The 109,500-nt window shown below is 38.0% G+C and overlaps 3 protein-coding genes and 1 long non-coding RNA gene across 7 annotated transcripts; 1 reads left to right on the forward strand and 3 right to left on the reverse strand.

Moving 5' to 3' along the window:
- Positions 1–8,037: 8,037 nt before the first annotated feature.
- Positions 8,038–45,446, forward strand: LOC136828172 (uncharacterized). Its single transcript, XR_010849951.1, has 5 exons — positions 8,038–8,143; positions 9,076–9,251; positions 17,946–18,105; positions 36,394–36,562; positions 44,221–45,446. It is a non-coding gene; the product is annotated as an uncharacterized lncRNA (long non-coding RNA).
- On the reverse strand, positions 22,770–31,905 carry LOC136828168 (uncharacterized). Of its 3 annotated transcripts, XR_010849950.1 has the most exons (7): positions 31,777–31,905; positions 31,424–31,612; positions 29,448–30,291; positions 28,243–28,344; positions 26,309–26,479; positions 23,989–25,103; positions 22,770–23,955 (listed from the first exon to the last, which is right to left on the reverse strand). XR_010849950.1 is itself a non-coding variant. In XM_067085980.1 (6 exons), the coding sequence occupies exons 3-6, from the start codon at positions 30,288–30,290 to the stop codon at positions 24,420–24,422; spliced, it is 1,800 nt and encodes a 599-aa protein (XP_066942081.1). In that variant the 5' UTR covers position 30,291; positions 31,424–31,612; positions 31,777–31,905; the 3' UTR covers positions 22,770–24,419. The 3 variants fall into 3 exon arrangements, 2 of the variants coding, with proteins under 2 accessions (XP_066942081.1, XP_066942082.1); XM_067085980.1 differs by having other exon boundaries at positions 22,770–25,103; XM_067085981.1 differs by lacking the exons at positions 31,424–31,612; positions 31,777–31,905 and adding an exon at positions 30,935–31,088 and having other exon boundaries at positions 22,770–25,103.
- On the reverse strand, positions 36,876–73,456 carry LOC136828171 (uncharacterized). Its single transcript, XM_067085988.1, has 24 exons — positions 72,977–73,456; positions 68,765–68,884; positions 67,958–68,227; positions 66,690–66,791; positions 65,066–65,263; positions 64,055–64,218; positions 62,220–62,359; positions 57,562–60,023; positions 55,401–55,542; positions 54,567–55,062; positions 54,031–54,139; positions 53,542–53,695; positions 52,521–52,681; positions 50,985–51,457; positions 49,676–49,861; positions 48,910–49,059; positions 48,263–48,364; positions 47,505–47,671; positions 46,987–47,199; positions 45,466–45,831; positions 44,204–44,396; positions 43,312–43,510; positions 42,173–42,371; positions 36,876–41,196 (listed from the first exon to the last, which is right to left on the reverse strand). Exons 2-24 carry the CDS (start codon positions 68,826–68,828, stop codon positions 41,085–41,087), a joined length of 6,822 nt encoding a protein of 2,273 aa, XP_066942089.1. The 5' UTR covers positions 68,829–68,884; positions 72,977–73,456; the 3' UTR covers positions 36,876–41,084.
- Positions 73,457–77,712: 4,256 nt separating this feature from the next.
- SF2 (splicing factor 2) lies at positions 77,713–88,685 on the reverse strand. 2 transcript variants are annotated; one of them, XR_010849952.1, is made up of 5 exons: positions 87,941–88,287; positions 82,213–82,382; positions 80,525–80,697; positions 79,318–79,744; positions 77,713–78,488 (listed from the first exon to the last, which is right to left on the reverse strand). XR_010849952.1 is itself a non-coding variant. In XM_067085989.1 (4 exons), the coding sequence occupies exons 1-4, from the start codon at positions 88,111–88,113 to the stop codon at positions 79,541–79,543; spliced, it is 720 nt and encodes a 239-aa protein (XP_066942090.1). In that variant the 5' UTR covers positions 88,114–88,685; the 3' UTR covers positions 78,513–79,540. The 2 variants fall into 2 exon arrangements, 1 of the variants encoding a protein (XP_066942090.1); XM_067085989.1 differs by lacking the exon at positions 77,713–78,488 and having other exon boundaries at positions 78,513–79,744; positions 87,941–88,685.
- Positions 88,686–109,500: the final 20,815 nt, after the last annotated feature.

The following is a 109,500-nucleotide window of genomic DNA, read 5'->3' on the forward strand; positions in this document are numbered from 1 at the left end:
GATTCTGATTAGTGTAAAAAAAATATGGTATGAAGGTATCATTTCATTATAATTTTATTTTATTTTTCACACTTTTACGCGAACATTTAGCGGTTTAAATGATCTAGACGCTTTTCGTGAAACCCAAAAAAGGCCCAGGCAAGAATTAGGCACATTTTCAGACGCGCATGAGCAGGAATAGGCCTACTATACCTTGCTTTGTGGTCAAGTGAATTTTATTACTGCCCTATGATATCTTTGTGGTAAAGTATACAGAATATATTGTTACTTCTTTTTATCTTTGTTGTCATGTATATATAATTACTTTATATCTGTGATCATATATATATATATATATATATATATATATATATATATATATATATCTTTGGTAAAGATTATATATTATTACCTCTCTGTGGTCATTTATACAGTAAATAATATAATTTTTGTGGCCAAAGTATATATAACTACTATTTTGTTTATATCTTTGTATCTTTGTGGTCAAGTGGATATAATTACCTCTTTATAGCTTTGTGGTCAAGTATATATACAATTATCTCTTTATATCTTTGTGGTCAAGTGGATATAATTACCTCTTTCTGATATCTTTCGTCTGTGCAACAGAATTTCTTCATAAGCTTTATTTTTGGGTCTGAGGCATCGTAGTTAACATAAACGAAAATTTGAAGAAACCGAGTGGTGAAGATGGCATTGTGGTTATTAGAATTACAAATGTATTTACTTAAAAATAGAAGTGACTGTAAATATAAGATTCTTTATATACATTTCTGCCTAAAGAGCAATAAGCGATCACACGGCTATGATGGTGAAAATGGGTCTATTTCAGCTCTAGTGAAAGGCCTCTAAAGTTTATATATATATATATATATATATATATATATATATATATATATATATATATATATATATATATATATATATATATATATATATATATATATATATATATATATATTACTGATGTACAGATATCTTTTGCTGAGTCTGGGGTGTAGAAATAGGCTGAGCTAACCAAAGACGGCAGAACGAGAGCGTTCGCTCAGCATTCTCTTATCCACCGCTCTTCAGTATAAAAGTGGCTTTTATACACTACACAAGTTACTTATTTCAGTAATTCCATTCTTTATACCCTATCTTAAGATAAGGCATTCCATAATTTCTAAGTACAAACCATTGTTTTACAAATTACCAATACGTTGAACCAAATAGGACAGGTATAAGTTATTTTCTTGGTGCAAAGGTAATCAGTGGATTATGTGAGTAATGAAAAACTTCAAATGAACTGGAGATTTAATGGTTGAATTTGAATGAATAGTTACTTATAATAATTATATAAATATTAGATGCAATTCGCTGCGGTGGAATTTACAGCCTGGATACCACAGCCACAAGTGCTGGTTGCTGTGGTGTTTGTAACAGGGGCTATAGACTGCAATTTGAGAGCATCGGTTGAAACACCTTTTTAGGCCTACCAGCAACGACCTAGCCAAAGGTGCATCTGAAATGTCTGTTTTTTGACGTCACACTCTGAAATGAGACGCTTTTAACTTTTTAAGAGGGGCTAATAGCATATTTAAAGGGAACCGAATTAACGTAATTAAAAAAAAAAGGAAGGGATAAATGTCTAAAATACACAAAATATAAAAATCTCACATTATGATAATTCCGGTGTTCGCTTGGGCCTATCACAAGTAGACATATCACTTAATCCAGGCCAAAAAAGAAAATCGTAACTAACTTAGTAAATAAAACCAATAGAATTTTAATAATATCTATATCATATAAGTGAACGTTCTATGAAATACTTATGGACGAAATCAACTTATAATATGTCAAAGGTTCAAGAAAATAATGATAATAATTCATACAACGTGCCTAGACACATTCCTTGGTGCATTTCGGGAATAGAATTACAGATATCTTTTTAATTTTCTCTAAGTTTGAGAGCCGTAAACTGATAAAAATTAATTTAATAAATAAGCTTAATTTTGCTGCAACAATGGTTTTAGAAATATATATATTTTTTTGTTTTATTTTTGAATGCAGGCCAATGTGATTCTCTTTACGTAATCTATTCATTCAAGTTTTCGTAGGCCTATTTGATAAAATAATAACATGATTTATTTATTATTATTATTATTATTATTATTATTATTATTATTATTATTATTAAACAAGCACACCACAGGGGCCTCTGACTTGAAATTCAAGCTTCCAAAGAATATTATGGTGCTCAGTCGAAAGAAGTAGCAGAAAGTATTGGGGAATAAAGAAAGAGGAGACTGGCTATTAAATTTATTAAGGTTATCAGTCATTAAGGCGACCAATGCTTGTTTATCTCAGATCAAACACAAAATTGTCAATTGCTATAAAATAATCGACAATTTTATCGTTATTTTATAATCTTGATATCAAGAAATCTGTCAAAACTCCCGTGATTATTGGTGAAACCTAGTGGCTGCTAGTTGTCTAGACTGACATCATTTTAAGCCTGACCTGATTGAAAGAAATTAAAATACTTTCAGATGGTCCAAAATTATTTTTAGCAAACACCAAACACAAGAGGCGTTAACAAGCAGTTCACCCAGAGTTTCAAAGATGTCTGTTTAGATTCTCTGACTTAGGTAAGCACTGAAGACAGTTAGGTATCATATTTACTCCAAAAATCAAATGCCTTTCTGAAGATATGATCAAAGATCACGGCTGTTCAAAGTTTATTTATCACATATCAAAAACGAACGTTCCAATTGTTTTATAAACCTGATTTTTTTGGTACTTTTTTTTTTTTTTTAAATCAGCAAAGTTTCTTTGATTCTAAGTGTCAATCTGTCTGACTTGTATATATACATATTCATATATATACGTATGTATATATTTTCTAGAGCCATGGCATGCACACAATGCATATATATTTTATGAAGGCGACTATTATTATTTTCAGATGAACTGACTTTTATTAGTTTTACCTTAAAAGAAAACTATTGTGCCGACTTTGTCTGTCCGCCCTCAGATCTTAAAAACTACTGAGGCTAGAGGGCTGCAAATTGGTATGTTGATCATCCACCCTCCAATCATCAAACATACCAAATTGCAGCCATCTAGCCTCAGTAATTTTTATTTTCATTTAAGGTTAAAGTCAGCCATAATCGTGCTTCTGGGAACGATATAGGATAGGCCACCACCAGGCCATGGTTAAAGTTTCACGGGTTGTGCCTCATACAGCATTATACCGAGACCACCAAAAGATAGTTCTAGTTTCGGTGGCCTTGATTATACGCTGTAGCGGATGTACAGAAAACTCGATTGCGCCGAAGAAACTTCGGCGCATATTTTACTTGTTTTCTGTGAATTCCACAAAAACAAATTACTTTGCTTACTAATATTGGAACACTTTAGTTCCAAGCTAATAATGAGCATATGCCCGCTAAATTAACCAAGAAATTCAAATACAAATTTGGCGAATATTAGCGAAATATGGTTTATATATATATATATATATATATATATATATATATATATATATATATATATATATATACTTAAATTTGTAGGATTTTGCTCCTAATTATTCACTTTCGTCAAAAATGGCAAGTTAAACCACCAAAAATTAGGCACTTAAACCTTAAGCCAATGGGGCTTCCCTTTCCCGGGCGTTATATACGTTTCTTTTGTTACTATTTACACCTAATATCCCTACTGGAAGTATAATTAACCAGGTTCGAATCCTGCTTGTGGCGTCAGAATTTCTTTATATACTTCTGCTTGGAATTTAAGCTTCGTAGCGACAAGCATCTCCAAAAAGTGTGAACAATTCGAGATGAGATGAGAAGACATTGTGGTTATTATACAATTAGGCCTACGTATGCATTTGGCATATATATATATATATATATATATATATATATATATATATATATATATATATATATATATATATATATATATATATATATATATATATATATATATAATGTTGTTCCATGGTCATAGAATAGTTTTGGATGTATTTATATAGCTTATTTTCTAAGTATTTTTGGTGTAAAAACATAGACTTAAAATATTATCAAAAGCTGCGTATTCTTCCTTGCTAAATTTCAACTATATTCTTTTCCCAATTTCATTACTGACATAGTGAACTACCCTTGGTAAAATAGAGGAACGTTCTTATAATGCTTTGAATTTTTCATTATATTAAAATTAGGCAATGATTTGTATTTGATACAAAACAAATTTTGCAATGCCCTCAAGAGAATGGGCATAAATGGCCATACATGCATCAGTTATATATCCAGAAATATTTCAGTTTTCGTTAAATACCAAACGGGCAGGATTTGGCAAGAGTCGTCCACGACCTGCGGGTGGGCCAGTCGACTACTTATTTTTGTCCTTGAAAGAACAATTGTTCATGAACAATTATATACCACTTCATATCACTTCGCTTGAGAGATAATTATGTTAATTCTTTATAATTCAGTTGGACTGCTCAGATATGTTGGTCATGCTTAAGTAAAACTGAAAAACTAGTACTGCGACCTGGTTTAAAGAAATTCAGATTCTAACTGAAAACAAAACCCAGATTAATTCAAATAAATTCAAAAGAGTATTAAGGCGTTTAAGATATGCAAAAATCTTTGTTTATGTTTAAGGTGGTATTAAAGAAATTCAGATTCTAACTGAAAACTAAACCCAGACTTAATTCAAATAAATTCAAAAGTATGACTTTTTGTTTGATGCAACGCCATTAAATCCAAACAATACCAATTTTTAAAGACGGAAGTATTAAATGAAGGCTACAGGAAAGTTCATAAACATTGAAGTATTAAATGGGGGCTGTATGGAACAGTTTATAAACACTGAAGTATTAAATGGAGGCTATGAGGAACAGTTCATAAACATTGAAGTATTATATGAAAGCTATGACGAACAGAGGGAGTTGCCAGATTCCAATTTGGGTTAACTCGGCCAATCGTAACCTCCAAACGTCTAGAATCTTATCAGCCCTTTCTACCAAGCCTTTTGCCTTAATAAAAGTAAATAAATATAAATAATATAATCTTGTAAATATTATAGTCTTCAGAAATATGATACTCAATTGTACCCTTTCAGTGACAGAACAAGTTACTGTACATCCTTTGGAGATGAGTTATGCCTAAATAAGCTTTAAAGAGGGTTATAATTATGTGTTTATGAAGAAGAGGTGGCCTTTATAACACAAAATGCTACTTACACGTTTCCACTTTCTATTTCTTATGATAATCATAATTGAGAAGATGAACCTAATTCATATAGAACAAGCCCACCACAGGGGCCATTGACTTGAAATTCAAGCTTCCAAAGAATATTGTGGTGGTCATTCGAAAGAAGTAACAGAGGTAATGGGAAATACAGAAAGAATAAATGAACAAATTAATAAATAAACAGAAAGAAAATGTAAGTAAATTATTTAAATGCAAGGAAAATGACATTATGGTAGTTATGCATTGCCTCTTTGCTTAAACCTCTGAGGTTCAAATAGCCTACCTCTTCTCTGTTGTTTAAAATCAATCATACGAATAATAAATAATTTACTTGAAGATAATCGTAGAAAACTGACAGAAACTATTAATACATTAGTAGATTCTTGCACTATATCAATAAGGTTATTTATAAACAAGTTCACCGGCTAGATTTATTTTCTCAAAACTACTTCAATCCAATTTATGCACATTTTCTTTAAATGAAGGTTGATTTATATGTTATCATGTTGTTACTAAATATATGATTATACATATTAATTTATTTATAGATACTTGCAATATATATCAGTAAGAATTGGTTATTGAACAAGCAGTTCACTGGTTAAGTTTATTTTCTTAAGACTACTGTAAGCCGAGTTATGCATAATTTTGTATAATAAATTCGAAGCCGGTCAGGACCTACACCTCGTCTCTTATTTTTCACATGTGGTAATGTGTGATGCAATTTTTTATATATTAGTAATCCACAGTATATGTAGATGCCTGCTCCATATATTAGTTAGAAAGTTATTGAACAATAGCGTCACTGTTTATGATATGTTTTGGCAAAACTACTTTAAGCTATTTCATGCACATTATCGTATAATGGTGGTTAAGTGGATTTAGTTTTCTCAATATATACATATATATTAATTCATATCGTGCCTTTTCATAGAAGGCAGTTCAAAATCATCTATACAATAGACAAACCTCTATTTTACGCCGAACGATCAGGGTCAGAAACCCCCGTTCATCAGAATGTCTCGCATGATAAGAAAAGGCATTTTCTTTGTTAAAATAAGAGGTTTTAATCGATATATTTCATCTGTTCTTGATTTTTGAAACGATCAAAATGTTTGAAATTTACTGTACTTCGTAAAAACAACATTAGAAGCTTTTTAATATTTTTTTACCAGGTTTTACTTCTGATTCTCTGTCCAGCTTCCTAAGTTCCCGTATATATATATATATATATATATATATATATATATATATATATATATATATATATATATATATATATATATATATATATATATATATATAGAAGGAGCGTTATAATGTTCATCAAATACTGATAATAATAAAAATTTATTTCCCTAACATACTCGATAAGGGGCTGGTACTGAACACGGCGCCCACTTTGCGCATGAACTGGTACTAAGTAGCCAACCCCAGGGCCGCGGTAGCAGTCTTTAGTTTCGTGAAATCCCTTTCCCAGGGTATCTTATTGGTACAGGCCCCTCGGTGTAGTCTTCTGGCAAAATTCGAAAGACCTGTAAAAGCTACTCCCTGTAGGAGGGTAGAGCCGTCAGTGCACCTCACGTGGTGCACTGTAGGCATTTCTAAAGGTTCTTTGCAGCGTGCCTTCGGCCGCTAGCTGCAACCCCTTTCATTCCTTTTAATGTACCACCTTTCATATTCTCTTTCTTCCATTCCATTCCATTCCTGAAACAAGCACGACATTTAACTTCATATTCCATTTAATTCCTAAAACAAACACGACATTTAATTTTATATTCCATTCCAATCCTGAAACAAGCACGACATTTAATTCTACATTCAATTCTATTCCCGAAACAAGCACATTTTATTCTACATTCCATTCCATTCCTGAAACAAGCACGACATTTAATTCTACATTCAATTCCATTCCCAGAAACAAGCACATTTTATTCTACATTCCATTCCATTCCTGAAACAAGCACGACATTTAATTCTACATTCAATTCCATTCCAGAAACAAGCACATTTTATTCTACATTCCATTCCATTCCTGAAACAAGCACGACATTTAATTCTACATTCAATTCCATTCCCGAAACAAGCACATTTTATTCTACATTCCATTCCATTCCTGAAACAAGCACGACATTTAATTCTACATTCAATTCCATTCCCGAAACAAGCACATTTTATTCTACATTCCATTCCATTCCTGAAACAAGCACGACATTTAATTCTACATTCAATTCCATTCCCGAAACAAGCACATTTTATTCTACATTCCATTCCATTCCTGAAACAAGCACGACATTTAATTCTACATTCAATTCCATTCCCGAAACAAGCACATTTTATTCTACATTCCATTCCATTCCTGAAACAAGCACGACATTTAATTCTACATTCCATTCCATTCCTGAAACAAGCACGACTTTTTATTCTACATTCCATTCCATTCCTGAAACAAGCACGACATTACCTAATTCTTCATTCAGTTCCATCCCTGAAACAAGCACGACATTACCTAACTCTACGTTCAATTCCATCCCTGAAACAAGCACATTTAATTCTACATTCCATTCCTGAAACAAGCACGGCATTACTTAATTCTACATTCCATTCCATTTCTGAAACAACCAGACATTACCTAATTCTACATTCCTTTCCATTCCTGAAACAAGCACGACATTTTATTCTGCTTTCCATTCCATTCCTGAAACAAGCACGACATTTAATTCTACATTCCATTCCCGAAACAACCACGACCTTACTTAATTCTGCATTCCATTCCATTCCTGAAACAAACACGCCAGAACGAGTGGTGGAGCCGTTCCAGAGGCAGAGCTCTCGTAATACTACTACAACTATTACAACAACAACAACTACGACGCCTAATGACATCTTGCAAATGACATTTGGTGAGTGGATAAAGAGTATTTTATTGAAATTAATGAAATATTAAGATTAAATAATAGATTTTCTGTCTCTCTGTATATATAATACGGATTGCTTCATTTATTTTACTGCAGTATTGTATTACAGACCTTGACTATTGGTGCCGAGCCTTACACGAATTCGTATATAATTTTACTCATTTTACACATTTTTTAAAAAGGGTTTCGTGAAAGGAATTGACACAATGCAAAAATTATTATTGCAGTGCAATTTTTTCTATTTAAAACCTGTAAATGTATAATTTTAAGCCGGTAATACTGAAGACTTAGAGGCCTGCCTGGCCCGGTTCCCGATCGGGATAAGCCTGTTTAAACCGGCCTTTTATTTATGCTTTTGTTTTATGTTTAAGTCTTATTTTATGTTTGTGATGTTTACTTTTTTTTTATAATTTTTACATGTTTACATTCAATACCTTCCCCCCTTTAAGGGGCTGGTACTAGTACTAGCCTAAACACATTTTTTTTAAGGAGTTAACAGAATGTAATTGTTATTTCGATGCATTTTTTTAGCAAAATGGGTAAATTGGGTGGAATGCAGAGTATAGGGGGTCACGAATTAATTTAGGGGTCTCTCCCCCCCCCTCTTCCCTGCTAGGTTAGGACATGTCATTCAAGGTTAGGTTAGGTTGAGAAATCTACCATCTTTTTTTTATGTTTTCACGTCAATCCTCGAGGGGGCTGGTACTAAGCATAGCATCTCACGAAGCCTTTCAGAGTAAAGCGCGTGAACGATTGATGGCAAAGACCCGGGGTGATTTTTTTTATCCATTTTCTTGGGAAAACCTTATATGACATCAAATATGGTAATTTGCTTACTATAAAGCTACATATGATTTCTGAATAAACATTTATTACAGTTTTATTAACTAAATTTCTCCTTTCCCTCGTCTGACCAGACGTAGCGTCCCCGTCACCAGTGAGATGCAAGCAAGCAAGCTATAATTGGACGGACGAGAGAAAGTTCCTGGAACTGTCATTGAGAGGAAAGCAGTTGGATGACCTTGACATATGATTTTATTTCATGTTATCACAAACACTGGATAAAGTCACTAGATTCCTGCTGTGAATATAAGTAAGTTTGGGAAGGTTTTTGTAGTTTGGGAAATTATGTACTTGTTTGCAGAGGTAAAGATGAACTCAGGGTTTTGTAAACTGAAGACATAGGCTGTACAGTACATAGTACATCAAGAAATTGCTGTAATGTACATTCTGATAGCACAGAGTGAATATTGTTTGTTACATTTGCTATTATAGTACATTGGTAAAGCTACAAACCACTTATAATATACTGGGTGTGGTATTCAAATTTATGCATCGAAAGTAAGAAAATATTAGTCTCATAACTTATTCTTATCTTTTAATTGCTGTACAGTAATTGCATTTATATATACTCTGTCAGCTCTTTTGCTGTGTTGATTATTGTTTTTCATAATATTTGAAACGAGACAGTGTCATTAAAAAAGATACTAAGAATGAAGACATACAATTTTTGTAGATACTATATAGGAAAACATTTATGTGCTGTTTCCACACGCAATAAATTTAGAGTTGACGGAAGAGGAATGCTGTTGGTTTGCGTGAAAGATGCATCTCATTCCAGGAAAGTTGTTATTTGAAATGAATGGCTTAATTGACTTCTCTTGGAAGTGTCTTGAGAGTAAGGAGAAATAAAAAAACTCAAGTTGAACTCTGTACGATATCCTGCACATTTGGAAATGGAAGCTGAATACTCATTATTCTCTTTAATCAAAGAAGAAAATTCATTTTTGGAGGATAATTTAGTTTTAGACTCGTCCGTAGAGGTCAAAGTAGAACCGGAATTTGAGTTAGATGAAATTGATGCAAAGTATTCGTGCAAGGCTGAAAAGGACGAGGATCCACTGAGTTGCAGTGGAGAAAAGGGGGAAAAACTCTCCAGGGAAGAAAGCGCGGACAGTTCTCGAGAACTGCTTTCATCTGAAAAGCTTTTGTTTCAGAAATGGGGCCATGGTGGTCAAAAAGATAAAGGTGATCTTTTTGCAAATGACACTTGCACGAGGAGAAAGCCCTTTCCTTGCGCAGAATGTCCGAGCAGTTTTTCTACCTCAGGTCAACTCAAAACCCATGTGAGAACGCACAGGGGTGGGAAGCCGTTCACTTGCCCTGAGTGTCGAAAGCATTTTTCTCTCCTGGGTTACCTCAGAAATCACATGAAGTCCCACACAGGAGTAAAGCCATTCCTGTGTAGTGAATGTCCAGGTAGATTTTCTCAATCAAGTTCTCTTAGAGTGCACATGAGAATACATACAGGAGAGAAGCCATTTATTTGCACAGTGTGTCCGAGGCGTTTCTCTCTCTCGAGTTGTCTCAAAAGTCACATGAGAACTCATACTGGAGAGAAACCTTTCGTTTGCGACGAATGTCAGAAAAGTTTTTCTACGTTAAGTTACCTCAAAAGTCACATGAAATCCCATACGGGAGAAAAGCCTTTCATATGTGCTGTGTGCCCGAGTAGTTTTTCTCACTCTAATAATCTGAAAGTACACATGAGAGTTCATACTGGAGAGAAGCCATTCACCTGTGCCGAATGTCAGAGTAGCTTTTCTCACTCGAGTAGTCTCAAAGTACACATGAGAACTCACACGAGAGAAAAGCCGTTCGCGTGTTCTGTGTGTCAGAGCAGTTTTTCTCACACAGACAGTCTCAAAATACACATGAGAACTCATACCAGAGAGAAACCATTCACATGCAGTGAATGTCAGAGTAGTTTTTCTCAGTCGAGTTCTCTCAAAATACACATGAGAACGCATACCGGAGAGAGACCGTTTGCATGTAGTGAGTGTCAAAACAGTTTCTCTCACTCAGGTCATCTGAAAATTCACATGAGGACTCATACTGGAGAAAAACCATTCACTTGCGCAGAATGTCACAGCAGTTTTTCTCAGTCGTGTCATCTTAAGAGGCACATGAGAAGTCATTCTGGAGAGAGGCCCTTCACTTGTACGGAGTGTGGCAGCAGATTTACGCAGTCAGACCAGCTCAAAAGGCACATGAGAACTCACATAGGTGACAAACCTTTTACTTGTACTGAATGTCAGAGTAGTTTTTCTCAGTCAAGTTCTCTCAAAAGGCACATGAAAACACACGCAAGTTAAGAGGCAAGTCAGTCATTTTCACCAAGTACTACTGTAGCTCGTCAGCTAAGCTGTGGGGTATTGTTTTTTTATGAATTTCCAATTCCATATGTTGTGAGGGTAGCAAATAATGATCTATGTTTGTCACTATTTTTGTGTGATGATTCAGTGAGCTCATAGCTAGTAAGGTATATGCATTATATTTCTTTAATTTTGTGACTTAAAATATGACCTGAATGGTAATAGATAAAACAGTGTGCCAATTCTTTGCACTCATTATGGAAGTCCTGTAATGTCTTTGAAGCTGAATATTTAGCATAAAAACAAACTTGAATCAGAGTGTTTAACGTTAAACGACATGTGAACTTTCAATTTCTCGTGCAGCATGTCTCAAGTTAGTGGGTTTGTTAGACCTCGGGGAATAATACAGGACTTAATTTAAGTATTCTTATTCCTGTTGCTTGTTAAATCTATACAACATACAAACTTTCCAATATTCTTTAGTCTTTTCAGATTCATGTTACACTCTGGGCTTTCAAATGTCCCAAAATAACTGTAGGTCACTTTTTTAACCAGATCTTAGTGATTCCTTTGAAATTAATTTTTTCAGAATTAGTATTTGACATTGGCAGGATTTATTCTGTGCATTTGCGCATTCTGTAGACTGGTTGGACCATAATCTCAGTGATATTTTCTCTTTTATTTTCTTTACCAATATATTCTACACCTCTGATCAACGTGGTAAATAGTGGTGGGGGAATAGAAAAAAAAGAACGGAAAAAGACTTTCACGCAAGTGAATAAATGCTCTGAAAATTAAGCCAACACATGATAAATAGTACCAAATGAGGTGTCGATTTGACCAAAGCTACATTCCTTTGATAGTATTGAAAAATGCATTGTAATGTTTCATAATTAAAAAAGACTATGGGTATAACACTGAACTCATGCATTTTGATAGTCGAGAGCCATGTAATCCACATCAAGTTTCTGGAGGACTCACGAAGTCAGCACCACAATCGCTGCTGATTGTTGATGAGTGGCATCATTTTCCGATTTTTTTGTTTGGGGTAAAGGTTTAGAACTTGTGGTATGGGTGGGTGGCAAGCAAAGCGAGCCCTGTCAGCTGGGGGCAGCTCATGAGAAATTTTTGGAAACGTGTGTGCATTTTGGAGCATTTTGAAGCCATATAAGAGCTGTATTGAGTTAATAAAGCAGCAAACAGGTGTGCTACACCCACCCACATAATATTATTATTATTATTTTAAAGGTTAGGGGGCAAACCAAGTCTTTGGGGGGGCCATCAGTGTCTTGAGGGGGACAAGTGCTTCCCAGCGCCCCCCACAAATAATGCCCGTGTGTTGATGATATAGATTTGAACGTGTACACAGGATTGTTGGTGAGGATATTGAAAATGGAAGTATTTCCATTGATATTGCTTCCAAAAATGAGCAGGTGTAAGGCATAAAGAAAATTCCTCATCAGTACAAGAGAAGGTGGAACTGTTGGAAAAACTAGACGATGGTGTTTCACTGAAGAAATTTGCATTTGTAAGTTGTTGGTGCATTTGCTGTTAGCAGTGTAATTATGAGCAGCTCACTGTGGTACTGTATATTGTAATAAATAATTGTAAGTAACTGTGTTTCACTGATAAAGTACTAGTAAATTTGCTTCAGTACAAATGTATTTTATTTCCCCTGTAAAGACATTCACTCTTAATTTTAGAAAGAGTTCAAAACATCCTTAAAATTTTGAAAATGTCTGTACGGAGTATTGTTACATACAACCGTCATATATAGTGGTTGAAAAAAATGTAATTGTTCCTATGGAGATACAAACCTTTGCTTTTCATATGTGGGGTTACTCTTTACACATGTAGGCAGATGGCCATGTCTGACTGAGAACACAAAAGAATAATGTAGGTATGCCTTGGGCATGATGCCCACTGCTTCTTGGCCTACCTACGCCACTGATTGTGGCCGCAGTTGTGTGGACTCATTGTAATGAGTGCGTGATGCATGTGGTCTGGTGTCCTTCGTTTGAACTTTCTGTGGTGAGTGTTGAGTTTTGTGACTAGATTATCAGCACATATCAGTGATGCTGTACTGATAGACTGTTCCTGTGGGTTTTACAGCTCTGTAGCTGAAAGATTAGAATTCAGTGCAGTGAGTGTGACACGTGTGAGAATTCATTTTGTTCTCCATTTTTAGAATGGAGACAAAACCTGAGCTCCAACATTGTTCATGGAAGGACAGAGTGTGCAGTAAGTATACAGCATATCCTGTGGTTGATCCACATTTGGTGTGTATTACCTGTAGGGGCAATGAGTTTGCTGTGGACTCCACATGCAAGGGGTAGCTATCTCAGTGGGACATGTTTGGGAAGAGGAGAAGGAAGCAGAAGAAGGATATGTTACCCAAGGAACCCATCTTAAGCCCTTCTCCTTGACCCCCTCCCCCTACTCAGTCTCCTGCAGGAGAAATGTCTGCGAAACCTGCATCAGCGAAGAGGGACTTAGTGCTTACACCAATTAAATTCTGGAGTTACTTCTCAAATTATGGAAGGGTAGGGACGTTTCAGCAAACCAACATGGAGGCTCATGTGGCTAGCTACAGCCCATCTCTCGTGTGGTCCCCCCTTCCACCACCGAGAGGGTGAGTAGGATCCCTCCCATCCCCCCTTCCCCACCTCAGTGACAAACAAGGAGTAAGGGGGCAATTGCCCCAAACCTTCTAAGAGGTCGCAGTTGTTAGTTGGCTCCTGCACCTCCCCACCTTCCAAGCATCTAAGGGTGGGAAGTAAGTGGGAAAAGGTCACCCCAATCATTGATCAGTTGAGCTGAGCACTCTCCATCTCAAGGGAGCAGTCCTGCAAGTCATTCATCCTCCTCCTCCTCCTCTGGGTGGAGTGACTATAGGGGAGGACGACGCAGCAGGTCCTCTTCAGCGTCATGGGAAAAGGTTGGACAGGACACCCTCAGCAAGTTAGGCCAGTTATGACGCTAGTAGGGGAAGCAGGAGATCCCTATGGTTACAGGGTTCCTGGGAGAGATGGAGGCCTCCTTTTTCCTGGCTGGAGTTGCGCTGCTCAGAGTGTCGATCATCATCCAGATCCTCATCCGCTACCTCTACATCTCCATCCGGTACACAACTATGGCAGTACCTCCAGATTCAGGGAAGTGAGAGGTAAGACAGAGCTCACTGGGGTGGCACAGTTTGTTTTGATAGTTGGGGGGATGCCAGACCTGGAACTCGCAGATCTGGTCAGCCAGGAAGAAATGGTGCAGGCCAAGACAGTGACCCAGGTGGGCTACAAGAAGTTATTGCCCTGATTCAGCATAATCATGGCTTTACGGACGCAGTAGCCTCTTCTGTGCCACTTGTCCTTCTCATGGCTGGAGCAGGTGGCAGACACTGCTCCGGAGATAAGGCAACCTTTTGCCTCAGTAATAAAGTAAATAAATAAATTATAATCTTGTAAATATTATAGTGTAAAGAAACAGGATATTAAACTGTGCCCTTTCGGTGACAGAACAGGTTACACCCTTTAGGGGTGGGCTATGCCTAACAAGCTTTAAAGAGGGTTATAATTTCATGTTTATAAAGTAGAAGAGGCCATATTGCAACTGAGACAGGCAGACATCGGGGATCTGCTTTAAGTCCACATCTGGCGCATGCTGTTTGCTGATGACATCGTGATAAGCATTGCCAACAGAGGGATAGTGGAGTCAAAACTTTTAAGAAGTGGCTTGGTGGAAGTCAGTGCATTGGTCTCTGGTCTGGGGGGCTTGGCTGACCACAAGCCAATCGGAGAAACTACTTCCCCTTCTGCTGCCTTGACAAAGTAAGTACTACATCCCTGAGGAAGCCCATAGAACCCCTCTTTCTATAAATACAGCCTTCCATAGGTTGTACAATAACATCCCCTTGGAGAGATTCAAGAAGCAAGGCATTTGGTTCAACCACACAGAGGCAAGTCCTGGGACTGATGACCATAAGGGTCATACAGTCAGCTACACGGATGGATATGTGTCAGAGGTCCTCCCTGAGGGAAATCAAGAAAGTTGTCCCTGTGTCAGATGCAAGCTACTACAGATATTTAATGTAAGGAGTGACCTAAAAGGCTGCACTGTAGATACTTAAGGTTCTTTGCAGCGTCCCATCCATGGCCCCTAGCTGCAACCCCTTTTTTTCCTATCACTGTACCTCCGTTGATAATCTCTTTCTTCCATCTTACTTTCCTCAACCCTCTCCTAACAGTTGATTCACAGTGCTTCGACTGCAAAAGGTTTTTCTCCTGTTACATATTTCAATTTCAGTTTCAGTGCTGAATGACCTCATAGGTCCCAGCCTCAAATTCTATAGTCTATTCTATATTCTAAAAGGCTGCACAGCCATCTGCAGGAAAAAAACCTGTGGTTGCTTCAGAACTACAAGTACTACTTTGAAAAGGGAAAATGCTTAATGTGCAGCCATTACTTTTACTTTGCATGGTGACTTTTACATATATATATATATATATATATATATATATATATATATATATATATATATATATATATATATATATATATATATATATATATATATATATATATATATATATATTTTGTGCAAAGGTGTAAGAAGTTCTATGAATACTCGTGAATATATATAGGTGTCTATTTTATGATTGTATATATTATTTCTTTTGTCATTTACAAACAACATTCTTATTTTTTGCAAGCATATTACTAACTTTCAATGTTTTGATTATTTTCTTGTTGACAGTGAGATCTTAAATAAAAATCCTTTTGTTTCATAATTTTTGCTTTAAAATGTATTCCTCTTCATCTTTCAACCATATCAATCCCTCTGTACAGCAGGGTCGGCCGCTCGAGTCGACTTTCTCCATCTGTTCCTATTCCTTGCTTCTTCTTCCCCCAGTCCCACCTCACCCGTATCCCTCCTCGCCACATCCATCCATCCATCTGATCCGCTGACACCCAACCCTCCTCCTCCCCATCACTGGCATGTTCTTAGCTCTCTTGATTGGTTCCACCTCCTCTCCTCTTATCACATGGCCATAGCATCTCAGACGAACTTCCCGAGCCTTCTGCTTTAAAATGTATTGTCAAACTTTGTTTTTTCAATTAGCTTATTCTATGTTGTTTAAGTGATTTTATTTTTTTTATGTACCAAAACTTTCTTACTTTGTTCTGTGTACCTTGAAAATGTGTAACCATTAAGTGAAAGTAATTGGTAGTTAGTATATATTTTTCACCTGTGGTAATATGTATATATATATATATATATATATATATATATATATATATATATATATATATATATATATATATATATATATATAATTAAATCTTAGAATATATAATGAGAAGTGTATCTAAGGCACTTCAAATGGTATTTTGCAATATATATATATATATATATATATATATACACAAAGGAAAAGTACACCTATCTCACGAATATATTTTCCATTTAAACGAATATTGATAGTTATAGAAAACCACTAATTTTAAAATCATGGAAATTTATTCAATAAAACCTTCGGAAATAACTCTCAGATGATGAATTCTCATTAAAAAAAATTCAGATCCTCTTTGAAAACTTACCTAATTCAGATGAATTCAAAAGTATTAAGGCTCTTGAAATGTGCAAAAAGCTAAATGGCAAAACAATCTTGAAAAACAATGGACGAACAACAGTCAGGCCTTGTTCGTGCAACCTTCATCTGGGAAATATTAACCTGTTATTTGATGCAACGACATTCAATCTAAACAATCAAAATTTTTATATAGAGAATATATGTATATTTATTGTGGTTTTCGTAAGACTAATACGAATTATTTCATATTCGAGTTAATCTGCCATATTGATTGTGGAAGTCATTTGGCGTAAACAGAAGCATAGACTGGAAGCCTTAGATGTTATTTTAGCCGATTGATTGATTGATTGACTTTCTGCCAGAGCACATTGATGTAGCTCTTCATAAGTTATAATTAATAAATACCAGTAATCAAAAGATGAACCTTATTCATGTGGGGCAATCCCATCATGGGGCCATTGACTTGAAATTCAGGTTTACAAAGAATATTAAGGTGTTCATTCGAAGGGAGTAACAGTAGGTAAATAGGAAATACAGAAAGATCATCAGAAAAAACATTAATAAATTAATAGAAAAATAAATAAAAATTACATTATTGAAGTACAAGGATTGTATTAGGGTAGTAATGTACTGCATCTTCGCTTGAACTTCTGAAGAGGTTCCAATTTCATGGCCTCAGTAGGGAGGCTGTTCCACAGTCCAATGATGAATAATGGTGTTTATTTCTCTTTTTGGAGAAGTGAACTTCTGCAGTTTTGTGACATTTGGGAGACAGAGTCTTTATATTTCACTTCTGTCCCTTCAGCCCTTAGCTGCAACCCCTTTCATTCCTTTTACTGTACCTCCGTTCATATTCTCTTCCATCTTACTTACTGTGAGGCTTTCCTCCTTCTGTGCCTTAGAACTTTCTACTCTCAGTTTCCCTTTCAACGTGGAATGACCCCATAGGTCCCAGTGCTTGGCATTTGGTCTAAATTCTATATTTTCAGTGTCAGGAAAGTTGAATTTACCCTATAGCAAAACTAACTTGGATTTTATCATTTTCAGGTGGTATACATATAATTGTGGCATGAAGGTGAATATATCATGATGATAGCCTACAATGGAGTAATGTTTGGCGTATGCTTTGCTCTCACATCAAATGGGGAACTTTGGAAAAAGATACTTTCCACAGGGGGAAAAAACTGCTGATCTCCAAATTGACCCGGTAAGTTATTTTTGGGTGGTTTAAAGTACGTAGAATAGTTTTTTTTCTTAAGTTCCCACTGAGACCTGAAGTTATGCAGTTTATAAACATTGAAGTATTAAATGGAGGCTATAAGGAACAGTTCACAAACATTGAAGTATTAAATGGAGGCTATAAGGAACAGTTCACAAACATTGAAGTATTAAATGGAGGCTACAAGGAACAGTTCATAAACAATGAAGTATTAAATGGAGGCTATAAGGAACAGTTTATAAACATTGAAGTATTATAGAGGAACACTTCACAAACATTGAAGTATTAAATGGAAGCTACAAGGAACAGTTTATAAACACTGAGGTATTAAATGGAAGCTATAAGGAACAGCTCACAAACATTTTTGAAGTATTAAATGGAGGCTATAAGGAACGGTTCACAAACATTGAAGTATTAAATGGAGGCTACAAGGAACAGTTCATAAACAATGAAGTATTAAATGGAGGCTATAAGGAACAGTTAATAAATGTTGAAGTATATATGGAGGCTATAAGGAACAGTTCATAAACACTGAAGCACCATATGGAGGCTATAACGAACAGAGGGAGTTGCCAGATTCCAATTTGGGTTAAGTCGGCCAGAATGTAACCTTCAAACGTCTATAATCTTATCAGCCCTTTCTACCAAGCCTTTTGCCTCGACAAAAAAAAAAAAATTATATATATATATATATATATATATATATATATATATATATATATATATATATATATATATATATATATATATATTATATAATAAAATAAGATAAACAATAAAATAAATAAATAAAGTAATCTTTTTGTAAATATTATAATAGACAAAGTAATGTGTTTGAGAGTTCCTTCCCAGTTCCTGGCCCAGTCAAGTAACTTTGCAGGCAAAGTAACAAGTGTTTGAGAGTTCCTTCCCCAGTTCCTGGCCCAGTCAAGTAACTTTGCAGGCAAAGTAACAAGTGTTTGAGAGTTCCTTCCCAGTTCCTGGCCCAGTCAAGTAACTTTGCAGGCAAAGTAACAAGTGTTTGAGAGTTCCTTCCCCAGTTCCTGGCCCAGTCAAGTAACTTTGCAGGCAAAGTAACAAGTGTTTGAGAGTTCCTTCCCCAGTTCCTGGCCCAGTCAAGTAACTTTGCAGGCAAAGTAACAAGTGTTTGAGGGTTCCTTCCCCAGTTCTTGGCCCAGTCAAGTAACTTTGCAGGCAAAGTAACAAGTGTTTGAGGGTTCCTTCCCCAGTTCCTGGCCCAGTCAAGTAACTCTTTGTAGGCAAAGTAACAAGAGTTTGAGACCATTTGTTTTCCAGAAGCATAAGCGAAAGGCAACTAAGCTGTTATGAGAGAGAGAGAGAGAGAGAGAGACTGCAGACTCTGCAACTGAAAGCTGGTCGTTGTAAAATACGAGACCTCTTAAATCGTGAGAAGGATGCTTCTCAACAGTAAGACAAACATTCTCTCTCTCTCTCTCTCTCTCTCTCTCTCTCTCTCTCTCTCTCTCTCTCTCTCTCTCTCTCTCTCTCTCTCTCTCTCTCTCTCTCTCTTTTGCTACAAATGCAATTAACAAAGGATAAAATTGTCACCTTCTCTTCAACTTTTCAAACGGAAATCATAAAAAGGTAGTACTACAATAGAATCTCTCTCTCTCTCTCTCTCTCTCTCTCTCTCTCTCTCTCTCTCTCTCTCTCTCTCTCTCTCTCTCTCATGTATCAATCAAAAGCATCTGAACAGTCAAAAATGGATAAAATGGGAGATCATAATTGCTGAAGTGTACAAACCAAAATCTGGGACAACTTAAATCTTTTGACTCTTTCTCCCTAAGTTTTTTTTTTCCATCGTTTTAGGAGGCTGAAGGTGGTCGTGGAGAATAAAAAAATATTTGTGCTTTAAATTTTGCACTCCATGAATATATTTTTCTGCATCAAAACGGTGAGAGATGCTTTTGAAATATGTACAGTAGAATTTCAAATTCCTGGCACTGATAAAAATTGTGTCGGTTTTGATGATCGTCAAGATTAGGCTGCATTGTCTTCCCCCTTATCCATCATTTTTTATAGACTGAAGTCATTCCGAAAGATGAAATCTTCACCATACGTACATGAAATTGTGCTTTTTCACAAGGAATGAAAACTAAACGACAAAACCCCTTTCATTTTGCACAAAATAAGAAAGTGTGAAAGTATATTCACTGACTGATCGTGTTCTTCTTGTCGAGTTACCACAAGAACCGTTCTTTGTTCCCATTCCCAGAAACAGACAAATTCTCTTATTTTTCTCTCAAATTCCAGAACCAGCGAGAAATCTATGCACCGTTTCTCTTTCCATTTATTCATTTTGCACTTTTCACGTTTCGTTAATTCAGTTTCCTTTAATTATGTTCCTTATTTTTGTCAAGAAGTTGGGAGTGTGTGAAGTTAGAGTGTTACGTCACGAAACAAAGTCGCACTAAGTTAGTGATTCAATTCCTCGTCCTTTCTGAATAATGGCTGTTTATTTATAATGAAAACGGAAGTTAGGCGAATCAGACACGTTTATCAAGAGGCATATGAAATGAAGATTCGCCGAATGCAAGAAAATCGCCCGTTCAGAGCGAATTTTATCGGAAAAATGGCAGAAGACCACAATCCCTGCCACTGGGACCCCGAGAAGAATGGCCTCCAGACGTAAAGGAAACTTTTAAGGTCGGTTGAATTAATTTCTAGACTTCGTTGAGGCATTATAAGCCTTGCTAGACGTCTGTTAGACATTTAGACATTTAATGGTTCTTCCTAGGTTTATTATTTCGTTTTTTCAAGGTACTTGGAGGCCGAAAGTTAGAGGTTTTTAAACGGTCGGGGATCCTAACCTTGCGGAATGCCTTTTATCTTCTTTAGTTTTCCCGTAAAAGAAAACTGTTGTGCCGTTGTCTCTCCGTACGCACGTTTTCTATCCGCCCTCAGATCTTAAAGACATGTCAAATTGCAGCCCTCTGGCCTCAGTAGGTTTTATTTTAGGGTTAAAGTTATCCATGATCGTGCATCTGGCAACAGTACAAGACAGGCCACCACTGGACCGTGGCCAAAGCTTCGTGGGCTGTGGCTCATACAGAAAATCGGTTGCGCCGAAGATATTTCGGCACATTTTTTACTTGTTTTATATAGACTTTTTTAAAGGTTACTTAGGCTATTACTTTTCCCCTTTTTCAGAATGCTTACACCAGTTGAAAGGTTTCGGTAATTCTACATATTAGCTCCGAACCTTTTTTTACCTTTTCAACTGGTTTTTTCTACGCTTTTAGGGGTTCTGATACTGGCGGTGCATCTGTTTGTTGTGGGCCAAATGGAATGTCCCTTCGCCGTGTTTAGTACTGGCCCCGGGGGGGGGTTGGGTACCCATACGTTAACAAGTTATCGCACTTGCCGGACGGGATATGAACCGTTCGAAACAAGGCGTACCCGTGCTCTGTCTTGTGAAGATCGCGTATGGAAACCCCTTGTTGGATGGACTTTAGGGGTTAATTACAGGTTAATTACACTCGAGGGCCAAAAATTAAAGGTAAATTCATAATTAGCAACCAAAAAACTGTAGAAAAAGTTAGAAGGCAGTCACTGCCGCAGAGCTACTATATAGTTCTACCAAGGTTTTTATTCAGCCGCAGAGCAGTCTCAAGGAAGTCCCAGTAGTCTATAGGCATAATTATATACTTTATATATAAATTTTTTACATTTGTCTCATATTACTTTCGAGTAATAGATAATTATATACTTTATACATAGGCTATATTTTTTATATTTATTTCATATTACTTTCGAGTAATAGGCCTATGCTTGTTTCTGTTTTGTTAGAATGAAAATGTCTTTTTTATCAACTGTGTGATTGCGCTGTTTTCCATTTCTAGCCTGAATAGACCATTTCAGATGTGCCCTATGCTAGGTTAGTTACTGTAGTCACACTAGGCTAAGTTCCTGTTCAACTGATGTTGCCAAATTGTGGTGTAGGCCTTAAATTATGTTTACCTAAAGGTCTGATTGTGACTCGTGAAGGTTTCTGCTATTAAATGTAAACCAAGTTGCCCCTTTTTCTTCAAGAGTTAGGTCAAGTTATAGCCTAGGCCATCGCGTACGTGCTCTTCAGTGAAAATTTTTGCTGCGGCAGTTGCTGAATCATTGTTTTCAAAATGTTGAAATTGTGCATTCTTTGTAACAGGGCAATATAAACTGTGTATTTTTTTTACAGAAATTCTGTATATTTTTTTGATAGGCTTATGTATGCCTTCTAAAGTGTAGGCTATATATTTTAAGGCACATGTGTTGATGTCTGCACGAGGTTTTGTGTTTTTCTTAGTAGGAAGCACGGTGTTTTAGCCATATAGGCTAATGCATTTTGAGCATAAGTATTTTGCCATAATGACTGATTTACAGGATCTTTTAACATCCCTCGAAGCGAGCAGGCTAAAAGTAACGTATGGTCTCTTGTATTTCAACAGAGATCTTTCACATTCACGATTGATCCCTGATCCCCTTTATCTGCTGAGAGCAGCACTACACCAAATGAAAGTCCTTCAAATGAAGGCATCGTGCTTACCCCATATGGAAAATGGGAAAGAGCATTTTAAACGAAGAAGAAGAAGAAGATTCCAATGACACACTTGTCATGTTAGTTTGTTTTAGGCTAATAAGAACATTAGTTTTGATATTACCGTATTTAATGGCAGGTCTATCATGAAAGAACAGAATTGCAACAAAAACCAACAAATATGATTGACATCAATAAGACTTTCGTTATAGAACATACAGGTTAAAGCTAAACCTCACTATTAAAACTATATCAACTGAAGACACCATATTTAATGTTTATTTCATGTTTTGAAATGTAAAATACTGTATGATTATAAAGTTTTAAGCCTACCTTGAAAACCTCAAGTTTCAAACCCAGCTTACTCAACAATTTGTTAGCTACCGGGATATGATGAAGTATATTACACCCCCTGCTACTTCTGAAAATACACAAGTACTTATCTTAGTACAAAAATCTAAAAATAATTAATTTTCCTTGAAGTTGTGAAATGTGAAATTTCACACATGGGATCCCTAGAAAAAGGAAAAAGAAGAATCCAATAAAGTGTAAGTCTTGTCAGCCCTTTCATATAGTTTATATAAAATTTATGCAGGAAACTTTGTGAAATTAACTGCTACAAATTCATGTAGTACTGCAGAATCTTTTATTTTAATATAATCCCCAAAATTTGATCATTTTTCTCTGTGTTCTTCAGGCAAAACTGTGAAATGATCCTCGCACGTACTTTTCTTTGAAGGGTGAGAATTTACACACAAAATTGTAAAAAGAAAAAAGAAATAGGTACCAAATACAAAAATATTGCTGGAAAATGGTTATACAAAAATATTTCTGGAAAATGGTTATACAGTGGACCCCCATCTATTCACGGTTCTGGATTCGCGGACTCACTTATTCGCGGATTGTTTCTATGGAATGTATATACACATTTGCAGAAATTCGCCTATTCGCTGTATTTTTCATAGAGAAATATTCACAAATTAATATATTTTCATATTTTCGTGACTAAATGCACTTTTTGTGATAGAACTATTAAAATGTTCAGGTGTAATCGTTTTTAGAGGGTTTCTTCGCTGTTTTGAACTATCACAGTAGGCAGTTACAAGCGTCTTTAGAGTGGTCCTAGTATTCGCGGAATTTAGCTATTCGTGGGGGTAGTGTTACGTATCCCCTGTGAATACCAGCGGTCGACTGTATAAATATAATTTTGGAAAATGGTTATATGTATTTGAAAACTCCAGAACCTCTTCATAATATTTTGAAGACTGTCTCTTTCTAAAGTGTCCTGTAAACTGTAACTGTCTCTTTCTAAAATGTCCTGTAAACTGTACAATATTATCAGAATTGATATAGCATTCAGGTAGAACCTACACAGAATATGGTGGAAAAGATGACATTTTCCCAATTTTGAATAAAAATAGGTAACATAGTGTCTTGTAATAGCAAAAGAGCATTCCAATCATCAGTGACTTAAAAAAAATCTAGCTTCATTCAGTAAATTTTCTTTGTATCCAGTGATGCAAGATAGTTAGTTGTACTTTGTTTAAAATTCAGCTAATTGAATACTTTCAAGATTGAATTTTTGGGCCTCAATTGCTTCTTTACCAACTTTCAGGAGGAATATCACATTCCAAATGTCTTTTTCAGAATTTCTTTCAGAAATTTCGTATTTCTTCTTACAACATTAGCCAGTTCTCATTCTCAGTTTGTGTGCAGCCCAAAAACAGTGTCCCCCATGGATGACTTGCAGCTTCCGTTTATTTTAGTTGTCTTTTATAACAAGACCAGAGTCCAATATAGTCGGCATCTTAAATTTGCGGCGCTTTACTGCTTCTTCAATAATCTGAAGATTTTTGGTTACCACTCCCAGAGTCTCAGATTTGTCTACCAGACGACGTGATCCTGAAGAATAAGGATCCGCACCAGCCCGAGGGAAGGCATAAAGATCCTCTTGAACATTGTCAATTGGCGGAGAAGAATATGGGTCTCTTGAAAACTGACGGAATTTGTTGGGGGAATAAGGGTCCAGCTCATCATCGTAGTGTGGTCTTAAGGAACGCTGGGGAGCCTCGTTTATCGACGACTTGTACCACACAGAGAAACGCAGAGAGTTGCCAGACAGTGAACACGTCACAAGGCCTGGAGTGATGTTCGTTTCCGTCAAAGACGTCCCATTTATGTTTACTCCACGACCGTCGCCTTCCCAGCACAGTCGTCCTCTTCCACGTGGACAGTCTTTTTCCGGTGCTTCTTTCATGTTCGAGCCAAGAAAAGACTTGTCTCCCTCGCCAGTGCAGAGTTGAAAGAACGCTTTCTTTCCTGATGCTTCCCTGGCGGGAGACAGAGCTTCCATCTGGATGTAAGTCGTTTCCTTCTTACCTCCTCCCCAAGACAAGTCCAAAAACACCTGAGGGCACTGCTTCCCTAGAGCCACAATTTCGTCGTACTGAAATCAGGAACATGAATTACATATATTTTTCAAGCAGAAGAGGCATTAAAATAGTCGCCTGTGCATTGAGGTGCTAGGAGCGAAAGGACATAATGTGTACTGTACTTGGCCTCCAAAACTAATAAATGTTTTGTTTTTACATTAACTGAAAGTTATTGTTTAAAATTTGAATCAAACTATACTTCTTTTGCCGAACTTAGTTGCCATTCTTGAGTTTGAACGTCACTGCCAGTAATTTTAGCTTACTCTTACTTAGGTGCACATACTGCATCATTGCGAGTTGCAGATACTCAGATAAACGTATTGAGCAGAAGAGGAAACAATGTTATCTAGCTTTTCATATAAATTGCTAATCACCTTCCTTGTCTTCACCTTTGCCCATTTCTGTGTGAGGACACTATTTCCTGTCAACCTTCTCCACCACCCTCTGTCTAATGCATCTTGACCAGACCACTGTAGTCTTCTTTCCTGGGTGGCCTTCGATACTTCCCGTACCTTAACTGTTCGTCTATTTCTGGCATGTAAATATTAATTGCTAATATACCCCACTAACCCCCTACAAGACCAGAATCACCTTTTCCTTTGATAACTGAACTCCGATATGTATGCTCTCTAACTTTCCCCCTCGTTCAGTGGAACAATTCCCACGCAACCTCTCTCGTGCATCACCTTCACACGCTTTAAATCACAAGACTTTTTAGCTCTAAAGCAAGGTTACTTATTAGCTTGTTTGAAGTCCTCAGAAATGAACCTATCAGAGGATATAAGTACGCACTGTACTATATTTCAGTTCATAAATAAGATTTGCAATGAAAATTGATTATATTTTGAATTTTTGGCATGTTTTGAGATAATAATTAGAAAACATATGGAATCAGTGATAATGTTTTTGGCAATTTTGCAATTAATATCACAAAATTAAAAAAAAATAATAGGCACCATCTGGCAACCCTGCTTGCGCCCCCCTTGGAAGCTTCTGGCACCCCCTTAGGGGGTCGCACCCCCCAGTTTAAGAATCACTGGTTTAGGAGCAGGGAGGTGGAGGGAAGGAGAAGAATAGGAAGGTCAAAGTTCAGGTGGAAGGACAAAATAACAAATGACATGCATGAGAAAGGTTTAGGAATTCAGAATGCACTGGACGGAGGAGGGTGGAGAAGGCTAATTGGAAATGGCGACCTACAAAATTTGAAATGTGTACTCACGGGTAAAATAACGGCGTCCTCCGGCGGTGACTGCAGTTTCAGTGCGTGCAAAAGCAGGCTTTCGCCACTTTGTGTTACGGGGGCAGATTTGGACTTGGACTGAACTGCCCATACTGGGGCAAGGCTAGTCAGGATTTTCAGGTCATTCTTGGTCAGGTGATCTTCAGAATCCTGAAATACAGAGAAAGTCCTGCTTCACCAAGTAAGAAATGCTTATTTTTGGGTGCTCATCTAAATCTAGAGTTAGACATTACTCAAGGTTCTTTGCAGCATCCCTTTGGCCCCTAGCTGCAACCCCATTCGTTCGTTTTACTGTTCCTCCGTTCAGATTCTCTTCCATCCATCTTACTGTCCCCCCTCTCCTAACAATTGATTCATAGTGCGATTGTGAGGTTTGCTTCCTGTTACACCTTTCAAAGCTTTTTAGTATCAGTTTCCGTTTCCGTGCTGAAAAGTTAAGTATACCTTAGTTTTACCAGACCACTGAGCTGATTAACAGCTCTCTTAGGGCTGGCCCGAAGGATTAGACTTATTTTACATGGCTAAGAACCATTTGGTTACTTAGCAACGGGACCTCCAGCTTATTGTGGAATCCGAACCACATTATAGCGAGAAATGAATTTGTATCACCAGAAATAAATTCCTCTAACTCGTCGTCAGCCGGCCGGAGACTCGAACTCGGGCCTAGCGAGTGCTAGTCCACAGCTCTACCGACTCGCCTAACAAAGAGCTGTTTCAGTGCTGAATGACTTCATAGTTCCTGTTGCATGGCCATTGGCCTAAATTCTTCATTCTGTTCTATTCTAAATCTAAGAGTTTTAAAATTCCTTGTTAGGAACCTAACCTAACCTATACACCTACCTGATCAGCTACAATGATGGCCCCAACTCAACTCTGTTGGAGTAAGGATTTCATAGTGACATGATCTTGTATAGTCTCCCAGTTCCTGCTTTTGCTAAGTAAACTGTTGTTAAGAGGGAAGAGCACGTTCCAAAATTTTTATTCAATAATATCAGTGTCAGGTATTTTTTGAGATCCTGAATAACTCCAGGGTTTGTGTGTGTGAATGCTAATATATACATTGAGAAAGTTATGAGCCTCAGTGATATGAAACAGAACTAAGGATTTCACACTTTTCATCGGTTGTTATTTTTTGCAGTGCGGTAGCATCTCGGCTTCGACAGTCGTTTTGGGGGTCTGGCCTCTCCGATAAGTAACAAAGACCAGGGAATTGTAGCTAACAAGTACTAAAATCCACTAAGTTGAGCTAAGAAATTGGTCGTAGGAAGAAGAGGTGTTGGGAAGTACAGAAAGATATCTCACTTATTAAAAAGAAACGAGAGATTAGTAAATAAATAAATAGATAGAATGTGTTAAAATGCTAGAGTGGGCTTCTAGACCAATGTAAAGTATTGTTCTGAATATAGCACCCATAATTCCTTGCAGTGTTTTGGATACTGAAGAAGTGCTTTAGAAGAAATTAGGGTATGAAAATTTTAAACTAGTGCTATAGAACCTTAGTCCCCATTGGGGGCATTGTTAGTGCCATCAGTGCACCTCACGAAGTGTACTGTAGGCATTACTTGAGGTTCTTTGCAACATTGGCCCCTAGCTGCAACCCCTTTCATTGCTTTTACTGCACTTCCATTCATATTCTCTTTCTTCCATCGTACTGTCCACCCTCTCCTAACAATTGTTTCGTCGTGCAACTGCGAGGTTATCCTCCTGTTACACCTTTCAAACCACCTTTATTCTCAATTTACCTTTCAGCGCTGCATGACCTCTTAGGTCCCAGCGCTTGGCCTTTGGCCTAAATCTTATATTCCTATCCTGTAGAACCTTAGTGAACATTTCTCATTACAGAACAGCTCTGCAGGTGATTAATGTTCATCGCTTTATGTACTAACCTTCGATTTCATGCTTTATGTACTAACCTTCGATTTCATATAACTGAGCAGGGCAGACACTGTTGGTGAGAACAACTTATTGTGCCAGTATTTGGTCATCTGCAGAATTTGGCCGTGCCTGCTGTATTGCTGTAAATAAAAGGAGAATCAAACGAACATCACGGTTATCGAAGGTAGTATGACATGATTTAGGTCACTGAAAGTGAGAAATGAAATCTTGTTAAAAACAGCATTACATATTACCATGATTTAGAAGATGAACGCTATTCGTATGGAACAAGTCCATAGGGCCACTGACTTGAAATTCAGGCTTCCAAAGAATATGTTGTACAAGACCATAGGGGCCACTGACTTTGAAATTCAGGCTTCCAAAGAATATGTTGTACAAGACCATAGGGGCCACTGACTTGAAATTCAGGCTTCCAAAGAAGATGTTGTACAAGACCATAGGGGCCACTGACGTGAAATTCAGGCTTCCAAAGAATATGTTGAACAAGACCATAGGGGCCACTGATTTGAAATTCAGGCTTCCAAAGAATATGTTGTACAAGACCATAGGGGCCACTGACGTGAAATTCAGGCTTCCAAAGAATATGTTGTACAAGACCGTAGGGGCCACTGACTTGAAATTCAGGCTTCCAAAGAATGTTGTTCATTAGGAAGAAGTGAGAGGAGGTAGAGGGAACTACAGAAAGAAGAGTTCTCACTTATTAAAAAAATTAATAAATAGATAAAACTGTATTAAAATGCAAGATGAATAGTAGTATATTAGGGTAGTAATGCATTGCACCTTTGCTTAAGCTTTGCCGAGTGTTTGAAGCTCAGTAAAATCCGGGAATACTTAAAACCCCTCTAAAAACACTTAGAACTGCTTATTTTGATAGCCCAAATGCAAAAAATGCTTATACCAGAGTACTTTAATAGTTTTATCACAAAAAGGTCATTTAGTCGTGAAAATTATATGAAAATACAGTAATTAGTGAATATTTCTGTGTATAATACTGCGAATGGGCGAATTTTCTGTGAATAATGTGTATATTCATTCCACAGATAAACCCGCGAATAAGTGAGTCCGCGAATCGTGAGACCGCGAATACGGGGGTTTTACTGTAACTGGTACGGTTCCTTTCAAAAGGGGCTTTAGAAGCGTTCCCCTCATCAAAACTGTCTGAAGCAAGTGTAAAATCTGCAACAGTGCAGCATTTTCAGCTTCTTCTTATCAAGAATCTTACCTCATCACATTGCTGGAGCGCAGTGAAGTCGTTTGTTTTCTCTCTCGTTGACTGGATCCAGTTTTCGATCTCTTTTCGACAGCGCTGACCTGCGTGACAAGCACCTTCCGTGTCCTCGATGGTCTCACTTTTCTTTAGGACTGTGTGAAAGTCTGACATTTTCCTCTCTGATTGACTTCCTTCAGACAAGAAGGATTTAATCACATCTTGTTCCTTTTTAATCATCGTTTTCAAAACGGTTTGACCCTGAAGAATTTCCTGAAAAGCCTCTAATTGCTTGTCCACTTTGGCGTCGTAGGAGCTTAATTTGTCTTGATAATCTTGAAGATGGGTAATGTAATCATTTCTTAATTTTGCAGACACCTTCATTTGTTCCTTTTCTCCCTCTTTCATTCTTTCCAAGGCATCTCTTGCGGACAAAGCAGGACACGAGGGAGGAGGGTGGTCCACAACAGTGCAGTCGCGACATATCCAGACCTCGCATTTGCCACACCAGAAAAGTCGGAACGATCCGTGTTCGCCGCAGATGCCAGCGTGGAGCTTGGGTTCCTGTGACAAGGGCTTAGCCTTGGTCAGAGAAGGCTTCCAGCGAGAAGTTGTTGGCAGCGTTTCTCTGCTTGCTCTGAGCGATCCTGCCACTTTAAGCAGCGTATAATTGACTGAAACCTCACCGGCATTATCGATTGCGTGAGTCTTTCTGCAAGACGGACAGAGAAGTGGCCCTTCCTTCAGGCTCTTAATAATACAAGTGTGGCAGAAGCTGTGTCCACATGGCAAGGTGCGGGGAAGGCGGTCGCTCTCATCAAAGCCTTGGAAGCAGATATCACAGTCCAGACTTTCCATTCTGGGGAGAGAAATTTATACGAACTAACAAATGTTTAGAGCAAGGTACTCTAGGACAGTTAAAGCGAAGTATTTTGACTGAAACGAAACTATTATTCTCTGAAATTTTACAAGCATTAGAAACTGAGGTTCACTTGTACAGTACTTATTTCATTTTTGCATATATGAATTACTTCTTTTCATAATGCATACTCTGAATTGGATATTTGAAATAGGTATGAATTGTCTTTTTTCTTCATAGAAAAAATATAAAAACAAAAAAAGGTGCAGTAAAATATTCATCAAAATATATAATTTTCCAATAATGGGTCCACCACCTCTCTACCCATAGGGGGGTAGTGCCATCAGTGCTCCTCGCGTCTTGCACTGTAGGCATTAGTACTTATAAGGTTCTTTGTGGTGTCCCTTCAGCCCCTAGCTACAACCTCTTTCATTCCTTTTACTGTACCTCCATTATTATTCTTACTTCCATCTGACTTTCCACCCTCTGCTAACAATTGTTTCATAGTGCAACTGTGAGGTTTTCCTCCTGTTACCCCTTCCAAACCTTATTACTATGAACTTCCCTTTCAGCGCTGAATGACCTCATAGGTCCCAGCGCTTGGCCTCTGGCCTAAATTCTGTATTCCAATCCAGTCCATTACCTCTCTATCTCTTTCACAGTAAGAAGAAATGAAACTGCATTCAGTAGTTTTCTTGGCTTTCCTGTCGTTTAACTGGGTGCGAAAGATCTTTGACCACTTACACAAAGATTAGCAATCACATGATCACCAGATGCTTTGATCTGTCGCGCAGGAAAGTCTACAGCACAAATCAAATCACTGAGATGTGGCAAGGCTTGTGCAATTTCCCAGCTGAATTTGTCATTTTCTGATGATATCAAAAGGTTCAAGAGAATCTGAGGTGCAAGAGCTATAAAACATTGCACAATAGGTGGGTTAAATCTGTAGCGTTAACAAGGAACCCAACATGGACAGGCCGGTGAATCAGAGATAGCAGAACTGTGGAGATTACGGTAAAATTTGGTTGAGCTATGGCTGCGTGTTTGGTTCAAAGAGGCTTACTGTAAAACTTACCCACAGTAGATTAGAAATGTGTAAGACAAGTTTCTTCACGACTTATAAAATATTTACCTTAGGCTGCTGGTGCCCTTACCGGCAAAGGTTTCTAACTGACCAGAATCTTACACCTTGTGTCCAAGAAATGTCGATTTATCCAGTACCCAGACAAAAAGGAGGTTGTTGATGCAGTGGTGAAGAAGCCCTTAAAACGAATTTAATCAAATCCGGCTCGGTATCTCCCTCTCACTTGCAACGCTCTCGCTGATAAGGAGGATGATAACAGTATCAGAATGTTAGTCACCAGATAATACATACCCTGCTTTCTTTTCTAATGTTGGGTAAATTTTAAATTTAATGAGGATAAACATTCAAAATTGATTGTGGGGCTATGTTATACACCTTGACAAAATATTAAGGACACATACACTATTTTATTGGTCCTACAAGTTCAAGAGTTTGGCTAGAAGGGTCCTCCCTCTCGAAATATCTTGAGAGACAGGAGTGCTCTCAGGTGACGTGTCCGACGCTGGGACTCCAAAGATAGCCATTACACTTCAAGCTGGAATTCAGATAGGCGTGGTTGACACACACACACACACACAGGAAAATTTGTCATACCGTACAGTTATCTAGCGAGTGGCATAGTTCAAACCACAGCAAGTTACCTTGTTTAGTGCTCATTGTGTTTAAGCCTTTTAGGAATGCAAAACTTTCAATTAGAAATCAAGAACAAAACAGTGTTTTCCATCAGTACAGTATTTATTGTGATACACAAAATATTATATATGTAATTAAGTACATTTTTAAAATAAAATGTATATTGATTACATTCAGAGGTTTAAGCTTTATTACTGTATTTTAATGCTACTCTTATGATAAATGCAGTCTCATCATCGCCAAAATTCTCTTGAGATGTTGTTAGCTTAAATGAGGGGAATTTTAAAGGAATGCCATTAATGGTTACATAGTAAATTTTCTCTGCATGAAAACAATATACCATCAAAATAATCATATGGTCAGGGCTCAGGTCTTTAACTCAGAAACTAAATGGCAATCTAAAAAAATGTTCCCCTACTACCCACTTGGTATCTGACTTGCCACCCACTCTAACAATTGTGAAGTTTTCCTCCTGTTACACCTTTCAGACCTTCTTACTATGAATTTCCCTTTCAGCGCCGAATGACCCCATAGGTCCCAGCGCTTGGCCTTTGGCCTAAATTCTGTATTCCAGTTCCAGCCATCAGGATGTTCTTGTTGCCTTTTGACTCTGTGCTGTAGAAATAGGCCCACAGACACTCACTTGAACATTCTGACGTATGATGGAAGGGTGCGTGGGGCAAAAAAAGTTGAGGACCACTTGGCTAGTGCCAGTTTGTGTTCGGACACTTGGTGCAGCCTTTAACTGCAGCAGGCATTGCGGGAGGAGGACGACTTATCCAAACACAGGATCTTTCTTGGATGGTGACCCTCAAGGGTTTTAACCCGCATGCATCCACCTTTGCGGCGTGTTTAGTACAAGCCCGTTAGGGGTGACCGAAAAAACTTACACAGAAGGCTGTGAATATCATGAAGATAATGACATCCAAAAAGTATTAGCCCTAGATAACGACCCCCGAAAACCCTTGGCCGGTCAATATCTAGGAAAGATATGAAATGAGAAGAATTTTGTTTTTTTGGAAGAAATAATAAAAATTTTGATAAGATTGCATGATGACCTTAAAGTTAAGTCTTCTCGTAAACATGCGTAATTATCATACCGTCAGAATAATCATTTGGACAACGTTTAGGTTTTTATTTGAGAGCTGAAATTCCCAGTTGAATATATTTGGACGAAAATCCTCAGCTGCACGCATGTAGATGTATTAGAGAGAGAGAGAGAGAGAGAGAGAGAGAGAGAGAGAGAGAGAGACCTGCACCTCAGGGTAACACGAAAAGCATGGCCAAAACCGCCTTACAAAAAATTAACAACACTCGTGTTATCTTTTTACAAAATGCTATAAATTCGAAAAATATTTATTGTTTTGATTAAAATAAACAAATTCAACGTTTGAAAACAAAAAAGGATTATTTTACCAAAGAGAATTTATTTTCTTAAGACAGGAGACGTTTTTAAGGCCTGTCGTCTTTGGTCGGGCAATTACCTTCGCTATCATAATAGAGAGGTTAGTCTATTTCATAGACTATTTTGGACTGCCTTAATGAAGGCATAGAATATACTAAATGAAGTAGATGAATTCAATGAAGAAATCTCCCTATGTTATAGAGATGTGCGCATAATAAATTGGAGTAGTCCTTGGAATATAAACAGAACTGTCTTGTATAACTCATATTGATACAGTGCGCAAACATTTCTCTCTCTCTCTCTCTCTCTCTCTCTCTCTCTCTCTCTCTCTCTCTCTCTCTCTCTATATATATATATATATATATATATATATATATATATATATATATATATATATATATATATATATATATATATATATATATATATATATATATATATATATATATATATATATATATATATATATATATATATATATATATATATATATATATATATATATATATATATATATATATTATATATATAGGCCTATATATATATTACAGTTTTCCACAAAGCTCTTTAAAGAAATTATTTATTTGCAAGACTTTTAGGCAACAGGGAAGAGAAACCAAGTAAAGCCTTTTCTATCTATTAATGTTTTCATTCTTTAATTAAATAAAAAAAAAAGACATTTGATAGTTATAAGATGTGCTGATGAAGATTTCCCTTAAAAACATAAAAAGCATCGAATATTGTTCTGTTGCAAAGCCACATTCAAATGAATGACTTTTCCCACATTGCCATTTTGATATATAACGTAGATATCCAGACTTTTTGGCCAATTTAACCGTTCTAAAAATAAGCAATAACGACAGTTTCCAAACGTTTCAGGGCTTGAGGAAATTAGCCTGATGAAACTGACCACAACTGAATGTAGATAAATAAGAGATATGAATCTGCTTATTATCATAATAAAATAACTAAATTATAGGTAAAGATAGTCGGACTTAAGTGACCAACTCATCTTACCATTATGGTTTATTTTTTTTAAATTGACATAACTTAAAAAGCTGTATGTAACCCGGTCTGTAACTGGTAGGTTATAGTTTATCATATTTCTGAAGACTAATATTATTTAGTAACTACAAATTTTTTTTTTTTTTTGTAGTCTACCTTTGAGGCAAAATACCTAGATGTTGGGAGGTTACAGTTGGCCGACTTGACCCAAACTGTAAACTGGCGCTTCCCACAGTTCTTTACTGTGTCTATTGAATAATTAAATGTTTATAAACTATTTCCTGTAGCCTCCATTTAATTACTATTTATAAACTGTTCCACATAGACTACATTTAATACTTCAATGTTTATAAACTGTTCCTTATAGCATCCATTCAGTACTTCAGTGTTTATAAACTGTTCCTTATAGCCTCCATTCAATACTTCAGTGTTTTTAAACTGTTCCTTATTGCCTCCATTTAATACTACTTTGTTTTTAAACTGTTCCCTATAGCATCCATTTAATACGTCTTTGTTTATAAGCAGTTCCTTATAGCCTCCATTTAATACGTCTTTGTTTTTAAACTGTTACCAATAGCCTCCATTTAATATTGTTTATCAACTGTTCCTTATAGCCTCCATTTAATACTTCATTGTTTAGCAACTGTTCCTTGTAGGTTCCAATTAATACTATGTTTTTAAACTGTTCCTTATCGCCTCCGTTTAATACTTCGTTGTTTATAAACTGTTTCTTATAACCTCCATTTAATACTGTGTATAAACTGTTCCTTATAGCCTCCATTTAATACTTGTTTATAAAACTTCCTCACAGCCTCCATTTAATACTTGTTTATAAAACTTCCTCACAGCCTCCATTTAATACTTCATTGTTTATAAACTGTTTCCTATAACCTCCATTTAATACTATTGTTTATAAACTATTTCCTATAACCTCCATTTAATACTATTCATCAACTGTTCCTTATAGCCTCCATTTAATACTGTTTATCAACTGTTCCTTATAGCCTCCATTTAATACTGTTCATCAACTGTTCCTTATAGCCTTCATTTAATACTGTTCATCAACTGTTCCTTATAGCCTCCATTTAATACTGTTCATCAACTGTTCCTTATAGCCTCCATTTAATACTGTTCATCAACTGTTCCTTATAGCCTCCATATAATACTTCAGTGTTTATCAACTGTTCCTTATAGACTCCATTTAATACTTCAGTGTTTTTAAACTGTTCTTTATAGCCTCCATTTAATTTTTTTATTGACCTCAAAGATATAATTTATTTACTCCCAGTGTAAAAATTTGAAAATAAGCTTTCGTATATATATGAGGCCATTCAGCACTGAAAGGGAAATTGAGAGTAGGAAAGATTGTAAAATGTAACAGGAGGACAACCTTTTGCAGTTGCACTATAAAGAATTGTGAGGAGAGGGTTGAGGAAAGTAAGGTGGAAGAAAGAGAATATGAACGAGGGTACAGTCATTAATGGAATGAAAAAGTTAAGTATACCTTAGTTTAACCAGACCACTGAGCTGATTAACAGCTCTCCTAGGGCTGGCCCGAACGATTAGATTTATTTTAAGTGGCTAAGAACCAATTGGTTACCTAGCAGTGGGACCTACAGCTTATTGTGTAATCCGAACCACATTATAGTGAGAAATGAATTTCTATCATCAGAAACAAATTCCCCTTATTCTTCATCGGACGGTCGGAGATTCGAACTCGCGGCCAGCAGAGTGCTAGCTGAGAACAGAAACCACTCGCCCAACGAAGAACTAATGGAATGAAAGGCCTTGCAACTAGGGGCTGAAGGGACACTGCAAAGATCCTTAAGTAATGCCCACAGTGAGGCGCACTGTCGGCACTAGCCCCCTATAGGCTGTTGATGATAAGGTACGGGGAGTAAGAGAAGAGTACGAAGTTGCTGTTCTATATCATTAGTTTCTTTTTTATCATGTCTAAATTTCCATTATCCGGCAGGACCTCGGATGCATTAATCTGGATGGGGAGAGATTACTGCTTTTGACAAATCAACAACTTATCATTAACCTTAAGAAACCTGTTTTGGCGGCCACGATGTCAATTGATTTGGAGAGGAGGAACCAGAAAGCTTGTAGCTAGTGCCACCTTCTACAAGCAGGAATAATGAGTGAGTCATGGAATTCTTGTTACGAATGTCAGCTTGCCACTATTACTGGTATGACATTAGATGACATCCCCTGTGATATTTTTTCTTTCCTAATAACAGATCTCCTCTTCTTGTATTTTACGTTCATTGTCTGAGCCATTTCATTTCTCAAACCATTAATGTAGAGAGACGGGATAGGAATTTCTCTCACATTCACAGTGAGAGCGTTGCAGGATTGACTTGGATGCACAACTGCTGACACCAGACCTCTGAAGGTTGCTGCAGGTTTTGGTGTCTTTTTTTCTGTCAACACACTTTTAAATAAAACATTCAATAAAAAACTTTTTCATTTATTTTTCAAGCTGATACTCAATACAGAAACATCATTGGCTTTATTACAAGCAATTTTATTGTTTTTGTTTTTCATATAAAACTTCAGTAGCTTGGGATCTGAGCTGTCATTTATAATCAAAAGTATGACTTAATAGTATGAAACAACATTTGTGATGGTGCGGAAAAGTGTACATCGCCTCTCCACATCGTTCTCTCACAAATATACATTTATCAATCCAAGAACTCCTTACGAAAAAAAAAAAAAGACAACCAAAGTATCTTTCCTGCAAAACCTATTACAGTACACACTACTCATTAAATAAACAAAAGTTTTAACTTCTTTAGCTATGGAATGAACTATTACATTAAGTACACCAAAGTGCACTCATCTGAGCACAGACCTTTGTAATGCTAGTTAGACTCCCCCCCCCACAAAAAAAAAGATTTTTACTCCACTCCTTCAATTAAGTCATTAAACACACTTATCTGATAATTTAATCAAACAAGCCAAAATTCTCAAATGTTTGCCTGACTAAGAAACTATTTTGAAACAACCGACTCCAAATGTACAAGTTTCTCGGATACTTAAAATAATCTAGCCTTGAAGGAATGCATTTTTTGTCATCTTGGAATTATATTCATAAAATTAGGTACAAAAAATATCTCTTGGGGAAATTCTATGATTGGTGCTTTACAGTTATCACTTAAAGTCTACAAACTTTTGCCAAGACTTTGGTCATTCTAAAGTTAAAGCAAATATTGAACAGAAATTGCAAGTACCATTCCTTAAGTTAAAACGACTTTGGTTCCCACACAAAACAATCAGTGTTCCAACTTAATTGTTTTTATCCGTCCGTCATGCAGTCATTCAGTCTCGTTACTGTTGTCATCACTAGAAGTGTTTTAAAGCTAATAAAATTCTGTCAGTCTTAGAGCAAAAAAAATCATGACAACTTCATCACTGGAAAATGGGAATTTTTTTTTTTATGTATTTTCATTTTCCAATTTCCAAAATAAAGTCTATTTGTGCTCAGGACTACTTGGTAACTATAAAAAAAAAAAAAAAAATGGCATTAATGGTTTTTCAAAAAAGAATTTTTAACCTAAAAAAAATGCTTGTTCCAAGTATATGTCAATTTAGATGTATTCCTAGCTTTTCTTTAATCTATAAAACATGAACAAGAAATTTAGTTCTCTACATTCACTGAATGACGAATGTTAAGACTTGAGTGAGAGAAAGAAGCTTTGTGCTAAGTAATAGTGTTTTAATCCAACTGTAAAGTTAGGCAAAACACATAGTTCCCTATAACAGGTGATTTCTAGTTTCCAGACCTTTTTAAAATTGCAATTTAAAACCGCTACAAGATTAACGACAGTATTTCTCTAAGTGGCTGCCGTACCTGTCTTCTGAATGATCCTATATAGGAATGTTAATTGTCATCAACACAGAAATTAAATAAACTGTCAAACTGGTTTGAAGCACATCAGCTACAGATTGGAAGTCAGGTCTGAACAATGTTGTACATTTTAGTCAAGTAAATAAATGCAAATTTTTACATTCAAACTAATATTCTTTTTCATGCCCTCCTATAACATTTGTACACAAATACTGTAAATGTTCATAATTATCTCTCATCAAAATATACCATTTTTGAGTCAAGACACCTGAAATTTATATCATGCAGACTTCAGCTCTCCGGACCAAACCTTTACTTGCAGTCCAAAGACGATCCGAAAGTCTCCTGTATCAGTCCCAAACCTATAAGCTATTACATATTAGAAGTGAATCGACTACAAAGCTAAAAGGATACAAAACAGGTATAGGGAGGCATTAGCTCTCGTAATGCTAATAAGTAATACTGGATATCCAAACGTTATAAATGCATTCTCATTGTCCTTCCTTTCAAAATTTTACTCGCATAGCATAAAAAATGTATTCCAGACCTTTGCACCATCAAAGCCAATGTATCGCTCTAACTTAATGCAAATTCCTACTAATTTACTGTACTCATATGTCATAGCTGAAGGTTAAACACAAAGTATCTCTAAGCTCGAGATTAGAAAAAGTTCAACCATTACATAGTATGTTCTGTGTCACTTCAACCATTAGTTTGTATTAAGGCTTCTAAAATCACTCTAAAATTAATATTTCATGCTCACAATACTATTTAGTTCATCATCCAGTCAAAATACTAAAGAAGCACCATTAAATTTGTAGTTACTTATACAGGTATAATACAATGTAAACTAAAAGCTAAACTCTTGAATAACAACAAGATACCTCCAAGTTAATGGAACACCTCAAACTCATCTGCTAATAACATTAAAATTTCTCACAAACATGATCTCCCAAATGATGTCTAAAAACCCATACACAATGCTATCTAAAAGTCCTTTGTACCTTCTCCTCATGGACTTCAAAACTTACTTACAGTAAAATTATGTGACATCCCTTCTGACGGAAATTGCATAGCACTACAAACAAAATACTGGCTAGTAAATAAATCATGTTGATTAATGGTTTGTGCTTCTGTAAACAAAAATTAAGTATGTTCCCTGAAGCAAGTTTGATTCTTGTAACATGAATCGTCACCGACAGAACGGAAAGATGAGAAAAAATATATCTTGCCTAAGGTCGACATCCATCACCTGCTATTCAAAAACCATCAGTTGCCTAATTTGTTATGGAATGTATTGTCAGCTGCACCAGAGTTTATATGTAACAAAGATAAAACTAAACAATCATTTATTCTCTTTCGCATTTCAGGACATTGGAAATGTCCTATTTAAATTTTATATTGTGCAGTCGTACTTCAGTGTTTTCAGCAGCACAGAGGATGACTTAAACCTATATTGTCTTCCTTTAAGACTCTTTTAGCTTGTTTTTGTACACTTTTCAATATTACATTCACCTGACTAATACAAAAAATAAAACAAAACATTCAAAGATCAACACAACTAAGGCTAACTACATGCTATTTCCTTTCTTCTTTCGTAAAAGGGTCCACAGCTAATCAAAGCATAACACACACAACTTTTCAAAGCTGCTTCTAGATTAATACCTCTCGAAGTATCCAGAACCCAGCAGTACTTAGCTATTATAAAAGAAATTCTACGTTCCAGCCTCCTCACCAGTCATAGAAAACAGAATGACGAGTTCCCAAGATCCGTTTCTCACTGTTTTGTCTCTCAAAACTCAAAATACTGACCTATATACTGACAGCCCAAGAAATGCTCCCAAAATTGACACAAGATTGAGCAAACTTTGCTATATAAATACGTGCTGCTTAAGGTTTGAACTAGGAATGCCCTTGCCTCCAACAACTCTGGGTCCGTGAAAGCAAAAGTCAGTCACACATCACTGGAGCCAAGACCATTCTAATCTAATACAGTTATGCCCATTCAGCAACTACAGTAAGAATCTTTCTGAAATTTGTGCTTGACTTTCCACGACAGAATAACACAAACTATGGAATACAAAAATATAACCGTTACTTTGACCTTCCGGGACACAAAGAAGTAATCACAAATCATCTTTCATACTACTGAAGCCAATTGAACTTTCTGAGTATTCAGGATATATTTTCTAAAAATACTAGGTAGATTTATTCAATAAATAACACAATAAATAATCAAAAATACAATACTGGATAACTATATAAGTGTCATTACTGTATAACCATCGAGATGCACTATGATAATAGCTGCACAAATAATGATATACAATGTGAAACATGTGCAGTGTGAATTCAAAAATGCATTACAAAAACTAAACTACCGCACTTTCTTAAAAAAAACTGAATACAAAGAAACCTACCAAACACATACAATACCTTTACCCACTCTGAAAACAGGTCAAAGAAAAGTGGGTTAGCAAAAGTGTTCATCAAATCAACCACATTGTTGCTAACGCTATTCTTATCTACATGGCACATTACCACAGTAACCAGCTATTGGCTAATTCTCAGCAAGCATCAACACACAATCCTTGGTCATTATTATAAAGCTGTATAAAGTTTTTTTTTTCACATGGTTTATACATAAAAGTATATGGAGGATATAAAATCTCCTCACAAATTTGTTTCATAATACTCAACAAAGTCAAATATGGAGTAATATAAAGTATACAATATTTGGTAAACTGCATATCTACAGTATGCAAAATCTGACTGCTTCCCTATGAAATTATGAAATATAAAGACGTACATCGTTACTCAATGCCAAATGTTGACGTTTCTTCCACAGCCAAAAGAAGCTTGTCGTAAAGCATTTCTGGAGAAGGGTAAGGCGGCAGATCCAGACGGTTGAAGCACGTGTGAGCCCTGAAAAAAACCAGAGAATATATGTTCACCGCGCAAAGGACAGAACCCATTTCATTAAGGCAAATTACCTTACATATCGACTTAAATTCTTTCGTATGTCATGCGACACCTTGATACCATGCCACCAAGAACTTGTGGGTTAAGTATCATCTGCAATCACAAAATACCAAGACAATATTTCTGTTTGCAAAAATGTAACCAATGTATGTTGCTAATTACTTGAATGACTGAGTAGATCAAGTCAAGACTAATGTAACCTATAAGGCGATAATGCCTTAAGTGCACTGTAGGCATTACTTAGGTTCTTTGCAGCATCCCTTTGACCCCTAGCTGTAACCCCTTCCATTTTTATTACACTATCTCCTTCTTTCATATTCTCTTTCTTCCATCTTACTTTCCACCCTCTCCAAACAACAATTGTTTCATATTGCAACTGCAAGGTTTTCCTCCTGTACACCTTTCACACCCTTCTACTCTCAATTTCCCTTTCAGTGCTGAATGACCTCAAGGTTCCAGTGCTTGGCCTTTGGCCAAACTTCAATATTCTATTTCTACTTCAGACTAATAACGTAAAACAATTTGTTTTTTATGATCATCAGGTTGCATTCACTGTCTCAAGCATGTGGCGTGTGGTGCTACTGACAGAACTCCTTAATATATGAAGATTGTTAATGTTGACTAATCATTACTAACACCACTGCTATGTATTAAAAAAACAGATAATATTATATATAACCAATCACTACTAAAATCACTGCTTTGTATTGAAAAAAAAAATAACAAAACATATTATCGTCCTACATAGCTAATCATTACTAAAACCACTGTTAAAAAAATAACAATATAACACTATATATAACTAATTACTAAAACCACTGCTATTAAAAAAATAAGATAACATAACACTATATATAACTAATCATTACTAAAACAACTGCTATATATTAAAAAAATATCAGATTACGTGACACTGTACCTTGGCAGACTCGATGTTTTGCCCCACTTTTCTATGCAAAACCGACGCGGACCGTTACTACCTCTCAGAGCTGCAAATCCATCGTACGGCACGCTGGACGTTCCAGTGACAAACTGGAGTAGCCGTAACCTGCGCTCATTGTCGAAGCGCTCGATGGCAGCCCAAAACCAGTGGATGACGGTGTGAGAATCGTGATATCCTGGAAAACAAAAATATATCAGTAAGTCAATAGAATAGAATGTTTGACAAGTCAATAGAATATAGAATTTAGGCCAAAGGCTAAGCGCTGGGACCTAGGATGTCATTCAGTGCTGAAATGGATATTGGCTGCAAAAAGGTTTGAAAGAGAATATGAACGGAGGTACAGTAAAAGGACTGAAAGGGGTTGCAGCTAGGGCCATGGAAGGGACGCTACAAAGAACCTCAAATAATGCCTATTGTGTACCACATAAGGTGCATTAACGGCACTACCTCCCTACGGGGAATAAGTCAATAGGTATTGTTTTGTTTACAATTGGAAATTTTAGGTCAATGTCGACTGATCTAAATGACAAATGAAGATTTCAATGGAAGAATGATTTCCAACAGTGAAATTGAGAGCACGCTAAACAAAGCTCACTTTTTTATAATAATGTAAAATTTTTGATAGTGTAGCCGCTGTTCGACAAACAGCCCTGGGGGGGACCATGAGTGTTAATTCCTTTGAGAACTCACAGCAGCTACCAAAAATAGGTTTTTCTTACATCAAAACCTGTTTTTTGATATCACAGCCGCTGTTCATCTTCTTGGCAACCCCCTGGGCTCCATAAACCCTGTTACACAAAACCATTTCAGGAATTTTCAAACTAAAGAAATAAATTAACCTTATTATATATAATAAAGAAAATGTTTGTAATGAAAGACCATTTTAAGAATTTTCAAACTTCAGAGCTAATTCCCAGTACAATTGAAATAGTGTAAAAAAAAAAAGTATATGAAGAAAAATTGAGGGTTTTGTTCCCTTCATTTTTCCTAGTATTTTTTTTTTTTACTACAAAGTAGTACATATTTTCAATGTGCTGAGAATTTAATTCTGATGCCTGAAAATTCTTAAAATGGTTTTCTATTATCATGACATTAAAAAATGCTCTGAACCATACCTGATCTGTACTCGGTGTTTTTCCTCCAGTCGGCTACGTCAATTTCCAGTGTTCCGGCAATAACAAGCTCCAACTCTCTCGCGTCAAATACTCCAACCAGCCTTGGGTCGATCACCTCGTAAAAGCCCCGAACCAGGCTCTCAGTCTGCTCGCTCACTCCCCGCTCCAGCCTCCACTTAATCATTCTTTCTAAATATTCCTAAAGAAAGGTCTTATGATTGTGATACAATGCTTTGGTGCGAAGTGCACTTCATTTTTTTTTTTTCAATTGTACTGAACAGTATGTGGATTTGTGTGCATTATAACAATTTAATAGGTTTCAATAACTCTTGAAGAGAGAGAGAGAGAGAGAGAGAGAGAGAGAGAGAGAGAGAGAGAGAGAGAGAGAGAGAGAGAGAGAGAGAGAGAGAGAGAGAGAGAGAATTCATTATAACAATTTAATAGGTTTCAGTAATTCTCTAAAAGTTATATATCAAAGTTATATATCACAACATCTCTGAACTGGAAGTTTCCTAGATCATACACCATTATATAACAATTTAATAGGTTTCAATAATTCTTTAAAAGTTATTACATCACAACATCTCTGAAGCAACTGGAAGTTTCTTATATCTTAACCACAAACCCACAAACCATTCTTTGTTAACCGGATTTGATCAAATCATGAAGTAAATAAATCTATCAAAATCAAGACATGTTGAAACTAATTCTATCGAGTACTAAAATTCTTCTTTATTAATAATGACCAAATACTGCTTGACAGATATGCCAACGATTGAGGAATTCTTTGTGTAAAATATTATCTTAAAAAAAATTATGATTTATAGTACATAACACATCCTATTTTACTAATCCAGTAACTAAAGTGTTCCTAAAAGTTGTAAGATTTTACCTTCTTGTTCCTTTCAGTCACGGCAATGTTCCGACCACCCTGTTTCAAGTCTTTTTCCACAACACGGCCACCAATCTCTTCCGTGACGCAAAAGTTCAACTCCAGTATGTCGGTGATATCATTATCCTTTACCCACAACAATGACTGATGGAATTCTGAATCCAGAGACTCCACATCGGACAGAGAAACAGGGCTGGAAAAAATCATCAATCATTACTTTGAGGAAGAAGTGTATGGTAGTTTAAGTACATACTATAAACGTGACAAGAAAGAGGTGTATGGTAGTTTAAGTACATACTATAAACGTGACAAGATTAGGTCATTTTTTAATAATGGAAAACCTCCTTTATCTGTATAACAGAAGTTAAGAAACAAAAGTTAACCAACAATCAACTGGTATAAAAACAGCAGGGTAAATAGCATGACATTTTGGGAAGAAGACTAGCTTTCTAATACAGATTTCAAGCCTTCTTGAAACTTATACCTTTTGCTTGGTTTCAAGAGCAAGTCTTGACTGGCAAACCATGTAAGATCTATTTTGAATGTCTAGATCACTTATCTCACTGACGACTCATCCAAAATCTAACCCAGTCACTTTGGGAAGCTCTGACATGTGCAATTTTCAACTTATTATTTTGACTTATGGTTTACAGTACATACTTCTTAATGCATCAGAATGAAGTACAGGCAGTCCCCGGTTTACGACAAGGGTTCTGTTTTTATGCTGCATCGTAAACCAAAAAACTGTTGAAAATCGTCAAAAATCCAAAGAAAACCTTACTTTTAATGCTCTGGGTGTATTGAAAACAATGTAAACTGCATTTTGTATTGAGTTTTTCATCAAAAAAGCCTCCAAATTCTGATTATTCTGCCGTTTTGGAGCCATATTTCCATTGGATCAGTGTACGACGTAAACCGGGAAATAATTTCTGATGAATAAATTTGAAAAGCGTCGTAACCTTGGAATGTCTTAAGCCGGACCCGCCGTAAACTGGGGACTGCCTGTACAAGTATTCTCCTTTACATAGACACCTAAATTATTATTGTATCTAAAACAGTAGCTTCACAGGCAGTTGGTTGCTTTGCTCTGCTTCCTCATATCAACACCATTTTTTCAGTTTTATGTGCCAATAATTCAAAAGTTAATTTATTCTATTTTGCTTTGCGTTATTCTTGAGTAATACAATAAAATTCGTATATTTTTCATATATAATACCGTTGACAATAAAGTTTGAAAAATTGATCACTCTAATTTCAATTACCTTCTGAGAAGTGCCTTATAAAAAGGTCGTGTGAAGAAAGCATCTAGCAGATACTGATGGACTAACGCAAGGCCAAGCACCCGACCACAAAACCGAAACCACTCGTGGTAGTTGTCCACAAACGCCGACATTGGAGAGATCTGCACTGTGTAGGTATCATTGGCGGAGTACTCGAAAAGGCCGTAATAAGGATTGAAAAGTTCTCTGGACAGCAAGAAGAAGAACTCTCGCGAAGGCCCTCCGTAGTCCAGTCCCTCTTCACCATGGAATGTAATGTAAAGCTTGGATTTCTGAAGATCCTTCTTGCTAGTAACCATAATTTTATTAAAGGCGTCTTCTAGGAGGTGGTCACGGCGTATATTCAGCCTGAAAAATAAGCGTACAGTAATCTTCGTCGTTCAACAGAGAAAACCGAAATTTCTTTTCAACCATAAACAGAGATATCGAGAGATCCAAAATGCCACTAAAATGGTCCCTCAGGTGACAAATGTTTTTTTTCTCCACTTAATAATATTACAAATTTGTGCTCGCATGTTTCATAATGTGTTCACCTACACAGTAAAATGTTGTAACTCATGAATGCACAAGCAAATCCTATTATTTTATTAGACAATTATCAATACTTTTAAGCAAAGAAGTGCATTATACATGGGATGATGACACTGAACAATGAAGAAGGGGAAATTCAGTTCACAGTTAAGCAAAAGATTTGGAAGAGGCTGTGCACTCTATGGAACCAAACAAAAATAGTAATGAACCTTCTACCATGAGAGAGAGAAAGAGAAATATGATGAATTAGTACAAGAAGGGACAGCCCCAAAAGAGGGCTGTCGCTTTCGCAACACCTGAAGTAATCTATTATAACTCTCAAAGAAATATAACTCTGGACGTCAATTGTTTTTAATGGAATCTTAGTACAGACTATATGTTACTTTTAAATTACAATCCACACCTTAATGATTATGTTCGTTCAGTGGTGGTGGAGTATCAGAGGGTTTTAGGACAAAATTTCAGGCAATAAATCTCGACCCACATTAAAAAGAAAAACTTGAAAATTAAAGAATAAAATTATATGCTGTACATGTAAATACCCGAGATTCTCCTTATAGTTATTAAAACTTGTTCAAAGTAAAAAATCATAGAAATGAACAAAGAGTATACTGTGATGAGATACAAGCAGCATAAAATCTTATTTTTACTTTGTTTTATCTATCTACTTGCTCCTCTTCTGAAGGGTAATAGCAAAATAAACTCGGGTGAGGAAAAACAAAACCACCACCAGGTTACCAATATGCCCTTTCCGCCCTTTCAATGCTTGGCATGAGGTAATATTTGGAAATTGCATACTTGCTCCAAATGAGAGGTGATCAATTACATGTAAAAACATTTACTAGTCTTACACTGTTAATTTGCTTTAATACAACAAGAAAAAGACACACACTACTGCTAATTCGTTTAAAAATGATAGGAAAAAGAATAAACATTACTTCTGCACGGGGCTACAAACTTGGGAACACTTACTTCAACTTATTAGGGCCTTGTCCGTACGCTTTACTCTCCAGTTTTCTATAGAAATTCCTGAGTTTGGCTTCAAAGTCCCTTCTATAAGGAGCGGGTGCGCGTGCATTTGCCCGTGCTAGTCCGGGGGAGGCTTGTGGTGATGGCTGTGGTGACCCTCTAGGAGACACACCCACCATAGGTGGCACATACGACATAATCTCATGCTCAAACAAGCTGTCGACAAAGAGGATAACGGAAGACTTGAGTGCTGAGTGAGTGGCAACGTCTAGGTACTGCACACAAACACAATTCCACATGAAGTAAAATACCAAATTGAAAAGTAATTTGTATTTTTTCCTAGGATACAAACCTACCCTTTCACAGATGGAGTAATTAGCACATTTTGTGCTGGGTACTACCCTCTGCGAAAGCGTTGGTTCATGTTCCCGTCAGAACACATGAAACTCAACAAACTCTTCATCAAAAAGCAACATGGCTTCACAACATTACAATAATTCAAAATTCTTGATGGCACCAACCTGAGGACAATAGTCAGATCAACGTCATGACTTAATCTGTCTAAGGCTGTGGTACCGTCCATCCGTATGGCCGTAATCTTGTCCCTCAGGGCAGGAGACGTGCGAAGACCACTGTGACGTTCACTCAAGATGTCCATGATGTTTGGCTGCCTAAGCCATGCAACCACCTGGGGGGGGGGATATTAATCATAATCATTAACTGCATATGGAAGATAGAAAAGAATATAGAATTTAGGCCAAAAGCCAAGTACTGGGACCAATGAGGTCATTCAGCGCTGAAACGGAAACTGACAGTAAAAAGGTTCAATAGGTGTAACAGAAGGAAAACTTCGCAGCTGCACTAAGAATCAATTGTTAGGAGAGGGTGGAAAGTGAGTTGGAAGAAAGAGAATATGAACGGAGGTACAGTAAAAAGAATGAAAGGTGTTGCAGCTAGGGACCAATGTCAATTTTCCATTATATCCAACTCTAATATGAAAACAGATTCACCTCGGAATGACTCACTATTTTTTTTAATATCACTTTACTATACTCTCCCGTTTCAAATTTGGATACTTCGTTAATATACAGTATTATGGTTTCTTTGACTTATTCTATCTGAATGTTTTCTTGTGATGAATAAAAATAACGACAACAATTATCCTCTGTACCCAGTGGGACCAACATACTCAAAGGCTTAGGGAAACAGAATGTGACACCCCAACACAACAGCTGAAACAGAGCTTAATCTGCTTGAGAGAAACAAAATCAGATGATACCTTATCATTGTACGCAGTTGGAATGTTGGGAGTTACACGGGACGCTATGCTTCCGCAAGTGCTGCTGATGGTCGTGGGTGGTCGCGGAGGAGGAATGGGAACCTGCGGGGAGACGAACAAAAATTAATAAATCACTCCGAGATGCATCACTCAAGTAGTATTTACTTGACCAAACTTATCTTAGAATTTTCAAAATCCATTTTATATGTTGGCAAATATATGGGAGGTTTTCTACAGAAGTATAAAAAGTAAAAATTTACTAACAGCAGTTTACACTTTTAAAAATTTTTCCACAAAATGAAAATGTGTAACACTGCATTTCAGAATAGAAAAGAAAGCTATCCCAACATCAACTAAGTAAAAGCAGCTAATATACTTTTGAAATACCTTCAATCAAAGGGTACACTAGTGCCGAATGTACACTTGAACAGATATATGCAAAGTGTATGGCATGAGGATTTTAGGAGTACAATATAACAACATTATCATTATTCTACGAGAAAAAAATGTATACTTTATATAATATATACTTTATATACTCTTAAGTACAATTAGAGTGTTTATGTTTTTGTTTGAGTACTAACTGATAGGCGAATATTGTAACCTCAGCATTAACAATGAAAAAAAGTTTTGTACAACATATTTACCCGAGAATTATCTTCATCCCCTGGTGATCGAGACCTTCGATGGTGTGCGCTTGGTACTGCCAACTTACTAGTATTTACAAATGGCACATCTATAGGCAATCTTGGGTCCATGAATGAAGTTGTTTTACTCGAGTGATCAATGAAGAAGAGCTGAAAAATTCAAGCGCACAGTGAAAAAAGCACCACACTCGAAAGACAATTCCTATGCAACAGTAACTAATACAAATTCATCCTGTTATTCGTTCAATGACAAATTTCAAGGTTCTCTGAGTATGACACTGTGTAAGATCAAATTCTTTTAACTTTGTACTGTTGCTTCAGTTACCTAAACTGACATGAATGAGTAAACATTATATCAGAAAACTCCAAAGAAAGGTAAAGTAATTCATATTGCACAACCCACAAATTATCCATTAATTATTAGTTATAATTCAGAAGTAAATGCCCACTGGCTTATGCATGCTTACAAATTCCATCAAGAAGACATTTTCTAGTGAGTCAGTATGTACAAGGAAGGAAGGAATACAGAATTCAGGCCACAGGCCGAGAGCTGGGATCTATGAGGTCATTCAGTGTTGAAAAGAAAATTAAAAGCAATAAGGTTTTCAAGGTGTAAAAGGAGGGAAACCTCGCAGTTGCACTATGAAACAATTATTAGGAGAGGGTGTACAGTAAGATGGAAGAAAGAGTATATGAACAGAGGTACAGTACAGTAACTCCCCTACGGGAAAGTCATTATGTATAACCTGACGAAATGTCACTGTACCTTTCCAGAACGATCATATTTTGCCTCCCATCCTCTGGGTAAATCGCGGTCTTTGTCTGCAAATTGATTAACAAGATTTACTAGGTCCCTGTTATGCTGGTATCTTGTGAAAGCAACAGGATCACGCCGTACTCTCGAGATCATGTGTCGCAGAGATGAACTCCTTTCAAACAAGGCATATGCATCCTGTGAAGATGGGCAAATTATTTACTTTATTGGTTATATATTTAAAAATCTTACTTAGTTATTTGTCTCTCTGCTTTCTGTGAAGCCTCTTAACATACCAGATACCCAAGTCATTTATGATAACTCAAAAACCACGATAATCTGCAATAATGGGGCTATATGTGACCTATGAGCTATTTCATATATATGTTAAAAAATTTCATGTATTTTTATATTTTCCTCAAAACATGAAGCAGCTAAATTTATAAAATGTATTAATTTGGATATTTTGCAACCCCTATTGATTATGATACGGTATTTACATACAGTATATTTACTCTACGTAACAATGACTGCATTTAAAAATTTTACTTGAAACTAAAAAAGCAAACAGGTTTTAAAACTCTGCTTCCTTTCGTTAGAAATTACGTAAAGTTGTCTCAAAAGTGGGCTGACAATCTTTGGACAGTCCTTTTATGTAAACATATAAACAAAGTGAGAGTTTCAATAATGGAGTGTAGTAGGAAAAATATTTTTCATTTGACTGAGAAAATAATGAAGTGCAGGCTATAAAATACAGTCTTTGTTATTTACCTGACTTCATTACCTATCAGAAAGGCCTGACTCCCATAATGTCTCCTAAGTTGAGGGGCTACTGTATTTGAATACGGTAACTATGCAGCCTACAAAATAAACTTTCCATTTATTCTATTTGGTCTCTTTCCCTCCTAGCTGGTCAATTCCTTCAACTTCACTTTGCTCCAGTACTTTTCCTTATAAAAGAACATCAAGAGACACCACCCTACTTGCAAACATTACGAGATACAAATAAATGGGACTGCAAATTAAAATTGTGTTCAGGGCAAGTCCCTTTGCCGCCAGTTAGTTCAAATTTCGTTCTGCGCCCCTATTCTATGCATACATTGCTGTACGAACATTGTACTGTGTTTTACGATGAAAAAATGTACAGTACTGTGTTGATTTTATATCATACTGTACAGTACTTAAACAGGCATGAAGAGTACAGTAACCAACATACCAACAGCCGTCCAGAACGTAACTCGTCTGTAAGTAGGGTGGCGTCTGCAAACATAACAAAATACACATAACGGGAGTATCAATTTAAAGACTATGTGACGCTTACGTCGTTCATGTGCAAGACGCTGAAGAAATCAGATCTGGTGAGGAACATCACAGCTGGCAGTTGAAGAAGCAAGTCTATCCTTTCATTGCTGACCGACGACGAAGACGATGAAGATGACAGTGTGGTTGCTCCCGCTGTTGCTGACGATGCTGACGTTGTGGTTGTAGTGGCCGTAGACGACACTGACACCGCTGACGACGATGCTGATGTTGATGATACCGACGACGACGATACCGATGACGGCACGGGCCCAGGAATAGGTGCAGCGGAAGGCTGAGCTGAAGCGGAATGGGCAGCAGACGACGAGGACGATGACGTAGTGCTCGACGACAAGGCAGTAGACGACGAAGTACACGCGGTAGATGACGAAGTGGACGGAACAGATGAAGACATGTTTGGCAAGGTTGCTGACGATGATGATTCACTGAAGGATGTGGGGCTGGTGGCAGACACTAGGGGGCTCTCTGGAGGATCTACAGGAACAGAAATTAAACAAATATTAAAATGATTTTGTGGTTAACTATTGGTGCAGGGATATAGGCTATCTTTAATAGCAGGTAAGATTCATCCCAATTTATTTGTTTTACATCATGTTTGTGGTCGGTCCTCATTTGCATATGTATACCTCTTGTAATGTAGTATCACATTAAGAGTACTCTCTCTCTCTCTCTCTATACAGTAATGTACTGTACACCAAATAAGAAAGCGCAATGCTTTGCACTTTATTTGGAAAATTAAATTGTATTCATCATATGTGCTGCTGTATGTTTCAGGAATCATTAATGACAGACAATAGTTTGCTTATCAACACAGTTCAAAACTAAAAGCATTCTGTTCTATATAAATTATAACAAGAGCAGTTACTGTTTATAAGTTGTAACAAGAGCAGTTACTGTTTATAAGTTGTAACAAGAGCAGTTACTGTTTATAAGTTGTATGACCCTATGAGTAACTATCTGCATCACAAATTGTCAATATATATACTGTCTTCAAAAGAAATCATCTTACTTAACGACAAGAAAGAAAAATAACCTGACACTGCATTATATTTAATCTATGCTATTTATAAACATATTAGGCTAGTTGGTGATTCTAGCTTCCACAGAAGATGAATCTGTATTATTAATATTACTATTACATGTATTGCTAATATTATTATTATTATTATTATTATTATTATTATTATATTATTATTATTCAGATGAGCCCCTCATCATTGGAGCAAGCCCAACAAGGCATTCTTTAAAGAAGTAACAGAAGGTAAAAGTAAATACAGAAAGATCAGTTATTAGAAAAGAAAAATGAATTAACAAACCACTAAATAGATCAAAATATAAGGAAATTATTGAAATACAAGAAGAATTGTTCTAGGGTAGTAATGCACTGCACTTTTGCTTGAACTTTTGAGGTTCCAGTTGTGCAATATCCTCAGGGAGACTGTTCCGCAGTCCAGTGTTCCACAGTCCAATGGTGTGAAAAGTAAAGGACCTCTGACTTTAGTAAAATACTTTCCACTACTGTACATGCTGAACTTACTAGCAGTGGGGCTTGAAAATGACACCACTGGCATGGTGGCAGTGGCTGCAGGTGTTGATGGAGTAGAGGTAGAAGCTGCCGTCCCAGCCGAGGCAGTTGTTATGTTAAGGTCTTCCGCTTCAACCTTCCTTGACGTAATTGTGCGACGAATGCTTTGGTATCTGTCGTGAGCAAAGGGAAGTATGGCATTATAACTTTTCCATTTTGAAATAGCACGATACAAACACTAGGACCTATGGCGAGGTCATTCGGTGGTGAACGGGGAATTGAGAGTAAGAAGTTTTTGAAGGGTAACAAGAGGAAAATGTCACAGTTGCTCTATGCAACAATTGTTAGGAGTGGGTGGAAAATAAGATGGAAGAAAGAGAGTACGATTAAATATCTAAATAATTAATTTAAGATCTATTGTTTAAATACTTACCTCTCCATTATGTAGCTTTCACTGCCGCTGGTGCGGAAGTAAATGCTATATAATGGAGAGGTCAGGTTCACATAAAAAAATTAGCATTACTTGCCCTGGCCTTCCACAATAACCTTTTCTTTCGCTGCAATTGGTACTTTAGAAGATGACCATACTTGGAACAAGCAAAGTTTGATTAAAGAGATCCTCATTTGTTGGCAAACCTATTTTATCACCACCTAATTCCTTTCTAAGTTACATTATTATAAGGTCAACTTCCTATCTTAAGCCTCTTCACACTAATCACACGGTAGAATGGGATGGCATATAAAATTTATGCCAAAGGCCGAGCGCTGTGACCTATGGGGTCCTTCCACGATGAAAGGAGCAACTGAGAGTAAAAAGTTTGAAAGGTGTAACGGGAGGAAAACCTCGCAGTTGCACTATGAAACAATTGCTAAGAAATTCAAAATCTCATGAAAAACAGTCCACAATTATAGAGTAAATAAACTGTATTACTTAATAGTAAACTGTATTACTATGTGAAAACAAAAGCCAAGAGGAAAGTAAGATGGAAAACGGTAGTAAAAACAACGCTGAACGCAAACTTGCTACACTAACCTTCTGTCCAGTTGCTGCCTCTGCAGTTGGTCAGTTGACTGCGCTCTCTGGGTCTGAGTCGTGTCACTGCTCGAGGGTCTCTGCCATGTTGTTGTCCGATTTACGTGATCAATGTAGAAGATCCTTCCATGACTGTCAATTCTAGCCTCCCAGTCTATTAGAATAATATCCTTTCATCAGTAACAAATACCCAAATGCCACAAGGCTTGATTGCATTTCATAAGGAAGTCATTGGAAATGAAGACTTAATTGCTATCAGAAAACGCCTCTCAACTTTATGGTCAATATAAAATAAAAGTGGATATTTTGCAGTGTTGGATTTCTAACGGAATGAAATTTTACGCTGCAATTAAACGTTTCGAATCTCCGAGTGCTACAACATCGCATTCTACGCTCTAAAGAGTAGCTGGACCACCAGCATCAATCTTCCATTAGGGAAAATATTTTTAAATACCTAAAATAAAACTGATGGTAGTTTATTATACTTACTAATTGGTAGAGGTTCCTCTCCTGGCTGAATCTCAACACGCTGAAACTTTACAGTTCTCTCTGGGATGGAAGGTAACCTCATGGTTCTACTATGACGGTCTAAGTGCTCCTGGCGGACACAAAAGGAAAAAATTCATTAGTAAGTCCATAAACCCATTCACAATCAAACATTTAACTTCAAGATTCCTGGCTCTTGATAATATCAAGAAAACATCACACAGATAGACAGAATATACAATTTAGACCAAAGGCCAAGTGCTTGGACCTACGAGGTCATTCAGCGCTGGCAGGGAAATTGACCGTAGGAAGGTTTGAAAGGTGTAACAGGAGGAAAACATTGCAGTTGCACTAAGAAGCAACTGTCAGAGAGGGTGGAAAGTCAGATGGAAGAAAGAGAATATGAATGGAGGTAAAGTAAAAGGAATGAAAGGGGTTGCAACTAGAGGCCAAAGGGATGCCATGAAGACCCCTAAGTAATGCCTACAGTGCACCACCACCCCTCCACGGGGATTTAAACGTATAAGGACAACAAATACCTGCTCAAGGGAAGAGGCATGCTGAGTACGACGAGCGTGATGTGTGGGAGTGGGGGGGCACTGCTGCGGGAGAGGTGGTGGAAGGGGAGGCGTAAGCCTCTGCAGTCTGTGCTGCGGTCGCGGGGGAGGGGTGGGAGCTTTGTCCATCTCATCTGCATCCCTCCCGTTGTCCTGCCATCTGCGATCGTCGCTCTCCGCTTGCCCCGGGGTAATACTCGAAAATCCTATAGCACCAGATTCAGACAGCTGGCTGGAACTCATGTCGTTATGACCCATTTCGTCCACAAAGGCAGACGCCAAAGGCGGTGGCGACATCGTAGGGAGGGGGGGAGGAGACGGGCCGACTGCTCCTTCTTCGCAAGTGCTCGGACTAGTGCATCCTCCTCCGGGTAACATGTTTGCCACGGATGCTGGCGTTGAGGGATCCGGAGTCCCGACTCGACTGCTGGTTTGGCTCTCACTGCACTCACTCTCAGCACTATCACAGAATGATCGCCTGCAAAAGCGCATGAAAACAAATGAAAATCCTGTTGTATTTTGGAAATGCAGTGTATTGGAAACGTTCCAATTCAATGCGGTTTCAAGACCAACTGGTCTTCTCTTCAGGTGGTCTTGAAACCGTAGTGAATTTGAACGTTTTTGATATACTTCCAAAATACAGTACAGTACATCGATTCTTCAAGCACGACAAGTGAGCATATCATATTCATTCACGATGTGAAATATATATATCTGAAAGATAGTACCATTTAAAAAAAATAGAGACTTTCTTGTTCAAAATACTGCCATTCAAAAGACAGAGATCTTTTTCAAACAATAACACTCCATACGTACCTTTGGTCGCCGTCCACGTGTGGCACGAAAAACAACGGCCGCGTGCAGAAGCACTTTGGTGGGGGCCATTCCCAGGATGTGGTCTTGGCAACATGGTCGATGAAGAATATTCGGCCATGGCTGTCCTTGCGTGCCTCGACATCTTTAAACAAAAACAAAGGATCCATTAGAGAATAGTGATTTGATTATCAACTGCAGACACCACCCTACTTACAAGCATTCAACTTACAAACACTCAGATACAAACAAATGGCATCGCTTCCCTTTGCCATCTATAAGTTCAAATTTTGTTTTGTGAGCCTATTCTGTACATACAGTGTATTGTGGTTTAGGAGGGGAAATGTATAGTACTTACTGTATTGATATCATATCATACTGTACAAAAAATTGAACACACAAACGACTGTCTCTAATCCAATCCCATAACGTCCAAGAGAAAAATGGACCTGTAATATTATAGTACTTAAATATTTATAATAAATTCAAGAAGACTTCAGTTAAGTAGAACAGATCATATTTGTGAAACATAAAAAACCCTAGGTGGTGGCATATCCCTATTTGATCTCTGACCTCTTGAGAATGGCTTCATTCTTTATAATAGTTCACATTCTCTGTCTTCCATCTTGCTAACCACTCTCTCCTGACAATTATTCCATAGTGCAACTGCGAGGTTTTCCTCCTGTTGCACCTTTTCAAACCTTTCTACTCTCAACTTCCCTTTCAGCGCTGAATGACCTCATAGGTCCCAGCAACTGACCTTTGGCCTAAATCCTATATTCCTTCCTTCCTTTACACCAATTCAAAGTTACAGCCAGTTATATTTCTATGTCACCTTTAGCCTCTAAGCATAACCTTGACCTTGGACCTTGGATCTATCACATAAATTGCTGAATCAGCGTCACCCAAACATTGGGATACTTACCTACTGTTAAAGTTGGCTTACCTCTTCGTGCCACTGAGTACGATCGGCATTCAAAATAAGCAAAAAGAATAATGGACTCAATAAAAACCTGTTTCCCACCAGGTGGTGTCAGAATATTTACTTTCACATCAGAATTCTTCCTCAACACCCACTACGATGTGGGGAGGTGGGGTGGGGTGAGTTTCCACTTTAACAGTAGGTATGTATCTAAATAATTAATATTGTCATGGAGACTTTCATTATTTAGGATTAATCTTACCTACAGGTAAAGTTATCCGACTCCCACGCTGAATGAGGATGGTGGGTTAGTGAAGCCAGAGAAACAGTCACTCAGCCAAGCAGACTAAAAGCTTTTTTTAAATGTAAAAAAAAGCTCCTAAACATTCTTACCTACTGCGTAATAATTCCTGATAAGTACTGCCACCAGATGGTGGATCCACAACACAGCGTATGATCTCATAGCAAGACTTGTCGGAGAATCCTTGAAGGGGGAAAAGGAATCTATCTACCTAATTTTCTAGCAAAAGGGTAAAACTTAAGTGTTCCTTGAGCAGCAGTGGGTAAAACTGAAGACTACTACTGCACCCCCTCTGGTTTGGTAATTATCAGTTTACTTGCACAAGGGGCACTGTGTTTAGTACCAGCCCCTTGGGAATGAACGTAGAAACATAAACAAAAGGCTGCATATATCATAAACACAAACATAAGGCATGATAAACCAAAAAAAATGAGCAAAATGCGGTAAATATTATGGTCGCCCACTGGCGGGAACCAGGCTACAGTAGTAGTCTTCAGTTTTACCCATCAGTGTATGCAATTAGTGGGTCTTTACAGTACTAGTGTTGGGGCCTGTGAGGTCATTCAGCGCTGAAACTGACAGTAAAATGGTTTGAAAAGTATAAAAGAGGAGAACCTCACAGTTACACTATGAATCTGGAAGAAGGAATATGAATGGATGTACAGTAATAGGAATAAAAGGGGTTACAGCAAAGAACCTTAATTAATGCCTACAGTGCACTGATGGCACTAACTACCTACGGGGTTGGTCCAATTGTACCCCTTATTCAAGCCCATATGCTTCAAGGCAAACCTACTGGGCTGGAGATATGACTCAGTATCTTCGATGAATCGCTTTATTGCTCCAAAGTGACATGGCTTTTTCCATGTTCTAGTTCCACTACTACTACTATTAATACTGTATTACCCTGAAACCCAAATAAAATGAACAGTTCAACTTACTTGGAGGCAGTGGTTCATCAAAAGCCACCTCAACCTTTGGGTACCTCCTGAGCCAGTCTTGCAGGGACGGCTGCCGTGAGAGCTTCGGGTGTTGGGAAGAGAAGTTCTTCATCTCCTCCCTCTCTGAGGGGTCCTCTTTTGCAAACACGAATTCCTTGTCCCTCTTGTCGCTAGTTGTGCGCTCCGGTGGCTGAGGTTTAGCGTGATGAGTAGGGGTAGGGGGACAGAGGGGTGGATGAACTAACGCCTTCAACATATGCTGCTGAGGCCGGTGTGGAGGCACAGCAGGAGGAATGTCCTCATCTTCGTTCGAACTGCTCGGCTGTAGCAGAGCTTCCCTCCGCGGTCTCACTGCGGGCTCTTGGTGGTCCTGGCTGGCAGATAAGGACTCGATGGATGTGTGAGACGGAATGTTCAAGTCAGCAGAACAGGATGCCGACGAGAACATCTCTAGATTAATATCACTACACTCTGCTGTTGGACTAGTGAAGACTGAATTTGAAGAGGAACTCCCAGTACTCATCACCATACAAGTTGACTCCGAGCCTCTTCTCGCGTCATCCCCTCCCTGGGAAGACACAGAGCAAGTTACCGAGCCGCTCACAGGAGAAATAGATTCGGAGGCCGAGCTGAGCACTTGGAGTGAATCACTTAATCTTGGGGACGGTGAGCGAGCAACTGAGCCTTCCCTGGCAACTCGGAGCGCTGCTGTCCTCTCTGTCACATCATGGCCATCTTCTGGTCTTGTGCGATCGGTCTGGAACTCTTCTCTGTTCTGAATTATTTCACTTGAAGACTCCAAATACTGTGTCTGATTAACAACGTTAGAGGAAAGTCCTTCAGACGCATGTAAATTCTCCTGAGCAATGAAATCAAGGTCATTCTTAACATTAGGACTAGATATAGAATCACTTTGGCTCTTTTCAGTTTCTGAAAGAGAACGCCCATGGGGCTTAAAGCTTGTAACACACAATGCACCATTATCACAGATGCCACTATTACTATCACTATTTACATGAGTGCGCACAGCAGTCACACAGGTTCCTCCTCCTCCTCCTCTATTAGAAGCATGACTTGGATCAGCCTCCACTGCATCCACAAAATGGTCTAAGAGTGTGTCTGTGGACGCAGTCTCCTGCAGAAGACTCGTGTCTTGTTCTGGCGTTGCTAAGGGGGCCACAACGTTGCTACAGCTTGCACCATGATCGCCATCGTCACCGTCGACAATTTCCGCGTCGCTCGAAGGTGCCAGTAACGAAGATGCACCTTCCTCCTCAAAGTTGCTGGGCAGAGAGGCCGGTCTGGCAAGTGCGACTTCTTCTGATGGATCGCTTTCCATGGAAGCACAGGAAGAGGATTGCAAGGATGAGTGATGATGATGAAGTCCCTGAGATGAAGATACTGTTCCTTGGCACTGACTATCTACATCAATTTGATTGAGAGAGATTTCGGAAATTTGCAAAACGTCGTCCAAATCGACGATGTCGTACGAAAAAGATCCTTCAACAGAATACGGCAACTTCTTACTGCCTCCCATACTTGTTGTACTACTTTCACTATCACAACTGGATTGTGAACTAGCACTTAAATGCCCAGATTTTGGTCTCACACTCGGCTCATTGACACCATTCAATGACTTCTTCTCTGGAGAAGCATTCACCCCTTGCATTTTGGTGTGCTCCGAAGCGTTTCCCGACACGCCTGGCAAGGGGTAAGGATGCTTCCTGACGACCGTCGAGAACGGGGGCGGAAGACCAAGCTGGACTGCCATTGATCGCTCGAGAGGCCGGTGCACCGAGTCAAAAAACTTCAAGAGTGACTTAGTTCTTGGGGGTAAAGGTGGTGGAGAGTCATCGTCACTTACTGGCTGACTAGAATCGCAACTGACCCGTCCACTGACACTGTTCGCGGAGTTACAAACCGTCATGGCATCCCCCTCCGTATGGTGGTAATCTTCCGCCGGATACACGGTCTCGTATATCGCTTCCTCGCCACTGTTATCACTGACATGCACTTTACTGGCAAAATTAGGAACTTTACAAGAATACTTCCATATGGGAGAGTAATCACTCTCCCTACTACTGGCAATGGTCCTCTCCTGATTACTGCTTTCCACCATTTCACTTGGAGTCACTTCACCATTCACCACCACCTCCTCCCCCATCGTGCCACTCTTCCCAGCCGTGCTGTTCGAAGAGTGATCGCCTGTTCTTACGTGGTTCTTTTTATGGTCAATGTAGCCATTGGCTAGCAGCTCCTGTTCACCATGAGGACTCATTGGAGTGCTGTACGAACTCTGCGAGACACTTTGCTCTCCCGGGCACTCAAGCCCGCCGTGACTTGTGCAGGGATCTGCGGCGTTAGGCAGCACAGAAAACGACACGCTAAAGTATACGTGGCCAGTCACTGAATCCGCAGCATTTTTATTGTTCAGGGGAAAATCTAAAATACCCGTTGAGCCACTGCAATAAAAGAGAGAAAGAAAGTTTGCATTAGAAACAGTACCTAGATATCCCCGTTTGACTTTCAAAACTTTCTACAGGAGTTATAACACAATACTTCACAAATGTAATGAATTTCCTTTCTATGAAACCACTTCATTGTCCCTCATTTCTCGTAAAATATCTGAAATAGAGTAAATGTATTCAGAAAAGTATCAACACCTTTGTAGGAATATTCTTGACATTTAAGTTTCACATCTCAGTTTCATATTATAGTAAACGTCCCGTATTAGTGGGGGATGCGTACCGCACTCGCCCTGCGAATAGCTTAAATCCGCGAATACTTAAAAACCCCCAAAAACACTTAGAACTGCCTATTTTGATAGTTTAAACACAAAAAAAAAAAACCTCTAAAAATGCTAATACCTGAGTATTTTAATAGTTTTATCACAAAGTGCATTTAGTCATGAAAATGATATGAAAATACAGTAATTAGTAAATATTTCTCAGTGAAAAATACCGCGAATGGGCGAATTTTCCGCGAAAATGTGTATATACGTTCCACAGAGAAATCCATGAATAGGCGAGTCCGCACAGAGAAATCCGCGAATAGGCAAGTCCACAAATAGTGAGACTGCGAATACAGAGGGTTTACTGTACAGTGGACCCCTGCCTATTCGTGGTTCTAGATTTGTGGCTCCACCCATTTGTGGATTTCTCTGTGGAACATACATATACATTACTCGCAGAAAATTCGCCCATTCACCGTATTTTTCACAGAGAAATATTCACAAATTACCGTATTTTCATATAATTTTCATGACTAAATGCACTTTTTGTGAGAAAACTATTGAAATATTCAGGTATAAGCATTTTTAGAGGGTTTTCTGAACTATGAAAATAGGGTTACAAGTGTTTTTAGAGTGGTTTTAACTATTTGCGGATTTACGCTATTCGTGGGGGGTAGTGGTACACATCCCCTACGCATACAAGGGGTCAACTGTAAACATGCAGATTTCTTAGGATTACTTTTCCAAAAAGTCTATCAAGGATATTTCCATTTCAACAACTTCACACCCATATGGCACTAAAATCACAACTAAAAATCTTTTATTTGAATCATTCATTATCAGTTTCAACTCTTCATAAAAGTACATATTTTCTTGTGTCAAAGATGCCGCTTTTGTCCTGAAACGTCTCAGAAACTTACTGTGCGTCCTATGTCCAAAGTTCACCGTTTTCATATGCCTTACCTTAGCCTCAGAGGAAAGTTATCATTGCTAAACAGTACTCACAGCTCTTTTATAAGACCTATGAATGAAGTGTACAAGTTGCCTTGCGATAAAATGTTATTCTGCATTTCTAATATTTCCAATTGTGGTGTTTAGCTTGTCCTTTACAATTAAAAAAACAAAATTGCTGCTTAAGACAACATTCAATACTGCTAGAGTCTTAAAATCATATACCAATTGTACCCCCCCAACCCATCTGCATGCACCGAGACTTTTGCCCAAGAAATTTCTGGAGAAACACAGCTGGACAGTTCATATCATATGCCTTACAAGGTACGCTATTAAATTTTTCAGTTTGGTGTTATGTCAACTTCTGAAAAGCTTATTGGATATTAAAAGCAATAATGAAAGTATTCTTAAAATTACAACTGAAAAAATTACGACACACCATTCAATATGCCGTATTGGCTGCAGCCATGATGCTTCAATGGATAGAGACAGTCAAAAGCTCTAGAAACACCAAAAGCCTTCAACTCATATAAGTGGTGCAACCTTACTTTAATCATTTTTCATTTAAAAATTCTGCATCTTCAAGGTTGGAGCATCTTTGACACCAGGAAATAGACAGAATATAGAATTTAGGGAAAAGGCCAAGCGTTGGGACCTATGAGGTCATTCAGAGCGGAAACGGAAATTGACAATAAAAAGGTTTGAAAGATGCAACAGGAGGAAAACCTCGCAGTTGCACTATGAATCAATTGTTAGGGAGAGGGACGAGGAAAGTAAGACAGAAGAAAGAGCATGAACGGAGGTACAGTAAAAGGAATGAAAGGAGTTGCAACTAGGGGCCAAGGAAGGGACGCTGCAAAGAATCTTAAGCAATGCCTACAGTGCACTGCACGAGGTGCACTGACGGCACTACTCCCGTAATGAGACACCAGGAAGTATGGTAAACTAGCGCTCAGATCACCAGTGAAACAATTACCTGCTAACTCGATCCTTCAGGGTAGCCACTTGAATAGTAAGGCGGCCAAGAAACCGACTTATGATGGGGCGACTCTTGGCGAACTTATCCTTCAATTCAATCTCTAGGATATCATGCATGTAGGCTACAAAGGAGAACTCCTGCAAGGAAAACAAAAGGACCGTGAAAATCACAGAGCCGGAAGTCGATCAAATATTTATAAACACCATTAAAAATCACATGAGCCTAGTTTAGCTACACGCAGTTCCCGGTTAACGGCGATCCGGTTTTACAGCACTTGTCTAGCAACGAAAATCGGCAAATTTTCGGCGCCAAAAATCGCCCAACTCCACTTATCGGCGCCGATAATTGGGTATTGGCACCGATACATGCCTAACAGAGGCGCTGACAACCGAAAATCGGCACTTTTTGGCGCCGAAAATCGCCGCAGAAGCCCCAAAAATTGCCGATTTCCGATTATCATCACACCCTCAGAACGGAACCCCCGCCAATAACCGGGGACTGCCTGTACTTGCTTGTTAGTAAAGTACGGGAAGTTTCCGGATATCGGCGGGGGTTCCGTTGCGACAGCGTGATGAGCAGCGAAAACCGGCGATTTTCAGCGCTTATTGGCCCCCTCTGTTAGGTATGTATTGGTGCCAATACCCGATATCAGCGCCAATAAGTGGAAATCAGTGCATATCGGCACTGAAAATTGCCAATTTTCGTCGCTAGACAAGCCCCATAAAACTGGATCACCAAGAACCGAGCCTGCTGATAACGGAGGACTGCCTGTACAGGGTGTCCTTAAAGTCATGGTGCAATTCAAAATACTTGTAGCTTTGTATCTATACATGATAGAATTAATCTGTAAAAGGGATAAGACAGCTTGATGTGTCTTGTTTTTCTGTTCTTCTGAAGTTTTGTCTGTCATTTCTTTTATCCACAAATTCTATCATGTATAGTTACAAAGCTATAAGTATTTTAAACTGCACCATGACCTTAGGGGCACCCTGTGTAATTACAAAACTATGTCGTCACAAACTAAATGCACGAAAGATTCTGGGCAATATTTCCAAATATTTCCATTTTCTTGATTTATTTTTGTTTTATACTTTTGACCATTTTTACAGCTTTTACTTTTGATTAACAAAAAGTAGAAAATGAAAGCAACAGCTACATGTTATTAGAGCTGGCATGAAAGTTGCTCAAGCTGTCTACCCTAAGGATGAAGACACCGAAGTCCAAGTAATTTTATGTTATCTACAAGTGACTTTAGTAATTCTATACAACACTGCCACACGAAGACCTACGGACCTTATCTGCTGTGTTTGCGCTACTGAAAAATGAACTTTAAGTCTAATGTGGTATAAAGGGTCTAGTCATTTGCAAAAGCATATATTAAAAGAAATATTAAAGGTATCAAAGAAGTAACATCAGGGAGTACAATAAAGTCAGAAGGAAACAAAAAAAATTTACATACAGGAGAACATCTCAGAAAAAAAGTGGCTCTCAAAATACTGGAATTGGAATCTAGAATTTAGGCCAAAGGCCAAGCGCTGGGACCTATGAGGTCATTCAGTACTGAAAGGGAAACTGAGAGTAAAGAGGTTTTAAAGGTGTAACAAGAGAAAAACATCACAGTTGCACTACAAAACAATTGTTAGGAGAAGGTGGATAGCAAGATGGAAGAAAGAATACGAACGGAGGTACAGCAAAAGGAACGAAAGGGGTTGCAGCTAGGAGCCGAAGGGACGCAGCAAAGAACCACAGGTAATACCTACAGCACACTGTGTGAGGTGCACTGGTGGCACTGACCCCGTACGAGAGGGAAAAAGAAGTGGCGAACTTCCTACCTGTCTCTTCCAAGTGGGATTGACAGTGTTCTCTGCCACACAAGAGCGTGACTCTTGTCCATGGTGCGGCAGGAGTGTTTGTGATTCACCAGGTAATATACGGAGTTTAACGTATGGATCGGGCTGGAAAAACATTCCACGTCGCAATCCATGAGCTGACAAATCTAGAAAAGAAAGTGTATCTTAGAAACGGCCCCTACGAATAAACAGAATGTAGTAGAACACAATACTTTGATTGACAAATCTAGAAAACAAAAATATACCTTAGAAACAGCCCCTACCAATAAACAAAGGGTGGCATAAAACATTCCCCTGATTACAGAAAATTGCAATTAGATAATTTTTAAAATCCCACAACAAATCTAGTAGAGAAAATATATATATCTTAGAAACAGCACCTATGAATAAATAAAAGGTAGTATAAAACAATCCTTTGATTGAGGAAAATTGCAATGAAATAATTTTAAAAATCCCAAAATTCTAATAGTACTGCTTATTATGGTTCAACTACAGTACTCACAAGCAATATTCTTTTTAAATAAAAACTACATTTTAATATAAAAAAAAGTAACTGCATAATACTCAAGCAACATAAATATCAAAAAGATGCTTAGAAAATTGTTTCAAAGAAGCGAACGATCGTTACTCAAAAGTCTACGAATAATAAAAGTAATATAATGAAATTGCATACATAAATTGTATTTTAGTGACTGATGCTATCATGAGATTTTTACATATACTGTAATAATAATAATAATTACAGTGTTCTAAAGAGTCCACAATAATATAATTATCAAAGGCTAGTGTAAAATTTACAAAAGTTTTCAAACCCTACTCTGGGTTCAAAAGCTTATATAAATTTTACATGTGCCTTTAACAATTATGTTATTGTGGACCCTTTAGACCATTTATGAACTCTCGTGATACAGAAATTTTCTTCCATAATTACAGTAACAAATTTCAGTGTCCTTACAATAGTGTACAAGGTTGCAAACGACACCACTGACTCACTGGCAAGCGTAAAGTGAAGGAGTTTGGTGCAAGTAAGACAACGTTGAGTAGCCAAGGCTGGATGAATGGTCTCATCCTCAGAGGAATCAGAAGTAGATCCATCACTCAGCCTCACTACGCGCAAGACCATTGACGATCCGAGACACAGACTCCCGTTCTCTTTGCTGCGGTGATAACGAACGATGATGCCCCCAACATCTGAAAGGGAAACGCTGAAATGATCTCTCTGTTTTTGAACGCCAAAAAGATCTTCCTTTGAAAAATGTACAAGAGCTAATGACTCTGACAATGAATGTACGTACTCTTCTTTCCCACCGTTGTCCCTACGTTATGGGGTCGGCTACCTGATGCGCCTTCTCCACTGCCTTCTGTCAAAGGCATCATCCACCCCCAAACCTCTTCTCTCTCTCCATATCTTCCTTCACTTTATCTCGCCATCTGATTCGCTGTCTCCCTCTCGATCTTCTTCCTCTAACAGGTTCTTCCCAAGCCCTCTTCGCTCCCTCCTCAACATCCATCCTTAACATATGCCCATACCATCTCAATCTTGACTCTCTTATCACCTCTGTTGTCTTTACTAAACCTGCTCTTCTTATTTCATCATTTTCCAATCTCTCAAGCAGCGATATTCCCATAATGAATATACGTACTGTATTGAGTTATTCAACCCTGTACAATCAATCTATGAAGGTTTCATAAATACTGATAGCAACATTACAAATAGCAGTGTTTGTTACAAAAGCATTATAATTTGTTTTACTGTTCCACTAAACTGGTGTGACAATGATTACAAAAACATTCATTTCTTTTACTGTTCCATTAAGTTCCTGTGAGATGATTGAGTCATGAAGGAAACAACTTTCTGGAAGCTGAAATGAATTCCGTATTCCGGTAACCTCTCTCCTCACAGGTCCTTATCCTATCATCCATACCCCGTTCAACATCCATCCAAAAGAAAATCAAGTAAAATAAAAAAAAACAAACCAATTTCATCAACAGAAAAAAAAGCAAAAAGCAATGTGACAACCTCCTATCAAAAATAGACTGAATGGCTATGAGTGTTTGTACCTGTTGGTCCCCTGGTGGGGGATGGAGGAAATAGACTGAAAGAAAATATATGAAATATATAGTCATACAAAACCAAGTGTTGAGCCCTATGAGGTCATTCCGTGCTGGAAGGGAAATTGAGAGTAGAAAGGGTTGGAAGGGGTGACGGGAGGAAAACCTCGCACTTGCGCAAAGAAACAACTGTTAAGAGAGGGTGGATAGAAAGATGGGAAAGATAATATGAATGGAGGTACAGTAAAAGGAATGAAAGGGGTTGCAGCTAGGGGCTTAAGGGATGCCACTAAGAACTCCAAGTGTGAGGTCCTGTTGACACAAAAGAAAGTGCTATATAATGGAGAGATAAGTTTCATGTGAGAGTGTCTGAGCTACCCCTGTGGGCACCAGAATATTTCAGACCTGAACATGAGCAAGAGCCCGTGCCATCAAGTTGCTGGCTAAATCTAGACTCACCTAAACTTATTTGGTTGACAACTAAGTGAAACGAAACCCCAGGGAGAATACGGGTGGTGACATTTCTCATCACAAAGGAAAATATGGAAACTGGCAACACACTTACTTTTTGGTAGCAACGCAGGAACGTTGATGCAACAGCTAATCTCTCCTTCACTTTCTCCATTAACTTGATGTTGTTCCAAGCACTTATCGGGGTCAGCTTCATCTGGAGTGGAAAGAGAAACTCTTTCAATGTAACTCTGTCACCATCCACTATAACCTAAGCTAAACACGTGCACGATCAGTATCAAACTACATTAAACAATGTGGTTTGGCACCAACAATGGTGTAACGTTAACTATTTAATGTATTCAAAACATCAAAAAATATTTGTTACACAAGAACTTTTTATATTTCTGGAATAAAAGCCAAGTACAGTCACTACCCGACTTAAGAATGAGTTACGTTCCGGACGGCTGTTTGTATCCTGAATTGTTCTTAAGTTGGTTTTTAATATGTGGTTAATAATTTTTGCTGGTGTTTACATTCCCGAGTTGACTTGGGAGTCACAGATTACACTATTTTCATTGTATTTTTAAATCAAGCAGTATTATACAGAATTAATTTGGATGTTAGAAAGGTAACGAGAAGAGAATAAAATTCCGATTCATGCAACATTCTACATTTAGTATTTTTTCCATGCTTTGAAAGCTATGAACTTGAGAGAATTTTTCAGGAAGTGTCTAACATTATAAGTTCACGAAGTAAACAATGCACACTGCCATCTATTGTCACAAATACATACTAAACATTTTCTATGAGGAGAGGAAGTATAGAAAATGGCAATTCATCAAAGAACGAGTTATATTTGGAAGAAAGAAATAGGTAGGAATATAAGAATTTTCATGATAAAATTAATTATCTGCATACTTACTACAGTTAAAATTAGCTTATATCTTTGCCATTCCAAATAATATATATCTATCTACAGTAAACCCCTGTATTCACGGGGATGCTTACCACACCTCCCCGCGAATGCCTAAAATCCGCGTATACTTAAAACCCATCTAAAAACACTTAGAACTGCCTATCTTCATAGTTCAAGCACCAAAAAAAATCTAAAAATGCTTATACCTGAGTATTATAATAGCTTTATCACAAAAAGTGCATTTAGTCATGAAAATTATATGAAAAAATACAGTAATTAGTGAATATTTCTCAGTGAAAAATACCGCGAACGGACGAATTTTCCACAAACAATGCTGATATATGTTCCATAGAGAAATCCATGAGTGGGTGTGTCGGAACGCGAATACGGGGGGTTTACCATATAGGAAAATAAGAAGTCAAACCAGAGGTAGGGACCACAAAACATACAGGCCTAACACTTACCGGCAACGTACAGCCCTAACCAATCGGTGGCAGACGCAGCGGCATCTGACAGCTTCCACCTGATGACGACGCTTTCGCTTGGCCCTGCCCCAATGTAGTTACGGCTGAGAGAGATGGAGCATGTCTGGGACTGTGAGGTGGCCCTATTAGAGGGGGGGCCACTGGCAGCAGGATTAGCACTAACTGGGGGAACCTCTGGGCAGCCAGACATTGTAGCCATACCCCTAATTCTGCTGCCAGCATTGCCCCCTACATGTCTTTCTAAACCATCTGGAAAGGAGAATTCAAGTTAAGACGTCAATAAACGATTCAGGCTCGAATCAAAGCACAGGACAGACACCACGCTACTTATGAACGTTCCAGTTACGAACATTCAGAGATACGAACAAACACGATTGTAAATTGAAATTGGGTTTGACAAGAGACAACTGTATTATCATTGCAATTTATCTAGGTTTTATGTATTATTCATATTAATAATAAAGTACTGTACTCTATAAAGTACAGTATGTATGTACAGTGTACAATACTGTATTGCGTTTTGGGATGAAAAAACGTACAGTGCTATATTTGAACTCACATCATACTGCACTTAAATAAGCGTGAAGACCAACTTACGACAATTCCATATACAAATGTCCGTTCGGAACGTAACTCGTTCATGTGTAGGGAAGTGTCTGTACATGTTCTTTTCCAAAATAGGTTCTTTCTTAGACAACAGTAGCTATCAGCAACAACTTGCTTCAACTAGGACTGGTGTTAATGATATTCAGCATGATCCTAAAAATATGACCATCGACAACTTACTATGCCAGGTGTTGGAGTTGTGAGAGTTGTCATGTTCTGAATCTTGGGAAGCATCAGCAAGCATGGTCCAAATATTGATAAGCCTGCATCTTTAGTTTCACACACATTATTACCAATACCCTGGAACAAGGAAATGGCACATTATTCAGAGAATTCAGCAAGTTTCAGCTATCATCTAAAATGCATGCTTCCTTACTGTGTTCTGAGCCAGTATATGAATTTTGTATACAGGCAGTCCCCGGTTTATGACGGGTCCGGCTTACGACGTTCCGAGGTTACGACGCTTTTCAAATATATTCATCAGAAATTATTTCCCGGTTTACGACGCATGTTCCGGGGTTACGACGCGTCGTACGCCGATCCGACGGAAGAAATATGGCTCCAAAACGGCAGAATAATCAAAATTTTGATTTTTTTTTTATGAAAAACTCAATAAAAATGTAGTTTACATCATTTTCAATACAACCAAAGCATTAAAAGTAAGGTTTTCTTAGGATTTTTGACGATTTTTCGGTTTAAGACGCGGCATAAAAACGGAACCCCCGTCGTAAACCGGGGACTGCCTGTATTGGTATATTGTTACACAACATACACTGTAACCGAATAGGACCTCGCTGTCAAACTTCCCAGTTCCAGAGGTCCTTTATTCCTCACACTGCTGGACGGTGGAACTGTTTCCTTGACGATGTTGTGCAACAGGAACTTCCATAGTTCAAGCGATGGTGCAACGCATTACTACCCTAAAACAACTGCCCTTATATTTTTAGAATTCGCTTACATTTTTAGCCATTTACTTATTTCGTTAATTTATTTTTTCTTTTCTAAAGATCTCTTCATCTGTATTTCTCATTGACTTCTGTTCATTCTTTCAAATGAACACCATATTCCTTGGAAGCTTGAATTTCAAGTCAATGGCCCCTGTGGTGCGCTTGTTCCATATGAAAAAGGTTCATCTTCTGAATGATAAAAATAATAATAATCCACAACCTGTCTTAATAAACTCAATCTCACCCATACGGTAATTTTTCACCTATAAACATCAACAGCTAGCTCAAGAATATATATCATCTGATGAAACTAACAGCATCCTTGAGAAGATGGAGATTGGAAAAGCCCCGTGGCTATCAGAAATAACAAACTATTTGCTAAAAAAAAGGCTAGAGCCAGTCAAGGAAAAGGTGACTTGAATTTATGATGGCATGAGAAAAAGAGATAAGAACGGAAGTGGAAAAGGGACGTAATAATATACAAAGGAAAAGGGGATGCACTAAAATCTATAAATTATGGCGCTCAAGGAAAGGCTGAGAAAAATCATTAAAATAAGTAACAGAAACAAATCCAGTTATGTTTGGGAAAATGTATTTAAAAATAAATCTGTACGGAGAGCTTTCGGGAATCTGTTCGATTTCCCTTAAAAATAAATCTCTACTGAGAGCTTCCGGGAATCTTCGATTCCCCTTTTCAATCTGAAATGTAAGTACCCATATATAACTGTGGATTTGTTTCTCCATTTCAAGACTCATGCTACTCTGAGTATTTTTATAAAACAGGCAACGTCACTTCGGCTGCATGCCTGAGGGGTCAACAACATAAACTGTTTTTGTAATGAAGCAACTACATGAAAGGTTCCAAGATTATGCCTCATCATCAAAAGATCAGAAAGAAGAGAGGCAGGATTAACATGACAATCTGAGATAAATACGGGTGTCCAACAAGGATCTGTCATAGTCCTTTTGCTCGTTTCTGTAGAGTTATTATTATTCAGAAGATGAACCCTATTCATAAGGAACAAGCCCACAAGGACCCACTGACTTGAATTTAACAAACTAACAAATAAATAAATAAAATTGTAAGTAAATTATTACAATACAGTAGAACTGTTAAAGGGCAGTACTATAATGCACTGAATCTTCGCTTGAACTCATGAAGTTCCAATTGCACGACATCCTCAGGGAGGCTGTTCTACAATCCAATGGTGCGAGGAATAACAGAGCTATGGAGATGAGTAGTTCGACAGCGAGGGACATTCACTGCATATTGGTGCTGCTGTTCAGCAAATTTGTTGCTCTCGGCATAAAAAGGGAATCAGGGATCAATCGTGAACGTGAAAGATCCGTTAAAATACAACTTATGAAAAACTGACAAACAAGAGACCATCCGTCGATGATCTAGGCCATAACAGCTAATATGACAGAAACCTACCACCACAATCCACTCTATCTAAGAGATAAATCTTTGGCAGAAGCTGACATCCACACTGGAGAACAGTATTCCAGTAAGCAGATACAACAAGACACAGTCAAACACAAAGGAAGTCATTCAGTGCTAAAGAGCAACCGAGCAAAAAGGGTTTAAATGGATAACTTTGTAATAGAAACATGGGCACCAGGAAAATGGAAGAGATTATGAAAATGTGTCAACCACATAATATTAGAGTCAAGGCCCCAGCACAGTGAGAAATTTACCATCCTTTCTTTGTGTTTTTATGCAGAAAACTCCACAGGATGCCATGTTTAGTACTGTACTAGGATGCTGGGGATCAATGTAAAAACATACACAAAAGACTAAATTTCTCAAGCTATCCAATCTGTACTGCATTATATATATCCTTTTCTGTACTATTTGTTCAAAAGATTTTAATAATAAAAAAGGAAGACCATGGAAATTGATGGTACAGTAGTTGAAAAGCAAGGTTTTCCATCTGCCCTTTAAGAGAAAAGCCATTGTAAAAGATGATGATGTTAACTGGGCAAGAAATCAAAGTATCAGAGGCCTAGTGGCATACTAACACTTTTACTGGGGGATACAGGCTGGCCTAAGGGTTGAGTTAGGTATGGCATAGCAAAGAGACCTGGTTTGATATTCGTGATATAACAATCTAAACATTAGAAAACAATTAATAAAATAACACAAAATCTTAAAGAGTTTTTATGCTATGCATTCCAACCAATATGTATCACGCTGCCTAAATAATCCACTCTTGCTCACGATCTAGCTACTGAACTAGGCACAGTAAAAATGAGGACGACTACCGAGGCGTTATTCCCGCCAGCTGCTGACTGGAATAATTACGTCTTTTAATTACGTTACTGCTGTGTCTTATGCTTGTGCATTCATCCCCAAGGGGCTGGTACTGAACATGGCGCCCATTTTGGCCATAATCTGTTAGTCAATGAACCTGAGGGGCAAGGTAGTAAGTCTTCAGTTTTACCCTCAAATAGGATAATCTATGCCACTATAGATCTACAGAGTTATAGCTTTTAGGGGGCCGAGTGTAGTACGATGGGAACAGGTTACACTGACGTAAAAGAACCTAACCTATCCTAGAATGCCATATCCTGATCAAACCAGACTGTACCTTCTTAACCTAACTTAGGGCGCCTTGCCCTGACCTGACTGTGGGGGCTTCATGCCCCCTAAACTCCCGCCCCCAAGTAACACTAAACATCGTTGACAATAGACTAAGCATCCGCTTGGAGGTAGTCCCGTCGTTCTGCAAACTAGGGTTATAACCTAGGCCGTGATGGACGGAGGCACTGGACGTCCTGCGGCAGAGCTAAGCCATAGCCTTCAGGACAGACTGGAGCCCAGACTGACACAGGCTAGTCTACTAGCCTGTAGAGTAGGGTACGGTCAAGAACAAGGTACTTGAGGGCAATTGAGGCCCATAATCTCTAAGGAAGCATCAATAGGTTATCACCCTGAGGGACTCCACGATGTGAAATTCCTTCCCCTTCGGATATGCTGCAGGGACAACACCAAAAGTCATCTGGTCCACGCACTCCCCAAGGGGCAAGCCCGGACCCGAAAAGGGAGCATCATCCCGTGGGGGAAAGAATTAAATAAAGGAGCCGTTGCCTGGACACATCACCATCAAGGGCCAACAGTGACAAAAGGGCTTACCTAATGGGAGAATAGAGACCCACTAAATAATCCTTCGGGGGGGAACTACCGGACCCCAAAAGGTGCATCATCCCGCGGCCGAAAAATTATTAAAAAAAAGGAGCCGCTCCTCGACCCATCAACAAGGGTTAACAGTGACAAAAGGGCTTACCTAACCGGAGGTTAAAAGGACCCACTGAATAACCCCTCGGAGGGGAACAACGAACCCGAAAAAGGAGCATCATCCTGCTGGGGAGGGGGGAGGAGGAAGAGTTAAAAAAAAAAAAAAAAAGGAGCGGTTCCCCCGACACATCATCACTAAGGGCTTACCTAATGGGAGGAGATATGAGAAGACCCACTGAACAATCCTTCGGGGGGGAACAACAACGGAGGACATGCAACAAAACATCTCCTCTCCCTCAGACGACGGCACCTTCTTCTTCTTTTTGTTGTTGTTGTTTCAAAGTCCGCCAGATACGCAACTGCTCAGTGGTGTCACAGGGGAACGTTCGACGGATTTCCGGCCGCTGCCGCCCTTCGTCGCGACGGAGGATACCATACCTATGAGAGGGGTGTCAGTGTGCCGATTGACTCTCGGGAAATGTGGTGATCATCATCATTCGCCTCCAGCGTGAAACAAATCAATAGCAAACTAATGATAGGATGGATGTCAACAATGTCCAAAGTCTTCTGAAGGGATCCTTGTTTTTAATATTACCCCCATAAAAGCCTCACTCTTGCAGTCAGTTAAATCAACAGCGAGTAATATTTATATAATTTACTGCTTTATGCCATTGCGCGTCTAAATATGTCGCGTTTTATGTCGATACTCCGACAGCAAATGTTGGAACTGTGATGAGTTCAAGCCTGTTCTTAGGGAGCAATTAGATAATGATTAAGTCCAATGTTGACTTCGTTTCTTGGGGAAAAATACATTATTTAACGAGTATAAATGTGAATTTTCGTTATAAAAATTAATTTCGACTAAATTATTGTTATTTTATATACTTTTAGACACTTTTCGTATTGTATGTAAATATGATTTTCCATGATTGCTCCCTCCCACCAAGTTTATTTTGATAAATATGAGTCTAGTAGTAAACCTGATGTATATATATTTTCAATGCATTTAGTTTCCTTTATGGTATATAGTACTTTATAGTGTATTTTATAGTGTAAAGCTCTCAACGGTAATCTCCGGTGATGAATTTTGAATATAAATAATATTATTTTATATTCTTTTATATATTTTTGTATTGTATGTAAATATGATTTTCCATCACTGCTCTCTACCCACAAAGTGTCCCTATTTTGATCAATATAAATCTTAATAAAATGGTAGTAACTCTGAAGTATATGTATAAAATAATATTAAATCTCAATTATGTATATTTTCAGTGCATTTAGCGTATACCTTTATAGTGTATAGTACTTTATAGTGTACTTTATAGTGTAAAGCTCTCAACAGGAGTCTCTGGTGATAAATCTCTCAGGCGAAAAATGACAAACTCGAAATTGTGAAAAAGTTGGTATAGTTTTGTGCATGGATAAGTTTTCAGTGAGACCGTGAATGTAAATTAAAATAGAAAGTTATGATATCAATAAAAAAAAAATTGAGTAGAGTAAATGCGTTTCCCAGATAAAAGAAATAAGTTAATATAATATCTATGAAGACGTTTGGTGAAGGTGGGTTAGGAATTTGAACAATTTAAAAATAAGGCTTTTAGCATTTTTTTAGAACCTGTAATAAAAATTATTAAGCATTTTGGAAAGAAAAGGCTAACAGCTAATGAAATATTCGGGTTAGATTCAACTGAACTGAATAGAGGAATTTAGGCCAAAGGCCAAGCACTGGGACCTATGAGGTCATTCAGCGCTGACACAGATATTGACAGTAAAAGGTTTGAAAGGTGTAACAGGAGGAAAACCTCGCAGTTGCACTATGGATCAGTTGTTAGGAAATTGTGGAAAGTAAGATGGAAGAAAGACAATATGAAAGGAGGTACAGTAAAAGGAATGAAAGGGGTTGCAGCTAGGGGCCGAAGGCACGCTGCAAAGATCCTTAGGTAACGCCTACAGTGCACTGTATGAGGTGCACAGACAACAATAGCCCCCAACGGGGACAGGCCTATTTCGAATTTATCTTTCATGTCCAAATTGTTAGAATATGTCGTTCTTGAGCAACTAATTAGAGCTTCCTAGAGAGGGTGAATAAACAATTAAATTCTACAGAAACTGCTGTATGCTCTAATGTCAATGATCTATAGGAATCATCTATTAGAAATAATTGATTAAGGCAAACGTGGTATTCTGGTGTTGCTCGATCTCAGCTCTTTTGATAAAAGTTGTTCATGAACTTCTAAATGATTTACAGTCAATCTGTATTACTGGAGAAGCTTTTGAGAGTTTGAAAGACTATACCTGTGTGACAGAAAGCATTGTGTACAGTATGGGAACTCATACTCATCTTATGAAATAATAAGAGAACCACAAGGAAATGTATTAGGTCTAATTTTCTTTTGAATTGACACGACTGGAGTGTCAAACCTAGTACTAGATCACAGGGTAAAGTTCAGGTTATTTGCAAATGTCAAGGAATGGAAGACATTTAAGCAGTTGAAATCAAATTAAAATAAAACTGAATGTATGTTGGTGGGAGAGAAAACCGAATTATGTAACCCTGGTGATATCCGGCTAAACATGAATAGTGGTGTAGTTCTTATTACTGACAAAGGAAGTAGCTTAGACGTACTCCTAGACTGTAATTTGTATCTTAGTGTTCAACTCAAAAAACGTCCCGAGGGTTACTGACTTTGTTAAACAATATCTCGACGGGTATTCTTTATAAAAACTTGTGACTATGTCATAAAGAGAGTAGACTATTGCAACTTTTATCATAATCGGCCTAAATGCAACTTAGGAAGCTGCAAAATGTACTAAATTGAGCAGCAAGATTGATGATAAAGTGTTGCATCAACAAGAGGATTACGCCTGTAGCCTACTGAGTTGCATTGTCTCCCTATTAAAACGTGTATTGAATAATGTCTAAATTATGTGCAATGATTCACTAAGCTATCAAGACTTGGTGTCCAAAATATTTGAATGACTTGCTGTGTATGGTACAGCCAAACGGTGGAGTCAACACAATAATGGCTACAGATAGACTCGAGTTATTTGGGCCAAGATGCAATTCGAATGAAGGATTTAGAGTTAAGAAAAAATATTAATTTTTCCTACTGCTTCTGATCATTTATATGGAGCACACATTTTAAAAGGGAAAAATCTCAAAAGTGTCGGTATTATTACGTATACGATTGGTTGATTTTGTGGGTTTTGCAGTGCTCCCTGATCTTTGAAATTAATTTAAAAATCTACTCTGGATATATGACTTATGTTGCGCATAGCTTTCATTTCTTAATGTGTGGCATGCTTATAGAAATTAGTGCATAGTACCACCACCTAAGCTAACGACTTGAATTTCTGGTCCTCGCACATCTGTTGAGGGAACTCATTCCACTTTAGCTGATAAAGTACACCTTCATGACATCTGCATAAACTGGACAGGCTATAAATGAAGATCCTGACAACATTTTAAGTTTGCTTCTAATATTACTAGCATATAAGCTGCATTGCATTGTCTCCAGAGGAACTTGGCCTAGGCAGTATCCTTTGAGTAACCGAAGATTTGCGTGCCCAGTTCCGAGATATTATCACCACCTATATACTTTTTTTTTTTTTAATTTGTACAGACTGCCGATCTTCACCTTTATGGGTTTATCTTCGTTTTTACATAATTTAACCAATCCTGTCATTTATATTTGATAAAGTCTTGGCCACTTTATAAAGTCTATTTCTGTAATGGCTACACAAGCAAATATCGTAATCTGTTGGCCAGGGTTATTTGTTAGTGCCACTACATTCTTTTTTTAGAATCTCAGTAATTATGACACTTGTATACAGTATGTATATCAACAACTGCAAATACTGTGGGTATTTCACCACTCAAGTTGCTAAATTACTTTGTGAAAATAGTTTGACACTCTTGCAAATCCCATATCAAATGAATTTGAAGGGCCTTGCCCACATCTGTGATAAATTTTGAACTGTGGGGGTACTGGGTCTATGCGGGTAGGACTGATGGACGCATAAAATTAATGGACAACCCCAGCACTAGTCTATGACAATTAGGCTTTTTGCTCAATCTTCCTATGTACATAGACTTAGATGTTCTGGCATTTTTCTTTCTATATTGGCAAAACCATGAGAGGTGATCCAGCCTCCTATAAGGCATGGTTAACAAAGTTGGATAACTTTTACTCAAGAGTATGGTTCAACTCCCTCTTCCATATTGTACGCCTAACCTCCTGCGGACTGGTCTATTGAAAATATCCATCAATCTCTTATAAGATTTCTCCCGCACAACTCAAAAGTTGAATCGCATAGCAATTTGTACATTCTGATTAAATATATAGCGTAAATCATACCAAAGGCTATGTCACACTTTGTACTTGAAGGAATGCTACAGTTAATATAAAACTCCATTAAAATTCTGCTTGGGGCTTCAGAGAAAAAGTTAAAGCCTCACTAAATTATAATTACTGCAATCCTCAGAGAACATCACTGAATTTAAGTTAAAACCAGTTTCACCAAGTGACAAAAATATTTAAAGAGGTATTTCTGGCAATCACTTCTTGGAAACTCAAGATGTTATTTCCAAGAACATCTTGCAATGGTTCAAAAAGCCAAAAAGGAAATGCTAAAGATTAAAGCAATCAGCCCATATTCAAGAAGTTTTTCAGTATAATATTTTTCAGGCTAAACTGCAAATGGAGAAGTCATGGCAAAGTTATGGCGTACACGATTTGTGTTGGAGCCGAGTACCAAACATATTTGCAAAACAGAAAATCTTGGTATTTTTCAATGACGTAACCTCCTTTTAAACAAATACAATTTATTTCTCTTTCTTCATGCTAAACTTAATGGGAAACCATAATTCATTTGACAAAATACGGGACTAACAACTTGCTACAAATGGTTCGCCGTTCTATGATAAAAGAAAAGCCATGTCAACATATCCTTTATTGATGATTCCCTTGTAAAATATCTCCTGGTATTGCTGCTGGAAAAGAAAAGAACATGTTATAGACACTTCTTATATATGGTCAAATCGAATCACAAACTACTGCAATCGAGTCTCTCGCTTTCGTTACCTCTTTTTAGATTTTCTTTCCCCCTTACGTATGTAAATACGCGTACTGTACTCTCTAGATCTGAACCCCATCAGGCCTTTCCCTGATATAAACTCTCAAAGCTGGCATTTGAAATTAAGAGATGCACCCTCATGTTGAAAATGTTTGAACTATGGTATAGCTTTCACTTGGATGAAATGATCTAAAATTTTGAAAATCAGGACTAAATGGGACTGTTCTCTCTCTCTCATTCTTTTTTTATTTTTTTCTAAATATTCAAGCTTGGGCAATTGAGGGGAGGGAAGCTAAATCCTTAACTCACAAATCCCAAATCCTTATCCTTAAGTGATCCATGATCCTCGAGTGATTCCTCAGCAAGCGCATCTTTATCCTGTCTCCATGGAAAGTGAGTGATCCTTAAGAGAGCAATTCATCCATTTTGTGATTCTAGTGTGAGAGATCCTTCCCCTTGCCAGCTGGCTGCAGCATTGTATCCTCCTGATCCTTTTTCTCAAGAGATCCTGTGGGGGTCCACCAGGCTTTTTGTGAAACATCCTCTCTCCTCCTCCACTTCTTAAATCCTATAGCTTTCCAAAATCTACGAAATTTGGCAGGGAGGATGCTCATATTGCAGCAGCCTACTAGCTACGGGACTGTGTAGAAAGAAAAACAAGCCATTAGTTTTTGTTACTAACATTTCTTTGTATACAGGTAAAACATCTTTTCTTTTTTTTTTTTTTAATACAAAATAATTTCAAGAAACTCTCATTTGAACAATATATGGTTCACATGTGTTTCCACAATGAATAAGAAAAATATCAGTTAACAAAAAAGTTCTCAGACTCAGAAGACAGAATGGAATGTGAGAACGAAAGGTAGGAAGCTAAAACTAAAAGTACTGTCCATGGCACACTTGCCACAATATAATGTATACTTTGTATATACTTTTCTAACGTACTACACTTACATAATGTAAAATCTAACTTGCCCTTTGTATGACGGTATAAACATCAAAGAATTGTTTAATACTGAAAAAATTTACCTCAAACATCGTACACCTGCAATCAGGCCTTGATAAGTTCCTCAATAAAAAAGCTAAAAAAGTACAAAATAACTTTCCCAAAAATGACACTTCCACAAAAACAAATTCAATGAGCTACCGTGAGCAACACCAACTATGCATTTGAATTTCCTGACTGTCCAGACAAGTATATGAACTTGTGGCACGAAACATCACAAAAAGAGGGATGATGTATATATATATATATATATACATACATACATATATCTTATGTATATAAGGTATGTAAATATATAAATTGAAGTATAACATCCAATAAAAAAAAAAGTCTGTTAACACACAATATTGATGACCTTACGAAAGAAAGGGATTAATCTTTTTTTTTTTTTTTGTTTTAACTGTGAGGACAGCCAGTGGACCAAAGGGCAAGTAGGACATGCGTGACTGGTAACGGTGCAGACCTGACGCCATCCAGTCCAGTGCCCAGGGCTGAAAAGGTCCAGGGATATCGTCAGGTCAGCTTGAAGGGCACCATAGGTCAGTGGAGCACACTGCTCCTTACATGGATGTGCTCTAACTTGACAAACCAACTTAGCACGGGTGCTGCTTTCGCATCACCGTGTTAGCATTATTGGGAGCAGAGTTTTCTGAGGCCAAGTCGGGCAATGGCGAACGGCTTCGGATCTAGTAGCGATTTCTTGATCTTGACCGGGAGCGCGAAGGCGACCCAGAGTAGGAGCGGCGAACGGGCGAGTACGTTGGCGACCCGCGGTAGCCTCTGGGCGAGCGGGAGCGCGATCTTGACCGTCCCCGGCCGCCACCGCCCCCGCCAGATGCTGGGCTTGAGCCACCATAGTCTTCTTTCACTCTGATGTAAGAATTCTCACCCTGAAACATTCACAGTGATTCTTCTAAAATGGGAAGCTCCAGAGACCATGCACTATACTTTAACTTAATTTCTAATTAAATATAAGAACAAAATCTTCGTTCTGCTTAACATCTGGCCTATGTTTCATCATTTTCTCAAAATAATTTGATTCCATCCTGATACCGTTTGCTGACTGAGGGCCGTGAAGGAAAACATACATCAATACCTATTAAAATGACTGAAAATGCACCAAAAAGCCTACTAAATTAAGCAAAATACGCTCAAATAAAGACCCTATGAATGTAATTAGTCCAGTTCAAACCTCTGCTGAACCAATTAGCTCCAGTGAAGCAATGAATTATGCCTTAAAACAGCTATACTTTCTTTAAGAAATGTTCCCACTGTCACGCTTCAATTCATGATACCTGTATTCCTATGTGACGAACACCATGTGCTTGGAAGTTTATCAACATTAATTAAACTAAGAGCAATTCTGCACCCACCAAATTCAATTACAGTACATTCTTCACACATCGGGAAAGTTAAAACAAATTTCACCCTGGTATGTACCTCCCTATTCGGTTGTGGTATGACACAGCATGAATATTACGACTGAAATTTTCACTTTTGTCGCAGACATTAATAAGCAAACCTACAAGTATACCTGGGATTTGGCTGGAAATGATTACATCTTTGATCATCAAGATATAAAAGGCAATACCAAACTTTTAAGAATGGAAGAGGACGTAAAATTTCATGTCATTTACAACAGCACTCTCAAAAAAATTTAAAAACCATACCTCGTGCGAGCGAAACTTTGAATCGTCCAACTTTTTCACAGCATACTTCATGTCTTCGTAGCGGAGGAACTCTACAACTCCTGTACCGTCTTTATAGACGTCAGCATAACATACATCACCTGCCTCACGCATGTGATCCTTCAAATCTTGCCAGCTACCAGTTGGAGGCAAACCTAAAATATATCGGCAAGTAAGAAGATGCACAACATGCTAACATTTCAAAGGATCACCAAAGTTAGGATTCAATAAAATTAATAGTTCACCAATGAAAAAACCACAACTTACCTATTTGGCCATGTTCATAACCTCTGTAAATTTCACTTGCGTAGTTGCCTGGGGTGCTAGCATACTAGTATAAATTTTACAAAAACTGCATATACCATTACATCTAACCAAAATCTCAATATGCATAAAAAATGTGTTGAGAAATAGGTATTTCCTTAACAATCCACCATACACTCCAGTTCATTCTGATGTGCCCATTATCTTCAATTTCTGCACATGGTAAGTCGACCGTCTATTCTCGGAAAACTTCAAGACTGCGTAAATAAAACCAGCAGTCTATCAACCACGCATCCAACCAACGACAGGTACTAGAAAAGGTTAGCAAATATGACCCACAAACGGGGAGGAATGCAACTTGCGCAGCAAGCTGTAGGCCAAAAGATAAGACCTTTAGTAGTTAATGTCCTTTCACCACTCAGCTACATGACTTTCCTTTCATTTTCCATCTGTTCCATGTGCAGTCTTCAAGAGACGCTGTTCAACTTCTTAAAGCTTTTGTTTGTCAATGATTATTCTCATTTACAAGCACTGTTGTGTTAGAATGGGATATTGTCTGTAAATCGTTATCAGAAAGTGGGGTCAATACAAATATCTACATGAAGGTAAACCCCGTAATTTCAGGATCAGAAAATGTTGACAAGAGACATTCATGGGACAGTATTCTGAACAACAGAAATAAAAATTGGTGAGATATCAAGGGATGGAGACTAAGAGATCAAATAGGTTACAGATGGATGTACATAATGTATTGATATGACGAAAACAACAGTGCATCTGTAACGCTGAATGCAGGCCAAAGGAGTAAATGTGGTCGACAAGTTTTTGAAGAAAATAGTACAGAGGCCATCCAACGCAATTCGAAATACGTCCAATGGTGGGAAAAAGTGTCGAGTCTAGCTAGTTAACTCCTGCCAAGTAATGGCAGACATTTGTGTTCAAGTTTCTCCGCATTAAGTTCCTTTAATACCCTTTATTGCTACGATGCCATAGAAACTTAAATATTCTAAATTAATAATTCAAGAAGTGATCAACGTGAAGGATGATTACATTCAGCATCATCCAAGAGTGTAGGATTATACTGAAGTGAGAAGAATAAGCTAAACTTCTGCATACATGTGTTTAGGCACTGAATATGACAGGTAATAAAAAGGAACAGACACCTGCCTGCACTGAGAAGTTACAAATGGAACCTGAAAGCCTTCATAATAGAACAGACCTTATACAGACTAATGTAATTTATGAACTAAAAGAGGAAAAATCCTCAAGAATCCCGAGGTAACGGTTTACCAAAACTTCAGCTCCCAATCCATGCCTTAGCTATGTAGACATGCAGTAATTAACTAAACCTACAAAATTACAATGAAGCTATTAAAGAAAGGGGGGATAAATCAGCTTGCGCTTACCAGTTACTAATACTCTATACTGTGATCTTCTGGCTGGGGGCCCACGTCCCCTTCCTCGGCCAGAGCTGCCCCTTGACGCCCCAGGTAAGCTGTTACGAGGGAACTCCACTCGTAGTCTGTAACCATCATAGTCATATCCGTCTCTTGAGTGAACGGCGTCTTCCGCATCTCTGCAAATGGATAAAACCTTAAATTAACATTTACTGGAAATAGTCACTACTAATATACAGTTCTACTTGCATGAAAATTTGCCTTATTCTGTGCAAATTTGTCTGGGCCAGACCTAAGTAAAGACATGAAAATTAGCCTTATTCTGTGCAAGTTTGTCCTAGCCACACTTAACTAAAAGCCCAGAAAGGAGGGGAATAGGATAGAATATCGAATTTAGGCCAAAGGCCAGCTGTTGGGACCTATGAGGTCATTCAGTGCTGAAAAGGAAACTGACAGTAAGAAATTTTGAAAGGTGTAACAGGAGGAAAACCTCACAGCTGCACCATGAACCAACTGTTAAGAGACGGTGGAAGTCAGACGGAAGAAAGAGAAAATGAACGGAGGCACAGTAAAAGGAATGAAAGAGGTTGCAGCTGTGGGCCGAAAATACTTGGCAAAGACCCTTAAGTAATGACTACAGTGTACTGCATGAGGTACATTGACGGCACTACCTAATAAGTGGGAAAAAAAAAAAAAAAACTTATAGCAAGATATGAAACTTATGTCTGTGTCCCTTATACTTATTGGCTAAGAGATTTCTCATCCAAAACTACAATTTCTTCAACATTACAATGTAAAGAGGCCATCAGAGGTGCTGATGCTGTCAAGGAAGTGAAATCTCTTACGAAAGATACAAAAGAAAGTCTTCGACAATTGAAGAGGTTGAGAAATTACTGCCAATTAAGACGTCTCAGTTCCAGAGGTGGTTTTTCCTCACGCTGCTAGACTGGAACAGTCTCCCTGAGGATGTCGTGCAACTGGAACTTCAAAAAGGTTCAAGCAAAGATGCAACGAATTACTACCCTAATACTGTTCTCATTCCATTTTAAACATTTTTATCTAATCGGTAATTCATTTTTTTCTTTTACTTCTTCCTAATGAACACCATATTCTTTGGAAGCTTGAATTTTAAGCCAATGGCCCATGTGGATTTATTCCATGTGAATGGGGTTCATCTTCTGAATAATACGAAATGCAGTTAGCCAGTGACACTGTTTCTGAGGCCATCATATGTGAAAAGGCAAAACAACAGTAAGCTCATCTCTTGAAAACTATCCCTGACAAAGAGTGCTGATACAATTTGAGAAATTTAGGAGAAGTAGCATACACAAAGTGATCAAGCAGTGAGGAGGTTGCCAGTTCTGACAAAGAAGCTGCCAATGATTATGTTGAAAGTTTACGGACTTCGTAGAATACCACAGAAAATAGAATTTTAGGCAAAAGGCCAACCGCTGGGACCTATGCCATCATTCAGCGCTGAAATGGATATTGACAAAGGTACAGTAAAAGGAATGAAAATAGTTGCAACTATAGGCCCAAGGGATGCTGATAAGAACCTCAAGTAATGCCTACAGCACACCACATGAGGTGCGCCGACGGTACTAGGCCCCTATGGGGGAAGGACTTCGTAGTGGCTGAAAGTTTTGTTCCCGAAAGGTGTTCATTAGTGATGAGACTAGTATGTTCAGGAAAAAGATACCACACAGGACCTAGAACACTTGAGGTAAGTTGTAATTGCCATGATACAAACCATTGAAGGGCAGGGGGTGGATTTTCTCTGCAACAGTAGGTATATAGTTAAAAAAAAACTTTTTTTTTTTGTTGAGATAATGGCATTTCATCATCATGATGACGATTCATTTTCATCCAAGAGCAATTTTGAAATACAGGTAGTTCCCGGGGTTATGACAGGATCGGCTTATGACAATCTTCAAATTTACTCATCAAAAATTATTTCTGGATTACGACGCCAACAACACTGATCCAACAGAAGAAATATAGCTTCAAAACAGTAGCATGATCAAAATTTGAATTTTTACTTATGAAAAACTCAATAAAAATGCAGGTTATGTCATTTGGAGACACCCAAAGGATTAAAAGTAAGGTTTTCTTACAATTTTCGACAATATTTCACGTTACAACGATTTCCCGCTTACAACATGGCGTCAGAACGGAACCCCTGTCTAAACCAGAGATTGCCTGTACAGTTAAGTATACCTTAGTTTTACCAGACCACTGAGCTGATTAACAGCTCTCCTAGGGCTGGCCCGAAGGATTAGACTTATTTTACGTGGCTAAGAACCAATTGGTTACTTAGCAACGGGACCTACAGCTTATTGTGGAATCCGAACCACATTATAGCGAGAAATGAATTTCTATCACCAGAAATAAATTCCTCTAACTCTTCATCAGCCGGCCGCGGGAATTGAACTCCGGCCCATCGAATGACAGTCTGAAGCTCAACCGGTTCGGCCAACAAAGGGCTTGCCTGTACGGTAAACCCCACGTATTTGCAGATTTCAATGTGGAGCGCATTTACCCATTATTTGCGGAAAATCCGGCCATTTGTGGTATTTTTCGCTGAGAAATATTCACTAATTACTGTATTTTCATGGCTAAATGCACTTTTGTGATAAAACTATTAAAATACTCAGGTACAAGCATTTTTAGAGGGGTTTTCTTGTGTTTAAATATCAAAATAGGCAGTTCTCAGAGTTTTTAGAGGGTTTTTAAGTATTCGCGGATTTTGGCTATTCGTGCGGGGGGGTGTTGCGGTATGCATCCCCCGCGAATACAGGGGGTTTACTGTAATGGCATTTCATAATGATGATGCCAATTCATTTTCATCCAATAGCAATTTTGAAATACTGTAGATAGTGACAATGACAACGCAGATGACAGCGTTGAAAGTGCAAGTGACAGTCATGATGAGGTATAGCTCGATGCAGGGAATTTATGGGGTTGTGCGTATTGCCAAAGTAATGTTTTAAATATCTATTCAATAATAAGGAAGCTGCTGTCAGCTTGCGTATAATGGTTAAAATACACATACTGTCGACCCCCACCTATATGCAGTTCCAGATTTGTGGACTCACAGATTTGTGGATTTTTTTATGGAGCATATACACAGTATACATTATTCGTGGAAATCCACCTACTCGCCGTATTTTTCAGAGAAATGTTCACTAATTACTGTATTTTCACACCATTTTTGTGACTAAATGCTTTTCTTGTGATAAAACTAATAAAATACTCAGGTATAAGGGTTTTTTAGGCATTTGAACTATCAACATTGGCAGTTATAAACATATTTAGAGGGGTGTCAAGTATTCCCAGGGGGTTGTGGGGCACATCCCCGGCAAATACCGGGGGTCAACTATACATACACACCCATTCAACCACTGAATAATTATTTGTATCATTTTTTTTTCATTTGTATCATTTTTTTTAATAGATAAGGTATCAATTTGGCATGAAATAATTTTGAACTACTGAGAAATATTGTGCCAAGCAGCCCAAAAATAAAGTTATTTTATTACCAACTTGTTAAATTAGACCTCGGCTTTTTCACATTTAATTATATTACAATAATCTGCAACAAAAGATGATCCCAATTATATATAAAATTAGGTGATAACTTAAAAGATGTACAAGAAAATAATGGTTCCCTGCTAAAAGTTGAAAAAGCATATTACCATCGTCCTTATGCAACACAGACCTACCCTTAGCACCTCGTGGGTCAAGCTAAACTACGCCAGGCTGATCTAAGCAAAGGCCTAGGCTCCAAGAAACAAAGGCGAATAGCACGAGCTTATAATTAGCAACACTGGCAGTCCCCTGGTTGCGATGGGCTCGGCTTATGACGATCTTCAAATATATTCATCAAAAATTATTTCCTGGGTTAGAACGCAAGTTCTGGGTTTACAACGCCGACGACAGTGATCCGATGGACGATATAGGACTCCAAAATGGCAGAATGGTAAAAATTTGGAGGTTTTTTATGAAAAACTCGCTAAAAATGCAGTTTATGTCAAATATATTTATCAAAAATTATTTCCCGGGTTACAACGCAAGTTCTGGGTTTACAACGCTCATCCGATGGAAGAAATTGGGCTCCAAAAAGGACAAGAATGGTCAAAATTTGGAGGTTTTTTGAGGAAAACTCAATAAAAATGCAGAAAAATGGAGTTCACGTCCTTTACAAGCTACCCAAATGATTGAAAGTAAGGTTTCCTTAAGATTTTTTACGATATTTTGGGTTACGACGCGGCATCGGAACGGAACCCCCGTATGCCTGTATGCCTAAAACCAGCAAAGACGTTTCACCTAAAGGAAAACTTAAGCATACCGCAGCTTAGTACACCAGGAGTGAAAACTCAGCATCGACCAGCCCAGGCATAACGTACAGGCCTGGCTTATGCAAAAACTAAACCAACATAAGTCTCACAAACGAAAATATAACTATTACTAAGAGATCGTAACAATGTGTTTTGGGCCTTTGAAATCACCATAGCTTACAGCGGCAATAGACCAGGTGTGAAAATAAAAGAGCCAGCCTCAGCCTGTCACATGGCACCAGGCCTAATCATATACACAAACCAACAAACTCAATGGAATAATTCAAGTGTCACAAACAGTACAATGATATTGGATGTAAATAACGACTAATAATATATATACATATATATATATATATGTATATATATATATATATATATATATATATATATATATATATATAAAGTGGGGAATTTGAGCACTCTCTCTCTCTCTCTCTCCCTCTCGGTTTTCGAACTCAACAAAGGGGAATACAATGATAAAATATGAGGTCAGGGTGTTTTCAAATATATATAGGAGGGATATGAGCACTCACTCTCACCTGTTCTCTCTCTCTCTCTCTCACCTATAAACAATAACAAAACCAGAGGTCAGGGCTTTAATTTAGGCTAGTTGATATTTGTGCTATCTCTCTCTCTCTCTCGCCTCGTTTCCAAAGTCGACGAGGGGCGGATACCATAGCAACCCATGAGGTAATTTTTTTTTTTTAAATATTTATACGTGTATGAAATATAAGCACTCTCTCTTTCCCTCCCTTGATCGCACACACACACACACTCTCCCTCTCTCACTTTCTCTCTCTCGGGACGAGGGCGGATACAATAACAAAACATGAGGTCAGGGTCTTTGAAAATATGCATTTGAAATCTTTGAGCGCGTTCACTCTCTTTCCCTCACTCTCTCTCTCTCACTCTCTCTCTCTCACTCTCACCCTTACTCACTCTCTCTTTCGACGAAGGCCAATACAATAACAAAACATGAGGTCAGAGTCTATTAAAATATATATGTGAAATCTTTGAGCGCGTTCTCTTTTCCTCTCTCTCTCTCACTCTCACTCTTTCCCTCCCTCCCCCTCTCACCCTCACTCACTCTCTCTTTCGACGAAGGCAAATACAGTAACAAAACACGAGGTCAGTCTTTTAAAATATATGTGAGATCTTTGAGCGCGTTCTCTTTTCCTCTCTCTCTCTCTCACTCTTTCCCTCCCTCTCCCTCTCCCTCTCACTCTCTCTCTCTCGGGACGAGAGAGAGAGCGGATACAATAACAAAACATGAGGTCAGGGTCTGCTCAAACATATAGAGTTGGTATTTGAGCGCTCTCTCTCTCTCTCCCTCCATCTCTCTTTCACACTCTCACAGACACATACACACACTCTCTCTCTCTCTCTCTCCCTCCCACCTGGGGTCCTCAAACTCGACGAAGGCGAAGGGCGGCCCCCGCCGATTCTTGAGATCGATGAAGACGATCTTGCCGAACTTGTAGAAGAGGTCCTCTATGTCCTTCGTCCTGATGTCCGGCGGGAGGTTGCCCACGTATATCCGGCACTCGTTGTTGCCGCGTCCGTAGGACATCGCCGTCGTCGAGGTAATAATTAAAAAGGGGGGGAAAAAAAGAGCGCGGAGGGGTCCGGTGTCGACGGAATGGCGTCTGTACAACCTACTGATGGCGGTGGCACGACGACGACGATGTTTGGGTTAGGACGGCGGCGTTGTTGTCCTCCTCCTCCTCCTCCTCCTCCGCCGTGCGAAGTAGTTCCGAGATCGCGTCGCTTTTCTTCGCTTTTCGGGCCGTTTTCGGCGCTTTAGCACGTCATGAAAAGTTTCTTTGACACGGGAACATATACGTAAGTTTATAAAATGCATTGACTATCGCTTAAATTTAGGTTTCGTCTACATGAGGCTGTCAAATTCTCGCTATCACAAGTCCCGGCTCTTGTGATGTCGTTCCGCGATCGCATCGCTTTTCTCCGCATTTACTGCTGTTTTCAGCGCTTTAACGTGTCGTAAAAACTTTCCCTAAAACATCCACATATACATAAACTCATCAAATACATTAAATGTCTCTTCTATTTAGGTTTCGTCTGCATAAGGTCGTCGAATTCACAATCACAAGTCCGGCTCATGTGATGTGATGGCTTACAGTTCGCCTTCAAAGTTTATTTAGTTAAAAACTTCTAATTCCAGAATCCGGGCTGGCGCTCCCATATTACAGAGCACAAAGTTTACTTCTCAAATGATTTCTAAATCGATTTTGACATAGATGAACGTACAGTACAGTCATGGCTATTCTTTTTTATATATATTTCATTTAATTCAACTTAACCGGCCAGGTGTTTTTTTTTTTCTTAACTTCCTGTGTTCGTATTACCGTTACGCATTCTGTGAAAACATTAACCAGTCGCTGCATGAGTACCTTTATGAAAATATATTTTGAATTAATAATTTGAAATGAAAAAATTATCCTTTATTTGATTATTCACAAGATTTTGGAATAATATGAGTCCGCCATAGGACATTTTACGTAGGCCCGTCGCGTTTTGATCCCCAAATCCTTGTTGAAGTTATAATAACTCGATCTAATGTTAATGGCGTCACAAATTCGAATTGTTTTCTCTTGTCGATATACTTTAAGCGTGTCCCCTATGCCGAACGAGATAAGGAAAATGGTGATCATCCACTTGGAGATAATGAATCAACTGACATTTGTCACAGTTGAAAGCTATTGCTTGACGGGTTTTTTTTATATACCTTCTGCGTTGCAATGTTCTTATTATACCAAGATGATACTTTGTTAAGTCTGCAATTTTGGAAGATTCTATTTAGCTTCGTTCGTGATAGAACAAAAATGACTACTGTGTAACTAATGTCATCAAAATATGCCTGTTATCAAAATGTAAGGAATGTTATCAAAATATGCCTAATGTTATCGAAACAATAGGCTTATGCATGATTTTTAGAGAGCGAGCGTTCAGTCAACAGCTTTAATAGGTCTCAGTAAATGTATAATGAGTCAAACGAACTTGTAAATCAATTTAGCTTCAGAAAGCATTTTCTGACACTTTCAGTGCAAGGAAGATGGTTATCCAGGTAGCCATATGAAAATCATCATTGAATGAAAATATTCACGAAGAGAATAGCAGATTGCGTATGGACACACCTACAATGACAGAGCTTCTTTGGTTGCTTATTTGAAGCAAGAAAAAAGTGTAAAATTGCAATATGGAAACAAAATAGCTGAGATCTCCTTTCAGTATCTTTCAACATGAAGCCCAAGTAGGCCTATACACGCTACGTGTGTATAAATACAGACCAATGGGGTCTTAAATTAATGGACCTTGATGGAGTCAAAACGCAACAAAAATACTGTCCCACGATTCGTTTCGGAATTTGAAAAGCTGCAAAAACATGGAGACAGTCAAGGGAAAAAATAAAATTATTTTTAATAAAGAGAAAACTACGGTCTGCTACAGTCTACTAGAGGGCCGCCCAAGTGGTTTAGTCTGAGGGCCACTCTTGAAAAAACAAAAAGTCATGCGGGCCACCTGTGTGTACGTATGTATGTGCGCGTGTGTGTTATTGAAACTTTTCTTTGTAGTTACTGATTTTTCAAGGAAAATTTCTTTTATTCAGGATAAAAAGTAAATCTAATTTCTTTGATATAAAGGAGAGAAATATACTTTTACTTATTTTTCCTCTAGCGGGCCACTTTCAAAATCAAACGGGCCACTTTTGGCCCAGGGTCGTGGGGTTGGACGGCCCCGCTTTCCTATAACACAGAAAACGATGATATTCGAGAAAGCTACGAGTTTTGAAAAAATTACCACCCAGATGAGGATGGAGGATGGCCTCCCAAAATAAACATCTACTTAGAAAGAAGAAGATGACCAGAGAATGAGATTGTCTCATTACTACAAGCTGTACAATCCATCTCATTACTACAAGCTGTACAATCCATTGTTGTAGTTTGGGCGACTGATGGATTATCTGTGCGTTCAAGGTCAAATTTGAGATACACAAAAATCATTCTCCGACGTCATGGCTGACACAAGAGTGATAATATTATATATATATATATATATATATATATATATATATATATATATATATGTATATATATATATATATATATATATATATATATATATATATATATATATATATATATTGACGTATGATAATGCTGGGTTCTGTCCTTACTCCTTTGCATTCCCTACTTTCCTCTGTGCTCCCTACTTTGTGTTTGCAAAGGGATTTACGAGTATTATCTAATCTCTTTGTCATCTGCCCATTCAAACGGTTCCATTAGGCTATAATACCTACAACAAGGTTCTGTTAAGCTATATATATATACCTATATATTCATGGTTCTATAAAACAGGGTTCTATCAGGATATATGTCTAAATGGGGTTCTGTTAGGCTGTATGCTCAAAGACAGGGTTCTATAAGGCTATATGCCTAGAACAGGGTTCTATTAAGCTATATACCTATATCATGGTTCTATAAAACAGGGTTCTATCAGAATATGTCTAAATGGGGTTCTATAAGGCTCTATGCTTAAATCAGGCTTCTATAAAACAGGGTTCTATTAGGCTATATACCTAAAACAAGGTTCTATTAAGCTATATACCTATATCATGGTCCTATGAAACACGGTTCTATTAGGCTATATGCCTAAAACAAGGTTTTATTAAGCTATATACCTATATCATGGTTCTATAAAACAGGGTTCTATCAGGATATATGTCTAAATGGGGTTCTATAAGGCTCTATGCTTAAATCAGGGTTCTACAAAACTGGGTTCTATTAGGCTATATGCCTAAAACAAGGTTCTGTTAAGCTATATGCCTAAATCAGGGTTCTATAAAATAAGGTTCTATTAGGCTATATGCCTAAAACAAGGTTCTATTAAGCTATATATACCTATAGCATGGTTCTATAAAACAGGGTTCCACCAGGCTATCTCGTCAGGGGAATGTTCCTATTGGAAGCTTGCTTTGGGTTTGAACCCTGAACCTCAGGTTCACATTCATGCACTTTATACATTATTCACTGTTTCCAAGATATCTGTTTTTTCTTTCTGCCCTCAGATCTTAAAAACTACCGAGGCTAGAGGGCTGCAAATTGGTATGTCGATCATCCACCCTCCAATCCTCAAACCTACCAAATTGCAGCCCTCTAGCCTCCTCAGTAGTTTTGATTTTATTTAAGATTAAAGTTAGCCATGACCGTGCTTCTGGCAACGATATAGGACATGCCACCACCGGGTCGTGGCTAAAGTTTCATGGGCTGCTATTTTGTTAGAAGCAGAGTTTTCCAAAAAGAAAAGAAAGAGGAAGAAGATAAAAATGGGTCAATAACAGAAAGACGAAACTTTTTACTTTAAAAGAAGTTTTGGCCTTGAATTCCTACGTTCTTCTTCTTCTCCTATTTCTTCTGCTTCTTCTCCTTCTTCTTCTTCTTCTTCTTCTTCTCCTTCTCCTCCTCCTTCTTCTTCTTCTTCTTCTTCTTCTTCTTCTTCTTCATCCAGATTAAGCTGGCGTTATGCCCGCGCATGCGTTTTGTCTTCCTTAGCAGCTCGATGTGGTTTTAAATGGCAGTTTTATATACATACATATATATATATATATATATATATATATATATATATATATATATGCTTGTGTGTCCATTCATTTTTTCGGTTGCCTCCCCATGGAGACCTTCACGCTCTGCTTGCACTTGTGTTCGTCAGTTCTGGCAGAAGAAGAACTCAAGCAAAGAATATGTAAGCAACTTGAGTTTCAGCCTTCGATTTTTCACACGTAAAACTTTGCGCTATTTGATTGAGAAAATTATATACAGGTGTTCTGGCATGTGTTTGTGCTTTTGTGTGTGTGTGTGTGTGAGAGAGAGAGAGAGAGAGAGAGAGAGAGAGAGAGAGAGAGAGAGAGAGAGAGAGAGAGATTCAAAGACGCTTTTAGATCTATACGTGAGAATGAATACCGTTTTTCAAAACACTTTTAGACCTATGGGACAATGCGTAAGTGTTTTGAAAACACTGCTAGACCAACCTGGCAATGCGTATCTTTTTTGAAAACGTTGTTAGATCTATAAGACAATGCATATGTTTTTTGAAAGCACTGTTAGACTTCTATGACATGCATACGTTTTCAAAAGACTGTTAGACTTATATGACAATGCATACGTGTTTTGAAAACGCAGTTAGGCCTACACGACGATGCACAATGCTCTTAAAAACAATTTTAGACCTACGGGACGATATTTACGTGTTTTCAAAAGACTGTTAGACTTATATGACAATGCATACGTGTTTTGAAAACGCTGTTCGATTTCTGTGACATTGCATACATATTTTCAAGACACTGTTAGGCTTATCTGCCAATGCATGGCGATAAATAAGAATCATTCGGTTCTTAGCGTGTCAAAACGGTTATAATAATAATAATAATAATAATAATAATAATAATAATAATAATAATAATAATAATAATAATAATAATAATAATAATAATAATAAGTCCCAGAAAAAAGTCACAATTTTGGCTAGGAAAAAAGCCGCAGGAAAAAAAGTCCCAGAAAAAGTTACAATTTTTGCTAGGAAAAAAGTCACGGGAAAAAAGTGACTTTTTTTTCTGTGACTCTTTCTTCCTGGACTCTATTCAACAGGTGAAGCATTTACAAGGTCAAATGAGCTTTTAACCAAGAAGAAGAAGTCGCTGCTTTTCTGTATGCCCTGGAGAATCAATGGCGGTGGCGTCATGACAGGTATGCCCCCCCCAACGGCCATTGCATATGTGCTGTAATTACGGCAAACATGTGCGGCGCACTGTTGTCGAAACAAGTGTGCAAAGGGTTCAAGCTAAAAATCTGATGACTTCCAGTGGGAAATATTTAAAAACTATTTTTTTTTATGTAGTACCATAGTCACTCGGTGGTAATGGTAGGGCCATAGTACCATAGTATCACAGTTACTCGGTGGTACTGCTAGAGCAAGGGTACCATAGTACCATAGTCACTTGATGGTACTGGTAGAGCAAGTGTACCATAGTACCACAGTCACTCGGTGGTACTGGTAGAGCAAATGTACCATGGTACCACAGTCACTTAGTGGTACTGGTAGAGCAAATGTACCATAGTACCACAGTCACTCGGTGGTACTGGTAGGGCCATAGTACCATAGTACCACAATCAGTCGGTGGTACTGGTAGGGCCATAGTACCATAGTACCACAGTCACTTGGTGGTACTGGGAGCAATAGTCCCATACTACCACAATCAGTCCGTGGTACTGGTAGAACAACAGTACCACAGTACCCCAATCACTCGGGGGTACGGTAATGGATTTCGAGACTTCTAGTAAAACAGAATGAATTGATAAACAAAAGTCTCCCTTGAGCATCCTAGGCCATTAATGGTTTCCAGAACCGCTGTCTTGGCCAGCTCTTTCCTGAGAGAGAGAGAGAGAGAGAGAGAGAGAGAGAGAGAGAGAGAGAGAGAGAGAGAGAGCCAGTAACAAACAAGTTAAAAACGCGCTGGAGTATCTTCGGCGCAATCGAGTTTTCTGTCCAGCGCACAATCAAGGCCACCGAAAACAGATCTATCTTTCGGTGGTCTCGGTATAATGATGTATGGGCCGCGGCCCGTGAAACTTCAACACGGCGCGGTGGTGGCGATGGCCTATCCTATATCGTTGCCAGAAGCACGATTACGGCTAAATTTAACCTTAAATCACATAAAAACTACTGAGGGGGCTAGAGGGCTGCAATCTTAAGAATTTCGAATCAATGGCCAATGTGGTGGGCTTGTTCCATAATAATAATAATAATAATAATAATAATAATAATAATAATAATAACAATTTCATCATTCTTCTACGTTTTGCTTGCAAGGAGGGACCCAAACGCCACTTCACGCACGGCTGCTTGACCGGCGCTTTCATTTCCTGTAGAAGAAGAAGTTCGGCTGCGGGAATTTCAGCTTCCTGGATGCTTGCCGGTTCCAGAAGGAAGGAAACGCAAGCACACACACACACACATATGTGACAGTCAAAGTGTGCTTGAAGATTGTCACGAACTACCCTTACATATATATATATACATGTGGGCGGTTATAAATACACATGCAAGCAAATTTCCTTCGACTGATAGATGCAAAAACTGTGCACAGACGAATTCAAGCACGCGCAAACACACGTGAAAGTCAAAATAAACAAACAAAAGCGAAACGATACAAAAGCCAATATATATATATATATATATATATATATATATATATATATATATATATATATATATATATTTGCATATATATAGATGTATATTTATTTATTTATTTATTTTTGCACATTTTCGTACCAAAACTATTGTGACTTCAAAAAAGACACGTGTCAATTTAGATGATCGTAATCTACTCTCTCTCTCTCTCTCTCTCTCTCTCTCTCTCTCTCTCTCTCTCTCTCTCTCTCTCTCTCTCTTTTGAACTGCGAATTCACAGGAGCATTATTGATACTCACTGCACATAAATTTCGGTTATTCTAAGTCTTGACGATCCCACGCTTTTGAATAGCAATGAGGACCAGTCATTCACTTGCTTGTCTGGTGTCGATGTTACTATATATATATATGTATACATATATATATATATATATATATATATATATATATATATATATATATATATATATATATATAGTGTATTGAGGCTAGAAGGCTGCAATTTGGTATGTTTGATGATTGGAGGGTGGATGATCAACATACCAATTTCCAGCCCTCTAGCCTCAGTAGTTTTTAAGATCTGACGGCGGACAGAAAAAGTGCGGACAGAAAAAGTGCGGACATAAAAAAGTGTGGCCACGAAAAGTGCGGACAGAAAAAGTGCAGACAGAAAAAAGTGTGGACAGAAAAAGTGCTGACAGAAAAACGTGCAGACAAAAAAGTGCGGACAGAAAAAAGTGCGAACAGAAAAAGTGCGGACAGAAAAAGTGCAGATAGAAAAAAGTGTGGACAGAAAAAAGTGCAGATAGGAAAAAGTGTGGACAGAAAAAAGTGCAGATAGAAAAAAGTGTGGACAGAAAAAAGTGCAGATAGGAAAAAGTGTGGACAGAAAAAGTGCGTTCAGAATAGAATGAGGACGGACAGACAAAGCCGGCACAACAGTTGTCTCTCACAGAAAACTAAAAAGAGACTGATTATGACTCTGTTCAGGAACAAAGGACGAAAGCTAATTCATTTTTTCAGAATATCTTCTACAGTGAATCAGCAATAATCATATTTCTCCTCGGCTACTCAGTCTACAGTCAGTCTGCTATAATAGACTGATGTCATGTGATAACTTATTTATATCTTTATCTATTTATTTACTAATTTCTTCATTTACTTTTTTTTTTTCGTTTCTAATAACTGATATCTTTTCTTTCTTATTTTCTGTCAACTTCTGCTACTTTTAGTTTTCTGTAAAAGAAAACTATTGTGCCGGCTTTGTCTGTCCGTCCGCACTTTTTCTGTCCGCACTTTTTTTCTGTCCGCACTTTTTCTGTCCGCACATTTTCCCGTCCGCCCTCAGGTCTTAAAACCTACCGAGGCTAAAAGGCTACAAATTGGTATGTTGATCATCCACCCTCCAACCATCAAACATACCAAATTGCAGCCCCCTAGCCTCAGTAGTTTTGATTTTATTTAAGGTTAAAGATAGCCATAATCGTGCGTCTGGCAACGACATAGGTCAGGCCACCACCTGGCCGTGATTAAAGTTTCATGGGCAGCGGCTCATACAGCACTAAACCAAGACCACCGAAAGATAGATCTATTTTCGGTGGCCTTGATTATACGATGCACAGAAAACTCGATTTTTTACTTGTTTTTCAAATGAACACAATAATATTCTTTGGAAGCTTGAATTTCAAGTCATTGGCCCCTGTACACATACACAGATAAATGTGTATGCGAATTGAATGCTCTTGTGTACGTACACAAGAGAATGCTTGTTTCGCAAAAATAGAAATATACTCTTAAACTGCGCACTTGCGCCTAAGAGTGTGTACTCTGAGTGTATGAGTGGCCTGTGAGTGCATGATAAAACAAGGGAACTCTGTACTCGACTTCTATCTGCTCTCTCTCTCTCTCTCTCTCTCTCTCTCTCTCTCTCTCTCTCTCTCATATATATATATATATATATATATATATATATATATATATATATATATATATATATATATATATATATATATATATATATATGTATATATATATATATATATATATATATATATATATATATATATATATATATATATATATATATATATATATATATATATATATATATATATATATATATATATATATATACACACACACACAACTCATTATCATAGCTGCGTCATTTGAATATTAAAACAACACTTAAGACTTCTAAAAAAAAAAAAAAGAAGAAAACTTCGCTATCTATAAATCTACAGTTCTACATATTCCTCAGACCATTCCATTTACCTCCCACGAACAGGATAAGACAGAATAAAATCAACGCGATATTATGTTACCTTTACCTCACCTGAATGCAGACGGTAATTAATTGAAAAAGAGCCCTTTGTAATCTCGTGGACGGAGGCGCAGACCGGTTCCAATAATGACGCCGTTCAGGCTGCTCCTGTCGTTAAATGGGAAAGGGAGGGGGGAATGGTTCCTCGAGACGTTTTCCCCAATAAGTGACATCGTGCATCATTTATCTGATCTCTCTCTCTTTCTCTCTCTCTCTCTCTCTCTCTCTCTCTCTCTCTCTCTCTCTCTCTCAAACCAAGTGGTTTAATGAATCTGTAATAGATTTATGTAGTTGTAAATTCAGTTTTCATCTAATATACTCTCTCTCTCTCTCTCTTTCTTTCTCCAACTGGTGTAGTTAAACCCTAATAGATTTATGTAATTGTAACTTCAGTTTTCATCTAATATACTCTCTCTCTCTCTCTCTCTCTCTCTCTCTCTCTCTCTCTCTCTCTCTCTCTCACTGGTTTATTTAAACTGTAATAGACTTATGTAGTTGTTACTTCAGTTTTCATCTAATATACTCTCTCTCTCCCCACCTCTCTCTCTCTCTCTCTCTCTCTCTCTCTCCCCTAATTAACCCCAAGGAAACATTCCTGAAAAGAATCCTTCGGTCTACTGAATCCTAGGCCAATAATAATCTGACTGAAGGATTTGAAACCCAAGATGGCGACGTAATTTGTCATCAGCTTTTTACAGACTCACTTAGCTTTCCTTCGCCCCCCCACCCCAAGCATATTCCTTATTCCTAGAGGAGCTAAATGTAACATCCTGCTGCGATAATCCTGAATGAAGGATCCTTAGACTCTCAAATCTCCGGTTCCACCAACGTATTTCCAAGATGGAGTGATAGCACTGCAATCCTTGGCTGCTGTTTGTTGGAAAAGCAACACTCTTATCTGAGATAAGCACTCACAATTATCGTACGGTTTCGCCATCAGTCCTGTTGGAGATTGGGGGAGAAGGGGGGGGGGGTGTTGGTGTGGGCTAGAGTGAGAAGGAGCCGCCAACAGTATGCTTTATGCGGGATTCGTACGCTTTGACAGCAATGGCTGCTGTTTGCTGCAAAAGCAACGCTCTAATTTGAGATAAGCACTCACAACTATCATAAAACGCTTTCGCCATCAATCCTGTTGGAGATTAGGGGAGAGGGGGAGAGTGTTGGTGAGGGTGATGGTGAGAGGGTACCGCCAACAGCATGCCTTGTGCAGGGTTCAAGTCTGAACAGAATAGACCCTAGACCTATTATAATGCCTTGCGCAAGGTTAAGGTCTACTAAGCACAGACCCTAGGCCTAGACCTATAGACGCTGGGCAGTTTTGGCGTCACAGCTTTTATGGTCATATATATGTATATGTATAGATACATTGTCTATATTCACCATTATTTACCGTAAGAATTGTGACGCCAGGTTTAGTAGCCATAAATCAATCAATCAGTCCCTTATGAGACATTCTCACATACAGCGCTCATTCGTTAAAGCGTATAAATCTACGCGCACATGCGGGCGCGCAATCGTATCCGTACGCCTCAATAAGCAAATGCGCTCTATCAAAGTCATGTGATGATGTACTGGAGGTCGAGCACTGCTAGCGAAGAGAGAGAGAGAGAGAGAGAGAGAGAGAGAGAGAGAGAGAGAGAGAGAGAGAGAGAGAGAGGAGTACTTGCGGCGTGTATGCAAATGTGAAGAGTTTATTTATCATTAAAAGGGCAAGAGGCGTCGGCAGGGGCTCTCTCCTCTCTGTCTCTCACTCTCACTCTCTCTCTCTCTCTCTCTCTCTCTCTCTCTCTCTCTCTCTCTCTCTCTCTCTCTCTCCTTGCTGACTGAACTTGAGGTAATCTTAGTACCAGTAATCGTTTTCAATGTCGTTTCTTCACTAATGTCTTTAGTTTTATATATATTATACATACAATGCATAAACACTTACAAAACAGGCAGAGAGAGAGAGAGAGAGAGAGAGAGAGAGAGAGAGAGAGAGAGAGAGAGAGAGAAGATGAATGCTAAGTAGTGTCAAGAATACACCCACACGCAGGCGCGCAGAGTTTTATTTTTTGAGACAGTGATTCATTATTATTAAATACGTTTCCACACTGATATCTTGGTGGGATAAGAGGCTCTGGCGGTCCTCTGGTTATTATAATGATCATCGTAAAAATCAATAATGCAATGAAAAGGGTGGTTTCATCATGGTATGATGAAATATTCTAGAAAATAAGAATCTAGACATAGGTCTAAAAAAAATATGGCAACCTGTCCACAACTTAAAAAAATGTATATATATATATATATATATATATATATATATATATATATATATATATATATATATATATATGAATATTAGTGACAACTGCTTTAGCACTTACAAAGGGTAAAAATTATATATATAAATGACAGCCGCTTTTTAGCACTTACAAAAAAGTAAATTGTTACCCAGCTTTATAAAGCTAACGACGTGAACAAGTAGGAAAAGTTGACAGAAAATAATTATAAAGCGACCAAACTTCCGCGTTGAATCTAGCAAGAAGGGGAGGGACCATCCAAGTGTTTGTTTGAGAGAGAGAGAGAGAGAGAGAGAGAGAGAGAGAGAGAGAGAGAGAGAGTGTGTGTGTGTGTGTATCTTGGAGTTTTAAATGTTATATAACAGCGTCTGTATTGATCCGAACGCAGGATTTAATGGTCTGTCCGCTCTCTCTACTATTAACATATAAATATTATTATTATTATTATTATTATTATTATTATTATTATTATTATAAAATCACATTCTCACTTACCCCAAGTCACTGACTTGCTGCCTAGGCCTACCCAGGTTTGAATACCTCACGCGAAAAGAAGAATAGACCACAACGAAGAGGGGAGAATGACGTGCAAATGTGAGACAAATAAAGATAAATAATAAAAAAAAAAGGACAGTGAAGGATTATTATCAGAACAATAAAATTATTCTTGACTCTACAAGAGTGACCTTTAGTACGAACTTAGAGCATGAGACTAGTGTTGGCAGAGCGTCTGCGAACTATAATCGATTTCATTTCGTTTTGTTTTCCTTCTGTTTCTTATTATCGACGTTTCTTCATTCCCTGTACCCATCGAACTTCAGCTTCACGACAGAGAGAGAGAGAGAGAGAGAGAGAGAGAGAGAGAGAGAGAGAGAGAGAGAGAGAGAGAGAGAGAGATACTAATGTCGAAAGGGTTACTCATCTCATGTCTCTTAACTATAATCGATTGTATTTCGTTTTGTTTTCCATCTGTCTCTTACCATCATCATCTGTACCCATCGAACTTCAGCCTCACAAGAGAGAGAGAGAGAGAGAGAGAGAGAGAGAGAGAGAGAGAGAGAGAGAGAGAGAGAGAGCGAGCTCCAAGCACCATTTCCTTTTCCTCATATCAAACAGGAGTGACGGCGGCTTAGTTAACACAGAAGCCGGCACCACGATCCTTGAATCTTTATTTATTACTTCGTTATATTATTACTCTCATCATTATTACTATTCGTCAGTTAAATATATCAATTCTGAACAGGTTTATCAATTTGCTAAGCGAACTTCCTTATAGGACACGCAGTACAAGGGAAAATATCAGGAATGAAAGTATGCCTGGACTTAGGCCTAGGTAAGATGCAGTGACTGTAAATGGTAGAATATACCTATATAAATCGACATAGCCAAAAGAAATGTATTAAATTCAACTTAAAGAAGACTCAGAAATAAAGAAATAGTTAAAGAGAATGGATTAATAAGTCAAAAAAACCTACGCATCCCGGGGTACTAAGGTTATGATAGGTCCAGTACGCCTGAATCGTTCGCGTTCAATTGAGAATCCAACCCAGGCAATAACATGACCTTTCGAATAAAAGTATGTGTTGTGAGAGAGAGAGAGAGAGAGAGAGAGAGAGAGAGAGAGAGAGAGAGAGAGAGAGAGAGAGAGACAAGCGTCTCTCACAACAGATCCTTAGTCCCATCTCAAACTTCGGTAAACAAAGCTTATGCGTAGTCATATATCGCTAGCGGTCGGCTCGTGTTCAGAAATAATAATAATATATCATCTCCAGGGTCATTTGTAGGAGAATAATAATTATTATAACATGAAAAACAAATAAACAACTTCTTTCCTTACCATACATACATATATGAATACATGCAGACATACTGTACATACATACATACATACATAAATGAATACTACGAACTTTTAGAGAAACAAGTAAAATGTGCGCCGAAGATTCTTCGGCGCAATCGAGTTTTCTGCGCAGCGTATAATCAAGGCCACCGAAAATAGATCTCTATCTTTCGGTGGTCTCGGTATAATGCTGTAGGAGCCGCGGCCCATATAACTTTAACCACGGCCCGGTGGTGGCCTATATATATATATATATATATATATATATATATATATATATATCCAAATATTTATAATAAAAGGAAAGTGGAATCTACCTAGAAAGCACCGGAAGTTCCTGGTTCCTGATTCCTGGTTCCTGTTAGGCGCAGAGCTTTTTTGAACTTTAAACGGTTTTACTTTATAGCTTTCTAGCTTCATACTAATCGTCTTTAGCTTCACTCTCATATACGCCGTATAATCTCATATACGCCACATAATCTCATCAGTCACATATGCCACGTAATCCCAGATATGCCACATAACCTCACATAGGCCACATAACCTCATATATGCCACATAGTCTCATATACCACGTAATCTCATATATGCCACATAATCTCATATATGCCAGATAGTCTCATGTGCTACATAATCTCATATATGCCACATAATCTCATGAATGCCACATAATCTCATACACGCCGCATAATCTCATATATATCACATAATCTAATATATGCCACATAGCCTCATATACACTAATATAATCTCATATATGCCACATAATTTCATATATGCCAGTCTCATATGTCACATAATCTCATATACGCCACGCAGTCTCATATATACCACAGTCTCATGTACGCCACGTAATCTTATATATCTTTTCTATTCGATTCAAATCGAAATCTATAATGTATTTTTGTACTTTTTATGTATAGGAATCTTCGTTCTTAGTAAACGCTTCTTAGCAAGCACAACTGAATTTCAAATATATAAATATAATTTCATGATGATAAAAGTTATCGAATCATTATGCCAAGGAAAAAATGGCCTAAAGAAAAAAAATGTCTTCTAAAGATTGGTAACAAGGAAACGAATCTTTGGTAGGAAACGCTAGGCCTATACCTTTTGCCTACTGAGAAATGAGGGGAAATATATGCATATACGTTATATGAATACTTAATTAAGTGCAAAAATCATTAATAAACTAGTTGTGACGTTTTCTAAAGCGATGGTGGTGAGGATAAAATAATATATCACTATTTCCCGCCATTTTTCATCCATGCTTTACTATTGTAGCAATGACTGTGCAGTAGAGATAAACATGTTTATACCAACACCGTCTCGAGGTCACAAGGTTATCGGACCCACTAATGACTCTTGACCTCCTGTTCAGCTCATTTTAGCCTGTGAGAAAGTTGCCAGGGGGCGTGATGTCCTATCTAGCCTGGTCTGACCTTCCCCCACCCCCCTTAGAGTTCTGTTGTAAAAAAATAGGTGGCATCACCAATTTGATATGGCGTGCCTGTTCACACGAGCAAGTTCAGTTTTGACTCAAATATCGGCCGTTTAATTACAGATTCTATTTGCATTTTTTGTTTGTTTGTTATAGAAAGATTAATAGAAAAGTATTTGCTGAGAGAGAGAGAGAGAGAGAGAGAGAGAGAGAGAGAGAGAGAGAGAGAGAGAGAGAGAGAATTTGAAAATCCATACGAGCTACCGTTACTTATTATAGGTGCAGCTACTATCGACTTCAGCTGAATTCACCAGGAATAACACGTTCTATTACGGAAGCCCGCCCCCCCCTTCCGTAATGGGGGTCGTACCATCGATGCACCTCACGAGGTGCACTGTAGGCACTGCTTTTAAGGTTCTTTGCAGCGTCCCTGCCATGGCCCCTAGCTGCAATCCCTTTAATTTCCATTTAGTGTACCGCCTCTGTTCATATTCTCTTTCTTCCATCTTACTTTCCTCAACCTTCTGCTACCATTTGTTAGGAAGGTTTTCCTCCTTTTACACATTTAAATAATCCTTTTTATTCCTCTCAATTTCCTTTTCAGCACCGAATGACATCAATAGGTCCCAGCGCTTGCTTGACCCTAGGCCTATATTAAATATCAAACCCAGCGCTTGCTTGACCCTAGGCCTATATCATATATTAATTAGGAAGTTCTCCTCCTTTTACACCTTTAAATAAACCTTTTCATTCCTCCCAATTTCCCTTTCAGCAATGAATAGCCTCATCATAGGCCTATGCCATATACTACCAATGTGATCTATCAAGACGCCCACTTAGCAACGGACGCCAGAAATTACCAGTTACCAGTTCGGCAATCAAGACCACCACAAGTGTTAACGAAGCTATAAATATCTATCTATCTTATTACGGCCGATCGCAGCTGAAGATGTTTACTGAACAAGTCATGTGTTCCCCGTCAGCCAACTTGATGATGATAGCTAGCTCCTATATGTGAGGGTAACTCGTACGGATTTTTAAAAAATGTTGCTGTCTCTCTGTCTCTCTCTCTCTCTCTCTCTGTCTCTCTCATTATCACAACAAATAATTTTAATTTTCTACTGTTCCTTTCTATAACAAAAAAAAAAAACGGCAATAAAATCAGTCAAACGGATTTGCAAAATGTTGCGCAGACTTTCTCTCTGACTGTCACAAAAAATGCTTTTTTACCGTTCCATCTATACTCTCTCTCTCTCTCTCTCTCTCTCTCTCTCTCTCTCAAGTTAAGTATACCTTAGTTTTCAAGTTAAGTATATACTCTCTCTCTCTCTCTCTCTCTCTCTCTCTCTCTCTCTCTCAAGTTAAGTATACCTTAGTTTTCAAGTTAAGTACAGACCACTGAGCTTATTAACAGCTCTCCTAGGGCTGGGCCGAAGGATTAGACTTATTTTACGTGGCTAAGAACCAATTGGCTACCTAGCAACGGGACCTACAGCTTATTGTAGAATCCGAACCACATTATAACGAGAAATGAATTTCTATCACCAGAAATAAATTTCTCCAATTCTTCATTTGCCGGTCGGAGGATCGAACTCGGGCCCAGCAGAGTGCTAGCCGAGAACGATACCAACCCGTCCAGCGAGGAACCGTCTCTCTCTCTCTCTCTCTCTCTCTCTCTCTCTCATAACAAATATTTTTCTACTGTTCCATCTATAACAAAAAATGAAAATAAAACCAATACTAAAAAATACTACGGAAGCTGGATAAAATTCTGTGACTATTATCCGTGTTAGTACTATTGAAGTACTATTGAGCAACGATATTGACGGGCTCAGGTATTAGATTGCTGAGATCAATGATAAGTCATATTATTATTATTATTATTATTATTATTATTATTATTATTATTATTATTAGTCTAGAGGATGGTAAAATGAACTGGACCAACTTCTGGACAAAAGTGTTTGTCAAAATCGATAGACACACAAATAAATGTGTCGTGAAAAAGATATATGAATGGGGAAAAAGCACAGTATGGATAAAGGTCGAGAAAGAATTATTCAAAAGGAAAAATGAATGATAAATGTAGGAAAAATGAGATTAGACATTGCAACAGTAGTACTGTACTGGTGGCCAGCAGTACTGTAACAGTAAAAGCAGTTGGTTTGGCCTGTTCATGGATATTTCTCGCTGAATTAAAGCTTATAAATATTAATATTATTGAATGTTAGAGCCTTTTTTTTTTGCTTTCAGTTGCTTGGTAACATCTTTATAGAGATTGATTTTTGATAAATGCTTGTATCTTTATACGCTGTTAGGGACTCACGAGAAAACTCGGTCTAGGGTCGAAGAGTTAGACCACGGTCTAGAACTTCCTTCTAGACCGTGAGTTAGACAGGCCATGTTTTCCTGGTTAAATAAGAAATCTATAATTATTCTTGGTTATTAAACTAAGCAGACCTTATACCAGAACTGGATATTTGTTTTGAATTAAATTCGTCCTTTCTCTTTAGCGTTTCCGCACCGTATTTCTGCTAGGTGGCCTTCGGTCTAACGATTAGTTACGTAACGTAGGTCGTTTTTTTTATTAGGTCATTCGATAAAAACTGCCGGCACAAGTGTAGAGAGAACCTCGTTAAGCTCCAGCTTCGTTATTACACTTAATAGAAACGATGGCTATAAAAGAAAAATCGTAACGATTGCAATTATTTGTAACGTTTGGTACCTGAGAAACTCCCTGCCCTGATTACTTGAGATATGGTTCTATTTCGGGGTTGTTTTTCGTAGCCTCTCTCTCTCTCTCTCTCTCTCTCTCTCTCTCTCTCCAAAGGAACATTCCTCATTTTCTGCGATAAACAAAAGCAAATTTGAGTGGATGGAGAACCTTGGTTTCCTGTTAAGAAAGTAGATAAGAGGAACACCGACTCTATAGACCTATCTCTCTCTCTCTCTCTCTCTCTCTCTCTCTCAAAAGAACATTCCTCATTTTCTGGAATAAATAAGAGCAAATTTGAGTGGATGGAGATTAACGCTTTCCTGTTAAGAGAGCAGATAAGAGGAACGCCAATTCTATCAATAGACCTCTCTCTCTCTCTCTCTCTCTCTCTCTCTCTCTCTCTCTCTGGAATCTAAAATATCCAAAATAAATATGATAGCAAGTTGACCCAAAGGAACATTCCTGTTTTTCTGGAATAAAAAGAGCAAAATTGACTGGATGGAGAAAAACGGTTTCCTGTTAAAAGACCAGAGAAGACGAATATCGGCTCTCTCTCTCTCTCTCTCTCTCTCTCTCTCTCTCTCTCTCTCTCTCTCTCTCTCTTCTGGAATCCAGAATATCCTAAAACGTAATAGCAAGTTGCTCACGGGAAAATTGACTGGATGGAATGATCGGTTTCTAGTACGGAGCAGATAAGACAAAACATCGGTCTAGAACGATGAAATGTGTAATGTAAGTGTGTTTTAAGTGTTGTAAATGTCTTGCAAGTGTTGTAAATGTGTTGTAAATGTTGTAAAAGTATTTCTTCCTCATCGTAGGGTTATAAATTAGACGGTGCTATCATTATGCCTTAGATATATGCGGTACGGACCGAAATTCTTAACATTTGTAATGTACCTCACAGGTGAATTCAATAGACTTACGTTGGGTTTGAATTATTTTATAATAATGTGAGTTCTCTATTTCTGTCTGTCTGTCTATCTGTCTCTCTCTAAAGAGAACTTGTGCTTTTCCACGCTCCAGCGACAGAGAGAGAGAGAGAGAGAGAGAGAGAGAGAGAGAGAGAGAGAGAGAGAGAGGCCTCGAAGCGTCTAACGTCTAATTACATCTCCTTTAAGACAGCAGCATCGGCTCAGGTGACGTCCTTTTGCACAGGTAAGCCCTCTCGGTGTCTGTGTGCGTGTCTGTGCGTCTGTCTGTGTGTGTGTGGGACCGGAAGTGAGGTTCGTTCCCCACTGCTTTGGGAAAATGTTCAGTCTGTTCTTTAAACCGTTTAATTACGGTTCGTGTGGAATTCTCTGTCTTCCTACGTGTTTCTTGCGGGACACGCCCCTTTTTTAGTCTAACGATATTGTATGCGTATGTATATTATACATATATATGTATATACATAGATATATATGTATGCTTATACGACTTGTGTATGTATTTACAAGTAGCTTTCTCACTGCTCGTAAAAAAAGTCTTATTTCCTGAGTAATAAAATCCTTTACAGACACTTTCCACTCGCCCCCCACCCCCCCCGCTCCTCTAACCCCCAAAATTTCCCACGGGGTCGGTTTTGAAAAGTAAAAGTAGTGGTAGAAGTGGGGAAAAAGTAGTGGTAGAAAAAGGCAGTGGTAGAAAAAAGTAATAGTAGAAAAAAGTATTAGTAGGAAAAAGTAGTTGTAGAAAAAAGTAGTGGTAGAAAAAGTAGTGGTAGAAAAAATTAGAAAAAGTAGTGGTAAAAAAGCAGTGGTAGAAAAAAGTAGTGGTAGAAGTGGAGAAAATTAGTAGTAGAAGTGGAAAAAAGTAGTGGTAGAAGTGGAAAAAAGTAGTGGTAGAAGTGGAAAAAAGAAGTGGCAGAAAAAAGCAGTGGTAAAAAAAAAGTAGTGGTAGAAGTGCACAAAGAACAAAAGAACGCCGGGGTTAATATTTTAAAAGGAGAATGAATGCCGACCACTCTGTCCCTTTACACTAAGAGAGCTCTCATTTCCTGTTAGTCTAATGACACTTTGTTCTGAGAGAGAGAGAGAGAGAGAGAGAGAGAGAGAGAGAGAGAGAGAGAGAGAGAGAGAGATCTTTTACCAGACCAGCATTTTGCCACACCATAATGAAACAAATAGGAGAAATATAAGCTAGATTAGATGAGAGAGAGAGAGAGAGAGAGAGAGAGAGAGAGAGAGAGAGAGAGAGAGAGAGTACATAAATCAACTACAGTTTAAACCAGTTGGAGAGAGAGAGAGAGAGAGAGAGAGAGAGAGAGAGAGAGAGAGAGCATTGCCGGGCCCCAGGCGTGTGAGCGTATGGATACACACCAACGCGCATGCGTACGTATTACTGGCTTCCCTTGTCATAATATTTATTATTTTTTCCTATGTCCTTAAGTCAATTGGAAATATGGCCTGTTCATTGTGAACGTGAAATCATTTTTAATAATAATAATAATAATAATAATAATAATAATAATAATAATAATAAAATAATAATAATAATACTGCATATTGGCGGTTCTGTTGTTCAGCGAATCAGGGATCAATTGTGACCGTGAAAAATTATTTAATGTAATAACAATGGCTACAAAAAACAACAGTTATTATAACATCACGAGACCTTCCACAGGGTTGATCAAGATTTCCCGTCGGTCTCTCTCTCTCTCTCTCTCTCTCTCTCTCTCTCTCTCTCTCTCTCTCTCTCTCTCTCTTTTTCTTCTTCTCCCTTTCCCTCGTGAGTCCCAGAATGGGTCCCATGATTTATTGACACCCAGGTGTGTCTGTGTACTGGGGAGTTTTTCATTTTTTTTTTTACATTTTGAGGACAATTCTATAATTAGCACAGTTATATAATGAATTATATACCTGCAACTCACAAGAGTCAGCCTATAGGCCTAAGGTGTCAGCAACTGAATTATAGGAATAAAATGAGACAACCTATAGGCTTAAGGTGTCAGCAACTGAATTCTAGGAATAAAATGAGACAGCCTATAGGCTTAAGGTGTCAGCAACTGAATTCTAGAAATAAAATGAGACAGCCTATAGGCCTAAGGTGTCTGCAACTGAATTCTAGAAATAAAATGAGACAGCCTATAGGCCTAAGGTGTCTGCAACTGAATTCTAGGAATAAAATGAGACAGCCTATAGGCTTAAGGTGTCAGCAACTGAATTCTAGAAATAAAATGAGACAGCCTATAGGCCTAAGGTGTCTGCAACTGAATTCTAGAAATAAAATGAGACAGCCTATAGGCCTAAGGTGTCAGCAACTGGATTCTAGGAATAAAATGAGACGACCTATAGACCTAAGGTGTCAGCAACTGAATTCTAGGAATAAAACGAGACGACCTATAGACCTAAGGTGTCTAGGAAAGAAATAAAAAGCTTCATTTCACCTGACTATGGATTGAAATGGCTCAGAGAAGAGAGAGAGAGAGAGAGAGAGAGAGAGAGAGAGAGAGAGAGAGAGAGAGAGAGAGAGAGAGAGAGAATTGAAGGTTGCTTTTGTATTTTAATTCGACTTTTACAATTTACAGACACGAAAAAACTGCTGGCGGTGTTGACACATAATAAACAAGTGTTTCAACGCCCACGACCCATAAACAACTTCGCTTCCGACTTTTTCTATATTAAACCTTTTCCTGATTTGTAAAAAAAATTACTTTACAAATACAAATAAGAATAAAGAATGATCCTAATCACTTTTCGAATATATTTACTTATTTATTAAAGTATTTTGTAAGTACTTACTATCAGGGCAAACGTTTTATTACTGGTGCAAATCAGGTCAGTGAAAATTATCCTAAAAATAACAATAATAATGTTGGCAGTGAGGATTTTCAGCTAACTTTATTCGATGGATTGTGAACTGAACTGATGTCTCTCTCTCTCTCTCTCTCTCTCTCTCTCTCTCTCTCTCTCTCTCTCTCTCTCTAGAATTTCAAGTCAGCGGCCCCTGTGGTGGGCGTGTTCCATATGAATAAGGTTCATCCGAATTAATAATAATAATAATAATAATAATAATAATAATAATAATAATAATAATAATAACATCACGCCCTTCCGGGAATTAGGGAATTTGGAGATTTCAACGCTTCGGGATCGTGTTACTATTTCAAAATTTCCAAATCTTTTCCAGTTCCTTTTCCATAGAGTCCAAGATGGACGCCAAAACA

The sequence above is a fragment of the Macrobrachium rosenbergii genome, chromosome 42 (assembly GCF_040412425.1).
Source record: "Macrobrachium rosenbergii isolate ZJJX-2024 chromosome 42, ASM4041242v1, whole genome shotgun sequence".
Classification (NCBI taxonomy): Eukaryota; Metazoa; Arthropoda; class Malacostraca; order Decapoda; family Palaemonidae; genus Macrobrachium; species Macrobrachium rosenbergii.

Bases quoted from the DNA above. Each gene is read 5' to 3' on its own strand.
- LOC136828168 (XM_067085980.1), bottom strand. From the start codon at position 30,290: ATGGAAAGTCTGGACTGTGATATCTGCTTCCAAGGCTTTGATGAGAGC. The intron at 26,480-28,242 runs GTTAGTACATAA...TCTGTATTTCAG, and splicing joins TCAGTTATATGAAATCGAAG to GATTCTGAAGATCACCTGAC. The intron at 25,104-26,308 runs GTGAGTACACAT...TCCTGATTTCAG, and splicing joins AGGACGCCGTTATTTTACCC to TACGACGAAATTGTGGCTCT.
- LOC136828171 (XM_067085988.1), bottom strand. From the start codon at position 68,828: ATGCTTGCTGATGCTTCCCAAGATTCAGAACATGACAACTCTCACAAC. The intron at 66,792-67,957 runs GTAAGTGTTAGG...TTTCCACTCCAG, and splicing joins GTTAGGGCTGTACGTTGCCG to ATGAAGCTGACCCCGATAAG. The intron at 42,372-43,311 runs GTATGGTTCAGA...TTTGTTTTCCAG, and splicing joins AAACACCGAGTACAGATCAG to GATATCACGATTCTCACACC.
- SF2 (XM_067085989.1), bottom strand. From the start codon at position 88,113: ATGTCCTACGGACGCGGCAACAACGAGTGCCGGATATACGTGGGCAAC. The intron at 80,698-82,212 runs GTAAGCGCAAGC...GATATATTTTAG, and splicing joins GTATAGAGTATTAGTAACTG to GTTTGCCTCCAACTGGTAGC. The intron at 79,745-80,524 runs GTATGGTTTTTA...TGAATGTTTCAG, and splicing joins CAAAGTTTCGCTCGCACGAG to GGTGAGAATTCTTACATCAG.